Source organism: Ornithorhynchus anatinus, chromosome X1 (genome assembly GCF_004115215.2).
Source record: "Ornithorhynchus anatinus isolate Pmale09 chromosome X1, mOrnAna1.pri.v4, whole genome shotgun sequence".
Lineage (NCBI taxonomy): Eukaryota > Metazoa > Chordata > Mammalia > Monotremata > Ornithorhynchidae > Ornithorhynchus > Ornithorhynchus anatinus.
The window spans coordinates 124,933,531-125,040,914 of record NC_041749.1 but is presented as its reverse complement, the minus strand read 5'-3'; the positions used below and the strand labels follow the sequence as shown (position 1 = coordinate 125,040,914).

General features: G+C 46.4%; 2 protein-coding genes and 1 non-coding gene across 3 annotated transcripts; all 3 read left to right on the top strand.

The window, feature by feature from the left end:
* The first annotated feature begins 17,048 nt into the window (after positions 1-17,048).
* LOC100681069 (telomere repeats-binding bouquet formation protein 1) lies at positions 17,049-52,502 on the top strand. The gene is made up of 17 exons (XM_029049961.2): positions 17,049-17,321; positions 17,822-17,914; positions 27,643-27,703; positions 29,712-29,819; positions 33,028-33,156; positions 34,004-34,135; positions 35,001-35,061; positions 35,162-35,277; positions 35,440-35,562; positions 37,529-37,681; positions 39,508-39,639; positions 43,418-43,543; positions 45,604-45,743; positions 46,010-46,212; positions 46,942-47,006; positions 50,621-50,720; positions 51,713-52,502. Exons 3-17 carry the CDS (start codon positions 27,658-27,660, stop codon positions 51,753-51,755), a joined length of 1,677 nt encoding a protein of 558 aa, XP_028905794.1. The 5' UTR covers positions 17,049-17,321; positions 17,822-17,914; positions 27,643-27,657; the 3' UTR covers positions 51,756-52,502.
* Positions 52,503-60,698: 8,196 nt separating this feature from the next.
* Positions 60,699-60,836, top strand: LOC114806830. The gene has a single exon (XR_003754888.1). It is a non-coding gene; the product is annotated as a small nucleolar RNA SNORA7 (small nucleolar RNA).
* Positions 60,837-70,057: 9,221 nt separating this feature from the next.
* DYNC1LI2 (dynein cytoplasmic 1 light intermediate chain 2) lies at positions 70,058-106,916 on the top strand. Its single transcript, XM_029049870.2, has 13 exons — positions 70,058-70,594; positions 71,358-71,431; positions 73,242-73,358; positions 75,247-75,477; positions 79,702-79,853; positions 86,340-86,433; positions 88,107-88,242; positions 90,897-91,005; positions 91,953-92,012; positions 100,047-100,088; positions 100,520-100,619; positions 103,966-104,082; positions 106,757-106,916. The coding sequence occupies exons 1-13, from the start codon at positions 70,275-70,277 to the stop codon at positions 106,858-106,860; spliced, it is 1,656 nt and encodes a 551-aa protein (XP_028905703.1). The 5' UTR covers positions 70,058-70,274; the 3' UTR covers positions 106,861-106,916.
* Positions 106,917-107,384: the final 468 nt, after the last annotated feature.

Below are 107,384 nucleotides of genomic sequence, written 5' to 3'. Positions count from 1 at the left end.
CCTCCCCCCAACAACCCCCTCCCCTACTTTCCCATCCTTCCCTGCAGTATCCTCAGAGGAGATCTCCTCCCTCCTCGCAAGTGCCACCCCCTCCACCTGCGCCTCGGACCCCATTCCCTCTCACCTTCTTAAAACCATCGCCCCTGCCCTCCTCCCTTCCTTAACTTCTATTTTTAACCACTCAATCTCCAAGGGCTCCTTCCCCTCTGCCTTCAAACATGCCCACGTCTCCCCCATCCTAAAAAAACCCGCTCTTGACCCCACTTCCCCCTCCAGTTATCATCCTATCTCCCTACTACCCTTCCTTTCCAAAATCTTAGAACGAGTCGTCTACAATCGATGCCTAGAATTCCTTAACTCCCATTCTCTCCTAGACCCCCTCCAATCTGGCTTCCGTCCCCTCCACTCTACCGAGACTGCTCTCTCTAAGGTCACCCGTGACCTCCTTCTTGCCAAATCCAATGGCTCCTACTCCATTCTGATCCTCCTTGACCTCTCTGCTGCCTTTGACACTGTCGACCATCCCCTCCTCCTCCATACCTTATCTCACCTTGGCTTCACGGACTCTGTCCTCTCCTGGTTCTCCTCTTACCTCTCTGGCCGATCATTCTCGGTCTCCTACGCGGAGCCTCCTCCCCCTCCCATCCTTTAACTGTTGGAGTTCCTCAAGGGTCAGTTCTTGGCCCTCTTCTGTTCTCCATTTACACTCACTCCCTCGGTGAACTCATCCGCTCTCACGGCTTTGACTACCATCTCTACGCAGATGACACGCAGATCTACATCTCAGCTCCTGTCCTCTCCCCCTCCCTTCAGGCTCGCATCTCCTCCCGCCTCCGGGACGTCTCCACCTGGATGTCGGCCCGCCACCTAAAACTCAACATGAGCAAGACTGAGCTCCTCATCTTTCCTCCCAAGCCCGGTCTGCTCCCAGACTTCTCCATCACCATGGATGGCACGACCATCCTTCCTGTCCCGCAGGCCCGCAATCTCGGTGTCATCCTTGACTCGTCCCTCTCGTTCACCCCACACATCCTATCCGTTACCGAGACCTGCCGGTTTCACCTCTACAATATCGCCAAGATCCGCCCTTTCCTCTCCACCCAAACGGCTACCTTACTATTACGGGCTCTCGTTATATCCCAGCTAGACTACTGTGTCAGCCTTCTCTCTGACCTCCCTTCCTCCTCTCTCGCCCCGCTCCGGTCTATTCTTCACTCCGCTGCCCGGCTCATCTTCCTGCAGAAACGATCTGGGCACGTCACTCCCCTTCTTAAACAACTCCAGTGGTTGCCTATCGACCTCCGCTCCAAACAAAAACTCCTCACTCTAGGCTTCAAGGCTCTCCATCACCTTGCCCCTTCCTACCTCTCCTCCCTTCTCTCTTTCTACCGCCCACCCCGCACGCTCCGCTCCTCCGCCGCCCACCTCCTCGCCGTCCCTCGGTCTCGCCTATCCCGCCGTCGACCCCTGGGTCACGTCCTCCCGCGGTCCTGGAACGCCCTCCCTCCTCACCTCCGCCAAACCGATTATCTTTCCCTCTTCAAAACCTTACTTAAAAATCACCTCCTCCAAGAGGCGTTCCCAGACTGAGCTCCTCTTCCCCCTCTACTCCCTCTGCCATCCCCCCTTTACCTCTCCGCAGCTAAAGCCTCATTTTCCCCTTTTCCCTCTGCTCCTCCACTCTCCCTTCCCAACCCACAGCACTGTACTCGTCCGCTCGACTGTATATATTTTCGTTACCCTATTTATTTTGTTAATGAATTGTACATCGCCTTGATTCTATTTAGTTGCCATTGTTTTTACGAGATGTTCTTCCCCTTGACACTGTTTAGTGCCATTGTTCTTGTCTGTCCCGTCTCCCCGATTAGACTGTAAGCCCGTCAAACGGCAGGGACCGTCTCTATCTGTTGCCGACTTGTTCATCCCAAGCGCTTAGTACAGTGCTCTGCACATAGTAAGCGCTCAATAAATACTATTGAATGAATGAATGAATGAATGAATGAATGAATGAAAGCAAAGCACTCTTTACAGCAGGAACGTTGGTTAGTTACTGCTTAATGCACTCCAGCAGTGCGTCCACATCAGTCTCAGCTGTTTCAAAAAGGACAAAGAAAGCAAGGAAAGACAACACAGTTAATGAAGATTGGGGGGAGTCATTCATTCATTCATTCATTCATTTGGTTGTATTTATTGAGCGCTTACTATGTGCAGAGCACTGTACTAAGCTCTTGGGAGAGTACAATATAACAATAAACACATTCCCTGCCCACAGTGAGCTTATTGTCTAGAGTGGGGGAAACACATTAATATAAATAAGTAAATTACAGACATGAACATAAGTGCTGTGGGGCTGGAAGGGGGAAGAACAAAGGGAGCAAGGCAGGGTGACACAGAAGGGAGTGGGAGAAGCAGAAAAGCGGACTTAGGGACTGGAAGCCCATTGTGGGCAGGGATTGCCTCTCTTTATTGCTGTATTGTACTTTCCAAGCATTTAGTCCAGTGCCCCACACACAGTAAGCGCTCAATATGATTGAATGAGTGAATGAATGAATGGAAGGCTACTTGGAGGAGATGTGCTATCAATAAGGCTTTGAAGGGGGAGAGTAATTGTCGGATTTCAGGAGAGAAGACGTTCCAGGTCAGAGGCAGGATATGGACGAGGGGCCGGCGGCGAGATGGACGAAATGGAGGCACAGTGAGAAGGTTAGCATTAGAGGAGCGTAGTGTGCAGGCTGGGTTGTAATAGGAGAGTAGCAAGGTGAGGCAGGAGCGGGCAAGGTGGTGGAGTGCTTTAAAGCCAATGGTGAGGAGTTTTTGTTTGATGCGGAGGTGGATGGGCAACCACTAGAGGTTTTTGAGGAGTGGGTGACATGTCCTGAGTGTTTTTGAAGAAAGATGATCCGGGCAGCAGAGTGAAGTATGGACGGGAGTGGGGAGAGGCAGGAGGCTGGTAGATCAGCAAGGAGGCTGATGCAGTAATCCAGGCGGGATAGGATGAGTGATTGTATTAACGTGGTAGTTTGGATGGAGAGGAAAAGGCGGATTTTAGCAATGCCGTGCAGACGAGAGGCATCCGGGGGAACTGGGCAGCTGGGCATCGCGGATGGCCAGGCGCCCCGGGGCTTCTACCATGCAAACAGCCCAGCCCGGAGCCCCGAGCAGGGAGCAAGTTTTTGCTGACTACATCAGCTGCTACCGCACAAGGGGGTTGGAGGGTAAACTCGGGGTCTGCAGGCAAGCGGCGCTTAGAGAGAAAGCCAGACAATTTCTGGCCTCCGCTTCCCACCTGCCCGAAGGGTTGCCAACATTTCACTTCTTCAGTCTGGTGGAGAGTTGCTGCTTAGGCGGGGCAACGGACCGGGAAAGGCGAACCTGCCGCGGGGGTGGTCCAGGCGCTGATCTGTGTCAACCTGTTTCTTTCCCCTTGGAGAAGGGAAATTACTCAAGGTAGGTGGGGAGGGAAAAGGGTAGTCCCCACCCAGCCGAGCGGGGCTGCCCAGCTCGCTCTGAGGTGTGAAGCCCAGGAAAAGACCACCGCCTGTACTCTGCTAAACTGCTGCCGCAGCTCTAATAATAAAAATAATAATAATAATGTTGGTATTTAAGTGCTTACTATGTGCGGAGCACTGTTCTAAGCGCTGGGGTAGATACAGGGTAATCAGATTGTCCCACGTGGGGCTCACAGCCTTGATCCCTATTTTACAGATGAAATAACTGAGGCCCAGAGAAGTTAAGTGACTTTCCCAAAGTCACACACCTGACAAGTGGCAGATCCGGGATTCGAACCCATGACCTCTGACTCCCAAGCCCATACTCTTTCCACTGAGCCATGCTGCTCCTCTAGGCGAGCGGGGACCCTCTCCCGCTTCTGCTGTCCTCCCCCGGGCGCCTAGTACAGTTTTCCACGCTCAGCAGGCGACGCCCAGGAAAACCCCCTGATGGACTGACTGATTGCCCCTGAGAGAAGTAGGGGAGGCCGGGCGCCCCAACCTCCGAGAAGACCGACCCGCTGGCTGGAGCTCCTGACCGTTACTGTCCTGGATGGGACAAGAGGATTTGCAAGCTCCCAACTTGGGCACTTAGAGGGGGCTTCTGGGCCTGCAAATCAATCATCTTTCTTGAGCACCTACCATGCAGGTATGGCTGTGTGCCTCGTGGACATGGGGCTGTGGGGAATGAGTGGTCTTTGCCACCCCGTCCCTTAGGGTCTCTCCATGTGCCAGGCTCCGCAACAGCCCCTCCTCTCCATCCACTCGCCCTCACTCGCCCAGATCCTGTGGCGATTGGTGAGGATAATAATAATGATTATGGTATTTGTGAAGCCCTTACAATGTGCCAGGCACTGTACTAATCGGTGGAGTCAATACAAGAAAATCGGGGTGGACACAGTCCCTGTCCCACATGTGGCTCACAGTCTCAATCCTCATTTTACAGATGAGGTAACTGAGGCCCAGAGAAGTGAAGTGACTTGCCCGAGGTCACACAGCAGATAAGTGGCAGAGCTGGGATTAGAACTCATGACCTTCTGACTCCCAGGCCCGTGCTCTAGCCACTCCAGTAGCGGGGGAGAGAGCTCTCGTTGGGGGCAGGGGACGTGTCTGCCAACTCTGTTGTATTGTACTCTCCCAAATGCCTAGCATACTGCTCTACACATAGTAAGCGCTCAATAAATACCATTGAGAAGCAGCGTGGCGCAGTGGAAAGAGCACGGGCTTTGGAGTCAGGGCTCATGAGTTCGAATCCCAGCTCTGCCACTTGTCAGCTGTGTGACTGTGGGCAAGTCACTTAACTTCTCTGTGCCTCAGTTCCCTCATCTGTAAAATGGGGATTAAGACTGTGAGCCCTACGTGGGACAACCTGATTCCCCTGTGTCTATCCCAGCGCTTAGAACAGTGCTCTGCACATAGTAAGCGCTTAACAAATACCAACATTATTATTATCATTGATGATCATGGATGGCCCCTTCCACTGCTAAACGTCCCCTGGCAGGGGTGAGCAAGCCTAAATCTCTCCAAGCCCCTGAAGGCATGGTGTACGGGACTGTCCCCACAGGCTAATCAATCAATAGTGTTTATTGAACATCTACACTGTGCAGAGCACCAGAATAAGGGCTTGGGAGAATCCCAAAGAATTAACAGACATGATCCCTGCCCCAAAAGCATTTATACTTTAGCGTGTGCACGCACGCACACACACACAAACACACATGCTAACATCAGTGCCTGGCACATAGTGGGTGCTTAACAAATGTCATAATTAATTATTATTATTCTAATATCAACTATGGCATTCAAGTCCCTACTACATGCCAAGCACTGTGTAAGTGCTGGGGTAGATACAGGATAATCAGATTGGACACAGTCCCGTCCCATGTGGGACTTACCGTCTAATTAGGAGGGAGAACAGGTACTAAATCCCCATTTCAAAGATGAAGAAACTGAGTCACAGAGAAGTTAGGTGACTTGCCCAGGGTCACACAGCAGGCAAGTGTCCAAGCTGGGAATTACAGCCCAGGTCCTCTGACTCCCTAACCTGTGCTCTTTCCACTAGGCTGCCATGCTCCACAGTCTGCTTTCTCCCTAGCATCAGGCCCCTGTAGCTGTTCAATAACTATCAGTTAAATCAAATTGAATGGCCTACTCACCATGCCTCGTTCTCATCCCACCACCAACCTCTTGCTCACGGACTTTCCCCTGCCTAATGCTCCCTCCCCCCACTTTGTATCTGGCAGACCACCGCTCTCCCCTTCGGCAAGACCCTTCTGAGATCACACCATCCCTACTGAGAGCTCACCTCCTCCAGGAGGCCTTCCCAGACTGAGCCCTCCCTTTCCCTCTGCTCCTCCTCCCCTCCCCATTCCCCCTTCTCCTGCCCTCTGCTCCTCCCCCTCCCCTCAGCACTGTGTATATTTGTATATATTATTTATTACTCTATCTCGTTAATGATGTGTATATATCTATGATTCTATTTATCTTGATGATATCTACGCCAGACTACTTGTTTTGCTCTGTTTTGCTTTGCTGTCTCCCCCGTTTAGACTGTGAGCCCATTATTGGGCAGGGATTGTCTCTATCTGTTGCCGAATTGTACATTCCAAGCGCTTAGTACAATGCTCTGCACATAGTAAGGGCTCAATAAATACTAATGAATGAATGAATGAATGAATGAATGAATGAATGAATGTGGGACCGACAGGATTTAGTGATGGATTGGATATGTGGTTTGAAAGAGAGAGAGAAGTCAAGGACAACACCAAGGCTACAGGCTTATGAGTCAGGATAGATGGTGGTGCTGTCTACAGTGATGGGAAAGTGCCACCCCTCTTCCCCCTCCCCCTGTGCTCCTCCCCACCAAACCCCCTCCTCCTACCCACTCCCCTTCCCTCTTCCCCACCCACGCCCCATCCCAGTCCTCCTGTCCCACCGCTACCCCTCATCCCCCACTCCCCGTCCAGGGCCCCGCCATCTCATTCCCATCCAAACCCTCCCCTCTCCCCCTCCCTCCCCCTCCCTCCCCTGCACCCACAGCTGCTTTCAAGTGTGTCCTTCGGAATCCCCGCTCCATTACAGGTAAACTACCTTTCATCCATGACCTTTTCCTTTCCCGTTCTCTCCTCCTCCTCGCCCTTACGGAGACGGGGCTCACTCCTGAAGATGCGGTCTCCTCTCCTGCTTTCTCCAGCGGAGGCCTCTCCTTCTCCCACTCCCCCAGACTCACTGGAAAGGGAGGAGCCGTCGGCTTCCTTCTCTTACCCCGATGCCGCTTCCGCACTATCCCTCCTCCCCCTTCCCTCTCCTTCCCCTCCTTTGAAACGAATATCATTCGCCTCTACCACACCCTCCAGATTCTTATAGCTGTCATCTACCGCCCTCCCGGTCCCACCTCCGACTTCAACCATCTTGACCTCTTTCTCACCTTCCTTCTCTCCTTCTCTCTGCCCACTCTGATCCTCGGAGACTTCAACATCCATATGGATGTACCCGATGACTCCTCTGCCGCCCACCTGCTATCCCTCCTCGACTCTGCCGACCTCCTGCTCCACCATACCGCGCCCACTCACCAACTCGGTCACACCCTCGATCTCGTCATCTCCTACCGCTGCACTATCTCCTCCCTTACCGACTCTGAATTCCCTCTCTCGGACCATAACCTTCTCACCTGCCTCTCCCTCACGCTCTCTCCCCCTGCAAATCTGTATGACTCCCCCACAGAGACCTCCGCTCTCTTGATCCCATCCATCTCTCCAAAAGCATCTCTCCCCACCTTGTCTCCCTATCCTCTCTTCCCACTCTTGATGATCACGTTACCGTTCTCAACTCCACCCTCTCTACTCATCTCAACTCACTCACCCCCCTTTCCCTCTGCCGCTCTCGCTCCAGTAACCCACAGCCCTGGGTCTCTGCCTCTGTCCGCCTCCTTCACTTCTATGCTCGAGCTGAAGAATGCTGCTGGCGAAGGTCCAACCACCAAGCCAACCTTATCCATTTCAACTTTATCCTTTCCTGCCTTAACTCTGCCCTCTCCTCCGCCAGGCAAAACTATTTTTCTTCCCTCATTGACGCCCATGCCTGTCACCCCTGCCAATTGTTCCGGACCTTTAATTCTCTCCTCAGGCTCCCTGTTCATCCCACTCCCCCATCCCGCGCCGGGCAACCATGTCCTTGTTCTCACCGTGTTACCTTACCTTAGCCGCCACCTATGCCCGCAACCCACCCCGGACATCCTTGGGGCTCCCACCGCCACCTCAGAGACATTTGGACATGAGCCCCGGGACTCTCCTTGCCGCTGGCCTTTTGACTTTGATTTTGATCAGGTCGACCCTTAGTCAAGTCAGCCTCCGACCCTGGTCTTCCCCGCTTATTAATACTATTTTATTGTATCATGTTAGTATATTACCGCTTTCGCATGTTATCGTTAATTGTTCTCAGTGCCGCCACCTACCTCTCTGGCCTCACCATGTCCTTCCACCCCCACTCCTTCCATCTGCCCCTCCCAATCCTCTCCTTCCCCTTCCCCTCTCCCACCCAGCTTTTTCGCGCTCTCTCCTCTGCCTCCTCCCCCCCTTCTCTCCCCCACCCTAGAACCCCACTCTGCCAGCGCTACCCCTCTTCCCCCTCCCCCTACGCTCCTCTCCACCAAACCCCCTCCACCCACCCTCCCCCCTTCCCTCTTCCCGACCCACGGCCCATCCCTGTCCTTCTGTCACACCGCCACCCCTCCTCCCCCTCTCCCCGTCCAGGGCCCCGTGACCTCGTTCCCATCCAAACCCTCCCCTCCCCCCGCTCTCCCCCCTCTCCCTCCTTTGCACCCACAGCTACTTTCAAGTGTGGCCTCTGGAACCCCCGCTCCATTACAGGTAAACTATCTTTCATCCTTGACCTTTTCCTTTCCCGCTCTCTCCTCCTCCTCGCCCTTACGGAGATGGGGCTCACTCCTGAAGACGCGGTCTCCTCTCCTGCTTTCTCCAGCAGAGGCCTCGCCTTCTCCCACTTCCCCAGACTCACCAGAAAGGGAGGAGCCATCGGCTTCCTTCTCTCACCCCGATGCCGCTTCTGCACTATCCCTCCTCCCCTCTCCCTCTCCTTCCCCTCCTTTGAAGCGAATATCATTCGCCTCTACCACCCCCTCCAGATAATTGTAGCAGTCATCTACCGCCCTCCCGGTCCCACCACCGACTTCTTCAACCACCTAGACCCCCTCTCACCTTCCTTCTCTCCTCTCTGCCCACTCTGATCCTTGGAGACTTGAACCTCAACATGGATGTCCCCGGTGACTCCTCTGCCGCCCGCCTGCTATCGCTCCTCGACTCTGCCAACCTCCTGCTCCACCATACCTCGCCCACTCACTGACTCGGTCACACCCTCGATCTCTTCATCTCCTACCGCTGCACTATCTCCTCCCTCACCGACTCTGAAATCCCTCTCTCGGGCCATAACCTTCTCACCTGCCTCCTCTCTCACACTCTCTCCCCCTGCAAATCTATACTACTCCCCCACAGAGACCTCCGCTCTCTTGATCCCATCCATCTCTCCAAAAGCATCTCTCCCCACCCTGCCCCCGTCCTCTTTTCCCACTCTCGATGATCAGGTCACCGATCTCAACTCCACCCTCTCTACTCTTCTTAACTCTCTCGCCCCCCTTTCCCTCTGCCGCTCTCGCTCCACTAACCCACAGCCCTGGGTCTCTGCCTCTGTCCGCCTCCTATGCTCCTATGCTCGAGCTGCCGAACGCTGCTGGTGATGGTCCAAGCACCAAGCCGACCTTATCCATTTCAAATTTATCCTTTCCTGCCTTAACTCTGCCCTCTCCTCCGCCAGGCAACACTTCTTTTCTTCCCTCATTGACACCCATGCCCATCACCCCCGCCAATTGTTCCGGACCTTTAATTCTCTCCTTAGGCCCCCTGTTACTCCCCCACCCCCACCCCTCACCCCCAATGATCTGGCCACCTACTGCATCATGAAAATTAACACAATCAGGTCTGAGCTCCCAAAAGCCACCCCGCCCCCTCCTGCCTCCCCCCCACTCCAACACTCTCCCCTACTTTCCCATCCTTCCCTGCAGTATCCTCAGAGGAGATCTCCTACCTCCTCGCAAGTGCCGCCCCCTCCACCTGTGCCTCGGACCCCATTCCCGCTCACCTTATAAAAACCATTGCCCCACCCCTTCTCCCCTCCTTAACTTCTATCTTTAACCGCTCACTCCACAATGGCTTCTTCCCCTCTGCCTTCAAACATGCCCACATCTCCCCCATCCTAAAAAAACCCTCTCTCGACCCCACTTCCCCTTCCAGTTATTGCCCTATCTCCCTACTACCCTTCCTTTCCAAGCTCCTGGAACAAGTCATCTACACTCGCTGCCTAGAATTCCTTAAATCCCATTCTCTCCCGGACCCCCTCCAATCTGGCTTCCGTCCCCTCCACTCTACCGAGACTGCTCTCTCTAAGGTCACCCACGACCTCCTTCTTGCCAAATCCAATGGCTCCTACTCTATCCTAATCCTCCTTGACCACTCAGCTGCTTTTGACACTGTCGACCATCCCCTTCTCCTCCACACCTTATCTCACCTTGGCTTCACAGACTCCGTCCTCTCCCAGTTCTCCTCTTATTTCTCTGGCCGTTCATTCTCGGTCTCCTTCACGGGCTCCTCCTCCCTCTCCCATCCTCTGTTGGGGTTCCTCAGCGTCAGTTCTTGGCCCTCTTCTGTTCTCCATATACACTCACTCCCTCGGTGAACTCATCCGCTCTCATGGCTTTGACTACCATCTCTATGCAGATGACACACAGATCTACATCTCTGCCCCTGTCCTCTGCTCCTCCCTTCAGGCTCCTACCTCTCCTGCCTCTAAAACGTCTCTCGCTGGATGTCTGCCCGTCACCTAAAACTCAACATGGCCGAAACTGAGCTCCTCATCTTCCCTCCCAAGCCCTGTCCTCTTCCTGACTTCCCTATCACCGTGGATGATACGACCATCCTCCCCGTCTCTCAGGCCCGCAACCTTGGTGTCATCTTTGACTCGGCTCTCCCGTTCACCCCACACATCCGATCTGTCACCAAAACCTGCCGGTCTCACCTTTATAATATCGCCAAGATCCGCCCTTTCCTCTCCACCCAAACAGCTATTTTACTGTTACAGGCTCTCATAATATCCTGGCTGGATTATTGTGTCAGCCTTCTCTCTGATCTCCCTTCCTCCTGTCTCTCCCCACTCCAGTCTATTCTTCATTCCGCTGCAGAATTATTTTCCTGCAGAAACGCTCTGGGCATGTCACTCCCCTCCTTAAAAACCTCCAGTGGTTGCCCATCAACCTTCGCACGAAACAAAAACTTCTCACTCTGGGCTTTAAGGCTGTCCATCACCTTGCCCCCTCCTACCTCTCCTCCCTTCTCTCTTTCTACTGCCCACCCCACACGCTCCACTCCTCTGCCGCTCACCTCCTCACCGTCCCCCGTTCTCGCCTATCCCGCCGTTGACCCCTGGCCCACGTCCTCCCGCTGTCCTGGAATCCCCTCCCTCCTCACCTCCACCAAACTAACTCTCTTCCCCACTTCAAAGCCCTGCTGACAGCTCACCTCCTCCAAGAGGCCTTCCCAGACTGAGCTTCCCCTTTTCCCTCTGCTCCCTCTCTGCTCCCCTTGCATCCTCTGCTCCCTCCCCCTTCCCCCTTCACCTCCCCTCAGCTAAGCTCCCTTTCCCTCTGCTCCTCCCCTTTTCCCTTCCCCTCCCCTCAGCACTGTGCTCATTTGTATATTTTTATTACCCTATTTATTTTGTTAATGCAGTGTACAACCCCTTGATTCTATTTATCATGATTATGTTGTCCGTCTTGCTTTTGTCCGTCTGTCTTCTCCCCCGATTAGACTGTGAGCCCGTCCCTGGGCAGGGATTGTCACTATCTGTTGCCTAATTGTATATTCCAAGCACTTAGTACAGTCCTCTGCACATAGTAAGCGCTCAATAAATACTATTGAATGAATGAAAGTATGGACGGGCGGGAGAGAGGTCAGCGAGGAGGCTGGTGCGGCAGTCGAGGCGGGATAGGCTAGGTGCTGGGACCAGCATGGTAGGTAGCAGTTTGGATGGAGAGGAAGAGATGAATTCTAGAGATATTGCGAAGATAGGTCTGACAGGATTTGGTGTCAGACTGAATGCCGAAAGCGCGTCAAGGGGGCAAGATCGATCCATCAGTGGTATTCAATTGAGAGAAAACAGGGCCAAAACACTAAATACACAGTAGGTGCTCATTGAATGGAGTTGATGAATTGGTCACAGGGTAATGGGGTAAGCATGTGGATAGCTCAGTCCAACCCTTCACTCCCGCTGGAGAAACGAGTGGGACTCCCCGCTCCCCCACCCCTTGCGGCACTTCCCTCCCTGGCCTGAACAAAGTCTTCCTTCAGTAGGTGGCCCAGCAGATGGGTCACCTGGTGATGGACATCTTACAGGCCACCTTCCTGTGCCACCGGAGAAGCCATTCACTCTGAGACACACGACGAAGCTCTCGCAGCCCAAGTTGACAAGGCAAATGTACTGCTCAGTGAGCATTCGACCCTTCAGTGGTATTTACCGAATGCCTTCTGTGGGCAGACCACTGTACTAAGGGCTTGGGAGAGCACAATGGCAGAAAGTGACAATCCCTGCCCTCAAGGAGCTTACGGTCTACTAGTGGAGGCAGATGAATATGTCATGTAGGGGCAGGGACTTGAGTGTAAGGCCATGTGCTGTGAGTGGTAGAAGGAGCACCTAAAGTCCCTGAAATGCTTCCCTTTGAACCAGAGGGGAACCCGGCTCCCGGGTGGTCGCCCTGGGGGATTGGGTGCCCAGCTCCTCCACGACCCCTCCAAGGCCAGGGAGTGGCGAGGACAGGTCTGGCAGGGCTGGGGAGGAGAGAAATGCCTCATGCCTGAGTGGGAGGAGGCCGGGGTGGGGTCTGAGGTGGGAGCAGGGGACTGGAGCTTGGGGATTGGGGGACTCACATCCCCCCCTCTTGCCTGGACCTGCTTCCCCATTCACATCTGACGGACCTCCGCTCTCCCCACCGTCAAACCCCTAATAAAGTCACCTCTCATCTCCAGGAGGTCTTTCCTGACAAGTCTTTCATCTCCCCACCCTATTTGCTCATAACCTCCTAACCCACAAACTTGAGTCCATATTCCCTAAGTATTTGGGCACTTAAGAGAAGCAGCGTGGCCTAGTGGAAAGATCCCGGGCCTGGGAGTCAGAAGGACGTGAGCACTAATCCCTGTTCCACTTGTCCACATGATGACCTTGGGCAAGTCACTTCACTTCTCTGTGCCTCAGTTACCTCATCTGGAAAATGAAGATTAAGAACATGAGCCCTATATGGGACATGGACTGTGTCCAACCTCATACATATATATATATATATATGTTATGGTATTTGTTAAGTGCTTACTATGTGCAGAGTACTGTTCTAAGCGCTGGGGTAGATACAGGGTAATCAGATTGTCCCAAGTGGGGCTCACATTTTTTTAATCCCCATTTTTACAGATGAGGTAACTGAGGTACAGAGAAGTTAAGTGACTTGCCCAAGGTCACACAGACAGGTGGCGTAGCCAGGATTAGAGCCCATGACCTCTGACTCCCATGCCCGTGCTCTTTCCACTAAGCCACGCTGCTTCTCTCATTTCTACCGCAGCACTAAGTACAGTGCGTGGCCCACTGTGCTAGCCCACCGTAACTGACCCACTGGCACTTAACAAATACCATTACAAAAAAACAAAACGGATCCCATTCACTAACTACCCTCACAGCACTTGCGTCCGTATCCTTATACTTGACTGCTGCCCCTCGTTGTAGTGTACTGGAGAAGCACTCTATTTTGGCTCAGTGAGAAGAGCCCGGGACCCGGGAGTCAAGAGAACTGGGTTCTAATCCTGTTTGACTCGGCTCTCTCGTTCACCCCACACATCCAATCCGTTACCAAGACCTGCCGGTCTCACCTTTATAATATCACCAAGATCCGCCCTTTCCTCTCCACCCAAACGGCTACCTTACTGCTACAGGCTCTCGTAATATCTCGGCTAGACTACTGTGTCCACCTTCTTCCTGATCTCACTTCCCCTCCTCTCTCTCCCCGCTCCAGTCTATTCTTCACTGCGCTGCCCGGCTCATCTTCCTGCAGAAATGCTCTGGGCATGTCACTCCCCTTCTTAAACACCTCCAGTGGTTGCCTGTCGACCTCCGCACGAAACAAAAACTTCTCACTCTAGACTTCAAGGCTCTCCATCACCTTGCCCCTTCTTACCTCTCCTCCCTGATCTCTTTCCAACGCCTACCCCGCACGCTCCGCTCCTCTGCCGCCCACCTCTTCACCGTCCCCCGTTCTCGCCTATCCCGCCGATGACCCCTGGGCCACATCATCCCGCAGTCCTGGAACGCCCTCCCTCCTCACCTCCGCCAAACTGATTCTCTTCCCCTCTTCAAAACCCTACTTAAAACTCACCTCCTCCGAGAGGCCTTCCCAGACTGAGCTCCCCTTTTCCCTCTGCTCCCTCTACCCCTCCTTCACCTCTCTGCAGCTAAACCCTCTTCTCCCCCCTTTCCCTCTCCTCCTCCCCGCTCCCGTCCCACCCCCTCGGCACTTTACTCGTCCGCTCAACCGTATATATCTTCATTACCCTATTTATTTTGTTAATGAGCTGTACATCACCTTGATTCTATTTATTTGCTATTGTTTTAATGAGATGTTCTTCCCCTCGATTCTATTTATCGCCATTGTTCTTGTCTGTCCGTCTTCCCCGATTAGACTGTAAGCCCATCAAAGGGCAGGGACTGTGCACATAGTAAGCGCTTAACAAATACCAACATTATTAATATTACCTATCATTATTCACTCACTCATTCCTCGAATCTATTTAGTTGCCATTGTTTTTACGAGATGTTCTTCCCCTTGACTCTATTTATTGCCATTGTTCTCGTCTGTCCGTCTCCCCCGATTAGACTGTAAGCCCATCAAAGGGCAGGGACTGTCTCTATCTGTACATTCCAAGCGCTTAGTACAGTGCTCTTCACATAGTAGTGCTCTTCACATTGAGAAGCAGCGTGGCTCACTGGAAAGAGCACGGGCTTTGGAGTCAGAGGTCATGGGTTCGAACCCCGGCTCTGCCACTTGCCAGCTGTGTGACTTTGGGCAAGTCACTTCACTTCTCTGTGCCTCAGTTCCCTCATCTGTAAAATGGGGATTAAGACTGTGAGCCCCACGTGGGACAACCTGATTTCCCTATGTCTACCCCAGCGCTTAGAACAGTGCTCGGCACATAGTAAGCGCTTAACAAATACCAACATTATTATTATTATAGTAAGCGCTCAGTAAATACTATTGAATGAATGAATGAATGACTGCTTGCTGGCTGGGAGACCTATGGCAAGTTCCTTAAACTCTCGGTTCTTCAATTTCACCCTCTTCTCTAAAATGGGGATTAGATCCCACTTCTCCCTCTCCTTCGACAGTGAGTCCTGTGTGGGAGCGGACTGTGTCCACTCTGATTATCTTCTATCTAGGACAGTGCTTCAGTCAATCGTATTTATTGAGCGCTTACTATATGCAGGGCACTGTACTAAGCGCCAGGGAGAGTACAACACAACAATATAACAGACACATTCCCTGCCCACAACGAGCACAGAGCACCTAAAGAGCCTGGGCTTTGGAGTCAGAGGTCATGAGTTTGACTCCCAGCTCTGCTACTTGTCAGCTGTGTGACTGTGGGCAAGTCACTTAACTTCTCTGTGCCTCAGTTACCTCATCTGTAAAATGGGGATTAACTGTGAGCCTCAAGTGGGATGACCTGATTATCCTGTATCTCCCCCAGCGCTTAGAACAGTGCTCTGCACATAGTAAGCGCTTAACAAATACCAACATTATTAATATTACCTATCATTATTCACTCACTCATTCCTCGAATCTATTTAGTTGCCATTGTTTTTACGAGATGTTCTTCCCCTTGACTCTATTTATTGCCATTGTTCTCGTCTGTCCGTCTCCCCCGATTAGACTGTAAGCCCGTCAAACGGCAGGGACTGTCTCTATCTGTTGCCGACTTGTTCATTCCAAGCGCTTAGTACAGTGCTCTGCACATAGTAAGCGCTCAATAAATACTATTGAATGAATGAATGAATGAATGAATGAATTCAATCATATTTATTGAGCACTTATTGTGTACCAAGCGCTTCGAAAGTACAATTCAGCAGCAAATAGAGACAATCCCTGCCCACAACGGGCTCATGGTATAGAAGGTGGGGAGGGGAGACAGACATCAAAACAAGTAAACAGGCATCAATAGCATCAATATAAATAAATAGAATTATAGATATATCCATATCATTAATAAAATGAATAGAATTCTAAATATGCAAATATATACACACAAGTGCTGTAGAGCAGGGAGGGGGTAGAGCAGAGAGAGCGAGTGGGGAAGATGGAGAGGGGAGGGGGAGCAGAGGAGAAGGGGGGCTTAGTCCGAGAAGGCCTCTTGGAGGAGGTGAGCTTTCATTCATTCAATCGTATTTATTGAGAGCTTACTGTGTGCAGAGCACTGTACTAATCGCTTGGAAAGTATAATTTGGCAATAAATATAGACAATCCTTAGCCAACAACGGGCTCACAGTCTAGAAGGGGGAGGCGGACAACAAAGCAAAAAAGCAAGTTGAAAGGCATCAGTGGAAAGAGCCTGGGCTTGGGAGTCAGAGGTCGTGGGTTCTAATTCCGGCTCTGCCATTTATCAGCTGTGTGACTTTGGGCAAGTCACTTAACTTCTCTGTGCCTCAGTTACTCCATCTATAAAATGGGGATGAAGGCTGTGAGCCCCATGAGGGACAATCTAATGACCTTGTATCTACCCAGCGCTTAGAAAAGTGCTTGACACATAGTAAGCGCTTAACAAATACAAAATACCAACATTATTAAAAGCGTCAGTATAAATAAGTAGAATTATAGCTATGTGTACATCATTGATAAAATAAATAGAATATGTACATATATGCGCAAGTGCTGTGGGGTGGGGAAGGGGGGTAGAACAGAGGGATTAATAATATTAATTAACCTATTGATTAATAAGTAATAAATGAATTATTGATTAAAAACATGATTATTAATGTTGTAATGTTATAATCAAATATTATCCATCCTTCGCCCCCATCCTCCTCCACCCGACACAGTCAGCGTCCGGAGGGCAGGCATCGGGTTCACCAACGCCAAAGCAGTGTGGCTCAGTGAAAAGAGCTCGGGCTTGGGAGTCAGAGGTCATGGGTTCGAATCCTGCTCTGCCACTTGTCAGCTGTGTGACTGTGGACAAGTCACAACTTCTCTGGGCCTCAGTTACCTCATCTGTAAAATGGGGATGAAGACTGTGAGCCTCAAGTGGGGCAACCTGATTATCCTATATCTACCCCAGCGCTTAGAACAGTGCTCTGCACATAGTAAGCGCTTAATAAATACCAACATTATTATTATTATTCTCCCCATAAGGGAAGCGGGGGCCTCCGAGGGCGGCGCGCCACCGCGCGGCCGGCGGCGGCAAGGCGGGGAGCGGGCCCTGCCGCCCGGAGGCCGCGAAGAGAGCGAAGGGAGTGGAGAGCGGTCGTTGGCACTTGGAGGAGGGGTGGGGGCCAGGGGCCGCCACGCGCAGGCGCTCTCGAAGAGCTGGGAGAGGGAGAAGCTCGGGGCGCGGGAAGAGTGAGACGTCGGGCCGGTGGAGCCGGGTGTGGCCGAGGCGACGAGGCCGAGGGGCCGCCTCGCAAAGGAGGAGCCGCGGCGACGCTGAGGAGGAGCCGCCGGCGGGGAGCGACCCCGATGAGGACGTGAGGCCGCGGGGCCGGCGAGGGGCGAGAAACTGGGCGGGGGGTGTGTATCCCGGGCCGTCCATGGGAGTGGGAATGGAGTTTGCCCCTGCCACACAGGGGTTGAGGGGCGCTTGGGGAAGAGTTGTTCTCCTCCACAGAAATTGAGGGGCACTCTGGGCAGAGTTTACCTCTTCCATAGGAGTTGTGGTGGGTTTGGGGCCGAATTTACCTCAATATGGTTTGGAGGGCGCTCGGGGTTGATCTCCTCCACAGGAGAAGGCAGGGGGACGGGGGACGGACACTCTCTTCCGAGAGGGACGAACGGAGGGACGGACACTGTCGTCCGAGTTGAGTGGTCATTAGAGGCGGGCGGCGGTCGAGGGTCCGGCAGAGGGAGGCGGGGCAGCCGAGGCCTCGGTGGGAAGGCCGGGCCCGACCGATCTCGGGGCTGCATCATCAGGGCGGGGGCAGGGGGAGGCCCCGGGACTCGGGCGCTGAGGTAAATTCATCTGGTCTAGCGGGTGACACACCGAACAGACTGTCCACCTAATGCCCTGCAGCAGCCAAAACTGAAGGAAAATCCAGGAAACAACATTTGGAAGAAGAGTGAGGTAAGGAGTAGTAGTAGTTGTTGTTGTTGTTGTAATAGTATTTAAGTGCTCACTCTGTGCAGAGCACCACTATAGAAAATTATTAACAAGTGCCGTCGAGTCCTTTCCGATCCAGAGCGAGTCTATGGGTAGATTTTCTCCAGAATGTCCTCTCTTCTTCCATAATCCATAGCTCGGCTAACGGTTCTTCCATTATCATTGTTCTGGTCTCTATCCATCTAGCTGCTGCTCTGCCTCTTCTTAATAATAATAATGTTGGTATTTGTTAAGCGCTTACTATGTGCCGAGCACTGTTCTAAGCGCTGGGGTAGACACAGGGGAATCAGGTTGTCCCACGGGGGGCTCACAGTCTTAATCCCCATTTTACAGATGAGGGAACTGAGGCCCAGAGAAGTTAAGTGACTCGCCCACAGTCACACAGCCGACAAGTGGCAGAGCTGGGATTCGAACTCATGAACCCTGACTCCAAAGCCCATGCTCTTTCCACTGAGCCACGCTGCTTCTCATGTTGTCCCGGGACTTTTCCTAGCATTAGTGTCTTCTCCAGAGAATTAGTCCTCCTGAGTACGTGTCCAAAATATGCTTATCTACGGGGAGTCATTTAGCCTTCCAAAGACCACTTTGGTTTCGTTGGCTCCAAAATCCACTTGTTTGTTTTTCAGGCAGTCCATGGTATTCGTGAAAGCCTTCTGCCCCAACACATTTTTAAAGAATCGACGTTCTTTCTATCCTGTTTTTTCACTATCTAGCTTCCGGATCCCTACATTGTCATTGGAAACACCATAAAAGAGGCAATTTGTGTTTTAGTGGCAGTTAGATCAGCACATTTCATGACTTTTTCCAGGTTCTTTAGAGCAAATATACAAAGTATATAAAAACTGTACAGAATACACAGTGAAAATTAAATACGGATCCTGGCCCCCAAGGCCCTTAAATCTAGTGAAAACAGGGGAGAGATGGTGACAGACACAAATATTAATAATAGTGGTATTTATTAAGTGCTTACTATATACCAAGCACTGTTCTAAACACTGGAGTAAATACCAGGTAATCAGGTTGTCCCACATGGGGCTCACAGTCTTAATCCCCATTTTACAGATGAGGTATCTGAGGCACAGAGAAGTTAAGTGACTTGCCCAAGGTCACACAGCAAACAAGTGGCAGAGCTGGGATTACCAAGGGGAAGGTGAAACAATAGAAACACAAACACAACAGAAAAGACAAGGACAGGGATATACACAGCAAGAGGTTCTGGTGGCCACACAGAGAAGCAGCATGGCTCAGTAGAAAAAGCACGGGCTTTGGAGTCAGAGGTCATGGGTTCAAATCCCGGCTCCACCGCTTGTCACTTAACTTCTCTGTGCCTCAGTTACCTCATCTGTAAAATGGGGATGGGGATTAAGATTGTGAGCCCCACGTGGGATAACCTGATCACCTTGTATCCTCCCCAATGCTTAGAACAGTACTTGGTATGTAGCAAGCGCTTAACAAATTCCCTCATTATTATAGACACTGAAATAAATTAAAGGTCGGGGCACTAATTACTGATAGTAAAGATATCTGCATAAGTGCTGTTTGTGTTTGGGTAAATTCCTAAGTGCTCAAGGGGGTGAGGTCTTAAGAGCCTAGGTGACCGAGAAAAAGGGGAAAAAACATGGGTAGATGAGAGATTATCCTGGAGGAGATAAGATTTTAGCAGGATTTAGAAGACGGGGACTAGCATTGATCTGTCAGATAGGTGGGCAGGGAACGGGTCTACCAAATCTGTTACACTGTACTGTCTACCAACTCTTATTTTATTGTACTCTCCTAAATGCTCAGTAAAGTGCCCTGCACACAGTAAGCCCTCAATAAATACAATTGATTGAAAGAACTGGGGGGAGGAGGGGAGCCAGGAAGTCCAGGGTGGGAGCCAGTGACTGCAGGTGAGAGAGAAGAGATTGAGGCACAAGGAGTAGGTTGTTAGTTAGTCATAGGTATGGAGTGTTTATTGTGTGCAGAGCACTGTACTAAGCACTTGGGAGAGTACAGTTGAACACATACTATTCCCTGACCACAACGAGCTTTCAGTCTAGAGGGAAGAGAGACAACGATATGAATAAGTAAATTACAGATATGCACCTATAGTGCTAGGGGGCTGGGAGGGGATGAATAAGCGAAGCAAGTCAGGACGACGAGAAGGAAGTGGAAGAAAAAAGATGATTTAGTCAAGGAAGGCCTCTGGAAGGTGTGCCTTCAGTGAGGCTTTGAATGGGGGGAGCGTAATTGTCTGTTGGATACGAGAAGGGAGGGCATTCCAGATCAGAGGCAGGATGTGGGAGAGAGGCCAGCGGCGAGATAGACGAGATCAAGGTTGTGTTAGAAGAGTGAAGTGTGCGGGCTGAGTTGGAGTGGGAGAGGGTGAGGCTAGGTAGTGGGGAAGAGAGCTAATTGAGTGCCTTCAAGTCGATCACGAAGAGTTTCTGCTTGATGCGGATGTGGTCGGGCAACCATTGGAGGTTTTGGAGGAGGTTTAGGACTAGAACGGATTTTTAGAAAAATGAGCCAGAAAGCCGAGTGAAGTTGGAACTCGTTAATAATTTTGGTTAAAAATAAGGTTAGAGACCTCAGAACCAGGCCTCTGTTCACAAAACTATTTCCATGAGAAAATTTATCGTAGGTTAAAATATTTCTACTTAACGTGATTTTCAGAAACCAATTTTGTTATTGGCGAATGCCTGAAGACTGCCTGTAGTATGAGTAGTCGTTGTCATCGTCATAGTATTAATAACAGTAATTGTTGAGCACCTACTAAATGCTTGAGAAGTATAATAGAAAAAATAGTTCCCTGCCCACAAGGAGCTTGCATTTTAATTGGGTAGGCAGATCTCAAAATATCAACCAATAGTGAAATCAGAATACATTATTGAAAGTTGTTTTATACACGCACACACACAGACACAAGTAAGTCACTTAAGATACCTACCCTTTTCCTCGTCTGTAAAATGGGGGGATTAGATCAATCAGTGGTATCTTTTGAACGTTTAAAGTGTGCAGAGCCATGTACTAAATGCTTTTAGACAGTACAGTAGAGAGGGTAGATACGTTCCTACCCACAATGAGATTACAGTCCAGTGGGGGTCACAGAATTAACAGAAATAAATAATTTGTAGATACCAGGTCTCCCGCTTTGAAGGAGAATGCCATGTGGGAGAGGACTGTTCCACCCCGATTAGTTTGTATCTGCCACAGAGTAAGCACAGAACTATTATTATTATCACTCCTCCTCCCTACCCATCAGACTATAATCTCCTTGAAGGCAGGGATCGGGTCTAATAACTCTATTGCATCTTCCCGTGAGCTTAGTACAGTGTGCTGCAGAAAGTAAGAATTCACTAAACACCATTGATTGAGCAGAGAGCTGGAGTCGGGCTTGCTCTGGGGAGGCGCTGCTCGGGACGGTAGGGGGCGGTAGGGAGCGCTGGGGCTTCCGAGGATAGCGCGCCACCGTGCGGTCGGAGGGAGGAAGGCAGGGAGAGGGCCCTGGCGCGCGGCGGCTGTTAAGGCAGGGGGGAGCGGCCGTTGGCAGTTGTGGGGGAAACGTAGCGCGCAGGCGCCGTCGTCGGGCGGGGCCGGGTGAAGCCCGGGGCGCGGGAAAAGTGAGGTGACGGGTCGGCCGAGGCGGGTGTGGCCGAGGCGCCGAGGCCGAGGAGGAAGAGCCGCCGCGCTGAGGAGGAGCCGCCAGCGGGGAGAGACCCCGACGAGGACGTGAGGCCGCGGGGCCGGGGAAGGGCGAGGAGCCTCCATTTTGGGTGGGAGAGGAGTTTGCCCCCGCCACAGGGATTGAGGGGCGTTTGGGATAGAGTTGATCTCCTCCACAGAAATCGGGGGGCGCTTTGACTAGAGTTCATCTCCTCCTCAGGTATTGAAGATGGAGAATTAAAAAGGGAGGGGAGCTGCAGGCTGGAGGTGGGTGCGAGCCAGTGACTGAAGGTGAGAGAAAAGAGATAAAGGCACAAGGAGTAGGTTGGTGTTAATAATAGTAATAATAACTGTGGTATTTGTTAAGCACTTACTGTGCCAGGCACTTCACTAAGCTCTGCGATGGATACAAGCAAATCGGGTTGGCCATGTTCCCTGTCACACATGGGTCTCCCGGTCCCAATCCCCATTTTACAGATGAGGAAACTAAGGCCCAGAGAAATGAAGTGACTTGCCCAAGGTCACATGGCAGACAAGTGGCAGTCAGGATTAAAACCCATGGCCTTCTGACTCCCAGACCCATGATACACTATTAGAGGAGTGAAGTGTGTGGGTTGGGTTTTAGTGGGAGAAGAGTAAGACTAAGTAGTGGAGAAGAGAGCTGATTGAGTTTCTTAAATTGATGATGAAGAGTTTCTGCTTGATGTGAACGTGGCCGGGCAACCATTGGAGGTTTTTCAGGAATGGGGAGATATGGACTGAACCAATTTTTAGAAAAATGATCCAGGCAACAGAGTGAAGTGGGGACTTGGTAGTAATTTTGTATAGAAACAAGGTTTCTGTCCTTAGAATCAACCCTCTATTCACAAAACTATTCCTGTGAGATAAATTATTATGGCTTATGATGTTTCTGCTGAACATGTGATTTTGAGAATCCAACTATGTCACAAGCGAAGACTGCCTTTTATATGAGTAGTAGTTGTATTAATAACAGTATTTTTTGAGCTCCCACTAAGTGCTTGAGACAGTCCAATAGAAGAAAACACGTTTCCTGCCCACAAGGAGCTTGCATTGTAATGGGGTCAGCGGATGTCAAAATAGCTGCTAATAATGGAATCAGAATACATTATTGAAAGTACAGCTTCATATCTATATGCACAAATATGTACAAGTGATGAGGGAGAAGCAGCGTGGCTCAGTGGAAAGAGCCCAGGCTTGGGAGTCAGAGGTCATGAGTTCGAATCCCAGCTCTGCCATTTGTCTGCTGTGTGACTGTGGGCAAGTCACTTCACTTCTCTGTGCCTCAGTTACCTCATCTGTAAAATGGGGATTAACTGTGAGCCTCACATGGGATGACCTGATTCCCCTGTATCTACCCCAGCGCTTAGAACAGTGCGCTGCACATAGTAAGCGCTTAACAAATACCAACATTATTATTATTGTAAATACTTAAGTCTCAGAGGTGGCTGTTGGGTTTTTTATGGCATTTGTTAAGCGCTTACTATGTCAGGCACTGTACTAAATGCTGGGGTAGATACTAGCCAATCAGGTGGTACACAGTTCATGTCCCACATGGGGCTCACAGTCTTAATCTCCCCATTTTACAGATGAGGTAAGTGAGGCAGAGAGAAGTCAAGTGACTTGCCCTAGGTCACACAACAGACAAGTGGCAGAACCAGGATGAAAACCCAGGTCTTTCTGACTCCCAGGCCCGTACCTTATCCACTACGGCATGCTGCTTTCATAATTACTACAGCTATGGGTTTTGGGAATTACTCAGGGAAGGCTTGATGCAGGAGGTGGAATTTTAGGAGGGCTGTGAAGGTGGGGAGGGCTGAAGACTGATAAATATTGGGGCATGGGCTTTTCTTACAATTTGATGTGTTGAACAATAAAAAGAGATGCCCATGGTTAAAAAGGGAGAAGTTAACCCATGCCCCAGCCCCAGAGCACATATGTCCATGTACTCCCCCATTTCCCCTATCCATAATTTAATCAGTCAGTTATACTTAGTGAACACTTACTGTGTGCAGAGCACTGCTCTTAGTGCTTGGGAGAGTACAATACTCTCCGAAGAATCGGTAGACTCTTTCCCTGCCCACCAGGAGGTAGCAGTTTAGAGGGGGAGACAGTAAAATAAATTATGAATGTTGACGTAGGTGCTGTGGGGTTGTGTGGTGGGGTGAATATTGAGTGCCTAAAGGGTACAAATACACATTCCTAGGTGGCACAGAAGGGAGGAGTAGGGGACATGAGGGCTTAATCGAGGAAGGAATTTTTTTTATTGGTATTTGTCAAATATTTACTATTTTGCAAGCAATTTACTAAATGCTTGGGTGGATTAAAGATAATCAGGCTGGACACCAGTATCTGTCCCACCTGGGGCTAACAGTCAAAGTTGGAAGGAGAGGAATATAATCCCTATTTTACAAATGAGGTAACAAGCACAGAGAAGTTAAGTGAGTTGCACAAGATCATACAGCAGACAAGGGACAGAACTGTGATTAGGTCCTACCTCTCCTGGGCCCATGCATTTTCCAGTAGGCCATGTTTTTTCCATTTCTAGGGGAGATGTAATTTTAGTAAGATTTTGACAGTTGTGGGGGCGGTGGTCTGTCATATATGAAAGGAGAGGGAATTCCAGGCTAGAGCAAGGACACGGGCAAGGGATCAGCAGCGAGATAGACAAGATCTGGGTAGAGTGAGTAAGTTGGCAGTAGGGGAGCGAAGTGTGTAGACTGAGTTGTAGAAGGAAATCAGAGAGATAAGGTAGGAGGGGGCAAATTGATTGAGTGACTAAAAGTGGTAAGGAGTTTCTTTTTGATGTGGAGGTTTTGGAGGAGTGGGGAGGCATGACCTGAAGTTTGTTTTTTTTTAAAAAAAAAAAGATCCAGGCATCAGAGTGAAGTAAGGACTTGAGTAGGGAGAGACAGGAGGCAGGAGCTCAGTGAAGAGGCAGATTCAGTAGTCAAGGTGGGATAAGATAAGTGCTTGGATCAACGAGGTAGTAGTTTGGATGGAAAGGAAAGGGTGAATTTTAGAGAAATTGTGAAGGTAGAACCAACAAGATTTGGTGATGGATTGAGTATGTGTGTTGAATCAGAGGGATGAGTCAAGGATGATGCCATAGTTATGGGCTTGTGAGACAGGGAGGTTGGTGCTGTTATCTAGAGTGACGAGAAGGACAAAAGAGGGCAAGGTTTAGGGGGAAAATGAGGAGTTCCGTTTTGAACATAATAAGTTTGAGGTGTCAGGACGTCCAGGTAGTGATGTTGTGAGGACAGCAGGAAATTTATTTTAATGTCTGTCTTCTTCTCTAGACTGAAAGCTCCTTGTGGGCAGGGAACACCTCTACCAACTTTCATTCATTCATTCAATTCCTTCATTCAATCATATTTATTGAGCGCTTACTGTGTGCAGAGCACTATACTAAGCACTTGGAATGGACAATTCGGCAACAGATAGAAATGATCCCTGCCCAACAACGGGGCTCACAGCCTTAAAGGGGGAGAGAGACAGCAAAACAAAATAAGTAGTCAGGCATCAATACCATCAAAATAGATCAATAGAATCATAGATATATACACATCATTAATAAAATAGAGTAATAAATAATATATACAAATATACACACATGCTGTGGGGAGGGGAAGGGGGTAGAGCAGAGGGAAGGAGTAGGGGGAATGGGGAGGGGAGGAGGGGCAGAGGGAAAGGGAAGGCTCAGTCTGGGAAGGCCTTCTGGAGGAGGTGAGCTCTCAGTAGGGCTTTGAAGAGGGGAAGAGAGTTAGCTTGGGGGATGTGAGGAGGGAGGGCTTTCCAGGACAGAGGCAGGATGTGGGCTAGGGGTCAATGGCAAGATAGACGATATCGAGGCATAATGAGAGGGATAGCACTAGTGGAGCGAAGTGTACAGGTTGGGTTGTAGAAGGAGAGAAGCGAGGACAAGGGGCAAGGTGTTGGAGTGCTTTAAAGCCAATGGTGAGGAGTTTTTGTTGGATACGGAGGTGGATGGGAAACCATTGGAGTTTTTTGAGGAGCAGGGTGACATGTTTTGACAGTTTTTATAGAAAAATGATCCAGGCAGCAAAGTGAAGTATGGACTGGAGTGGGGAGAGACAGGAGGCTGGGAAGTCAGCAAGGAGGCTGATGCAGTAATCCAAGTGGGTTAGGATGAGTGACTGTATTAACCTGGTAGCCGTTTGGATGGAGAGAAAGGGCAGATTTTAGTGATGCTGTGAAAGTGGGACTGACAGGATTTAGTGATGGATTGAATATGTGGGTTGAATGAGAGAGTCAAGGTTAAGGCCAGGGTTACGGTCTTATGAGATTGGAAGGATGGTGGTGCCATCTACAGTGATGGGAAAATTAGGGGGAGGACAGGATTTGGGTGGGAAATTAAAGAGCTCTGTTTTGGACATCTTAAGTTTGAGGTGACGGGAGGGGATCCAAGTACTGATGTCTTGAAGGCAGGAGAAGATGCGAGCCTGGAGAGAAGGAGAGAGCTCGGGGCTGGAGGTGTAGGTTTGTGTGTCATCTGCATAGACATGGTAGTTGAAGCCATGGGAGTGAATGAGCTCTCTAAAGGGAGTGGATGTAGATGGAGAATAGAAGGAGACCTAGAAATGAAGCTTGAAGGACCCCCACAGTTAGGGGATGGGAGGCAGAGGAGGAGCCCATGAAGGAGACCGAGAATGAACAACCAGATAGATGAGGAGCACCAGGCGAGGCTGCAAGTGAATCCAGGGTTGGATAATGTTTCCTGAAGGGGATGGTCCACAGAGTCGAGGGTAGCTGAGAAGTTGAGGAAGATTAGTATGGTTACAACTCAACTCTACTATATTGTACTCTCCCAGGTTCCCAGTACAGTCCTCAGTACGCACTAATCATTCAATAAATCATCATCGTCAATTACTTTTTTTGAATGCTTCCTATGAACTAAGGGAAAATACGGTACAACATCTAGCAGGTCTCTTCCCTCCCCACAGCACCCTTCAGTGTAGAGGGGGAGTTGTACATTAATATAAATAATTCATAATATATGATTTTAAAATATGTACATAAGTATTGTGGGGTTGAGAGTGGAGCAAATATCAAATGCCCAAAGGTCATAAATCCAGGTGCAGAGATGATGCAGAAAGGAGAGGGAGCTGGGATTTTTTGCAGGTGAGTAGAAAATGTGTAAAATCATGAAGATTTTTCAAACCTATCACCATGCTGTTGTTTGGGCCTATATTTTTATGTTTGTCGTGTATATATGTGTGCATATATATACATATATATAGTTTTTGTTTGTTTGTTTTCCTATCTCTGGGTTGGGAAGGTCCATGAAGATCAGGATTGTTTTGTGTGCTTTGTTTGTAATTTCCAAATGACTTATTACAATACTTAACAAAGAGCAAATGATTGGTGGACTGATTATCCTAAATATTTAAATGGGATCTAATGTACAGGGATTGACCTTTTAAAACCAACATATTTTCACAACAGCTCTGTTAGATGCTTGGAAAATTTCCCAACTTCCTGTTTAATGGGGGAAGTTCAGATACAGAGACATTTTCCAATTAACTGGGGATCTAAATAAAGCTTGTCCAGGGAATGAATGGCAGAAGCAGCGTGGCTCAGTGGAAAGACCGTGGGCTTGGGAGTCAGAGGTCATGGGTTCTAATCCCAGCTCTGCCACTTGTCAGCTGTGTGACTGTGGGCAAGTCACTTAACTTCTCTGTGCCTCAGTTACTTCATCTGTAAAATGGGGATAAAGACTGTGAGCCTCATATGGGACATCCTAATGACCCTGTATCTACCCCAGCGCTTAGAACAGTGCTCTGCACATAGTAAGCGCTTAACAAATACCAACATCATCATCAGAACTGTGAAAAGAAAATAGGTCTTCTGTTCCCTGGGAAAGTATGTCCTATATAAGAGACTGAAAAATCCAATAAGGAGTATTGTATGTGAATTTGGCTAGGACCCTTGACATATTTCTTTTGTATTTGCAAAGTTCTGAATCTAGCTGATTTAAATAATTAGAAAATACATTTTTCTTGTAGATAAAGAATAAGAATATGCAAGGAAAAAAAATGGAGGATAAGAGCACGGAACTCACTTGTGGTAAATCTCTTTTGTTTTGCTCCTTAAACCAGTTTTCTTATTTTTTGTCAATGTATTTTTTTGTTAGTGCACTTAGGAAGCCCTTCTTCCCTCCAACTTCTCACCCTTTCAGTCTGTATACCAGAATAACAGTAATAATTGGTAATTGTGGTATTTTGTAAAACACTTACTATGTGCCAAGCCTTGTAACAAGTGACAGGGTAGAAGCAGTGTAGCTTAGAGGAAAGAGCATTCATTCGATGGTATTTATTGAGCGCTTACTATGTGCAGAGCACAGGCCTGAGAGTCAGAGGACATGGGTTCTAATCCAAGCTCTGCCACTTCTCTGCTGTGTGACCTTGGCCAAGCCACTTAACTTCTCTGTGTCTCAGATCATCTGTAAAATGGGGATTAAGACAGTGAGCCACATGTGGGACAGCCTGATTACCTTGTATCAACCCCAGTGCTTAGAACAGTGCTTGGCACATAGCGAGCACTTAAAAAATACCATTATTATTATTATCATATATGATAATCAGGTCAGAAACCAGTACATGTCCCACACGGGGCTCCCAATCTAAGTAAGAGGGTGAAAAGGCACTGAATTTCCATTTTACAGATGAGGAAATTGAAGCACAGGTAAGTTAAGTGACTTGCCCAAGATCACCCAGCAGGTGCTTTGACTTTCAGGCCCTCTGACATCCAGGCCCATGTTCTTTCCGCTAGACCACTCAGTTTTCCTAGCTGCCACTTCACTCTTCTTCTTCACATGTCTATTCCCTCTTCAAAAAAATTTTCCAAAGGGAACCCATTTCCCACCAAACTCAAAGTCCTGATTATTGGCTTTACCAGCTGTATCCCTTTTATGTTGGCTCTTTACACCCATGACTCTGGTTCTGCCCTAGCTCAGAGTAACTATTTTTCAAGTCTTTCACCTCCAACCTTGCACTCACACTGTTCCCTAGCTTAGTCCCTTCTCCCCCATCCCTGCCTTCCCAATCTACCAAACCATCACTTCCCAAAATGCCACTTCTTCCAGAAGGCCTTCTCTGATTAATTCGGACACTCCAGCCATTCAGCCCAACAGCTACCGTTAGCATTTCTCTATTTTCTTTCTTTCCTCAGCCTATCTGCATATTTCTTTGTAACTCAATTTTTATATAGTGATTTTTATCCTAACATTTTACTACTACATGCTGTATTTTTTTCTCCAGCTCCCATTATTTATAAATCATTTCTGTCTCTATCCCCCATTAGATCCTAAGCTTATCCAAAGAAAGAGATGAGTTTCCTGCTTCTATTGTACTTTGCAAAGCATGTAGTATGGTGCTTTGCACCCAGTGGGAGCTTAATAAGTACAATTGATTGATTCAGGTATCCTATCAAGACATTTAAAGAGTTTAAGGCTATCCGTGTAGGCATCCCAGTTTCAGGTAGAATTTTAATGTGCCCCATTACACTGTGAGCTTGCTGTGGGCAGGGAATGTGTTATATTGTGTTGTACTCTCCCAAGAGCTTAGTACAGTGCTCTGCACATAGTAAGAGCTCAATAAATACGTTTGATTGATTATAATCAGTTTTCTTTAAGGTATTTGTTAAACTCTCACTATGTGCCAGGCACTGTTCTAAATGCTGGGGTAGATACAAACTAATCAGGTTGAACATAGTCCATGTCTCTCATTCACCCCACAGTCTTAATCCCCATTTCACAGATGAGGTAACTGAGGCACAGAGAAGTGGAGTGACTTGCCCAGCAGACAAGTGGCAGAGCCAGCATTAGTAACCAGGTCCTTCTGTCTCCCAGGCCAGTGTTCTATCCACTTGCCCATGTGGCTTTTCATACTGCCAACCTTGGATCATGTCTACTGAGTCTATTGAATTGTACTTGCCCAATTTCTATTTCTCTCAGAGATATTATGCAAGAGGAAAAATCAATCCAAATTTTATGAGGTTCATTTTAAATGGGGAAAGCAGGTACAATCTTGGTTAACCGTTGGATTTTGTTTGTTTTTGTTGTTTTTTCCAACAGCCAAGATTGATATGGACATACTGCTGAAGTGCATTAAGGAACAAGTAAACAACCCTCCTGCTGTAAAGAGTGCCTTGCTCTCAATTATTTCAATTTGTCAACAAAATAGTAAGATGATTCACTGAAATTTGGTCTGGGGTTCTCTTTGTTTTACATTGTGAGATCTCATGATGCCAAAATGTATAATTCTTATTTTCCAAGATGATGATGGAGCATATCATTTCCTTACCTCTGCACAGATAAGTTTTTTGAAATTGTATGAATGGGAATGAAAGGTCTTTTTTTTTCTTTTGAAATTGGATGGTTGGGAATGAAAGGTCTATTTTTCTGTAGAAACTTGGGATAAGGTTGGGATAACCCAACCCAGTAACCTAATCTTGAAAATAGTAATGATGATAATAGTGATATTTGTTAAGCACTTACCATGAGAAGCAGCATGGCTTAGTGGAAAGAGGATGGGCCTTGGAATCAAAGCACCTGGTTTCTAATCCTGATTCCTCTATTTGCCTGCTGTGTGACTTTGGACAAGTCCCTTCACTTCTTAGTGCCTCAGTTTCTTCATCTGTAAAGTCATGATTAAATGCCAGTTCTTCTTAAACTGAGAACCCCATGTGGGACAGGGACTGTGTCTGATCTGATTCTCTTTTATCTACCCCAATGCTTCCCTTCTGCATCACCTTGACTTGCTGTCTTTATTCATCCCCCCTTCCCAGCCCCACAGCACTTAAGTACATATCTGTAAATTACTTATTTATATTAATGTCTTTCTCCTCTTCTAGACTGTAAGCTCATTGTGGATGGGGAATGTGTCTATTTATTGTTCTAGTGTACTCTCCCAAGTGCTTAATACAGTGCTTTGCACACAGTAAGCGCTAAGTAAATATGATTGACTGACTACAGTGCCTGCCACATACTAAGTGCATAACAAATACCACGATTATTATTATTATTGTTACTGTATAATAATCCTACTTATCAAGCACCGTATTCAGAGCTGAGATAGATTTAAGATGATAAGATCAGACCCGATCCCTGTCCCAGTGTAGAGAGAGACGTGGGTGACTCAGGGCCGCGCTGCTCCTCTCTCACCCCTCTTCCTTCTCCAGGCCTGGTGTGCAGTTCCCAGTGCCCCTCCTCTGCTCAGCCAGATGCCATATTGCTTCTCGGTGCTCCTCTGGGCTGCCGACGAGGAGGAACTGTACTTTCCCTGTGGTAGAGGGGAGCCAGGTGGTAGTCAGATAAGGTCAAAAACTTAGGTGCCATTTGAAGAATCAGCAGCCAGGGTAAGAGGCACACACTGGAGGGATGCTGGAATTCCTGGGTTCTAGAGAGGAGGTGAGGGAGAAAAGAAAGAGGAAAGAGAGGGAGAAAGAGAGACTATGAATGGGAGTGAGTAACTAGGAGAGCGAGAGACTGAGAGAAAGAGCAAATGTATGTAGTGGCTGGAATGGACAGAGACTGGCCTGCACTGCAGGAAGAGGGAATGATTGTGGTATTCATGAAGCACACTGCACTAAGCTCTGGGGTGGATACAAATAAGAAGATCAGACACCATCCCTGTTTCACATGGGGCTCAGAGTCTAAATAGGAGGGAGAACAGGTACCGAATCCTCATTGTACAGATAAGGAAGATGAGGCACAGAGAAGTTAAGTAACTTGCCCAAAGTCATACAATAGACAACTGGCAGAGCTGGTATTAGAATCTAGTTCCTCTGACTTCCAGCCCAGTGCCTCATAATTCCCTAATACCCACCCTCAAAAAAAAAATCCTATATAGTGGTAAAGACTGAAACAATTCTTTGTGGTAAACATACCACATGAAAGATAAAAGAAAAAAAATGAGGCACATGACACTGCTAGACCATGCTACTTCCACTAGACCATGCTAACTTCCCAGTTAGGGCTGACAGGAGCAGGGATGATGGAAGAATTAATGAGAAATAAAGGATGGAGAGTGAAGCTGGGGTACTCTCTAAGCTGGGAAAGTTGTGCTCAGAGTACGGCATGGCAGAAGTCGATAGGGGGCTACTGATGGAGTGACTGACACTTTCAATCTTGAGTTTGATCTCCCCAACCTTGTTTCTGGGTATCCTCTCCTCTCTGATGCTACTGGACTAATCTAACCTAATTCTCAGAAGAAGGATGGAAGGATAGCAAAACCACTGAATGAAAGGGTTTTTTTCTATACTCCTGTTAACTATTACTCCCTCTCTGCCCTGCTGAACACCAACTGATGTACCGTTTTACATTAAAGGAAAGTCAGGCTCCAGCACACTGTAATTTGCCATCCTAGCACTGGCTAAGGAGAAATAAGCCTGCAGAGGAGGCAGCCACTCTGCCCTTGCCATCACCAAATAGCTGTGCAGAGACACCACCCTCCATTCATTCATTCAAAAGTATTTATTGAGCGCTTACTCTGTGTAGAGCACTGTACTAAGCGCTTGAAATGTACAATTCGGCAACAGATAGAGACCATCCCTGCCCAGTGACAGGCTTACAATCTAATCGGGGGAGACAGATGGACAAAAACAAGACAACATAAACACGGTAAATAGAATCAAGGGGATGTACACTTCATTAATAAAATTAATAGGGTAATAAAAATATATACAAATGAGCAGAGTGCTGAGGGGAGGGGGAGAGGGGGAGGAGCAGAGGGAAAGGGAGCTTAGCTGAGGGGAAGTGAAGGGGGGAAGGGAGAGAGAGCAGAGGGCGGAGGGGGAGCAGAAAGGGAGCAGAGAGAAAAGGGGAAGCTCAGTCTGGGAAGGCCTCCTGGAGGAGGTGAGCCCTCAGTAGGGCTTTGAAGAGAGTTAGTTTGGCGGAAGTGAGGAGGGAGGGCATTCCAGGACAGCAGTAGGTCGTGGGCCAGAGGTCGGTGGGATAGGCATGAACGGGGGATGGTGAGGAGGTGAGTGGCAGAGGAGCAGAGCGTGTGGGGTGGGCAGTAGAAGGGAGGTGAGGTAGGAGGGGGCAAGGTGATGGAGAGCCTTGAAGCCCTCCCCACCACCCCCAGCTCTGGTCACAGGAGCCTACATAACTAAGAAACCCTAGGCCCTAATCTTACGCTTATCCCTTCTCCCAGTTCCCCAGCCAGGCTCAAACTCAGTAGTTGATGATTCCAGAATTTTTTCTTGTAGAAAAGTGCTTTGAATTGAAAATGATAAAGCCTTGGGAATGGGATTTATTGTAGCTTTAATTTGAGCACAGCTCCTAGCACATAGTAGACACCCTATAAATGCTGTCGATTGATCACACAATTCTTTGGAATAATTCAGAAATCTTTTTTGATCTTTCATTTTATTTGCAAATCATTTAGGCAGTGCATGCACTTATTTTGAAGATATTGGTGGTTTGAAGTTGGTACGTGATCTTGCAACATCATGTGTGCACAGCATGCTAAAAGAAGTCGCCCTGCATACACTATTATCTCTAGCAAATTCTAGTGGTAAGACAGATCGTTTTATCTTTTATTGCACACTAATGTACCTATAGAACCATTTTACTCTTTCTGTATTTTCCACATTTTTGTTTCCAGGTTCTGTATTAATCCCTAAACAACTAAATCAATATGAATTGAGCTAAAAACATTCTGTGTGATTTATTGGCAGCCAATAAATATTCATTAACAACATTCTTCATGTGTAATTTACTTGAACTGAAACTGAAATGATAATTTGTCAAATCAAACAGCTTTTAAGCTTCAAAAGCATTTTAGTTACTAGTCCGAATAGAGTTCCATGTAGCTCAAAATACAGATGATTAGAAATGATTTTCCCTCTAGAATTGTTAACCTCATCATTATGGTGATAACTAGAATTAATCGTTAACTCTTGCTCCTATCCCTCATGTGTATAAAGTTATTGAAGGGATGTAGGGAAACAACCCCAGTGTCATTTGCCTCATTTTTATCCTTTATCTTTCATGTGGTATGTTTACCACAAAGAATTGTTTCAGTGTTTACCACTCTAAAGGATTATTTTTTTTGAGGGTGGGTATGGGGGGCAATTTTCCCCAGTTAACTCCCTTTTTGAAGGCAGAAGCACCCATTTTTGAGCTGATATATGTGCACTTAATGTGGAAGGAATCACCGTGTTATGTTGGAATGTGTTAGACGTGAGTCATTTGTTTTGGATTATAGTAGCATTGGCCTTATATGTTGCACAGTTCAATAGGAAATACACATAAGCAGTTTAGGCCCATTTTTGGAGGTGCAAGTTTTTAATTTGGAATTTATTTTTGAAAGTATGTGTCCTTTTAAATAACCATTCTTATGACCTTTGTTCTTATTTCAGTCCCTTGTCAGCAAAGTCTTTGTACTCCTGAATTGTTTGACAAAATTATTAGGTTTGTAGGTGATAAGAACTACAGCATGAATTTGCAAATAGTATCTGTCTATGTTCTCTTGGCCCTGGTATCAAAGAACAGTAAGTGCAAATTTTCTGTTGAGAATTATTTCCATGGATTATGAATATTTCATTTCTGTTCTATTTTATTCAAGTATTAGAGACACCCCCCCTCCCCACTACCCCCAGCTCTGGTCACAGGAGCCATAATGACTAAGAAACCCTAGGCCCCACTCTTACCCTCATCGCTTCTCCCAGTTCCCCAGCCAGGCTCAAACTCAGTATCTACTCAGTTTCTAATCCAAGTTCATTCATTCAGTCATATTTATTGAATGCTTACTGTGTGCAAAGTACTGTACTAAGGGCTTGAAGTTCTCCTTCATCCATTCATTCATTCATGTGAAGGTTATATGTACATCTCCAGTTTATGAAAAGCTTTGGATTTAGGAGATGGGGGTTGTGGGGGTTTGGGGGAGGAGGCGGTTCGGGAGATTTAGCCCAGATGTTTTTAGTTGAGAATATTTTATTGCTGTCAGTACTGAGAAGCAGTCTAATGCTTTAAAGTGTAATTTTGAGATGGCTCATTTTCCAAGGTTATTTTCTTTCACTCCTACAATTTCAGATTAACTAGAATTCGAGGCAAATGAGAGTTAATGTTTATTTCCATAAGAAGGCCAGAAATTATTTTCATTCTTCCATTAAAAGTATATGACTTATTTGGATAGGAACTATATGCAAAATGAGCTTTTTCATGTATTGAAAAATTAAATGTTCCTGTTGCTTTACCTGTGTTTGTCATTCAGGGCCATAAATCTCCATCATTATTTTTTCACAAGTGCTAAGTAAGCTGAATTATGTTTTATAAGATCAAACTATTGTTAGGGTATGTTGGATCATTGAATTACATAATTTGATAAAGTGATATTCAATTATTGGTTATTTTCAGAGACTGGACAAGTCCTTTTGAGAGAAACAGGCTGTATTTTCATTCTGCAAAAGTTATTCAGGTAAATAAATATGAAACTAGAATTCCTTTCACATATTAAGTAACAAACATTTGCAAATTTAAAACATTTTGACCATTTTAATTTCTTGTTTCTTAAATAGATCAACTATTGCAAAATCTGAAATTGATTTCTCCAGTGAGAGCTTTAAGAAGAAACATCATCTGTGGCATGTAATTTGCCATACTCTGGGTGCAGCTGTCAATAATCCTCAAAATGGTAAGTACCTTGAATTTTCAGTTGTATTTGTAGCAATTGATATGCACATGACAAAAATGAGAAATTAAGTGAATTATTTACATCTGAGTTTTTCTAGTAGCGTACTTGTGCAAAATCAAACTTTTTTTTAACTGATTCAGTTTTGGTTTTAATTCTTGTCAGAGGAAAATCAGAAAATTTGCTGTTCCATTTTGCCACATGTTAAGGTCTTGTTAGAAGTATGTTTGAAGCCTGAGATAGTTCGTCCTCTATGCTTATTTGTTGGACTCACAATGGCAGAAAACTGTAAGTATCACTCTTTCAATCCATCAGTGGTATTTAATAAGCATTTACTGTGTGCACAGCACTGGATTAAGAATTTGGGAGAGTATGATAAAGTAGGTACATAATTGACATGCATTTAGGAGAGGCATACTCATGGAATAATAAGTATAATTGATTCCTCCCAATAGTTTTTTTAATATTAAGCACTTACTCTGTGCCAGGCACTGTACTAAGCGCTGGGGTAGATATAAGAAATTCACACACAGTCCATGTCCCTACATGGGGCTCACAGTCTTAATCCCCATTTTAGAGAAGAGGTAACTAAGGTGCAGAGAAGTTAAGTGGCTTGCCCAAGATCACACAGCAGACTAGTGGTGGAGCTGGGATTAGAACCCAGGTCCTGTGCTCTATCCACTAGGCCATGCTGCTTCACATTAGGTTTGTATCGGAGAAGCCTAACGTAAATAGTAGTACCAGTTTGCCTGCTCTTTAAAAAATACAGTGCAGTGACAGTTTATGCCAAATATACATAAAGTTGCTGGGCCAGTAACGCTTTGAAGGAGGAGTTTCAGGGAGCTTGAAAACAAAATGATCTAGATGCATTGCACTGAAAAGTCTGGATAAATCCCAAAATAAAATGCAGTCAGGGCATCACACCAACTTAGAGACTTAAAGAAAAGTAATAGTGTTTCACAAGTGGAGGAAATTCTGATCCCCAAATTTCAGCCAATGGAAAAGACTAAGAAAAAGACAGAAAAAGAAAATTCACTTCTTCTGAGAAGGGTTGTTGAAGTGATGAAACACGCCATTAACCTAGGTCTCCTTTATTTAGGGCATCTACATCTTGAAATCACCATTTTCTCATTAGTATATAAATACAGAATTCCCTTCTTTTCCATCTATCTTTGAAAATATTTTGCATTAGAAGTGGTTTCTAAAGTAACCTGATGGCTAGGAAACCTTCTGATGGACTAGTGTTGGATTGGGGGAAATGTAGTTCAGGGCTCCGCCCAAGATGTGAACCTGTGGAGAGGTATCCATCTCTGGGGACAGGATATCTGTTTGCCCCGAAAAGGCTCCAGGACAAGGAGGCGGAGGACCCCAGTTTGGAGCCATCTTCATGCTCTGTTAAACAAAATAGGTGTTTTTCTATTTCAGGGAAGCATTGCCTAGCAGCACATTACATTTGTTAGTCATCGTGTGGCTACGTGGGCAGCAAATGGTAAAGGGACAAGGTATATGTGAAGTGGTTCCTTTTAGACTCTCCTATAAAGGTTCATACACATCATAAAGTAACAAAAGCTTAGGCCAGAATAAGTGAAATGAAAGAAACCTTCTCCTAGCATTTCTTTGGTCTTTGTCTCTAAATTTGATTAAATCCCAGGGATGAGGTGAATTGGAATTTTGAAAATTGGCAGACTGCTGAATATGAAAACAATGAATCTGTTCAGTGTGATTCCATTAACTTTCCCGAACTGTTTCATGCCATTATTCTCACTGTCAGGAAAAATACATTTTCTAACACACAAGAACAACTTCTTTAGATGCACATGAAAAGTATTATGATAAAGCGTTCTGTCTTAGGTTGATGTACTTTTATCCATTTTGTAAATGTATTTGATTAGTGTTTAGGTAAAATCACCTTAGTAGAATACCACAGAACAGTATTAATCATGTTGCTTGATAAAAGTATTGATAAAAGTACTGAGAAGCAGCGTGGCTCAGTGGAAAGAGCATGGGGTGGGAGTCAGAAGTCATGGATTCTAATCCCAGCTCCGCCACTTGTCAGCTCTGTGACTTTGGGCAAGTCACTTACCTTCTCTGTGCCTCAGTTACCTCATCTGTAGAATGGGGATTAAGACTGTGAGCCCCACGTGGGACAACCTGATCACCTTGTATCCCCCCAGTGCTTAGAACAGTGCTTTGCACATAGTAAGTGCTTAACAAATGGCATCATTATTGATTGTCTTATTATTTTATCCTGAAGCACTGACTCAAGAATTCTTCATATCTATTGGTGGATTGGATGTTTTGTCTGACGTTTTAATAAAGCTGACCAGAGAATCACATCAGAGTATTTCTAGTGCTAAACTGGCAGTAAATGTGACAAACGCCATCAATGTCTGCATTGCTGATAACTGTGAGTGATTCAAACGTTTGCATATATAGTATTCTAATAACTGCATTTTGTATGGTTCTTCCTTGGTTCAGTTCTTGATTTTAAAGAGACTTGATTTACACACAAATGCAGTGAATGACTTATGATGTTTTATCTTTCATATTGCCACTCTCCCTCTGCAATCCCAAACTCAGTACTCACTACCTTCTGCTGCCACACCCACCGCCACCCTAGGTTCCAGTGGGGATAGGAAAAAGCCCCACAAAGATCTAGGGACCTGTTCGGAAAGAGTGAGGCTCTTTGCACAGTCACCTCATCAACTCCCCCTCACCCCCATCTCCAGTTTGGCCCTGGAAGCCAACTACATATGCGTGGAATTGCCATCGCATGGTTCCATTTCCTTTCGGTCCCTCCCCATCTACTCCAAAAGCCGTTGTCTCTGCAGTCCAGCTCTGGGGGCCCCTTGGCCTGTCAACTGCCTTGGCTTGGTGCTTCTGTGTCCTGTTCCACTGAGCTAATTCTATATCCTCCTTAACTTCTCCCACCTTTCCCATCACTGGCAAAGGCGCTAACTGCCTTTTCTGTCCATTCCCCTCCCGCCCCCCAACTCATAATACTGGAATCATCTTAGGTACTTCTTCCTCATTCTTTGCCCACATTGAAATCACCATGACCTTCTGATTCTATCTTGGTGTTTACCAAGGATCATCTCCTTGCTCTCCATTCATCCAGTTAGTACTCCAACCACACTGTGTTCCCTGTTTACTTTGACAACCTCCTTGTTGATCAGTGAGTGGCGTTTGTTGAGTGGGGATGGTCTATCTACCCTGGGAAGTAAAGGGAAAAGATCGTGACAACTAGCCACAACAAAAAGGGGCAAAAAATGAGTTCACAAACAGTTGACCAGAAAGAAACAATGCTAATTGCTGTTGATAGCAGGAAGATGGAAGGATAAGGACCACATAAGGGTAAATTATCACAAGTTGAGAATGTGCTATTGTACCAAGGTGAATAAACATAAAGGATAAGTGCAGCTGTTGGATGGACACAACCCGAGAAGCTTACTTACTCAAGAAAGGTGTCCTGGAGGAGGTGGGATTTCAGGAAAGGTTTTGAAGATGAGGGGAGCTCCAGTTTGGCGGGTTTGAAGGGGGAAGGAGTTCCAGGCAGGGGGAATGGTACGAGCAAAGTGTCTAACAGGAGATCTGAAAATGAGGCACAATGAGATTGTGAGCTTGGGAGGACTGAAGAGTGCAAGCTGGAGTCTAGTTTGAAAAGAGAGTGGATGAATGAGAGGGAGAGAGCTTATGGCATGCCTTGAAAGCATTTGCTTCCGGAACAAGGGGGCCCGGTGGTGTGGTTGAGTATGATGGAACAGGTATGTGAAGGAACCGTGTTTAGTAGTACTGTTGTGTGCCATGTGGAAGTTTCTCATCGTCCGAAGCTCGATAGGAATCAGTGTGTCGTAGAGACAGGACGGGTGGGTGGAATAGCCCCCAAGACAGTCAGCTATGCGGCAACACATATGTGCCTAATAGGAATCCATTCTTCATTATCCTGAAGATTGCTGCAATCAAATGCTTCCAATTTTGGAAAAGTCTGAGGAATGATTTAGGGGAGAGTTGTCAGACTTCTCACTGGGAAGCAAAGAGGAACCTGATACATGTATACATATATATATATATATATATATATATATGTTTGAACTTTGATTTGATCATGGAACCTGATACATGCATATATATATATATATATATATATATATATATATATATATATGTTTGAACTTTGATTTGATCATTTAAAATTTTTCTTTCAAATATACTTACATTTAAAATATTTTATAGCTCCTGGTAGTGTAGTTCTAGCAAGACATCATGTCGTGCCAAAGCTTCTGACTTTGCTGCTTCTTGAGAGCCTGAATTCTGGCGAGAAAACTAGTGTTATGCTTACACTTGCATATTGCACTGCAGCGTGTGGTAAGTATCTGTATTCTTTAATACATTTTAATTCCCTGTAGACTGTAAGCTCCCTGTGGATAGGATCATGTCTACCATCTCTGTTGTATTATACTTTCTCACATACTTAGTGTAATGTTCTGCACACATTGCTCAACAATTTTTGATTGATTTGATGAGCTTGATTTTACAGTGCATAGAATATATTTTACACTTTTTGTTTCACTATATGCCTTCATGCTTGAAAAAGACACCACTGGCAATGAATTAACCTGTGGGTGCAGGTGTGACTGAAATTGTATTTCATCAGTGTTATCCTGAAACAGATGTCACAATTCCTTTTTAAGAAGGAAATTATATTTTCTGCAACGCTAGTGATCCTTTTACAACTTTAGGATTTAGAACTTTGTGGAGAAGTAAAAACCATAAAAATGATTCTGAATCAAAAGGTCAAAAAAGACATTTTACTAATTTCATGGGGCTCTGTTGTGTGGTAGATAGACCAGATGTATCTCACTACTCTACAGAGCAGCCAGCTGTTTCTCAGTTCTGAGCCAAGCAAAAGAATCAGACAGATTATTTTAAGTTATGTTGACAGATTTTGTGTTCAAAAGGAAACAATCACAGCAGGAAGTTTTCATCTGGCAACTTACTAAAAGCCAATTGAATTTTCGTAAACTCTTGAGTAGATGTATAATGAGTCACTGATGGCTTATTTGTGTTTCTGTGATATTTGATTTGCTATCAGGAGGCACACTGAAGATAATATAAAAAATAATATTTATTTAGAGACAAGCTGTTCAACAATTTGGAAAGATTTGGGAAATAAAATTCTAGTAATAAAAATCAGTTCAGCCTTTTTAAATCATTTGTTAGATTCAAACCTTTCTGTATATCAGTAACTCCTTTAAAATGCTCTGTCTCCTTACTCTTTTCCCCCCTTTATGTATGCACTCATGAAAACTGAAGTGAGGATGTTAGGGTTTTGGCTTATATAGTTGATCTAAAGACCTAACTTTATTAAAACACTTGCCACCTTCCTGTCTCACTAGCCCTTAACCTTAGCATTATCCTTGACCATTCTCTCTCATTCAGCCCACCCATTCAATTTGTTACCAAATCCTGTCGATTCTATACTCATAACATCTTTATAGTCCACCCTTTCCTCTCCATCCAAACTGCTACCATGTCAAACCAAGCACTTGTCCTTCCCCACCTTGACTACTGCATCATCTTCCTCGCTGATCTCCCTGCATCCTGTCTCTCCCTTCTCCTGTTCACCCTTCACTCTGCTGCCTGGATCACTTTTCTGAGAAACTCTTCGCTCCATACCTCAAAATCCTCTAGTGGTTTCATCCACCTCCACATCAGACAGATTCATCAAACTCTTTTTTAAAATTGACTTTAAGGCACTCCATCAGCTCTCTCCCGCCTAGGTCACCTCACTGATTTTGTACTATAACCCAACCCACATACTTTGCTCCTCTAACACCAACCTACTCTCTATACCTCAAACTCATTTATTCTGCTACTGATGCATTAATAATAATAATCATAATAATTGTGGTATTTATTAAGCACCAGGCACTGTACTAAGTGCTGGGTTGGTTACAAGGAAATCAGGTTGGACACAGTCCCCATCCCGCACGGGGCTCATGGTCTTAATCCCCATTTTACAGATGAGATAACTGAGGCACAGAGAAGTGAAGTAAGTTGCCCAAGACAAGTGGCAGAGCTGGGATTAGAACCCATGACCTTCTGACTTCCAGGCCCGTGGTCTATCCACTAAGACATGCTGCTTCCCAATGTTCCCTTGCCCATGTTCTCCCACTGGCCTGGCATTACCTGCTCCTTTGTATCCAACATGTTGTTCACCACTCTCCCAACATTCAAAACACTCCTAAAATCTTATCTCCTCCAAGAGGGCTTCCCTAATTGAGTCCCTTATTTCCCCTGACCACCCTCCCCCTTGCATCAACTCTACACTTGGCTGTGTACCCTTGAGCATTTTGATACCCCAGCCCCAAAGTACTTATTAAAATATTCTACTATTTCCCTGTCCATAATCTATTTTGGTGTCTCTCTCTCCCTGTTGACTGTAAACTCCTTGTGAGGAGGGATCACCTTACCAATTCTACCATATTGTACTTTCCCAAGCACTTAAAGCACTAAACACAATAATTGCTCAATAAATACCATTGATTAATTGGTAAGATGACATGGTTGATAATTTAGCACAAAAAATAGCCATTTCTCCACTTGTTGGAGTACTGAAATCACATTCCCAGGAGGTCTTCCTTGATTCATTTCTTAAGAAGCAACGTGCTGTAGTGGAAAGAGCACAGGCTTGGGTTCTAAGCCCAGCTCCACCACTTGTCTGCTGTGAGACCTTGGGCAAGTCATTTCACTTCTCTGTGCCTCAGTTACCTCATCTATAAAATGGGGATCGAGACTGTGAACCCCAAGTGGGACAGGGACTGTGTGCAGCCTGATTTACTTGTAACCACCCCAGCACTTAGTACAGTGCCTGGCATATAGTAAGCGCTTAACAAATACCATAATTATGTCTCCTCTTCCCAGGTTTTATCCCAACTACCACTTCAGCCCTTCTGCAGCAACAAAGCATTATCTACTCTTGACTGCCTGATGCACTTTTATACATCCCCTTGTACTTAAACACTGGCTCACCTGCATATCCACTTTCCTTCTTCCTCCTGTCTGTCCCTGCCCCCCCTCTGTTTTTCCCCTCCCCACACCACTGTAAGGTTCTGGAGGGCAGGGATTGTATCTACTTAACTCTATTGTATTCTCTGAAGCACTTCCCATAATGCTCTGTTAATGATAGGTGCTCTTTAAATATTAATGATGATGATGATAGAAGTTGATAATGAAAACAGAAATGCACAAATAGCATAACAATCAATTGTATTTATTGAGGACTTACTGAGTGTGGAGCAATGTACTAAGCATTTAGGAAAATACAACAAAACAAGAGTTGGTAAACACATTGTACCTTCCAAGCGCTTAGTACAGTGCTCTGCACATAGTAAGCACTCAATAAATACTATTGAATGAATGAATGAATTCCCTGCCCACAACAGAGACAGGAAAAGAAGCCTAGTTCCTAAATTAACCACAGGCAAAAAAATCAGCTCTTGAGTAATCTTCAATAATTATGAATTAATTTTCAAATTAGGAAGGAGAATATTCTTACATTGAATAGCTGGAATTCAATAATTTCATTTAAAAAGCCTTCAGGTCTTGGGAGGAAAGAGAATTTCCTCAAGGGAATATGTCAAATTAAGTCAACTATTTCCAGCCCAACCCCCCGCCAATCCTCTCTAGCATCTCCTTCTGAATGGGGCCAATGATTAGGAGAAGGATTTTGAGGGGCTTCTTCTGAAGGAGAAGCAACATGGAAAGAGTATATGATTGGGTGTCAAAGAGACCTGAGTTCCAATCCTGACTCTGCCATTTGCCTGCTGTATAACCTTGGGCAAGTCATTTAACATCTCTGTGCCTCATTTTTCTCATCTATAAAATGGGGGTGAAATACCTGTTCTCCTTCCCCATTAGACCGAGAGCCCCATTGGGGGCAGGAACTCCGACCTGCTTCTCTTGTATCAACCCCACTGCTTCGTAGAGTGCTTGGCACATAGTAAGCACATAATGAATACCACAATCATTCTGTTGTTGTTGTTATTATAAATTCTTTAGACTGATTGCACATGTGCTGCAAGAGGTGTTATCAGTTGATGGAAATAGAGAAGGCTCTAACTGTAACCATTATATTCTACAGAGGAAAATCTGCATCACCTGCTCCAGAACAATGGCCTTAACTTTCTCATAGACTCCATATCTGATCCTTGTTATGAGGCTTTAGGCAACATTGTTTTTATTGTGCTGTACAACTGTAAGATTTTTGGTAAGTTATTTGTTATTTTTGGAAAAGTGATCCCACATTATCTGTTTCAAGTGGCTGTGATTTTTTTTACATTACCAGCTCACGACTCCCCTATTCTGAGAATAGCCTTCTCTGGGTCCCACTGCATCCTCCAGCAGTCACCCCATCTCCCTGCTCCCATTTCTGCCCAAAGTTAATATGAGTTAGTACAGCAGAGTCAGCTACACATTCTCTTCCTTCGAGGTGCTTACAGTCTATTGGGGGAGACAGAAAATATGTAAGTAGTAAGAGCAATAGGAAGTAGGAGGAGCAGAGAGGGAGTAGGGTGAAAAATTGGAATAAACAATTTGAGGTACCACTGGCTATAGATCTATACACACATGCTAAAGATTGGCGGGAACATGTAAGTGCTAAGGTGTGGCTGTTGGGTTGCTCTAATGTCAAGTGATGGGAATTAATTGGGTAAATCATGGTGGAGGAGACAGGGTTTTAGGTGGGTTTTAAAGATGGGGAGGGCCAAAGCCTGGTAGATTAGGCCGGGGAGGGAATTGGAGGTTAGGGGAACTGTATGAGCAGAGGGAATGGAGGTGGAAGAGTTGAGAGGAAGGGACAGATAACTTCTGTTATCAGTTAGAGAAGCAGCGTGGCTTAGTGGATAAAGCATGGGCCTTGAAGTCAGAAGGACCTGGGTTCTAATGCTGGCTCCACCACATGTCTGCTGTGCGACCTTGGGCAAGTCTTAACTACTCTGTGCTTCAGTGCCCTCATGCATGAGAAGAGCACGGGCTTTGGAGTCAGGGCTCATGAGTTCGAATCCCAGCTCTGCCACTTGTCGGCTGTGTGACTGTGGGCGAGTCACTTAATTTCTCTGTGCCTCAGTTCCCTCATCTGTAAAATGGGGATTAAGACTGTGAGCCCCACGTGGGACAACCTGATTCCCCTATGTCTACCCCAGCGCTTAGAACAATGCTCGGCACATAGTAAGCGCTTAACAAATACCAACATTATTATTACTATTATTATTATTATCTGTAAAATGGGGATTAAGACTGTGAGCCCCATGTGAGACAACCTGATAACCTTATATCTACTCCAGTCTTTAGAACAGTGCTTGGCACATAGTAAGCGCTTAACAAATAGCATTATCATTATTATTATTATTGTGGGCAGGGCAGTGGTGGATGAAGGGGTCTGATTTGTAAGATGGAGAAAACTGACCAAAGTAAGGAATTCCTTGCTTGATGTGAAGGGAGTTGGGCAGCCATTGGAAGGTTTTGAGGAGTAGAGATAGATGTGCTGAGAAGTGTTTCAGGAAGATGATGCGGGTAGTAGGGTGGTGTAGGCTGAACGGGGAAGAAGCTGGAGGCAGGGAGACCCGGGAGGAAATGATATGAAGAGGTCTTGAACCAGCATAGTAAGTGGTTGAAGAGAAAGGGACAGTGTTTTGGAGAAAGAATGGGCAGGATTTAGCAGTATGGAGTGTCTCTTACCCACTTTTGGAAAAACAAGGGTTACTTGCTGTAATCATTAGATAATTTCACAGAACAGGCATTAGGCATCTAGAATTTGGACTCCCATTTGGTTTGAAAATGAAAGAAAAATAGTGTCAAGTGTTCCACAATCATCAAGTGAAAAAGCTTAACAAGGTGTAAACTATTTAATGCCAAATTTCTAACAGGTTAGTGACTTGGCTGTAAACCATGTTCAGAAAATGGTGGATTGAATGAGGATTAACCTTATTACCTTCCCTGTTTCCTTTAAGGAAGTTGTGTCTTTTACTCCCATCGTTATTTCCAAAGGAAAATTGGGGTTCCAAGATGAAGAAGATGATGTAGGCTTAGTGTGTTATTTGGCCTATTATTGGGCAGGGATTGTCTCGATCCATTGCCAAATTGTACATTCCAAGTGCTTAGTAAAGTGCTCTGCACATAGCACTCAATAAATACTATTGAATGAATGACTGTTCTGTGAATTGAAGTTTAGTGATAGGTGGGCCGTTTTGTGAATTTTTCATGACAATAAAGCATTAATATTAAAATGTTTGTAAACAACATCCCAACTCTTCCCCCCCTTTTATGAAGCCAAGAAATTGCTCTCTCACCTTGTTATGTACGCTTCGGAAGTGTCTTCTAAAGTAGAAAAAATAGAAAAAGCCCTCGACTGCTTGAAGAAAAGAAGAGACTCCATATCTAAAGAACAATTGAAAAGAAAAGAAGAAAAGGTATCCCTGTTTCTTTCAAAGATTATAAATCCCCTTCCAGTACAGTGCCCGACACATAATAAGCGCTTAATAAATACCATTATTATTATTATTATTATTTGGAGCAAAAGGCAAACCTTACTATTTGGGATTGTTTCTGTGGTGATAGTTATGATGATTCTGGTATTTGTTAAGCATTTACTATGTGTCAAGCATTGTTCCAAGCATGGGGTAGACACTAGTTATTCAAGTCAGACACAGTCCCTATCACATGTTTTGTTTTGCAGGAACAAGGCCCTGAAACAAATAGCACTGATGAAGATTCCTTGCTGAAAGGCAATGACAGAGAAAAGGACTGTCAAAAGCAGCAATATGAATTAGGTGGTTGGGTTCACCTCCCACCTGCAAGCAGTTTGCCCGGGAGTCAATTAGAGAGTTCTGGAGGGAATTCCAAATGGGCTTTTTCCAGCGAGTATGAAGAAATCGGAAGGTAAACCATAATCAAGGGTAGCACAGGGGTTACATTTAATTCAGAGTAGCTGTACCATGTGATAAAAGCCAGATCGATTCAATGAGTTTTAGCATTTTTTGATAAAGGGGATAGGGAGCCTAACCGCCCCCTTCATTCCGCCCACCGCAACACCTAGAATTCTGACATAATTGAGCTTGTGAGAGGAGTCTGGCCACTGCAGAATCACAGAAATGGAAGAAGTAACCTTGAGCCCTCCTTTTGCCCAAACCCCCCACTCGCTTCCCTCATCTCTCCACATCAGATAAAAATGCACCATCAGCTTCAAGGTTCTCCATCTTCTGACAAGGCAGTGTATGTCTTGCTTCCACTATACATTCCTGAGTGCTTGGGGCAGTACTTAGCTCAGTAAATGCCATTGATTGATTGATTGATTAAATGATTGTGGTTACTTATGACCTGCAGGACTTTTTCAGTTGTTTTGTGCCTGGCTACTCTATTGCCATTTCATTGCTTTTTTTTGTTCCTAAGTATGCAATCTCACACTATACCTTCTGATTTGCATTATCTATTTATAGGATCATATGTTCAGAGTCACTTGTCTTCCAAAGTGTTAGAAACCCTACCCAATTTTGTACTCACTGTAAATTTGATGAGCATACTCTCAATTCCCTCATCCCTAACATTAATCAAGTTATTGAATAGAACCAGTCATTATGTTGTTTTAACCTACTATACATTTTCTTTCAGTGAACATGTGTTTGGATATTCTGCTCCAGCAGTTGAAAATAAAGCACTGCAGCCACCAAAAGAAGGTACAATAGCAAATGTTTTCTCTCCTTTGTGTTACGCTTAGCTGGAAATTTGAGGGGAGAAAATGGGTCCAATCTTCACCATCTCAAATGGCTGTTTCAGCTCTTACCTCCCACTACTTGAGACTCCATTGCCTGGAATCTTTCCACTTTTGAACTAAAGCCTTTCAGCAACAGTCACAGGATTAGTAGTTGTGAGTTAATAATTAGGAACATTTTGAAAAGAATGCTTTTATGAATGAGAACTTTGAGGAATTTTGGAGGGTCAATCATTTTAGTCCAGATCTAATGTCATTACATTCCGAAGCAATGTAACCTAGTGGGAAGAGCCTGGCCTTGGGAGTCAGAGGACCTGGATATTAATCCTGGATCCAATACTGACCTGCTGTGTGACCATGAGCAAGTCACTTAACTTTACTGTTCCTCAGTTTCCTCATTTAGCCTGGCTCAGTGGAAAGAGCATGGGCTTTGGAGTCAGGGCTCATGAGTTCGAATCCCAGCTCTGCCACTTGTCGGCTGTGTGACTGTGGGCAAGTCACTTAACTTCTCTGTGCCTCAGTTCCCTCATCTGTAAAATGGGGATTAAGACTGTGAGCCCCACGAGGGATAACCTGATTCCCCTATGTCTACCCCAGCGCTTAGAACAGTGCTCGGCACATAGTAAGCGCTTAACAAATACCAACATTATTATTATTAAAATGGAGATTCAATCCCTGTTCTCCCTCTTACTTAGATTGTGAAACCCATATGGAACAGGAACTGCGTCTGACATGATTAACTAGTATTTATCCCAGTGCTTAGAACAGTCCTTGACATGTAGTAAGCACTGAATAAATAACATTATTATTTATCATTTATTAATCGATCAATTGATTAGTGGTATTCACTGACCACTACTGTGCACAGAACACTGTACTAAGTGCTTGGAAAAGTAAAATACAGTGGAGTTGGTAGACACATTCCCTGACCACAAGGAGCTTACAGACTGGAGGTGGGGACAGATATTAAAATAAATTACAGATATGTCCAAAAGTGCTGTGGGGCTTAGGGTTGGGTGAATAGTAGTCGTCATCATCGTGGTAACTGCAGCATTTATTGAGTGCCCCTTGGGGCGTTCTTGGGAAGTTAGAATAACAAAGTGGCGCATTCTCTGTTCACAAAGAACTTACAATGTAATGTGGGATCATAAATGCTAGAGGCTGTACGGATTCGTAACTGCTAGAGTTGGCCAAAGGGGTGGGATGATGATGATGGTATTTATTAAGCACTTACTATGTCCCAAGCACTGTTGTATGTGCTGGGGTAGATAAAAGGTAATGACTCAAGGTGCTGGGAAATGAATCTGGGAAAGCTGGTTGGAGGAGATAGGATTTCAGGAGGAATTTGACTGTGGAGAGACATGTGGTCTGTCTGATCTGAGGAAGAAGAGAGTTCCAAATTGGGGAAACGGGTGAGTGAGGGGTTGGAGGCGGGAGACTCGGAGGCAAAGTCCAGTTTAAACATTGCCTGTGGAGGAATGAGGACAGTGACTTCCAATTATGCGGAGTGTTTGATGTGAAGAGATACAAACGTAGTAGTAATAGTATTTATTAAGTGCTTACCCTGTGCAGAGCACTGTACTAAGCAATGTGGCCTAATGGATAGAGCACGGGCTTGGGAGTCAGAAGGAACCTGGGTTCCAACCCTTGCTCCGCCACTTGTCTGCTCTGTGACCGCGGGCAAGTCACTTAACTTTTCTCTGTGCCGTAGTTCCCTCATCTGTAAAATGGGGATTAAAGCTGTCAGCCCTATGTGCAAAAGGGACTGTGTCCAGTCCAATTACTTTGTATCTACTTCAGCACTTAGTACAGTGCCTGGCATGTAGTAAGCGCTTAACGGATACCACAGGTATTATTATTAAGCACTTGGAAGAGTGCAGTACAACAGAGTTGGTAGACAGGTTCCCTGCCCAGAAGTATCTCACAGTCTAGAGGGGGAGACAGACATTAAAATAAATAAATAAATAAATTACGGGTATGCACATAAGTGCTATGGGGCCTATGTTGGAATGCATATCAAGTACCTAGAGGGTACAGATCCAAGTGCATTGGTGACACAGAAGGGAAATAGAGTAGGGAGAAAAGAGGCTTTAATATCTGATGTTGGTGATGATGTTGGTATTTGTTAAGCGCTTACTACGTGCTGAGCACTGTTCTAAGCGCTGGGGTAGATACAGGGTAATCAGGTTGTCCCACGTGAGGCTCACAGTTAATCCCCATTTTACAGATGAGGTAACTGATGCACAGAGAAGTGAAGTGACTCGCCCACAGTCACACAGCTGACAAGTGGCAGAGCCGGGAGTTGAACCCATGACCTCTGACTCTGAAGCGCAGGTTCTTTCCACTGAGCCATGCTGCTTCCCAATATCTGGGGGAAGGGATTGGAGACAGCCACATCAGGAGTGATGAAACACTAAAATACAACACAAATACACAAAACAGGCTCAGAGTATCAGTGAGGGTGGCAAAGGCGTAGAACATGTGGAAGCAGCCTTTATCCTTGTCCTGGCACACACTGAGCATGCTGGGAGTGGGAACAGGGGAGGGGAGAAGGTGATGGTTGCCACAGTGCTTTTCTCAATAGGGAGACATGACCCCTGCCCTTAAGGAGCTCCCAGCCTGCAGTCTGCACACACTGCTCCTCTGGCACTAACCTTCTCACTGTGTCTCGTCCTCGCCTGTCCCGCCCTCGACCCCTGGCCCACGTCCTACCTCTGGCCTGGAATGCCCTCCCTCTTCAAATCTGCCAAACTAGCACACTTCCCTCCTTTGAAGTCCTACTGAAAGTTCACCTCCTCCAGGAGGCCTTCCCAGATTAAGCCCCCCTTTTCCTCTGCTCCCCTTCCCCTCCTCATCACCCCTACTCCCTCCCTCTCCTCTACCCCCTGGTCCATAGCACTTGGGTATATTTGTACATATTTATAATTGAAATTCTATTAATTTTTATTAATGATGTGTATATATCTATAGTTGTTTTTATTTATAACAATGCTATTGTTGCCTATTTACTTGTTTTGATGCCTGACTCCCCCCTTCTGGATGGTGAGTCCATTGTGGGCAGGGATTGTCTCTATTTGTTGCTGAATTGTACTTCCCAAGCGCTTAGTACGGCTCTCTGCACACAGTAAGCGCTCAATAAATTCAATTGAATGAATGAATGCTATTGTATTTAACATATACACAGGGAGTCAGTGGAAAGTATTGAGAGGAGAGATATGGCCGAGTGATGTTTCATGGAGATTATCTGTGCCACAGCATGTAGTTGTAGGAATAGTAAGTGCCTAATGTGTGCGGAATACTCTGCTGAGCCCTGGGAATAAATACAAAGGTGGGAATTAGAGACAGTCTCTATCCCTCATGGGACTCACAATCGAAAAATATAGCCTGGGACTGTGGAGAGGGGAGTGGGCACTGGCGACAGACACAAGGAGGGATGAAGCAAAACATGAAGATAACATAAAGACATGGATAAATAGCCAAAGTTAAAGCAAAAATCTGTGGCTAGAGAATTCTGAACTCCTTATTGATTTATTTAAAATAAAATAATTGTTGAACCTGCAACAATTTTGCAACCAGTAGGTCTGCCAGTCACCTCAGCTCCAGGAGATGATGATGGAAAACATCATGGTGTTGAAAGAAATTCCTCTTCTAGAAGCCCATGCACCTGCCGTCAGGAGCGGTGAGTACTGCAGCACAAGTTTTCCTTAATGGGAGGCTTCTCGTTCACGCAACCCCCATGTTCTCAGAGAACTGGGTGTTCTTACATTGTATGACTGACCTTGCATCATCACTGCTCTCAACCTTAACCCGATCTTCCTACTGCTCCAGACTTTAATTTATGATTATACCAGTGAGGTCTTTCCACATTGTAGTATCATAATGTGATTGAGCCATGCAGTGGATCCAGCTAGAATTCCTCAGTACAGTGCTCTGCACACAGTAAGTGCACAATAAAAATACGATTGGCTGACTGACTCATTCTAACTGTAAATTGCAGGCTGGAGTAGTGGTATTCTTGAAGGAAGAGGGTGGACCCATCTAAACTGATTCCAAAACAGATTGGGTAATTTTGTCATCTTAAGCCTTATGCTATAGCCTTATTCTTTTCTCCCCTAATAGTAATAGTATTTATAAGCACTTTCTGCTACAAATAATAATGGTATTGTTAAGTGCTTACTTTATGCCAAGCACTGTACAAAGCCCTGGGAGAGATAGAAGTTGATCAGGTCAACACAGTTCTTATCCTACATGGTGCTCAGAGTCTAAGAAAGAGGGAAAACAGGTACTGAATCTCCATTTCACATTTCACTGTGTGCAGGCTATGGAACCAAGCATATCGGGTAGAGGTTGAAGAGAATAGAGCATGGCCAGCCAGATGCTGGTTGTAGAATAGCTGGAGGTCTATATTCATCATCCCCCATGCCGACCTGGTCCTGGCCATGATGCTAGATGGTGCTTCATAGTGTTGTCTGCACTCTGCCCTTGGGGGAAGAAAATGCTCCTCCTCACACTTGCCATGTGGGGACAAGTCTATCTCCCATTACAACTGTTAGGGTAAAGGGTGGGGACAGGTGGATGGATCGACAGATGGGCGGACAGACCCAAGGCTTGGTAGAACCTGCATATATACAGATTGAGAACGCTTTAATCTTTCATGTATAATGATTTCAGCACAAACCAAGAATCCCTAAAGAAGGTGCAGAAGAAGAAGTAGCCAGCAGTTTTACTTGAGTAAAGAAAACCGGGAAACCACTGAAATTCATCTTTATTGTCTTAGGAAGAAAGACTGCAGTGGATGTGGCCTATGAGTACCACAAATTAGAGAGAGAAAATGATACATAATTCCCGGAAGAGTTTTTGGTTAGAGATTTAAAAAAAACCAACCACATTCATGTTCTGTGTTTTAAGCAAGCTTTGAGTTACCGATCCTGTTAGTTTCACTGTATAATATTCAAATGGGGGAGGGGAGGGTAGTGATACTGTGTATTAAAGTGGTTTGTTGGTTGCATTAGTTCTAGAGATCCTTGTTTAGCTTGTTAAAGAAGCATGCTGAAAAGGAAGAAACTCACAAATATTCCCTCCTTTTAAATGTTTATTTTAGAATTGACCTTTAGTTATTCCTAAAACAAGCTATTAAGAAGGGCAAAGGTCATTAAATATTTCAATAGACTATTTCAGTATTTTAATAGAATTGGATCTTAAAAAATGTTCTTACTGAGTGAAAAAATAATTTGAATATTAAAAATATCATTCATTTAGCATAAGTCATTATGAACCTAACTTACAACTAAGAAGTGAATTATGTATTAGGGAGAACATAGCCCATTTGTAAAAGCATTTGCTTTACTCTGGCCTAATACATGAAAGAGAAAGTAAAACACTTTTGACCAACTAAATGAAATTTTTTAAGTAAATTGAATAAGATTTTATTATTAAATAAAATGGGTTTTTTTCTGAAATACTATTTGAGTTGTTCATCATTCTTGTGATGTTTCTGGCTTGCAGAAACTGTATGTGCTCTAATTGGACCCACCAAATCATACATTACTGGTGCTTTTAAATTTTCACGTTCTCAATTCTTTTATTCTACTGTCTGCAATCCTTTCCGAAGTCCTGGCTTAATCTTTGAAATATGTTCACGTGGCATTACTTATTTTATGTGACTTTACAAAGAAAGCCATTAGTATACATAAGCTCGGGGCTCTTAAACTTAGAATTGAAACTTCACCTGATCAAAAATATATAAACCCAAAAGTTGACTCTACACAATTCATTAAAGTGTGGCACTGTTGGAAAGATGGTGTGGGAAACAGTTGTTTCTCTGAAGAATGACACACGAGTTCCTATGTGTTACCCTTCCTTAAGGAATGTAAGGGGGCATATCTTTGGCCCTTGTTTACAAGTGAGATTGGATCTCATTCATTCATTCATTTAATTGTATTTATTGAGTGCTTACTATGTGCAGAGCACTGTACTAAGCTCTTGGGAGAGTACAATACAACAGTAAACAGACACATTCCCTGCCCACAACGAGCTTTCAATCTGGAGCAGGTGAGACAGACATCAATACAAATAAATAAATTACAGATATGTACATAAAAGTGCGGTGGGACTTGGAGTGGGGAAGAACCAAAGGAGGAAGCCAGAGCGATGCAAAAGGGAGTGGAAGAAGAGGAAAGGAGGGATTTAGTCTGGGAAGGCCTCTTGGAGGAGATGTGCCTTCAGTAAGGCTTTGAAGGTGGGGCGAGTAATTGTCGGTTGGATTTGAGGAGTGAAGGCATTCCCTTCTGGGTAAAAAGACCAAAATGGAAGCCACCATCTTCCTCTAATGGAACATAGATTAAGTCTGAAGCCATTGCAGTGAAATGAAAACTCCCCAGGTAATTGAAGATCAAGCATCTTTTTCTAAAGTTCCTTAGAAAAATTGATATGGCTACAGGACACTCTGACTTGAGATGGCACTCTCCATTGTCCCCACATATGTTGTCCATAATAGCTGTGTTATCATTCGTGCTCTTTTAAGCAACATTCATGTAAAACGTTTTTGATAACAACCCAATTCTAGATCATCGACCTCGTTTATACACAGCCAAAGACAAATAATACAATCCTAGTAAAAGGCTCCTAGGTCATTTGAATATTCCCCAATTTCATTTTCTGTCCCTTAGAATACGCTAGGCCCTCTCCTGCACTGAGGGCCAAGAGTAATCACCGATCCAAACGTTGAACTAAGAGCACCACAGAAGGATGGTCCCTGGGCTCCTACCACCTGTCACGTTAATTGCCATCATATCGGTATCTGAGGCACACAGAGACAGAAGGAGGCAGCAGGTGAGACCCACTCCTCTGCCGCCTTAGCTCAGGACAGGGGTCCTCTTTACGATGGGTGAGGCCTCTGAGCCTCCTTTCCCCCAGCTAAGGACACAAAGAGTGGGATGTTCTGTTTAGTTGGCGGTGTCATTGTGTGTGTGGATCCTAAGGTCTTTATCCTTGATTGCCTTTTCTCACACTTATCTCAGCTTCCATTCTCCTGTTGCACACCTTCCAATTTCCAATTTCCGAGTTTTCAGGGTAGGCCCATTTGTACATCTAATGTGGGTGTTTCAGTCAGTGACAGTGTAGGGAGTCAATTCTGCAATGCTGAGATAATCAATCAATGGTATTTTTGAGCAATCACTGGGTACAGTGTACTGTAGTAAGCACCTGGGAATATACAACAGAGCTGTTGGATTTCCCTGCCCATAAGGAGTTTAGAGTCTACAGGGGAAAGTGACAATAGATTAGGGATGGGGTGATAGCATATAAGAATATTTACGTAAGTGCTATGGGACTGGGGTGGGTATCCAGGGCTACAATAGCCACTTGCAGAGTCAACACATTCCACCCACATATTCAACCTGTCACCAAATCCTGTCAGTTCTACCTTTTCAACATTGCCAAAAATCCACACTTTCCTCTCATCAAACTACTCCCTTGATGATCCAAACACTTGGAGAAGCAGCGTGGCATAGTGGATAGAGCATGGGCCTGGGAGTCTAATCCCTACTCCAACACTTGTCTGATGAGTAGCCTTGGGCAAGTCCTTTCACTTCTCTGTGCCTCAGTTACCTCATCTGTAAAATGGAGATAAAGACGGTGAGCCCTGTGTAGGACAGGGACCGTGTCCAACTTAATATATTTGCTTAGTACAGTGCCTGGCACACGTAAGTGATTAAACACCATAATTATTATTCATTATTACTATCTTGGGAAGCAGCATGTCCTAGTGGATGTAGTATTTATGATATTTGTTAAGCGCTTATCACGTGCCTGGCACTGTAGTAAGCACTGAGGTAGATACAGGCAAATTGGGCTGGACACAGTCCCTGAGCTACGTGGGGCACACAGTCACAATCCCCATTTTACAGATGAGGTAACTGAGGCTCAGAGAAGTAAAGTGACTTGCCCCAGGTCACACAGCAGATAAGCGGCAGAGCCGGGATTAGAACCTATGACCTTCTGACCCCCAGGCCCAAGCTCTATCTACTATGCCATGCTGCTTCTCCCTCTAGCCTGGAACTAACTCCCACTTCGTATACACCAGACCACCCACTCTCTCCACCTTCAAAGTCTTATTAAGGTCACATCTCCTCCAAGAGGCCTTTCCTGATTAAGATGTCTTTTCCCCAGCTCGCTCTCCCTTCTGTGTCATCTATGCACTTGGATTTGTGACCTTTGGACATTTGATATTCACCTCACTCCCAACCTCACAGCACTTATATACATATCTTTCAATCATATATTATAAATTACTCATTTATTCACACGGATGTCTGTCTCCCCCTTTAGACTGTAAGCTTGTTATGGGCAGGAAACGTGATTACTAATTCCATTGTATCAATCATAAAACTCAATCAATCAATCAATTATAAAAACTCTCTCCCCTTCCCTCCTTCCCTCCCTAACAGCCATCTTCAACCGTTCACTCTCCAATGGCTTCTTCCCCACTGCCTTCAAACTTGCTCATGTCTCCCCTATCTTAAAAAAACCCTCCCTTGACCCCACAGCTCACGCCAGTTATCGCCCCATCTCCTTCCTCTTCTGTCAGTTCTACCTTCTCAACATTGCCAAAAATCCACACTTTCCTCTCATCAAACTGCTCCCTTGATGATCCAAACACTTGGAGAAGCAGCATGGCATAGTGGATAGAGCATGGGCCTGGGAGTCTAATCCCTACTCTGACACTTGTCTGATGAGTAGCCTTGGGCAAGTCCTTTCACTTCTCTGTGCCTCAGTTACCTCATCTGTAAAATGGAGATAAAGACGGTGAGCCCTGTGTAGGACAGGGACTGTGTCCAACCTAATATATTTGCTCTCCAACCATTCCTCTCCAAACTCCTTGAGCGAATCATCTACACCTGCTGTCTCAAATTCCTCTCCTCCAATTCTCTCCTGGACCCCCTCCAATCTGGTTTCCATCCCCTTCACTCCACTGAAACCGCCCTCTCAGAGGTCACCAATGATCTCCTTCTTGACAAATCCAACAGCCTCTACTCCATCCTAATCCTCTTTGACCTCTCAACTGCCTTGGTCACTGTGGACCACCCCCTTCTCCTGGAAACGTTATCCAACCTTGGCTTCAGTGACTCTATCCTCTCCTGGTTCTCCTCATGTCTTTCTGGCAGTTCATTCTCAGTCTCCTTTGCAGGCTTCTCCTCTGCCTTCCACTCCCTAACTGTGGGGATCCCTCAAGGTTCGTTCTAAGTCCCTTTCTATTCTCCATATACGTCCACTCCCTTGGAGAACTCATTCACTCCCATGGCTTCAACTACCACCTCTAAGCAGGTGATACCCAAATCTACATCTCCTCCCCTGATCTCTCTCCCTCTCTCCAGGCTCGCATCTCCTCCTGCCTTCAAGACATCTCTACTTGGATGTTCTCCCGTCACTTCAAACTTAACTTGTACAAAATAGAGCTCCTTATCTTCCCACCCAAACCCTGTCCTTTCCTGGACGTAACCTTGCGATTCTCCTTCACTCCTCTCTGTCATTCAACCCACATACTCAATCTGTCACTAAATCCTGTCAGTCCCACCTGCACAACACCACTAAAATCTGCCCTTTCCTCTCCATCCAAACTGCTACCACATTAATATCACTTATCCTATCCTGCCTAGATTACTACATCAGTCTCCTTGTTGGCCTCCAGACCTCCCCATGCCATTCCATACTTCATTCCGCTGCCCGGATCATCTTTCTACAGAAACTTCTAAGACGTCACTCCCCTTCTTCAAAAATCTCCAGTGGTTGCCTATCCCCCTCTATATCAAACAAAAACTCCTCACCGTTGACTTTAAAGCACTCTATTACCTTGCCCCTTCCTAACTCACCTTGCTTTTCTCCTTCTACAACCCAGCCCGCACACTTCGCTCCTCTGTGCTAACCTTCTCATTATGCCTTGATATCGCCTGTCACGCCACCGACCCCTGGCCCACGTTCTCCAGCTGGTCTGGAACACCCTCCCTCCTCTAATCTGCCAGACAATTACTCTCCCCCCTTCAAAGCCTTACTGAAGGCATATCTCCTCCAGGAGGCCTTCCCAGACTAAGCCCCATTTTTCCTCATCTCCCACTCCCTTCTGTATCTCCCTGACTTGCTCCCTTTGCTCCTCCCCCCATCCCTGCCCCACAGCACTTGGGTATATATCTTTAATTTTATTTATTTATATTGATGTCTGTTTATTTGTATTGATATCTGTTTCCCACCCTCTAGAATGTGAGCTCATTGTGGGCAGGGATTGTCACTCTTTATTGCTGTATTGTCCTTTTCCAAGCTCTTAGTATAGTGCTCTGCACACAGTAAGCACTTAATTGTGTTGAGCCCACAACAAGTTACTTTATGATCCTGTGGACAACAGCAAGCAAGAGACTTTGTGAAGCCTCTGATGGGCTTTAGTCGAGGCAGCTGATTATGGGACTATGGGGGCAGAACATGGAGGGAGGCGGGGCTTTCTCTCCCTGTTCTACCCAGTAATGGGCCTGGACCAATTAATGACTGTGACATAGAGCTGCCACACCTAAGCCAGATAAAAGGCGGTTGCTTTGAGGCACAAAAAGGGGCACACCTGAGGGGTCATCTGGAAGTAGCACAGGAAGGAGCAGAAGCAAGCTGAGAGCAGCAGGAGATTAGCATTTGACAGCAGCAGAAGGCAGCAGCACTTGGAAGCAGAAATAAGAAGCATTGGCAGAAAGGGCTCCTTTGACCACCGACTGGTATTGGACCTTTGGGTGGTGGAGTGAGTGAGTGCATGTTGGTAAAACTAAGTAAAAAACCTTTCACAGTAAACTTGGTGATCAGAGGTATGGTTGGACTTCTACTACAAGTCACTGAGGAAGGTGCTGGTTGGTATGAACTGGGGGCTTGTGACATTAGTAAGTATGATTGATGGAATGAATCAATAAATCATATTTACTGAGCACCTACTGTGTGCAGACTGCTACACTAAGCGTTTGGGAGAGTACAATGCTTCAATATAGCAGACAATTCCTGCCCACAATGAACTTACCACCTAGAATGGGAAACAGAATTAAATAATTTGAGTATGGGCATAAATTTTGTGAGGGTGAATTGAAAGGAGCAATCATGGCAACAAAGGAATGGGAGAAGAGAAAAGGAGGGCTTAGTAAGGGCAGTCCTCTTGGAGGAGATGGGCCTTCAGTAAGGCTTTGGGAAGAGTAATGGTCTGTTGGATCTGAAGAAGGAGGGCGTTCCAGACCAGATGCAGGATGTGAGCAAGAGGTTGGTGGTGAGATAGGTGAGATCAAGGTTCAGTACAGTACTATAGGTTGGTATTAGAGGAGTGAAGTGTGTGGACTGGATTGTAGTAGGAGAGTAGTGAGGTAGGAGGGGGTAAGATGATTGAGTGTTTGATGCGGAGGTAGATGGGCAACCACTGGAATTTCTTGAGGAGTGGGGAAATGGGCTGAATATTTTTGTAGAAATATGATCGGGGCAGCAGAGTGAATTATGGACCAGAGTGGGGAGAAGCAGGGAGGTTCAACAGAGAGGCTGATATAGTAAACAAGGTGAAATAGGAAAAGTGCTTGGATTAATGTGGTAGTATTTTGAATGGAGAGGAAAGGGCAGAATTTAGCAATGCTGTGATGGTTGAACTGACAGGTTTTAATATGTGGGTTGAATGAGAGAGAGGAGTCAAGGATAATGCCAAGGTTACGGGCATGGGAGACAGGAAGGATGGTGGTGCCATCTACAAGTGATGGGAAAGCCAGTGGGAGGACAGGGTTTGGGTGGGAAAATGAGTTCTGTTTTGGACATGTTAAGTTAAATGTGACGGTGGGACATCCAAGTAGATGTTTTGACAGCAAGAGGAGATGTGAGAGATCAGGGCTGGAGAATGTAGGTTTGTGTATCATCCTCATAGAAGTGGTAGATGAAGCCATGTGAGTGAAGGAGTTCTCCAGCAAGGGATCGACGGTGAGGGAAACAAGAGCAAAGTATAATGTGTTGGTGTTAGAGGAATGAAGTGAAGTGGGAGGGCCTGGGTACTAACTAGTGAGAGAGGAGCAAGAATAGGTAGGAGGGAGGGTCTTATAGATGATGGCCAGAAGTTTCTGTGATGCAGTTATGGATATTTATATAATAGCATTTGTTAAGCGCTTACTATATGCAAAGCACTGTTCTAAGTGCTGGGGAGGATACAATAATAATAATAATAATGTTGGTATTTGTTAAGCGCTTACTATGTGCAGAGCACTGTTCTAAGCGCTGGGGTAGATACAGGGTAATCAGGTTGTCCCACATGAGGCTCACAGTCTTCATCCCCATTTTACAGATGAGGGAACTGAGGCACAGAGAAGTGAAGTGACTTGCCCTAAGTCACACAGCTGACAAGTGGCAGAGCCAGGCTTTGAACCCATGACCTCTGACTCCCCAGCCCGTGCTCTTTGCACTGAGCCACAATGCTTCTCATGGATGGACAGCCATTAGGGGGTATTTGAGGAGTGGGGAGAAGTATGTGAAAATTTTTTTTTTGAAAAATGACAAGGGTAACCGAGTGACAAATGAACTCCAGCCCTTCAATCATCCAGCCTCCATTTCTTTATCATTCAGCCCTCTATAATGATGATAATAATAATAATAATAATAATGGTACTTGTTAGATGCTATGTACCAAGCACTGTCCTAAGCACTAGGGTAGATACAAGTTAATCAGGTTGGATACTGTCCCTGTCCCACATGGGGCTCACCCTCATCCCTATTTTACAGATGAGGTAACTGAGGGACAGAGAAGTGAACTGACTTGCCCAAGGTCACACAGCAGACATGTGGCATAGTTGGGATTAGAATCCATGTCCTTCTGACTCCCAGGCCCATGGCTCTATCCACGAAGCCGTGCTGTTTTTCATAACCGATCTGCTATCACCCCTTGTAGAGGTGTGGGACAAGAAGCATTTGAACAGCAGTTCATGGCAGTTCAAGTGTCTTTCTTTAATCTCCCTCCTGGGAGGACTCAGCACAAGTCTAGTCCCCGCTCTGCCACTGGCCTGCTATGTGACCTTGGGTATCCCTGGGCCTCTGTTTTCTTCATCTGTAAAATAAGGACCCAATCAGTCACTCATATTTATTGAGCACTTGCTGTGAACAGATTACTGTACTAAGACTTGGGAGAGTACAATATAACAGAGTTGGTAGGTACATCCCCTGCCCACAATGAGCTTACAGTCCAGAGGGGGAGATAGACATTAATATAAATAAATTACAGATATGTCTATAAGGGCTGTGGGTCTGGGGGGGGGGGGATCAATGAAGGGAGCAAGTCAAGGTGATGCAGATGGGAGTGGGAGAAGGGAAAATGAGGACTTAGGGAAGGCCTCTTGGAGGAGATGTGCCTTCAATAAGGCTTTGAAGGAGGGGAGGGTAATTGTCAGGTATGAAAAAGGAGGGCATTCCACGCCAGACGCAGGACTTGAGCGAGAGGTCGGCAGAGAGATAGATGAGATTGAGGTACAGTGAGTAGGTTGGCATTAGAGGAGCAAAGTGTGCAGGTTGGATTGTAGTTGAACCCAATACCTGTTCTCACTCCTACTTAGATTGGGAGCCCAGTGTGGGACAGGGACTTGAGTCCAAACTGTTTATCTTGTATCTACCCCAGAGCTCGTCCCTCTCAGGGTCACACCTGGAGAGTTTCCAGTACTCTATCAGTCTTGACTATGGGAGGGAGAGTCAAGCAGAAGCATATCCATTCCATTCCTAGCTTGGGCAGTGGCTAGCGAGTGGAATGCAATCTGCTACAAGTAAAACTCCCCTTTGCTGGGCAGCAGCAGCATGGGAGAGAGTGGAGGGCAGGGACTCGAGTTTACTGTGTGGAAGGAGTTAGTGGTAAACCACTTTTCGTATTTTTACCAAGAAAACTCTATGGCTACACTACCGGAATGATTGCAGATGGAGGTGGGGCATTCTTCAGGGAGGCAGCATGGCCTAGTGGAAAGAGCACGGGCTTGGGAGTCAGAGGATGTGGGTTCTAATTCTGGCTCCGCCACTTGTCTGCTGTGTGACCTTGGGCAAGTCACTTCACTTCTCCATTCCTTCAGTTACCTCAACTGTAAAATGGGGATTAAGACTGTGAGCCCCATATGAGACAACCTGATCACCTTGTATCTACCCCAGCATTTAGAACAGTGCTTGGCTACATAGTAAACACTTAACAAATACCATAATTATTAATTATTATTATTATTCTGGGACAGATGTGTCCATGGAATCACTGTGGGTTGGAGATAACTCGACGGCATAAGACAAGACAGACCCCAGAGCTTAGTACAGGGCTTGTCACAAGGTAAGCCCTTAATGACTTTCACAATTATTATTATTACCCTAGGTCCACAGGTACATACATTGAGCATATGTTGCCTGCAAATCTGAGCTTTTGTCTCTGCCTATTTACATATTCCCTCCCCTATATGACTGTCAGACCCTTCCCCCAGCAGTTTCTCCCCAAGAATGTCCCTCCAGGGCAAAGTATTCATGCCTTCTCATTGATTATTGGATCAGCAATCTGCTCCTGAAGCCAGTCAGTAGTTTCTGCCATCAGAGTCCACTACTCCTCATGGGGCACACTAGGATCCACCATTTTAGGTGGGCTGCTATCATGCGGCCGGGGCTCAGGGTTTGGGTGCTGGGCAGAGGCAAGGCACTGGGTCAGACTTCCACCAGATTCCAGACTGTGGGGGTCAGAGACAGGGTTCCCGCTGCTTTGAGGCTGAGTGCCTGTGTAGATTGGGGCGGAGGGAGAGGCATAGGCAGCAGGCATCGGTCCCACAGCAGGGGCAACCAAGCTCTCAGTTTGGCACAGTGGCCCTGTCACCTCTGAACTGAGAGCTGGGAAGTGGGAGGGGAAGGAGATACCCAGGAAGTCAGGCCGAGTTCCACCCACCACTCGATTCTCCGGGAGAGAAGGGAGAAATGGAACCAGGGCCCTGAACTCTGACGGGAGGGTCAGTGAGTGTCAGCCCCATGACAGTGGCAGCCTGAGCAATCTGGGTGCTTAGCTCACCCACTCCTACCCTAACACAAATCCCAAACCACAGGGAAGCTGGAGCTTCTCCCCAACCTTCCCTCAACATCAGGCATTCCTTCAGTCCACCAGCTCTCCACCCCTCCTGCCCTTAAATCCTTCAGCTCTCTGTCCCTCCTGTCCTTCAGTCCTCCAGTTCTCAGTCCCTCCTGCCCTTCAGTCCTCCAGCTCTCCATCCCTCCTGCCCTTCAAACCCTCCTGGCTATGGGAGGCAGCATGGCCTAGTGGCAAGAGCCCGGGTTTGGGAGTCAGAGGTCGTGGATTCTAATTCCGGCTCTGCCACTTGTCTACTGTGTGACCTTGGGCAAGTCACTTCATTTCTCTGGGCCTCATTTACCTCATCTGTAAAATGGGGATTGCAACTGTGAGCCCTATGTGGGACAGGGACTGGGTCCAACCTGATTGCCTTGTAATCTACCTCAGCACAGAACAATGCTTGGCACATACCACTGAACACAGACCATCATTTGTATTTTTTTTTTTGTATTCAGTCCTCCAGGTCTCTGTCCCTTCTGCCTTTGAGTCCTTCAGTTTTCTGTACCTCCTGCCCTTCAGTCCTTCAGCTCTCTACCCCACCTTCCCCTTAGTCCTCCAGTTCTTCAACCCGTCTGCCCTTCAGTCCTCCAGTTCTCTGTTGCTTCAGTCCTCTAGCTCTCCACCCCTCCTGCCCTTCAGTTTTGTTTTTTTAACTTACTGGCGTTGTTCAGTTGTCTTATCTACTCTAAAGCAGCCCTATCAAAATGAGGGAAACTATAACATCTGAGTATGATGGAATATATTTAGCCATGTACTGTTGTCCTTTAAAACAGTGTGCTCTTTGGAAGGATAAGAAGCAGGGTGCCTCAGAATCTTGGCACAGAAATGCAGGGGTAGTAATCTTGGTGGTTTTAGGGTCATTTTTACAAAATGAAACAGATTTAATAGACATCTTTATACACCTTCTGCCTGAACCTCCTAAAACTTTGAATACCAAAGGAAAAAGGACACAAATTAACATTTTGTATCTGCTTGTTTCTGGGAGTAGGGACTTCCTAGCTTTGGAAACACAGAGTAGAAAAGCATGGTTAGCTAACTTTTGTAGATTCTGAGTCAGCCGAGGCACCCAGTGGAAAGCAGAATCTAGAGAAGAGAGGAATGTCATGGGTTTGTGTGGCCAAGAGACAGGCTTTGGATTTGCACCGGAGTTAAATGTATTTAAAGTCTCGCTGTGCTCTGATAGCTAATTCAGAGAGTGGTTAAGCCTTTTTTTTTTTGAATGTCCTCTGTTCTGTCCTTTCAGTCCTCCAGTTCCCTCCACACCTGCCCCTCGGTCCACCAGCTGGCCGCCCCTCCTGCCCCTCGGTCCACCAGCTGGCTGCCCCTCCTGCCCCTCAGGCCTCCAGCTCTCCAGCCCTTCAGTCCTCCACCTCCTAGTCCCTCCTGCCTTGCAGAGTTGGAGAGCAATCAGGACTGGAGATGTAGATTTGGGAATCATCCTCAGAGTGGTGGTAGTTGAAGCCATGGGAGTGAATGAGCTGAGTGAAGAGAGTGGGTGTAGATGGAGAAAAGAAGGGGACCCAGAACTGAGCCTTGAGGGACCCCCACAGTTAGGGAGGCAGAGGAGGAGCCTGTGAAAGAGACTGAGGAGCAGCCAGAAAGATAGGAAGAGAACCAGGAGAGGTCAGTGTCAATGAAGCTGAGGTTGGACAATGTTTCCAGGAGAAGGGAAACAGTGTCAAAGGCAGCTGAGACATCAAGGGGATCAGGATGGGGAATATAGGCCATTGGATTTGGCAAGAAGGAGATCATTGGCGACCTTCTGAGAGGGTAGTTTACGTGGAGCGAAGGGGACAGAAGCCAGATTGGAAGGGGTAAAGTAGAGAATTGGAGGAGAGGAAAGGGGAAGAACATCTCATTAAAACAATAGGAAATAAATAGAATCAAGGTGATGTACATCTCATTAACAAAATAAATAGGGTGATGAAGATATACAGTTGAGTGGATGAGTACAATGCTGAGGGGATGGGATGGGAGAGGGGGAGGAGCAGAGGAAAGGGGGGCGAAGAGGGTTTAGCTGCGGAGAGGTGAAGCGGGGGGTAGAGAGAGCAGAGGGAAAAGGGGAGCTCAGTCTGGGAAGGCCTCTTGGAGGAGGTGAGCTTTAAAGGAGATGTTCTTTCTTCCCCTTGATTCTATTTATTGCCATTGTTCTTGTCTGTTTGTCTCCCCCTATTAGACTGTGAGCCCATCAAAGGGCAGGAACTGTCTCTATCTGTTACCGATTTGTACATTCTAAGCACTTAGTACAGTGCTCTGCACATAGTGCTCAATAAATACTATTGAATGAATTGAATGAATGAAAGTTCATCTTTGCTTTAACTCTGCCCAGCAAAATTTATTTCTCCATCCTTATCGACATCCATGCTCATTGCCCTCGTCATCTCTTCCAGACATACAACTTTCTGCTCAAACCCCTTGTCTCCCTGCACACACACACCGTCTCCCCATCTAATGACCTGGCTACCTACTTTGTAGAGAAAATTGAAACCACTGGGTGTGATGTCTCTAAAATCTCCCTGCACCTCTCCATTCCCTCTCTCCCTTCTGCCCCTTCTTCAGCTTCCTCCATCTTTCTCAGCAGTATCTCTAGACGAGATATCCTGCCTTTTCTCAAACTCCACCCCTCCAACCTGCACCTCTGACCTCATTGCTTCACGCCTTTTCAAAGCACTTGCCCTCTCCATTCTTTGCTCCCTGACCACTGTTTTCAACTGTTCGCTGTCCAGTGGCTTCTTTCCCATTGCTTTCAAACATGCTTATGTCTCCCCTATTCTAAAATAACCTTCCCTTGATCCCACGGTTCCCTCCAATTTTCACCCCATTTCCCTCCTACCATTCCTCTCCAAACTCCTCAAATGAGTTGTCTACCCCCGCTGTCTCAAGTTCCTCTCCAACTCTCTCCTTAACCCCCTCCAATCTGGCTTCCATCCCCTTCGCTCCATAGAAATCTCCCCCTCAAAGGTCACAAATGATCTCCTTCTTGCCAAATCCAGTTGGCCTCTACTCCATCCTGATCCTCCTAGATTTCTCAGCTGCCTTTGACACTGCTGACCACCCCCTTCTTCTACAAACATTAGCCACCTCGGCTTCGCTGATACTGTCCTCTCCTTGTTTCTTCACCTCTCTGGCCACTCAGTCTCACTCTCTTTGGCAGGGTCCTCCTCTACCTCCCACCCCCTAACTGGGGGAGTCCCTTTGGATCCCCTTATATTCTCCATCTAGCCCCGCTTCCTTGGAAAATGCATCTGCTACCATGGCTTCAACTACCACCTCTATGCGGATGATTCCCAAATCTATAGCGAATATAATTATGGTATTTGTTAAGCGCTTACTGTTTGCCAAGTATTGTTCTAAGCGCTGAGTAGATACAAAGCAATTCATTCAATTGTATTTATTGAGCGCTTACTGGGTGCATAGCTGTGTACTAAGCGCTTGGAAAGTACAATTCAGCAACAAATAGAGACAATCCCCACCCCACAATCAGGTTGGACATGGTCCCTGTCCCACACGGGGCTCACAGTCTCAATACCCATTTTACAGATGAGGTCACTGAGGCACAGAGAAGAAAATGACTTGCCCAAGGTCACACAGCAGATAAGTGGTGGAATCAGGATTAGAACCCACAACCTCTGACTCTCAAGCCCATGCTCTTGCCACTAGGCCATGCTGCTGCTTATCTCCAGCCCAGATCTCTCTCCCTCTCTGCAGTCTCGCATTCCCTCTTGCTTTCAAGACATCCTTACTTGGATGTTCTGTCGACACCTCAATCTTAACATGACCAAAACAAAACTCCTTATTTTCCCACTCAAACCCTAACCTCCCTGTGACTTTCCCATCACTGTAGACAGCACCAGCATTCTCCTTGTCTCACAAGCCCGTAACCTTGGTGTTATCTTTGACTCATCTCTTTCATTCAAACTATGTGTTCAATGTCTCAGTAAATTCCGATGGTTCAACCTTCACAACATTGCTAAAATCTACCTTTTCCTCTCCATCCAAATTGCTACCACCTTAATCCCGGCTCCACCGCTTATCAGTTGTGTGACCTTGGGCAAGTCACTTAACTTCTCTGTGCCTGTTACCTCATCTGTAAAATGGGGATGAAGACTGGGAGCCCTACGTGGGACAACCTGATTACCTTGTATCTACCCCAGCGCTTAGAACAGTGGTTGGTACGTAGTCAGTGCTTAACAAATACCGACATTATTATTAATCCATGCACTTATCCTATCCCGCCTTGATTACTGCCTCAGCCTCTTTGCTGACCTCCCTGCCTCCTGTCTCTTCCCCCACTCCAGTCCATACTTCACGCTGCTGCCCAGATCATTTTTCTACAAAAACGCATTCAGTCCATGTTTCCTCTTTTCTCAAGAACCTCTAATGGTTGCTCATCCACCTTCATATTAAACAGAAACTCCTTACACGAGACGTTAAAGCAGTCAATCACCTTGCCCCCTCCTACCTTGCCTCACTGCCGTCCTACTACAACGCAGCCTGCACACTTTGCTCCTCTAATGCCAACGTACTCACTGTGCCTGGATCTCATCTACCTCACCACTGCCCTCTCGCCTACATCCTGCCACTGGCTTGGAACGTTCTCCCTCTTCATTTCTGATAATTACTCTCCCTATTTTCAAAGCCTTATTGAGGGCACATCTCCTCCAAGAGGCCTTCCCTGTCCAAGCTCTCGTATCCTCTTCTCCCATTTCCTTCTGTGTCGTCCTTGCATTTAGATTTGCTCCCTTTATTCACCCATCTCTCAGCCCTGCAACACTTATGTACATATACAGAATTCATTTGTTTATATTAATGTCTGTCTCCCCCTCTAGATTGTACCCTAGTTGGTATCTACCCCAGCCCTTAGAACAGTGCTCTGCACATATTAAGCGCTTAACAAATACCAACATTATTATTATTATTTCATTCATTCATTCATTCAATAGTATTTATTGAGCGCTTACTATGTGCAGAGCACTGTACTAAGCGCTTGGGATGAACAAGTCGGCAACAGATAGAGACGGTCCCTGCCGTATGACGGGCTTACAGTCTAATCGGGGGAGACGGACAGACAAGAACAATGGCACTAAACAGCGTCAAGGGGAAGAACATCTCGTAAAAACAATGGCAACTAAATAGAATCAAGGCGATGTACAATTCATTAACAAAATAAATAGGGTAACGAAAATATATACAGTTGAGCGGACGGGTACAGTGCTGTGGGGATGGGAAGGGAGAGGTGGAGGAGCAGAGGGAAAAGGGGAAAATGAGGCTTTAGCTGCGGAGAGGTAAAGGGGGGATGGCAGAGGGAGTAGAGGGGGAAGAGGAGCTCAGTCTGGGAAGGCCTCTTGGAGGAGGTGATTTTTAAGTAAGGTTTTGAAGAGGGAAAGAGAATCAGTTTGGCGGAGGTGAGGAGGGAGGGCGTTCCAGGACCGCGGGAGGACGTGACCCAGGGGTCGACGGCGGGATAGGCGAGACCGAGGGACGGCGAGGAGGTGGGCGGCGGAGGAGCGGAGCGTGCGGGGTGGGCGGTAGAAAGAGAGAAGGGAGGAGAGGTAGGAAGGGGCAAGGTGATGGAGAGCCTTGAAGCCTAGAGTGAGGCTTCAAGGTGCTTATTATTTAATAAGGTGCTTATTATTTAAGCACCTACTACTTGCAGAGCACTGTTCTAAGCGCCGGGGTAGATACAGGGTAATCAGGTTGTCCCACGTGAGGCACACAATCTTAAAACCCATTTTACAGATGAGATAACAGGCATAGAGAAATTAAGTGATTTGCCCACAGTCACACAGCTGAAAAGTAGCAGAGCCGGCATTCGAACTCATGAGCTCTGACTCCCAAGCCCGTGCTCTTTCCACTGAGCCATGATGCTTCTCTTCGCTTGTTATGGGCAGGGAACATGTCTACCAACTCTGTTGTATTATTCTCTTCCACCGCTTAGTACAGTGCTCTGCACACAATAAGCACTCAGATATGATTGATTGGCATCTGTAGTTGATTCAATAATAATAATGGTATTTGTTATGCACTTACCATGTGCCAGGCACTGTTCTAAGCGCTGGGGTAGATACATGATAATCAGGTTGGACACGGTCCCTGTCCCACATAGGGCTCACAGTCTTCATCCCTATTTTACAGAGGTGGGAACTGAGGCCCAGAGAAGTGAAGTGACTTGCCCAAGGTCACACAGCAGACAAGTGGCAGAGACTGGATTAGAACCCAGGTCTCTCTGACTTGCAGGCCTGTGTTTTATCCACTAGACCACACTGCTTTATTTACATTAGTATAATAATAATGGTATTTATTAAGCCCTTACTATGTGCCAAGCACTGTTCTAAGTGCTTCTGTTACCACCTCTAGACTGTAACCTCCTTATGGGCAGGGAATGCGTCATCCAACTCCATTATATTGTGCTCACCCAACTGCTCAGTACAGTGGTCTGCAGAATAAGCACTCAATGATTAATATCTATAATTCATATTAATGTCTGTCCGCCGCTAGACTTGTGGGCAGGGAACGTGTTCTCACGTTCTTTAGAGAAGCAGTGTGGCTCAGTGTAAAGAGCCCGGGCTTGGGAGTCTGAGGTCATGGGTTCGAAACCCGGTTCTGCCACTTGTCAGCTATGTGACTGTGGGCAAGTCACTTAACTTCTCTGTGTCTCAGTTACCTCATCTGTAAAATGGGGATTAAGACTGTGAGCCTCATGTGGGACAACCTGATTACCCTGTATCTACCCCAGTGCTTAGAACAGTGCTCTGCACATAGTAAACACTTAACAAATACCAACATTATTATTATTATTACTACCAATTCTGTGGTATTGCAGGTACTCTCCCAAGCTCTTAGCGCAGGGCTCTGCACCCAGTAAGCACTCAGTAAATACCACTGATTGATCGACTAATTCTCCCATACCCTCCCAAGAGCCCAGGAAGCAGCATGGTCTAGTGGATAGAGCAAGGACCTGGGAGTCAGAAGGACCTGGGTTCTAATCCAGTCGCTGCCACATGTCTGCTGTGTGTCCTTGGGCAAGTCACTTCACTTCTCTGGTCCTCAGTTCCCTCATCTGTAAAAAGGGGATTAAGACTGTGAGCCCTATGTGGGATAGGAACTGTGTCCAACCTAATTGCCTTGTATGTACTCCAACGCTCAGTACAGTGGTGGGTACATAGTAAGTGCTTAACAAATACCATTATTACATGGCTCAGTGGAAAGAGCATGGGCTTGTACATTCCAAGTGCTTAGTACAATGCTCTGCGCGTAGTAAGCGGACAATAAATTTGAATGAATTAATGAGTTGGAGGTCATGGGTTCTAATTGTAGCTCTGCCGCTTGTCAGCTGTGTGACTTTGGGCCAGTCACTTCACTTCTTTGTGCCTCAGTTCCCTCATCTGTAAAATGGGGATGAAGACTGTGAGCCCCACGTGGGACAACCTGATCATCCTCTATCCCCCCCAGCGCTTAGAACAGTGATCTGCACATAGTAATAGCTTAACAAATACCAACATTATTAGTAGTAGTAGTAAGCGCTTAACAAATGCCATTATTATTCTCTGTGCCTCAGTTCCCTCATCTGTAAAATGGGGATGAAGACTGTGAGCTCCACGTGGGACAACGTAATCACCTTGTATTCCCCCCCCCCAGTGCTTAGAACAGTGCTTGGCACATAGTGAGCGCTTAACCAATACCATCATCATCGTCATTATTACTCCTGCTTGGCGCAGAGCGCATGCGCTGGAGTTACACCCTTCCCCTCCCCTCCCCTCCCCTCCCCTCCCCTCCCCTCCCCTCCCCTCCCCTCCCCTCCCCTCCCCTCCCCTCCCCTCCCCTCCCCTCCCCAGTGTCTATGACGCAACCGTCGAGGCCTTGGCCCGTCAGCGCGGGCGCTGCGACGCAGCAGTTGAGGCCTCGGCCCGTCCGTGCGAAGGTGTGCGCGCGCGCTACGACGCAGCCATTGAGGCCTCGGCCCGTCCGCGCGCCGAGGCGCAGCCGTTGCCGCAGCCGTTGCAGCTTTCGCTAACGGAGTCGGCCGGAAGGGGGCGGTGTCGGCAGCTGCCGATCCCGTCCGACTGTTTGGCTCTCCGTTAGTTGCCCGCTCGTCGAAGTGCTAGTCCCGTTGTTCGAGGCAGCATGGAGCGCTATCCGGGCGACCGGGGAATGGGCTGGAGGGAGCTGGGCTACGGCCAAGCCGTGGACCCGACAGGCCAGGCCGGCTCGGCCCCCACAGCGGGGGCCCCGGCCCAGCCCGTCCCTATCCAGTGGGGCGTCTACTATTTAGCGCCAGTCGGGGAGATGGCGCCGCCGCCCGTGGGGATGCAGCTACCGGTCCTGGGCGCGGTTGGGGCAGCTGCCGTCGACCCCGCCGCCGCCGCCGCGCCCGTCCCCGTCTATGGCATCGGTGGCGGGGAGGAGGAGCTGGAGGAGAAGAAGCAGGAGGAGGAGGACCTGTGGTGAGGGGGGGCTTCTCGGACGGCGGCTCTGGGGGGGGCTTCCCTCCCTGGGCCGGGGTGCGCGTCTTTTCATTGATTTATCTGTGGCATTTGGGAAGTGCTTACTAGGGGTCCAACGCTGCTCTAAGCGCTTGGGAGTCAGAGGGCGTGGGTTCTAATCCCGGCTCCGCCACTTGTTTGCGGCGTGACTTCGGGCAAGTCACTTCACTTCTCTGGGCCTCAGTGACCTCATCTGGAAAATGGGGATGAAGACTGTGAGCCTCACGAGGGACAACCTGATGACCCTGTATCTCCCCCAGCGCTTAGAACAGTGCTCTGCTAGGAAGCGCTTAACAAATACCGACATTATTATTCTCTGGGCCTCAGTGACCTCATCTGTAAAATGGGGATTAACTGTCAGCCTCGCGTGGGACAACCCGATGACCTTGTATCTCCCCCAGCGCTTAGAACGGTGCTCGGCACATAGTAAGCGCATAACAAGTACCAACATTATTATTCTCTGGGCCTCAGTTCCCTCATCTGGAAAAATGGGGATTTAAAAAAAAAAATGTGAGCCCCACGTGGGACAGTGTGATTACCCTCTATCTCCCCCAGCGCATAGAACGGTGCTCTGCACGTATCAAGCGATCAGCAAATACCATAATAATAATAATTATTATTATTATTAAGTGGGAGGGGAGGATGGCGAGGGAGCCTTTCTCCGAACGGCGGGCCCGGTGCCCGCGGCTACTCGGCGCTAACGGCCGTCCCGTCGTTCTTCTAGGGCCTCGGTTTTGAGAGAAGTCTCCGCCGGGCCCAGGCCCAAACTGCCAACGGGCAAGAACATCCTTATTTTAGGTGAGTGTCGCCGCAAGCAGGCCCGTCGGGGTGGGAGGGGACTTGGGCGGGCGGGGGGAGAAGGAGGAGGTGGCCCCGGGCGACCAACGGCCTTTCATTCATTCGATCGTATTTCTTGAGCGCTTACTTTGTGCAGAGCACTGGACTCGGCGCTTGGAATGGACAGTTGGACAACAGACAGAGGCCACCCCCGGCCCAACAACGGGCTCTTTCCTGCTGCGGCCCCTTTCACGCACGGGCTAGGAGGGGAAACTTCGCTCAGGAATGTGGCCAGACCAGAAAAGTGACACCCCCCCACCCCCGTCCTCGTGTGCCCACCCAGCGAGGTCTCCTTTGTTGAAAATATTCAACGATTCCACATTATTTCCCATTGTTCCCCAGCCGTGGCATCCGACACCTCCTCCAAGAAGCTTTCCCAGACTAAGCTTCCCCTTTTCTCTCTGCTCCCCCTTTACCTCCCCTCAGTTAAGTCCCCTTTCCTTCAGCTCTTCTCCCCTCCCTTCCCCTCCCCTCAGCACTGTGCTCATTTGTATATATTTTTATTGCCCTATTTATTTGGTTAATGAGGTGTACATCCCCTTGATTCTATTTATCATGATTGTTGTTTTTGTCCGTCTGTCTCCCCCAATTAGGCTGTAAGCCCGTCAGTGGGCAGAGATTGTCTCTATCTATTGCCGAATTGTACATTTCAAGAGCTTAGTACAGTGCTCTGCACTCAGTAAGCACTCAATAAATACAATTGAATGAATGAATAAATGCGACTGAATGAATGAATGAATGAAGCCATTTCCTGGGGGGCCGCCCGAGTGAGAATCCAAAGAATCCAACCAAAGTAGATCATTCCCCAGAGATCACTCATTCTGTTCGGAGGCAGGTTTAATTGCAGAATTGGTGTCAGAGAGATGGCATTCTGCTTAATAAAAATAATAATTATGGCATTTGTTAAGTGCTTACCATGTGCTGAGCACTGTTCTAAGGGCTGGGGTAGTTACAGGGTAATCAGATTGTCCCACATGGGGCTCACATTTTTTAATCCCCATTTCTACAGATGAGGTAACTGAGGCACAGAGAATTGAAGTGACTCGCCCAAGGTCACACAGCAGACAAGTGGTGGAGCCGGGATTAGAACCCACGAGCTCTGACTCCCAGGCCCGGGCTCTTTCCACTAAGCCACATTGCTTAACCCTCCAATTATTTTTCCCACCCTCCGAGAATCCGAGAAGCAGTGTGGCTCAGTGGCAAGAGTGCGGGTTTGGGAGTCAGGGGTCGTGGGTTCTATTCCCAGCTCTACCACTTGGCAGCTGTGTATGGGCAGCTGTGTGCTCCGTGCCTCAGTTGCCTCATCTGTAAAATGGGGATGAAGACTGTGAGCCCCACGCGGGACAACCTGATTATCTTGTATCTCCCCCAGCGCTTAGAATGGTGCTTGGCTCATAGTAAGCGCTCAATAAAATACCATCATGTCTACCAAAGTCAACCGACTGCGGTGTTCTAGTCTCCCAAGCCCTTAGTACAGGAACCACTCGATAAATACCACTGGTTGAGTGACTAATTGAAGTCAGACAACATGGAGAGCCAGAAAAGGACTTTGATTCTTACCACTGACTATGCCGATGTACCTGTTTTATGAGGCTCGCTGCTTCTTTATTGAAATCTGCTTTAATTAGACTAGTCCTTTTTTTCTTCATTTCAATATCTGTATATTAAAAATGAGGTTTGTAGTGGGGCATTTTCATTTTTCTTTCCTTGCGTGAGGCTGTCGAATACATCTTCCTTGTGCTGGATAAACTGAACTCTTTATCGTTTCTAGGAGAAACTGCATCAGGTAAAACCACCCTCATGGCCAAGATGCAAGGAGCCGATCACACCAAGAAAGGTTCAGGGCTAAAATATCTATACCTCAACATACATGATGAAGACATAGATGGTAAGTTTTTATGATTTTGACCCATATGCAGCTGTGAAGATTTGCTAGTTCACATCAAAGATAGGTTGAAGTGACTTTTTAATTACAAATCAGATTTATGTTTGTTTCAGCCCTTGCTTAGCTCTTCAGCATGCTTACTTTTGGGGTGGGCGTGGGGTAACCTGATTCAATCACAATCCCAGTTTTAAAAACCACCGTATTGAATATATGCAGTCCCAACAGGCAACATCGAGTCTTTAAAGTTAAGCTATCTCGTTCAAAATATTGACAGTTAACAACCGTCTTTAGTTTATGTTTAAGGTATAAGTAACACAGCTTATTATTTATCACAGCTAGACTTAGAGTAAACCACCTAGGGATTTGAAAGCGTCAATAAGGAGAGATTTCTATATTTTTACTGGAAGGTTAAAAGGTTGGCTCGTTTTATTCTCTGGGTGGGTCTGGCTTCCCTGAGTTTGGGCATCTACTTCTACTTTTTCAATTTTTTTTTTCTCCTCACCTGCTGCAATACTAAAATGAAATGAGAATGGAAGTATCTGAGGTGACTTTATGATGTAGCAAAAGTGTATTTTTTCTCCCCAAATATCCAGGTAACCCTTTCCCTTTTATTTTCACTTCTCTTTTGGAAACTACTGATTCCAAGCCCTGTGTGGTTGCCCTAATAATCTATTAGGGTAATATAGTAAATAATAACCAGTTACTTATCTGTATGCAGATCCCTGCATCAACACCATTAAAAGCAAACTGCTCCCTCTGCAAACTTTTTTGTCCTATTGAAGATAACGGTATGGTAGAGGTGGCCCAAAAGGGAGCAAAGAAACCCGAGAAATAGCTGCTTTTCCCCAGCTCCAGGCAGTTTTGAATCCCCGTGGAGCTGATGCAGGGTGTTGACAAGTGATTCTTTTTCAGCAAGCAGCATTAGCACCTAATGTCATAAGTGATGTTTATGGCTCTACAAGGAAGGGTAAATCTTGATATATATTTAGAACTGTCAAGCTCGATTTTTGCCCCTTTTTCACGTTCTGTAGAGTTCTCTTTGTTTAAACCTTTTCCCTATTGAAGAGAAACTGCCGACAGAGCAGGAAGGGCATCCGTGGGAGAGAGAAAAGAGTTAACAAAGATGTGGCTTGGAGAGTGTCAAGTCTGCACAAGATTTTTAGTAAAAATAAAAATCCAATAATTACCCTTTGGTTGATAGATTTAAAAAAACACAAAGCAACCTGAAGAACCCATACCCTAAACATCTGATTTCAAGTTATTTATGAAATGCTCCACTTGTATAGAAATGCCATGATAAATTCTATACATGTAGTTTGAATTGTGTTATGATACAACTCCGAAGTCGTTTTCTCATTTGCCATCTAAATCCACGTTCATTCCTTACAGGTAGTGAGAACTCTTATAAAAAAAAAATGTTGGTATTTGTTAAGCTCTTACTATATGCAAAGCATTGTTCTAAGCGTTGGGGAGGATTCAAGGTGATCAGGTTGTCCCACATGGGGCTCACAGTCTTAATCCCCATTTTATAGATGAGGTAACTGAGGCACAGAGAAGTTAAGTGACTTGCCCAAAGTCACACAGCTGACAAGTGGCTGAGCCGGCATTTGAACCCATGATCTCTGACTCCCCAGCCCGTGCTCTTTCCACTGAGCCATGCTGCTTCTCTTATAGGGGTGTGCACCTCGACTGCCTGGCCACCGGGTATTTGCTGCTGTTTTTTAAGGAATGGCAGGCAGTACCCATGTGATTCATTGTTATTTTCTTAACAAATAACCCGTTTCCAAGTTCCAGTTTTGGTTCTTCCTTGCTTGGGCAGAAAGGACAGCAGCTGCCCTTTAGTTTGTATTGACAAGGTCACAGGTACAGTGGCAAAATACTTTCTCTGCAGATCACACCTGCTGTAATGTGTGGATCCTGGATGGAGACTTGTTCTACAGAGACCTGCTCAAATTTGTGGTGACCGCAGAATCACTAGAAGATACCCTGCCCATCTTCGTGGCAGATATGTCTAGGCCTTGGACTATTATGGAATCGTTACAGAAATGGACCAGTGTTCTGCAGGAACACATTGATAAATTAAAGATCCCCTCGGAGGACATAAGAGTCATGAAACTGAACTGTGAGTATACAATTTTTTTAGGGAAACAAATCGCTAGAGTCTCCATGTGAGATTCAGCAACAGAGTAATTTCCAACTCCGTTTGGAAGGGAAGGACTATCTATAGAAGGCCAGATAAGTTAAAAGTATTGTCTATTTTTGAGAATTTGTTCTTGGGTTGCTGTTTTACTGATTTCTCTTTTTCTGAGGTTAACCTTGCAACTAGGATAAGTAGAAAAAAATATGTGTTTGGGGGGGGCACAAACTCTGAAAAATCTTTTCAGCTTCTCATCACTGGATGTGGTACCCACCCCAGAAGTTTGGGGACTGAGGCCCATCCGTCATTTTCGATGGGAGGTTCCATCATCATCACCCCCAAGCCCATCCATATAGTAAATAAAATCAGCAGTCTACTACTGAAGTAATTTTTCTGATTTTTCAATCATTTGTGAGTCTGTTTTTGCCATTTGGATGAGGATTTTGGGAGCAAATAGTTCTAATTTTATGGTGTAGTGTGTTACATAGAATTTCAAATGATATATAGAGATATATAAAGATATAAAATATTCCTACCTCTACAGATTCCTATGGAACATGCTACCCCTTGATAGTGTATACTATTGATGCCTGTTTACTTGTACCTGTTTTGCTTTGTTTTGTTATCTGTCTCCCCCTTTCTAGACTGTGAGCCCATTGTTGGGTAGGGATTGTCTCTGTTGCAGAATTATACTTTCCAAGCGCTTAGGACAGTGCTCTGCACACAGTAAGCACTCAATAAATACAATTGAATGAATGTACACATCTACACACACACACACTGAGCTCCTCGTCCCCCTCTACTCCCTCTGCCATCCCCCCTTTACCTCTCCGCAGCTAAAGCCTCATTTTCCCCTTTTCCCTCTGCTCCTCCACCTCTCCCTTCCCATCCCCACAGCACTGTACTTGTCCGCTCAACTGTATATATTTTCGTTACCCTATTTATTTTGTTAATGAATTGTACATCGCCTTGATTCTATTTAGTTGCCATCGGTTTTTACGAGATGTTCTTCCCCTTGACGCTGTTTAGTGCCATTGTTCTTGTCTGTCCGTCTCCCCCGATTAGACTGTAAGCCCGTCAAACGGCAGGGACCGTCTCTATCTGTTGCCGACTTGTTCATCCCAAGCGCTTAGTACAGTGCTCTGCACATAGTAAGCGCTCAATAAATACTATTGAATGAATGAATACATATACTGTAGCCGAGATTACAGCTGCATGCTGATCAATCAGCCAGATTTATTGAGAACTTACAGCGTGGCTCAGTAGAAAGAGCCCGGGCTTGGGAGTCAGAGGTCATGGGTTCAAATCCCGGCTCTGCCAGTTGTCAGCTGTGTGACTGTGGGCAAGTCATTTCACTTCTCTGGGCCTCAGTTACCTCATCTGTAAAATGGGGATGAAGACTGTGAGCCTCACCTGGGACAACCTGATTACCCTGTATCTACCCCAGCGCTTAGAACAGTGCTCTGCACATAGTAAGTGCTTAAATCCCAATATCATTATTATTATTAACTTACTGTGGGCAGAGCACTGTACTACGTGCTCGGGAGAGTGCAACATAAGAGTTGGTAGACACATTCCCCACCCAGAAAGAGTTCACAGTCTAGAGGATCCTAATCCCGGATGCCAGTTGCATGCTGTATGATCTTGGGCAAGTCACTGAACTTCTCTGAGTCTGTTTCCTCATCCATAAAATGGGGATTCAGTACTTGTTCTCCCTCCTACTTAGGTTTAAGTGCTTAACAAATACAATAATAATAATAATAACTTTTAAAAAATCCTAGTGTATCTTCTTGGGAGGAGACTGGTCGGAGTGATCTGTCTACTATTGGAATTGACCTCAGTGGCTTAAGCATGTACTTCCTTTGGAAGGTTTCTTCAAAAGCCAGGACTGTACTGGCTCATCTCCGAATTCAGGCAAAACCCTAAATAATTATAATGATGGTATTTGTTAAGCACTTACTGCGTGCCAGGCACTCTTCTAAGCACTGGGGTGGACACAAGCAAATGGGGTTGGACACAGTCCCTGTCCCACGTGGGGCTCGCAGTCTCCATCCCCATTTTACAGAGGAGGGAACTGAGGCACAGAGAAGTGAAGTGACTTGCCCAAAGTCACACAGCTAAGTGGCAGAGCTGAGATCAGAACCCACGACCTCTGACTCCCAAGCCCCTGCTCTTTCCACTAAGCCAGGCTGCTTCTCAGTAAGCCCCTAAAGCCCCTCAGCGCTGTGTTTGTGGAAATCCAGTATCTTTTCCAAATGAAGACCTCCACTCTCTAAATTCAGAAGTCCTGCATTCCCAGCATTAGTCGAGGCTTAGAAGATTGTCTTCCCTCTCGCCTCTTCTGTGCAGTTGTCAGCCTCTGGCCAGGTAACATTCAACAGCAACAACAGCCTTGGCAACGGTTGCCACTTGGCTCAGTGTGGCCCGTTTCCTCAGTGTGACATCACCCCTGAAGTAATAAGGGCCTGGGGGAACCTGGCAACCTGTACCTTCACACTGCCAACTGTCCTATTCGCGCCGCAGCCAGGATGATGGTTCCAAACAAATTCTCCCCGCTCAGGCTTTCCAGTCACCTGGATCACCTGTACGCAGGCCGCCAGCCACCTATTCTCCCCACCCATCACTTTTTCAGTTTAGGGTGTGTGTTTGGTGTTTCGAACACTGGGTAATAGAGGGGATCTAATCTTTAAAAGTCAGCTATCTCTTATTTCCTCCAGAAATGGAAAGGAAAAAGAAAGCTTCACAGACTGGGTGTATGCCCATGTGAGATCTATTTTGCAGCATTAGCACAGTACACAGATTGCCTAGCCTCATTTATTGTGGTGTGATATGACTCTTTGACCTTGGGTATACATGATATAATGCTGTTGTGAAGATTTGCCAAATATAATTAAGCAGCCAAGAATGTCATTTATTCTGTTCTTCCTTGGTGCATAGTTTTAGAGTATTTTTTTTAAATGGTATTTAAGGGCTTACTATCTCCCGGGTACGGTACTAAGCACTGGGGTAGGGCCAAGCCACACAGTCCCTGCCCCGCGTGGGGCTCACAGGCTTAATCCCCACTTTACGGATGAGGTGAATGAGGCACAGAGAAGTGAAGTGTCCTGTCCGAGGTCACACGGCAGATAGGTGACTGACTCTCAGGCCCTTGCTCTTTCCACTGAGCCACACTGCTGCCGCAGCTCCCATCTCTTTGGCCACTCATTCTAGGTCTCTTTCTTACAACCAGGAGAGGGGCAACTTTACTGAAACTTTAGTAGCTCTTTTGTAACCTGGGTTTTCACTGGGCATTCTGGCTAGAACACAGTTAGGGAATCAGGGCACGTTTTTCCCCTCAACACACATCTTTCTTATTGGAAGGAGGAGGAAGGGACAGTCTGTGGTTTGCTCTAATCTGTACAATGTAGACTTTACATGGTCCTAGTCCAAATCCTTACCCAGACAGTGAATCGCAGCACCGTCCTTACCCAGCAAGACCTCTTCAAAAGCTTTAATAGTTGTGGTATTTGTTAAGCACTTACTCTGTGCCATACACTGAATTAAGCACTGGAGCAAGGCAAAAGTAATCGTCAGGCACAGTCCCTGTCCCACCATTCATTCATTCATTAAGTCGTATTTATTGAGTGCTTTCTGTGTGCAGAGCACTGTACTTAAGCGCTTGGAGAGTACAATTTGGCAACAGATAGAGACAATCCCTATCCCACGACGGGCTCACAGTTGGTTCCTCCGCACAGCTTTCCCATCCTGAAGTCTCAAGACCTGAGACTCCTGAAGGGTGACTGCATCACTTGACTAATACAACTACTTTTAAAAGTGTGATCATTTATGGCTCAAGAAGCCATGTTGAGTCAGACCAAAGTCAGGACTCAAAGTCCAATTTTCATATGCTATAGGTGGTTTGGCTTTGTAATGCTCTTTTGAAAAACTTGTCTTCTGCAATGTTCAGCCTCATGGCTTTGATGATGAGTAGTGTGTATCCAGAATTTAGTTGGAATGATGTCCAGGGAAATCACTGTGATTTGGAAACAATGGAATCTTAACTGGGTTATTTAAGATACAAATTTTTCATTGTCCATGATCTCATTTTCAATCCATTCTATTATTGAAAGAAGAACAGATTAACAAAAGTGACTTGTTTAACACATGGCTTAATTAAGTATGTTCTAAACACTTATTACAAATGGCTGATTGAAATATTTTCTTTTTTAGTTGCAAAAGATTTTCAAAGCTATCTGGGGTCAGGACAGCGCCCCCGAGGATTTCAGTTGAGAGAGCAAGGCAACGAAAGCGTCTTTTTGCCACTTGGAGACCGTGTGCTTACTCACAGCTTTGGAATTCCTGTACTGGTAGTTTGTACAAAGGTGAGTCTGGATCGATTGAAATGCTACTTATTGAGCACTTCCCACGTTCAGAGCAGTGCACTGAGAGTATAATACAAAAGTTGTAGATGCTATTCCTGCCTTCAAGGAGTGTACAGTCTACTGAATATACTATGGAAATGTTGCTCTAAAATAACATTTACGTTTGATTTGGGAGAATTTTGGTTGAGTTCATTTATATTTGCTCTGTAACTTAAACTTGCTCTGTAAGTAAGGAAAATACCAATAAAGCTAAAATGCTGTAGGTGATGGAGAGGGGAAGGGAGAATAGGATAGGCCAATGAGAGATAAGTCAGGGAAGGCTTCCTGTAGGAGATGTGATTTTAGTAGGGCTTTGAACATGGTGCGAATGGCAGCCTGTCGGATAGGAAGTGGGGAGTTCCAGGCAGGAAGGCGGGAATGAGCAAGGGGTTGACAGATGAGTGTGAGGTACCATGATTAGGTTGCTGTTAGAGGAACAAAGTTTGCAGGCTGGATGGCAGTGGAAGAGGAATGAGGATGGGCAATGGGTCACTTGCTGTCCAGGCCTGGACCACATGCTCCTGATGGCCAGAAGGCTTGGCCTCCATAGTCATAATATTATCTCTTTTAGGCACCCCACCAAAAGGAGAAATCCATTTCTGTGTACATTTGGGGAATTGTCCATTCCTATTTTCCAGAGTCTTTTCTATTAGTATTTCTTCTGTTTGTAAGTGCTCATTGGTTAGGCAGCTAAGGTATAAGAGCCCCTGTACCAGGTGTTTTGGGTGACTGTTAAGAGTTGCCCGTGAAATACATCCAGTTCTGATAGGACACAATAAGAGGGCTAGGGAGCGTTCTTCCCACACCAGTCTCTTCTGGTAGAAAACGATCCACACGGTGTGAGTAGATTCAATGTTGGAAGAAATGGTTGTATAATAATAATAGTAATTATGGTATTTGCTAAGCACTTAGTCTGTACCTATCAGTCAGTTGTATTTATCGACCACTTACTGGGTGCAGCGTACTGTACTAAGCACTTGGGAGAGTTTAAAACAACGATATAATGGACACATGCTCTACCAAGGACCGTACTAAGCGCTGGGGAAGATACAAGGTGCTCTTCCCCTCTTTCCCTGCCCCACAGCTCTTAGGTATACACCTGTAATTTTATTTATTTATATTGATGTCTGTTTACTTATATTGATGTCTGTCTCCCCGCCCCCCCCCCAGACTGTGAGCTATCTGTGGGCTGGGGTTGTCTCTCTTTATTGCTGTATTGGACTTTCCCAAGCGCTTAGTACAGTGCTCTGCCCATAAGTGCTCAATAAATAGGATTGAATGAATACTGAGGCTGGAAACAGTCCCTGCCCCATATAGGACTCACAGTTTAAGTAGGAGGGAGTAGGATTGAAGCCCCATTTTACAGATGAGGAAGCTGCCGAGGCACAGATAAATGAAGTGACTTGCCCGAGGCCACATGGCAAGCAGATGTCAGAACCCGGATTAGAACGCAGGTCCTCCGACTGCCAGGCCTGTGCTCTTTCACTAGGCCATGTTGCTTCTTTTGCCAGGTGTACTTATGAGATCAGTCAAGGTGCGATGCTTCTATGCCTCTCAGCCTTACTGTACTCTGCCAGGCAGCACTTTATTGGGGTTTTTTGTTATTTGATTCTTTGGTTTTTATGGTATTTAAGTGCTTACTCTGTGCCAGCCACTGTTCTAAGCGCTGGGGTGGGCGCAAGCTGATGAGGTTGGACACAGTCCGTGTCTCACATGAGCCTCACGGTCTTCATCCCCATTTTACAGATGAGGTAACTGAGGCCCAGAGAAGTAAGTCACTTCACTTCTCTATGCCTCAGTTACCTCATCTGCAAAATGGGGATTAAGATTGTGAGCCCTGTGGGGGTAGGGATTGTATACAACCCGATTAACTCGTATCTACCCCAGTGCTTAATACAATGCCTGGCACATAGTGAGTGCTTAACAAGTGCCATTAACCAAAAAAAAAAAAAAAGATAAGTGACTCACCCAAGGTCACAAAGAAGACATGTGGTGGAGCTAGGATTAGAACCCAGGTCCTTCTGACTCCCAGGCCCATGCTCTATCCACTAGGCCACACTACTTCTCAGCTTTTACAACTTGACATTGCTCTGTCAATGTAAAGCGTTCTGCTAAGGGCAGGCCTAACAATAATATAAGAATAATGGCTGTCATAATGGTGTCTTGGCACCATGTACCCCCCTAGCCCATCCATCCCCATTGATTCAGTGGTTACTATGGTGCGATTTTTCCATGATAATTAGCTGTGGTATTTGTTAAGCATTTACTATGTGTCATTCATTCATTCAGTAGTATTTATTGAGCGCTTATTATGTGCAGAGCACTGTACTAAGCGCTTGGAATGTACAAATCGGCAACAGATAGAGACAGTCCCTGCCCATTGACGGGCTTACAGTCTAATCGGGGGAGACAGACAAAAACAATAGCAATAAATAGAATCTAGGGGATGTACATCTCATTAAAACAATAGCAATAAATAGAATCAAGGTGATGTGTATCTCATTAACAAAATAAATAGGGTAATAAAAAATATATACAAATGAGCAGACGTGTCAAGCACTGTTCTAAGTGCTGGGGTAGGTACAAGCTATTAGGTTGCACACAGACCCTGTCCCACATGGGGCTCAAAGCCTTAATCCCCATTTTACAGGTGAGGTACCGGGCACAGAAAAGTTAAGTGACTTGCCCAAGGTCACACAGCAGACGTGTGTCAGAGCCGGGACTAGAACCCACGTCCTCTAACTCTCAAGCCCAGGCTCTTTCCACTAGACCTCGCTGCTTCTCATGCTTAACTCCCATTCTCTCCTAGACCCCCTCCAATCTGGCTTCCGTCCCCTCCACTCTACCGAGACTGCTTTCTCTAAGGTCACCCATGACCTCCTTCTTGCCAAATCCAATGGCTCCTACTCCATTCTAATCCTCCTTGACCTCTCTGCTGCCTTTGACACTGTCGACCATCCCCTCCTCCTCCATACCTTATCTCACCTTGGCTTCACGGACTCTGTCCTCTCCTGGTTCTCCTCTTACCTCTCTGGCCGGTCATTCTCGGTCTCCTTCGCTGGAGCGTCCTCCCCCTCCCATCCTTTAACTGTTGGAGTTCCTCAAGAGTCAGTTCTTGGCCCTCTTCTGTTCTCCATTTACACTCCCTCGGTGAACTCATTCGTTCTCCCGGCTTTGACTACCATCTCTACGCAGATGACACGCAGATCTACATCTCCGCCCCTGTCCTCTCCCCCTCCCTTCAGGCTCGCATCTCCTCCTGCCTCCGGGACGTCTCCACCTGGATGTCGGCCCGCCACCTAAAACTCAACATGAGCAAGACTGAGCTCCTCATCTTCCCTCCCAAACCCGGTCCTCTCCCAGACTTCTCTATCACCGTGGATGGCACGACCATCCTTCCCGTCTCTCGGGCCCGCAATCTCGGTGTCATCCTTGACTCGTCCCTCTCGTTCACCCCACGCATCCTATCCGTTACCAAGACCTGCTGGTTTCACCTCTACAATATCGCCAAGATCCGCCCTTTCCTCTCCACCCAAACGGCTACCTTACTATTACGGGCTCTCGTTATATCCCGGCTAGACTACTGTGTCGGCCTTCTCTCTGACCTCCCTTCCTCCTCTCTCGCCCCGCTCCGGTCTATTCTTCACTCCGCTGCCCGGCTCATCTTCCCGCAGAAACGATCTGGGCATGTCACTCCCCTTCTTAAACAACTCCAGTGGTTGCCTATCAACCTCCGCTCCAAACAAAAACTCCTCACTCTAGGCTTCGAGGCTCTCCATCACCTTGCCCCTTCCTACCTCTCCTCCCTTCTCTCTTTCTACCGCCCACCCCGCACGCTCCGCTCCTCTGCCGCCCACCTCCTCACCGTCCCTCGGTCTCGCCTATCCCGCCGTCGACCCCCGGGTCACGTCCTCCCGCGGTCCCGGAATGCCCTCCCTCCTCACCTCCGCCAAACCGATTCTCTTTCCCTCTTCAAAACCCTACTTAAAAATCACCTCCTCCAAGAGGTGTTCCCAGACTGAGCTCCTCTTCCCCCTCTACTCCCTCTGCCATCCCCCCTTTACCTCTCCGCAGCTAAAGCCTCATTTTCCCCTTTTCCCTCTGCTCCTCCACCTCTCCCTTCCCATCCCCACAGCACCATACTCGTCCGCTCAACTGTATATATTTTCGTTACCCTATTTATTTTGTTAATGAATTGTACATCGCCTCGATTTTATTTAGTTGCCATTGTTTTTACGAGATGTTCTACCCCTTGACGCTGTTTATTGCCATTGTTCTTGTCTGTCCGTCTCCCCCGATTAGACTGTAAGCCCGTCAAACGGCAGGGACTGTCTCTATCTGTTGCCGACTTGTTCATCCCAAGCGCTTAGTACAGTGCTCTGCACATAGTAAACGCTCAATAAATACTATTGAATAAATGAATGAATTCTCATAACACAATGACCTTCCAGAATCACAGCTATTGCTTTAGAGCAAAAATGAATTTATGATCAGATTAGTGGCTGTTTAAGAAGAAGGAGGAATATTGCTATTGTGTCTCTTCCTATCTTCTCATTGCTCTTGCTCACTTTTAAAGAACTCTGGGACAGGGTTTCCTGGTAATAATTGTTTAGTATTTAAGATTTGCATTTTTAGCCAAAGGGCAGGTAATGGGGTTAATGATGAATAGTTCTGTTCTCTGAAGAGGACTAGGCATGACTAGTTGTTGGTAGATTTAAAAAGTTGTCTTTTGCTGCAGAGCTTAAGTATTTAAAAGAAGGCAAAAATCAATTATAAAATTATGTATATTACATTTTTCCCAATCAACTCACATCCTCTGCCCTCCCTCCCCTCTGCCTCGATTCATTCCCCTTGCTCTACCCCTCTCTCCCCACCCCACAGCACTTGTGTATATATGTACATATCTATAATTCTATTTATTTACATTAATGCTTATTGTTTTGATGTGTATATATATCTGTAATTCTATTTATTTATATTGATGCCCGTTTACTTGTTTTGATGTCTGTCTCACCCCTTTTAGACTGTAAGCTCAGCATGGGCAGGGATTGTCTCTATTGCTGAATTGTACTTTTCAAGCAATTAGTAGAGTGTTCTGCACACAGTAAGCGCAGTGGAAAGAGCCTGGGCTTGGGAGTCAGAGGTCATGGGTTCTAATCCCGGCTCTGCCACTTGTCAGCTGTGTGACTGTGGGCAAGTCACTTAACTTCTCTGTGCCTCAGTCCCTCATCTGTAAAATGGGGATTAAAACTGTGAGCCCCACATGGGACAACCTGATCACCCTGTACCCCCCCAGTGCTTAGAACAGTGCTTGGCATATAGTAAGTGCTTAACAAATACCACCGTTATTATTATTAATAAATACGATTGAATGAATGGATTGTAGGATTCTTTGAGTGTTTATTGTTTTGAATGCATTCATTCAATCATATTTATTGAGCACTTACTGTGTACAGAGCACTTTTTACTAAATGCTTGGAAAGTACAATTTGGCAACAAATAGAGACAATCCCTACCCAACAATGGGTTTGAGTCTAGAAGAGGGGAGACAGACAACAAAACAAAACAAGTAGATAGGCATCGATAACAGCAATATAAATAAATAGAATTTTAGGTTATGCACATTATAAAATAGAGTAATAAATATGTACATGTATAGCCAAGTGCTGTGGGGTGGGGAGGGGGATAGAGCAGAGGGAGGGAGTCGAGGTGATGGGGAAGAGGGGAGGAAGAGCAGAGGAAAAGGGGGGCTCTGTCTGGGAAGGCCTCCTGGAGCAGGTGAGCTCTCAGTCGGGCATTGAATAGGGGAAGAGAGCTAGTTTGGCGGATGTGAGCGGGGAGGGCGTTCCAGGCCAGAGGTAGGATGTGGACCAGGGGTCGACGGCAGGACAGGCGAGAATGAGGCACAGTAAGGAGGTTAGCTGCACCAGAGGAGCAGAGCATGTGGGCTGGGCTGTAGAAGGAGAGAAGGGAGGTGAGGTAGGAGGGGGCAAGGTGATGGGGAGCTTTGAAGCCAATAGTGAGGAGTTTTTGCTCATGCGAAGGTTGATAGGCAACCACTGGAGATTTTTGAGGAGGGGGGTGACATGCCCAGAGCATTTCTGTAGAAAGATAATCCAGGCAGCAAAGTGAAGTATAGACTGAAATGGGGAGAGACAGGTGATTGGGAGATCAGAAAAGAAATGTATCAAGCCTTTTAGGTAACTTGGGTATTTTGCCAGTACCCAAAGGTGGAATTGTGAAGACCCAACCTGAAATGAACTGTCCTACTGATTGGCACTGGGGGTGGGGGTAGGGAGGGATGGGTTCGGGGGGTGGTTTGTGTGTGTGTGTGTGTTGCGGGGGGGGGGGGAGGGTGTACGTATGTATGTGTGTAAATGTATAAATCTTGGCAAGACCCCTGGGCAATTAATCCTGTTCTGACTAGCTTTGCTTTCTTTTTTCCAGTGTGATGCAATGCGTGTCCTGGAGAAGGTACATGGCTATTCGGAAGAGCATTTTGATTTCATTCAATCACATATTCGTAGATTCTGCTTGAAATGTATCCTCACTTAAGATGCCAAGCCCTTTCATGTTTTGCCCATTTTGCGCTGTACGGTGACCCTTGCACCGCCTTTCCAACAAGCTTGAATGAGGTGCCTGGTATTGTTTATGGGAGTTCAACTGAGGTTCTTGTATTCTAAGATGCTGGGGTTATGAAAACATACCAGTAGTATCTGAAGACTCAATTCTGCCACGGTGGGAGTGTTAACGAGGCGTTGTGTCTGCGGTAGGCTGGCTGAATTAGGGCACGTGCTCATTTACCTGGATCCAGTGTTCCAGGGTGTCCGAAGAAACGGTTGTGTGCATGTGGACAGGCATCGGACTAGGTGTCCTTATGGGTGGCTCTTCTTAAGGTTGTACCCTTGATCAGCTTGCTTGAGTCAAAGGTCTAGTTTACTTACCTTTGCCATAACAAAATCACTCTACTCTGTGTATGAGGAAATAAGTTTCCTTTCTAATAATAACAGTACGGTAATTGTATTTGTTAATTAAATGCAGAGGTAGGATGTGGGCCGGAGGTCGCCGGCGGAACAGGCGAGAACGAGGCACTGTGAGGAGGTTAGTGGAAGAAGAGTGGAGTGTGCGGGCTGGGCTGTAGGAGAGAAGGGAGGTGAGGTAGGAGGGGGAAAGGGGATGGAGAGCTTTGAACTCAATAGTGAGGAGTTTTGGCTTGATACGAAGGTTGATAGGCAACCACTGGAGATTTTTGAGGAGGGGCGTGCTTACTATGCATCAGATACGTGGGTTCTAATCCCGGCTCTACCATATGTCTACTGTGTGATCTTGGGCAAGTCACTTAACTTCTCTGTGCCTCAGTGACCTCATCTGTAAAATGGGGATTAAGACTGTGAGCCCCATGTGGGGGACAGGGACTGCATCCAACCTGATTACCTTGTATCTACCCCATTGCTTAGAACAGCTCTCAGCACATGGTAAGTGCTTATCAAATAATAATAATAATGTTGGTATTTGTTAGGTGCTTACTATGTGCAGAGCACTGTTCTAAGCACTAGGATAGATACAGGGTAATCAGGTTGTCCCACGTGGGGCTCACAGCCTTAATCCCCATTTTACAGATGAGGGAACTGAGGCACAGAGAAGTTAAGTGACTTGCCCACAGTCACACATCTGACAAGTGGCAGAGCCAGGATTCGAACCCATGACCTCTGACTCCTAAGCCTGTGCTCTTTCCACTGAGCCATACCACAATTATTACTATTATTATTATTATTATTGTTAAGATCATCAGGTTCCAAATGGGGCTCCCAGTCTAAACAGGAGGGAAAACAGAAATTGATTCCTCATTTTGCAGATGAGGGAACTGAGACACAGAGCAGTGAAGTGACTTGCCCAAGGTCATACAGCAGGTAAGTGGCGGAACTGCGATTAGAGACAGAACTGTAATAGGAGTCAGCTGCGGACCTGGCATCGTGGAATTCAATCTACAGCGGAGACTTTCAGATATGAGTCTCTCTTGCTCAGTGATGACCAATGATCAGTGAATGGTAAAGTGTATACATACTTTGAAGGGTTTTGGTTGTGCATGCTTGATTTTAATGCTTGATTTTTATTAATTTAATATAATTTATTTATGGTGTTTGCTAAGTGCTTATTATGTATCAACCACTGGTTTGCTTTAGTGAATCAATTTTCCTTAAACAAATTGTATAGATGGAGCTGCTTTGATTTACACATCTGCTAAAGAAGGAAAGAATCTTGACTTATTGTTCAAGTACATGGTACATAAAATCTATGGTTTTCCCTTCACCACACCTGCATTGGTGATGGAAAAGGATGCGGTTTTCATGTAAGTCATGCACATTTCAAACTTCTTAAAATGTTAATATTAGCCCCTCTGTTCTACTTTCATTCATTCAATCGTATTTAATGAGTGCTTACTGTGTGCAGAGCACTGTACTAAGCACTTTCATAAACTCAATTTTCAAGTTTCTGTGGGGTAGGTGGGGAGTTATCCCACAGTAGTCTCTCTGAAATCCTAGCTTCTTTGTCTTCTTCCTATTGAGAAGCAGCATGGCTCAGTGGACAGAGCCCGGGTTTGGGAGTGAGAGGTCATGGGTTCAAATCCCGGCTCTGCCACTTGTCAGCTGTGTGACTGTGGGCAAGTCACTTCACTTCTCTGTGCCTCAGTCACCTCATCTGTAAAATGGGGATTAACTGTGAGCCTCACGTGGGACAACCCGATGACCCTGTATCTCCCCCAGCGCTTAGAACAGTGCTCTGCACATAGTAAGTGCTTAACAAATACCAACATTATTGGGCAAGTGGTGAGGGTGGGGCCAGAGGCCAGGGAAAGGAAGTGGGTTCTGTCTATTTTTGCTATACGTTGATAGGTTTGGTAAAAGATTTCATCAAGGGGTTGGTGATTTTAACCTATTTGCAGATTATCTCTTTTATAATAATAATATTGATCGTATTTTGTCCAAGGTTAGGAGATTGCGCAGGCCCAGAGGTAGGCTCACCTCCAAGAAACGAAAAGGGATGACAGGCATAATGGGGAGAAGAGCACTGTGGGGCGGGGAAGGAAAATGTGAAGAGTTCAGAGGGAAGTGTACACCAGGCAGTATCCAGATAAGTGGGGGAGGAGGAAGCAAGGGTCTACCTTCTCTTTTGCCCATACCCACCTCTTCCTACACAAATAAGCCTCTTCTTCCTCTTCCTGCACTCTTACCCTCTGCCATCCTGCAAACCTCCACGGAGCATGAGGAAGAGGGTCAGAGGGAGAGGGAGAGGAGGCCAGCGTTGAAAACAACCCCTTGGCCCAAGGTGGTTCCCAGCTTTTTGCATCACACCAGTTTTTTGTTGTTGTTTTTTTTAAAAAAAGGTATTGGGTGTGCCGGGTGGCATTTGAGCATTGTTCCCATCACCTGCCCCACATCTCGCCCCCCTCTCTCCCCATCCCCCTGCCAAATGAGAGCTGGAAGTGGGGCTGGGGTAAAGAAGAGCCATATATTTGCCTGGTCAGCACTTAAAACCAGCTCTGCAAGGTGGTGCACACTGGCCTCTTCCTGAGAACAGTAGAGCCATGTACTTGCAGTGCAGCATTCCATGATCTCCCATTATCCCTTTCAATCTGGCTCCAGGACAGAGGCTCCTGGGAGCCAGAGGAGGGAAGTGTCCTCCCTTCCCTCCTTTCCCTCGGACTGCATCCAACCTGCTTGTCTTTTATCTACCCCAGCACTTAGTATAGGGCTTGACACAGAGGATGCTCTTGACAAATACCACTATTATTATTATTGTTATTTTTAATTGGCTTCTCGGAGTATCTTTGGGACCCCCCCCCCCCCCAAAAGCGTCACATCCCATTCCTTAAGCACTTCCATCAGTGCCACTTAGAGGTCATAGGGCACCTCAGATGGCAAGACAGGATCACAAAATACCAAGTCAGTCCCCTCTTAGCACCGAAGGTATGCTCACTTCAACACAGCTATGCTGGGTGGGACATGTGAGGAGAACAGAGAGCAGCAGGATTTCCAAGTAAATGCCATATGAGGAACTGAAACTGGGAAACCTAAAGCCAGGAGGGCAGAGGAAAGGTTTGAAAGATTCAATAAAATAAAACCTCAGCCCGTGTGGCATCAAAGCTTAAAACTGAGAGATCACTGCAGCAGATGGACCAGCGCGGTGCACTTCAGTGCAGAAAGGAGTGGCTTTTTGAGCAGAAGCCTTGAAAGGATCGTGAGGCAGAAACGAAAAAGAAAATTGCTCTAGGCACAGCAGGCACCCCGTCCAACAACAGATAGTGATGATGGATGGTCTCCACGACATTTCATCGGCCGCCCTTATATCTGTGGGGAAACCTTTTCAATCACAGAGAATAGTTAGGTGGATAATAACTTCTCTGACATTTTCCCGAAGTACAGATTGACAGAAAAGCATTTGAATCTGTCCATATTTTTAAACTGCCTTATCTTCCCAAATTCCTTGAGCTCAGTAGTTATGACTTTTATATGTGCTAAATAGTCTTACCTGCAGCAGGTTCTCGGGGTGTAGAAGTGAAATTGTGCTTTATTGTAAGGGTTGGTAACCTTTCTGTGCAGGAGAGCCAAATAAAATGAAACCTTTGAGTAGCTAGTGTGCAAAGAGCAAATTGGACAATTTAAACACATTAGTGTAGCATACTTTAACAGCTTTAGATCTCTTATACCCTCCCCCCCCGCCACACACACACTAGGCTTGAGATCACACTTGGTTCCAAGAAGTCAAATACATATGGCTCTCAAGCCACAGTTTGCCAATCCCAGCTTTATTGCCTTATAATTTGGATCTGGGCGAGTGAGCCTGAAAACTGTGTAACACGGGAGAATTGAACCCCCTGAGTTCCAGGGCAGGGTCTGGAGGAACTTTATTTAGCAATCTTTCCAAACCTCGAAAATGCAGTTAGCATCGTGCACCTGTGACTCTCAGGGAAACAACCCTGTTCCACCTTTTTTTCCTTCTTAGACCTGCGGGTTGGGATAACGAACATAAAATAGCTGTTTTACATGAGAGCTTCACCAGTGTATATCCAGAGGATGAATATGAAGATTTCATTATTCCTCCAGTGCGAAAGGTACCAAAATTGATTAGTTTTGAAGTGGCCTTTTGGGGGGGATTGTTTGGTAAGGAAATGTCTGTTCTACAGAACTGTATATAGAGCTCACTAAAGGGGCTGCTCCCCTGGAAGCCGGGGGTTAGAGGGTGAGCCAGTTGTCAAGTCAGGGCTCCAGGCCACCAGTCCCGAACTGTGGCCTGCGTTTTTGAGGTAGGAGTTCAGGTTGAACCTAGACTGTTGTCAGGGGACCCCTCACAGGACTGTCACCTCCACAGCAGAGGTTTTGTTCTAGGTTGAGCCACCCCTTCCTGATGGGTGCAGCTTCCTGTTGGAGCGGGGCCCTGGGCTCCAGGCCCTTCCCCTCTCTCTCCCCGCCACCCCAGGCCCATTGTAATCTGAGAAAGAGTGTGCTGGGAGCGGAGTCGGTGCTTGAAGCTTCCTAGGCCTTCCTGAGGCTCTGGGCTGATTAATCTTCACCGAAGGAGTTTGATTCAGGAAGAACGCAGTTGTATTGGTTATTAATATTATGAATAATAATCGTTTTGAGCACTTACTGTGTGCAAAGCACTGAACTAAGCACTTGGGAGAGTACACTATAACTTTAAACACCTTCTCTGCCCACAACGAGCCCACAGTCTAGAGGGGGCTGGTTGTTTTGCCTTCATTTTTAATTTTGAAAAATCTGCAATATTCATTCATTCAGTCGTATTTATTGAGCGCTTACTGTGTGCAGAGCACTGTACTAATCGCTTGGAATGTACAGTTCGGCAACAGAGACACTCCCTGCCCAACAAGGGGCTCACAGTCTAAAAGGGGGAGACAGACAACAAAGCAAAACAATACTGTTGTTGGTGGGCTGTTAATATATTTCTTCACAAGAGTGACTCCCAGATATGCAAAACCCAGCATTCTTATGCAAGGGACATTTTAAATCGTGACATTTTTGCTGTGGTATTGTTCTACAGTTGACCCATTTTAAAGAAGTGGTAGCAGAAGACGACCAAGAATTTCTCCTGAGGCAACAGGTGAGCCCAGAAATTGAGTAAAGTTTGTGTTTCCTCAGGGTAGGGTTCGGGTGCTAAGCTTAGCCCCAGAGACCCGTGGAGCCGGCAAGAAAATCGTCCAGCTCCCCCGCTCCCTTCTCCCCTCTACATGGCACCAGCACTGCTTTCTCTTCCCTCCTTCCCTTCTCTCGTCTCCCAGCACTCTCCTCCCCTCCTCTTTCAGCCCTCTTTCCTCGCTTCCCCCATGTTCCTCTGGGCATCTTTGTCTCCACGCCTGCTCCACTCTGCTCCTGCATGACCCCTCTCTTTTCTGCCCCCTCTCCTTCCCCCTCCTTTTCCCTCTCCTTCCCCAGCCACTCCGGGGTCTGGGTTTTAAAGCTTAGTCACTTGGTGACAGGGTCTCAGTGTTGGTGACTGTATGGCTGAACTTGGGCTTGGCTGTTTCAGATCATTGAGAGTTTAGATAGGCAAACCAAATTGGCTCTCTTCTTGTGGACCCAGACCAAATTCTGTTGGGACGTCCAAGCTTTTTTGATTAACTGAACTAGTTTAGGTTCTGAGAGCTGGTTGATTTTGATAGCAGATGTTCAGCTAAAATGGCTTTTCACAGTCTTCCAATTGCCATAAAAGGAATTTTGTTGCACAAGAAGGAAGGATTTGTGGATGTAATTTCCAAACTCACCTCAAAAATGTTTTTTTGATAGTAAGCCTTGTTAGATGTTGTAACATTATCTAAATGCATCCCTTACTATTGAAGATGAGGCCTTGCAAGCATAGAAAGCCTGCCTACATGCTAATTCATTCATTCATTCATTCATTCAATAGTATTTATTGAGCGCTTACTATGTGCAGAGCACTGTACTAAGCGCTTGGGATGAACAAGTCGGCAACAGATAGAGGCAGTCCCTGCCGTTTGACGGGCTTACAGTCTAATCGGGGGATACGGACAGACAAGAACAATGGCACTAAACAGCGTCAAGGGGAAGAACATCTCGTAAAAACCGATGGCAACTAAATAGAATCAAGGCGATGTACAATTCATTAACAAAATAAATAGGGTAACGATTCCCATGGCATAAAATCTCAAAGATGCCATCATCTCCATAAAGAGAAATCACCATCTCTATAAAAGGAAAGGTGAAAGATCAGACTGCAGTCATTATTGAGGCAGATCACTACGCTCTATCGCTGGCCAGATTAGTCAGTTGGTCAGTGGTATTTATTGAGCACATACTGTGCAGAGCACTGTACCAAGTGCTTGTATCCACTCCAGAGTCCTTTTGGACCGGCTCCTGAAAAAGATCATTGCCTGCATGCTCTGGGAGTCACAGAATCGTAGTTTCAAGCCACCGTGTGGCACGGCAGATTTGATCTTTGTAGACCTTCAGGTAATAGGCGAAGTGTAGGGAGGAGAACCAGGACTCTGTGCAGCTTTTGAAGTCTTTATGAAAGCTTATGATGCTGACAGGAGGTGTGGACTCTGGAAATTACTCAGGAAATTTGACTGCCCTAAGAATTCCTTTAAGATTCTTAGATTGCGTTCTGATGGGAGGGCTTGCCAGGTCAGAGTTGGTGTGCCCTGTTCAAACCATTCCCTCTTGCCAGTAGAGTAAAGCAGGGATGTGTAGCCGGCCCAGTTCTGTTTAAATTTACTCCACACAACCATGCTGGAAGATGCAACAAGAGATCTGGACTTAGGAGTTAGAATAGCACGTCGGCCCTTCTGGGAAACATCCAACTCAGCAGGATATGAGCCGCAGCTAAAGGCCTAGAGACAGCCATTCAATTGCCGTACACAGATGACCATCTTTGAGAGGCAAGGTGGTCTGGTCAGTGGTAAACCACATCTCTTAATCAGCCAGAGGCTATGGACTGATTATATGAAGACATCTGAAATGGTACATCAGCATACACGAGGGAAACCCTACACGAAACCCAAGATTTTCATTGGCAACAAGGAGCTGAATGCTGTTACTTAGGCAGTCCACTGACCCAGGATGCAAAAATAGACAAGGAAGTAGAGAATTGAATCAAGAAGGCTAGTATATCCTTTGGGAGGTGGCGTGTGGTGGTAGTAACGTGGTGGAATTTACCCCGACCCAGGTCTATAAAACTACAGTGCTGTCCGGCCTTCCCTGTGGCTGTGAGCCCCAGACTCCCCACAGAGGTACTACTTGGCTCCTCACTGGTGATAGGCAACCCCGACTCATGACAGGGCAGGAACAGACAATGAAGTACTAGAAAGAAGTCAGTCTCCTACACTAAAGCGCCTCACCTTAACACGGGTGAGGAGATTGAATGACAGCAACATGCCCAGCAGCTGCTGTCTGTTGAGCTGAAATTGGGCAGCTCCAAACAAGAGGGGTAGAGAAAATGTTTTAGGGATACAGATAAACAAAACTGCTGACAGACCAGCCTGGCACAAAGCAATCTAGAAAAGAGCAACACTGTTCAAGCAGAAATTTTGGAAGGATCGTGAGGCGAGGGGGCAAAGCGAAAACATTCATTCATTCAATAGTATTTATTGAGTGCTTACTATGTGCAGAGCACTTTACTAACCGCTTGGAATGTACAAATCGGTAACAGAGACAGGCCCTGCCCTTTGACGGGCTAACAGTCTAATCGGGGGAGACAGACAAGAACAATAGCAATAAATAGAATCAAGAATAGAAAACAGCACCGGGCACCCAATGGCACAACAGAGGAAAGACTTGGCATGGGCCTAATGCGGTTGGAACTGTAGATCCAACATCACAGTGAAGAGCAGTTGTATATTTACACTTTTTTTTTTGTAATATGCAAGGGTTACTTACCATTACGTGAGCATAGACATGCCAGATATTCTCTTTGGGAGCCGCTCCTGGACTCAGCTTTGTACAGCTTGAGGGGCTGCCTCTCGAGATAGCAGGCAGCCTGATGAGGAACAGGCCAAACTTGGCCCGTCCCATGGTCCTAAGCAGGGGGCTGCTCTACCCTTTCCAGTTTCCTTATGATCAGTCAGTGGCATTTCTTGGGTGCTTGCTGTGTGCAAAGCACTGTACTTATCAGTTTGGAGAGTCCAGTACAATGGAGTAGTTAGGCCTGAACCCTGCCCTCAAAAGCTTGTGATCTAGACTGAGCCAGAGCCCTGCCCAAGCTTTCTTTGGCCAGAGAAGAAAACTGTTGCTTTGGAGAGAGGGGAGGAAGGTGGGTTTGGTCACCTGGCATGTCTAGTCCAGCTTGGAGAACTCAGGTTACAATAAGTGGGTAGTGAATACTCCAAGTACTTTCTCTGATAGGTTTATATTGTACTCTCCCAAGTGCTTTTAGTACAGTGGTCTGCACAAAGTATGCGCTCAATAAATAGGATTGCTCAATCCCATAGCTGGTCCCATGTGGGAGGTGGAATTGAGGCTACTGAACCCGCTCTCACAGGGTCGATCCATCTAAACAGGCCACCCACATGGAGGCTGTGCCTAGAGGGCAGTGGCTGACAAAAGCAAGTGGGGTCAACCACAGAGCTGCTTGTCAGGTTTCTTCAGTGCTTTAGGAAAGCAGCGTGGCTCAGTGGAAAGAGCACGGGCTTGGGAGTCAGAGGTCATGGGTTCTAATTCCGCCTCCACCGCTTGTCAGCTGTGTGACTCTGGGCAAGTCACTTAACTTCTCTGTGCCTGTTATCTCATCTGTAAATGGGGATTAAGACTGTGAGCCCCACGTGGGCAACCTGATCACCTTGTAGCCCCCCAGTGCTTAGAACAATGCTTTGCACATAGTAAGCACTTAACAAATAGCATAATTATTACTATTCAGTGGCGACATTGCTCAGATATGCTGACCTGGCCGCTTGCCCTCTTAAAGGGAGCAGGTCCTCTGGAGGGCAGGTCCCATCTCCTACTAACAGGAGCCAGTGTAGTCATTTCACCAGAGGTCTCTCTTAGAGATGGCCTGCCCCCGTGAAGCTGGAGTTCCAGACAACAGTCAGTCCATCAGCCAGTAGTTTTTACTGAACGCCTACTGGTTACAAGCCACTGCACCCAGGGCTTGGCCGGGGACAACAGAAGCAAGCCCCCTCTAGACTGTAAGCTCACTGTGGGCAGGGAACGTGTCTATTATGCTGTTGTGTTGTACTCTCCCAAGCGCTTAGTACAGTGCCCTGCACATGGTTAATCACTCAATAAATGTGATCGATTGATCGATTCCCTGCTCTCACAAAGAGTTTAATGCCCTTGAGAGGGAACAGTAGAATTAGTCTGTTCTCGGAGATCTTACAGTCCAGTGGGGGAGACAGATGCTGAAAGGAATTACAGCTAGGAGGAAGAAGTAAAAAGGGATCTGAGTGAGTCAGGCAGACACAGATGCTTTGCAAACAGTGGGAGCAGATGGAAGGACAAGGCTATAACAAGATGCAGTACAAATGTGTCAGGATGAAATAGCTGAATAAATAATGGAGTGTACAATGAATGCATATTATTGTATAATAATGTTGGTATTTGTTAAGTGCTTACTATGTGGCAAGCACTGTTCTAAGCGCTGGGGTAGATACAAGGCAATCAGATTGTTCCAAATAGGGCTCACAGTCTTCATCCCCATTTTACAGATGAGGTAACTGAGGCACAAAGAAGTTAAGCAACTTGCCCAAGGTCACACAGCTGACAAGCGGCAGAGCAGGGATTAGAACCCACGGCCTCTGACTCCCAAGCCTGTGCTCTTTCCACTAAGCCATGCTGTATGATGTGTGCCCCCACGAAGCAACGTGGGTTAGTGGAAAGAGCACGGACTTGGGAGTCAGAGGACATGGTTCTAAACCCGGCTCCTCCACTTGTCTGCTGTGTAACCTTGGGCAAGTTCACTTAACTTCTCTGTGCCTCAGTTACCTCATCTGTAAAATGGGGATTAAAAATGTGAGCCCCACGTGGGACAACCTGACTACCCTGTACCTACCCCAGTGCTTAGAACTGTGCTTGGCACATAGTAAGCGTTTAACAAATACCATTATTATTATTATTATACTTATATGTACATGCTGAGGAAAAAAAAATCTGAGTGTGAAGGATGGGTGGGAATTAGTCATTAGTCTCAGTGAAGAAGAGACTTTAACGAAGGCTTGGTCAACTGGATGGAAGTGATAATGGCCCCAAAGGAGTCACTATCAATCAATTGGTGGCATTTACTACACGCTTAGTGTATGCAGAGCACAATACTGAATGCTTGGGAGAGTTCAAGACAATCGAGTAGGTAGACAGGATCCTTGCCCACAAGGAGCTCACAGACTAGAGTAGGGGGCAGACATTAAAGTAGAGGTGGGTTTGTATATCAGTGTTGTAGGGGCGGGGTGACTATCAAAGTGCAGAGCCAACATAGAAGGGAGGGCTTAGGGAAGGCCACTTGGAGAAGGTATGATTTTAGTGGGGCTTTGAAGATGGGGAGAGTGATGGTCTGTTGGCTATGAAGGGGGAATTCAAGGCCAGAGAGAGGATGTGGGCAAGGGATCGGTGCCGAAACAGAGGAGACTGAGGTGGAGCGAGTACGGTGGTGTTAGAGGAGCGAAGTGAGAGTGCTGGGTTGTAGGAGATTAGTGAGGTCAGGCAGGAGAGGGCGAGCTGATCAAGTGGCCTTATAGGTGATAGTAAGGAAATGTGGACTGAGCAGTTTTTTTAAAAAGATGATCCGGGCGGCAGAGCGAAGTATGGACTGGAGTGGGGAGAGACAGGAGGCCGGGAGGTCAGCGAGGGGGCTGGTGCAGTAATGGAGGCAAGGTATGATAAGTGCTTGGATCAGCATGGTAGCCGGATGGGTGGAGAGGAAGGGGCTGATTGTAAAAGCTATTGTGAAGGTAAAACCGACAGGACTTGGTGACAGACTGAATATTCAGGTTGAAGGAAAGCAGTGAGTCAGGATTACATCTACTTCTCCCAGCAAGAGTGCTGCTTCTCTGCGTTGTACTGCCCGAGCACCGAATACAGTGCCGTGCACCCAGTGGATGCTCAGGAAATAGCTTTACTGCTATGACTATTCCTTCCTTATTCAGTCTCTCCCCTCATTTGGATTGATAGGCAGCTAAGTGGCAGAAAGCCAAGCTCATTTGGGGCCCCGGTTTTGTTGCATGTGTGAAGGTGGCTTTTGGAGTAAATGCCTTTATGCTGCTTTCAGTAAAACACCCCAGGCTGATTGTCCAGCTTGCTCCAGTTTGCTTGTGTGTCTCTGGTACCAGGGGGCTGTATGAGGGAAGATACAGGGCTCCCTGCCTTTTGAGTCACTGCAGGGCGAGTACCAGCCCCTGCATCAAACTGGGGGAGGTGGTGACAGACAGGAGCCTGAGAGGGAGGAAGTAGAACTGAAGAGGAGAATTGCCAATCTGGAACTGGAGGAGTTTGGGATGGATAGAGACGTGGATGTAGGCAGCCTCCAGGTCAAGGGTGCGTATGTCCCTTTCCAGCTCCAAAAACCGTGGGTGCAAAGCTGATCTCTTTATCCCCCCTCGGGGCCAAACCGCCATGATCTTCACTCCTGGGAGCTGGTGCCTGAGGCTTTCCCAGCGTGAGCCCTGACATCCGTACCCAAGTTCCCTGGGATCACCTGGGTGGGGGGGGGGGGCAGGTTTTGCACGGGCATGTTGGCTTCCTTTCAGGGGCACCTTGAGAATAAGTTCAGGAGGTCACCGGATGGGTTCTGATTTGGGCCACATCTAAGCAGGCTGAAAGACAGAACCCTGAGAACTGATCGAGATTGAGTGGTGGTGGAAATGTAGAATATGGTTCTGGTGCTCTTGTTACGGTCACAGTTGTTCCCATTGTATTTTCATTCTCTGGATTGTGGGGACTGTCCCAAGTGGTGAAAAAGGGACATCAGGGGAGCAGGGTAGGATCGAAAAGGGCAAAGCCACATGCACTGCCTCCAAGGCGCCACCTAAAAAATGCTGTCATCTAACATATGGTGACTTTGCCTGGTTCAAGGATCGAGGAGCTAGTTCTCCTTTTGGAAGCTGATTTGTGATCTGTGGTCTGGGCAAGGACCTGGCAGGCATGAAAGTGGGGAGGAGAGGGGTCCATTTCTTTAGTACAAACAGAGCAGAGCAGCCCAGAAGGCGGAGCTGGGCCTCACCCATTCCAAAAGAGGCTTCCCAAAGAAGGGCAAACTGGGGCACCCTGCCTAGTGGGGGCTGGGAGCCCTCCCCGTTGACCCAGAGTGCCAGTGCAGCAGGGAAGAGTGGGAGGAGACAGCCTCCTGGGGTCGATGCTGCAGCCCCTGCATAGGAAGGTAAGGAGCCAGAGCCTGCAGCCAACTTTTGGGACCTCCTAACCTTCAACTTCTCTCTCTTGTGGGTGTTTTTCTGAAAGCCACCTCCCCGTTCCCCCTCTCCCCGCCCCTCCGCCACCAAGTCCTCCCTAGAAAACAGGTGGAGAGGGTTCCGAAGGGGGTGGGAGTGATAGGCCATAGAAAGAGAGGGCTCCCTCAGACGTAGGGGATGTCCATCTGGCACCCCGGGGAGTGGGCGATGGAGGGCAGCCCTCAGACTGAAATAGAGTTGGAGTCCTGCCTGTGGATGGGCAAGAAACAGGGAGCCCTTTCTGTTGTGCCGATGCCCGGGTGAAGGAAGGGGGCCCAAAGCCTTCCCTAAAGAGACTCTAGAGGGCTTGGTGGCTGGAAACCCAGAGAGGCAGCGGGCCTGCTCCCTAGGGCCCCTTGCTGTGATCCAGCTCCCTATCGTCCCTCCCGGGAGCAGTCTCGTCAACATTCTCCAGGATGAGGGCCGAGGAGGGGTGCTGGGAGCAGCAGGATGGGACTGGATGGGATGGGACGGGAAGCACATCTACCTTTGAAGAACTCTCTCTCCAAGCCCAAGAAGGAGCTGTTGTTGGCTTGGCTTAAAAGCCAGATTCTCTCCCCAGGGTTTATGCTTATTATTAATTATATTAATATAATTATTAATTATATTAACTCAATATTCTTGTAGCTGCATCCGTAGATCAAGGCCCGGAGCATTTGGTTCTTTGAGTTGTAGTGGCCTCTAGTGTCTGTTGGAGAAAATCTTAATCCCTACAGCCCAGTTACAAACCCTTGTTAACTTTCTTGCAGGCAATCCTTGCCAGGCAACCAGCCACACCTACACGAGGATCTGTAAGTATTTCCTAGGCAGCTCTGAAGAAAACCTGGTTATGGTACCATTTGGATAACAACTGAATCAAACCAGATTGCTTGGATGCTTGAAAGTGGGCCCTCTTGCCTGTTCTAATCTGAACGGACCTGATTTTAGCCCATTCTGATGTACATGGGTGAGAGAGCCTGTGGGATCTGTATAGTGTGAATACTGAAATTATTTTGCTCAAAAGAAACTGCGAGCAAACCGATGTAAGGTTAGGAGGAAAACGCAGAATAAAGCCATCAGTGGCACTGATTAGAATTTTTCCCAGTAAGCTCTCCAATGTTTGCACTTAGCCCTCATTTAGGAGAGAAGTCATAAATGTGTCCTTTGATGGTTCGTTTCTTGACAAGCTGCAAAGAAGCCGTTACTGTCATCTTGATTGTTTTTTTCTTTTTTTCTGTGTAAGGAATCTTCGGCAAGAGGTGCAGACTCTTCAAAAACACAGAGCCAGGCTGGTGCTGCAGTGTCTGATTCCTCACCTGCTGCAGCAGAAGCAAATACTAAGAGTAAGTAGTTTACTGTTTGGGGGTGGGGCTGGGGAGCGGACTGCCGGAGGGGTAGGCTTTGGTAGTGTTAGCTAAAGATTAGTAATGTTTTGCAATTGTATGTTCAGTGGTTTCCAAAATAGGTTGTGTGGTATTTATTAAGCATTTACAGGGGCCAAGCACTTTGCTAACTAAGCATTGGGGGGAAATGCAAGATAACTCGGGTCAGACACAGGCCCTATCCCGCACAGGGCTCATGGTTAATCAGTCAGTCACCATCATCGATGGTATTTAGTAAGTGCAGAGCACTCTACCAAGTGCTTGGGGGGGAACACAATAGCATGTGTAGAACTGATCCCTGCCCTTAAGGAATTTAAAATCTAGTTGGGGAGACAGACTTGAAAATAAATTGCAGGTAGGGGAAGTAACCGACTATAAGGATCTATACCTAAGTGTGTGTCGGGGGGAAGTTGGGGGTAAGAACCTGAGTACTGGGTGGGATGAGGACTCAAGTATGTAGATGACACAGAAGGGTGGGAAGAGTGCTGCCCTTAGGATTTAATTCATGAACTGTTGCTGGCCAGCATACTGTAATAAAGATTTCAAGGTGAGAGTGGATGTAGATTACGGCACTCGACATTGCTCGTCTTGACTACTCCATCAGTCTCCTCCGACCTCTCTCCCCCTCCAGTCCATAATTCACCCTCCTGCCCGAATAATTTTCTAAAATGTCATCCTCCTCCAAAGGCTGCTCACTCCTCTGTGCATTAAGCAGAAACTCCTCACGTCAGCTTTAAGGCACCCAATCAGCTCTCTCCCTCTACTTTCATTCATTCATTCAACTGTATTTATTGAGCGCTTACTGTGTGCAGAGCTTATCCTTACTTATCCCATTACAATTTAGCCTGCACTCTTCGCTCCTCTAATACCAGCCTACTCACTGTGCCTGGCTCTCGTCTCTCGCCACCTAGCCCTTCTTCACGCCCTCCCTCTTTCTTGGAACTCCCTCTGCCAGACTACTACTCTCTCTGTCTTCAAAGCCCTGTAGTTCTCTGCACAGAGTAAGTGCCCAATAGGTACCACTGATTCATTCAATAGTATTTATTGAATGAATAAATACTGATTGATCACAGCTCTTCCAGGAAGCCTCCCAATCAATCATTTGTATTTACTGAGCACTTACTGTGTGCAGAGCACTGTACAAAGCACTTGGAAAAGTATAGTTTAATAGAGTTGGTAGACATGTTGCCTGCCTACAATGATCTTACAGTCTAGAGGGGAAGATAGACATTATTATAAATTATGGTTATGTACATACGTGCTAAGGGGCTTAGGGAGGGGCGAAAGAAGGGTGCAAATCCTAGTGCAAGGGTGACACAGAAGGGAGTGGGAGAAAAGGAAAATGAGTGTCTGACTATTCCCTCGTCTCCCCGCCCTATATCTCTCCCTACTGCTTACCCTCTTTGTCACCCTCCTCTCCCCACAACACTTATGTACATAGCTCTATACTTGCTTGCCTTCCCCCACCTGGAATTTATTTCAGCGCCTGCCTCCCCTGTTAGATTCTAAAAAAGTTCAGTGCTCCACAGAGTAAACACTCAATAAATGGTATTGACTGATCCACTGACAAGCTAGTGAGCTGTTTAACCATTTAATAAAACAAATAAGAATAGTAATTATGGAATTTGTTTAGCGCTTACTAAGTGTTGAGGTAGATATGAGATAATGAGGTCACAGTCCCTATCCTGCATGGGGTTCAAAGTCTAAGTAAGGTGAGGAGAGCAGGTATTGAATTCCCTCCCTTTTACAGATGAGGAAACTGAGGTAGAGAATTGAAGTGATTTGCCCAAGGTCCCCCAACAGGCCAGTGACGGAGCCGGGATGAGGATCCAGGTCCTCTGGCTCCCGGGCCCGGACTCTTTTCTCTGGGCTGCGCTGCAGGGAATTCAGCCCCAAACAGTTATTTCTGCTAGACCAGGGTGGAAGGTTTAAGGAACTTTCTTCCCACAACCAAAGCCTGTTTTCTGTTACAGCAGGGTCCACATGATGTGGGTAGAGTCCGTGGAGGAAGAAACAGTCTTATCCGCGTGTGTGGCATTCATTGAGGCGCGAAGCTACTATTCTTTCCAGCCTCTGCCTCAGCCCGACTGTACTCTATCTGATGGCACTTTATGCTTTTTGGTGGGTGGGTTTTCCAGTGTACAGGACTCTTCAGGGGCTAGAAACCCAGGGCCCAATCTGGTCCTTGCCCATGCTTGAGAGGTAAAATTCGCACTAGGAATGAACCGGGCTGCACAGTTTTTTGCAGGAGCTCCACAGCGCTTACAAGCCACACTGTTAAATCGCCAGGCCCGAGTCACCTTGAGTAAATGTAGATTCCGAAGGCCTGGCTCAGTCCATAAAGAGGGTTGTTAAGCAGGGGGTTACATTTTTGCTTTAAACCTATATATACCTGGCTTATGACACGGGCAGATTAGTACAGGTTTAAGTACGAAAGAACTATCATTCATTCATTCATTCAGTCACATTTATTGAGTGCTTACTCTGTGCAGAGCACTGTACTAAGCGCTTGTAAAATACAATTCAGCAACAGAGAGAGACAGTCCCTACCCAACAATGGGCTCACAGTCTAGAAGGGGGAGACAGACAACAAAACAAAAGAAGTAGACAGGCGTCAATAGCATCAAAATAGATAGAATTATAGATCTGTACACATCATTAATAAAATAAATAGAATAATAAGTACAAATATACACAAGTGCTGTGGGTGGGGAAGGGGCTAGAGCAGAGGGAGGGAGTAAGGGCGATTGGGGAGGAGGGGAGGAAGAGGAGAGGAAAAGGGGGGGCTCTGTTTGGGAAGGCCTCCTAGAGGAGGTGAGCTCTTAGTAGGACTTTGAATGGGGGCAAGTGATCTAGTTTGGCGGATGTGAGGAGGGAGGGCATTCCAGGCCAGAGATAGGACGTGGGCCGGGGGTCGACGGCAGGACAGGTGAGAACGAGGCACAGTGAGGAGGTTAGCGGCACCAGAGAAGCAGAGCGTGCAGGCTGGGCTGTAGAAGGAGAGAAGGGAGGTGACGTAGGAGGGGGCAAGGTGATGGGGAGCTTTGAAGCCAATAGTGAGGAGTTTTTGCTCATGCGAAGGTTGATAGGCAACCACTGGAGATTTTTGAGGAGGGGGGTGACATGCCCTGAGCATTTCTGTAGAAAATACAATAGAAATAGAAAATAGAAAAATTTTGGTTTCTGTACCAAATACCAGTATTTGGGTTCTTGATCTGCCACTGGTCCAAATCTCAAAATCTCCTGTCTAAGCATTGAGGACAATTCTCTTGTTAACTGGCATGTATTGCTGTTTGTCTCTTTTTAGCTGGTTCTTCGAATGAAGGGGTGTTGGCCACCTTCTTTAACAGTCTGCTGAATAGAAAACCTGGCTGTCCTATGGGTCCTGCTGCTGCAGGAATGCAGAGCACAGCCCCAAAACAAGGTATTGAAGAGCTTCGTTTTCCTGGGTTTTTGTGAAGTGGGGGCTTTCAGGGTGTCTCACCAAGACCACATTTGCTGCCAAAAGACATCACTGCGGAGAGCCCCTGGAAGAATCTAGGTTCCCGTAATGTGGCTGTGAAGTGGTTATGATGCCATGCCACTCTGACAGAAATGCCATTTCAAGCTGGGCGGCAGCAAGCCTGTCATCGGTAGTTTGGTGGTGTGAAGGAAGTCTCGGGCAATCATGGAAAATTCATTCTTTACCAGAAACAGATTTTAAGCTGTACGAGTGGGCTCCCCATGGGGTGCTAGTGACCACGAGTAAGCAATAGAGAAACAAGGAAAAGGGACGTCTTTCTCCTAGGCTGCGGGCGGGAGGAACTCACTGTGTCCGAGCCCCACATTGAGGAGAACATGTGCTGGAATCTGTGTCCGGCATCATGGTGTGCGGGAGCAAACCGCGTCCTCTACCATCCTGGTGGCACTGTACGTACTAAGCGCTTGGGAAAGTATGATATCACAATAGACACATTCCCTGCCCACAACAAGCTTATGGTCTAGAGGCCAACTCGTGAGGTGTACTTCATTTTTTGAAGCCCTTGAGCTTATAGGGAAAACTAAGGAAAGATGATCTTGTGACATCCAAATGTGGAAAAGCTTCTTCAAAAAAAGAACCTCTAGGGTTTGAATTTGAAGACCAATTCCAAAATACATTTGAGAGCTGCCTCATTGAAATTATGGGGTTGGGGGGGACATAGAGCAGGGGGTGGAATGTTGTCACTGTTTCTTGGGCTGCTGCTTGTCTTCCTAGACAGGCAGGATGGCCCTGGATAAACTTTCTGTAGGAACCGCTAACTTGGATGCCTTAGAGAAGCTTTGTCATCCTTTCTACTGTCTCATGATAGCATGCGTATATTGAATTAAAAGGGGAGTCTACTGTTTCCTGGGAATTTTAAGACAAATAAATTGGCCTAACTGTCAAAATTAGATGTACTCGTACCTAAAATCTTCCTGCCTGGCTTTATATGATGATGATGATGGTATTTGTTAAGTGCTTACTATGTGCCATGCAGTGTCTAAACGCTGGGGTAGATGGAGGGTAATCAGGTTGTCCCACACGGGGCTCCCAGTTTTAATCCTCATTTTAGAGATGAGATAACTGAGGCACAGAGAAGTTAAGTGGCTTGCCCATGGTCACACAGCAGACAGGTGGCGGAGCCGGGATCAGAACCTATGTCCTCCGACTCCCAAGCCCGTGCTCTTTCCGCTAAACCATGCTGCTTCTCTTTCATATGTTGAGCAGCTGTATGAAAAGGAGGGGACCCATTTCCTAAAACTCTCAAAAGTCACTGTTCTGGTTTGAAATAGTCAGATAACACTGTCAAGATTTCTCCCCCACTCAACTGTAAACTCCTTGAGGAAGGGATCATGTCTACCAAAACTCTGTTGTAGTGTACTGCTCCAAGCGTGTAGTACAGTGCTCTGCCCACAGTCAGCCCTAGTTTGATTGGTTTGGTTTTGGGGAACACTTGCTTTCTGGGTTTTCAGTGAAAGGGTGTTAGAGAAGAGAACCCTTTGTGCCACTTAATTCTTTTTGGGGGGTTGTTGGACCCCACATGGTGGGCACTTGAGAGGGGTGTGAGGTAAGACTTCCATTATATAGAGCCTCACTCTCTTTCCTTGACAGTTTCACAGGAAGTGTCTTGATTATTCTTCAGAACTGACTGTGGCACTTGATGATCGGTGATGTTTCTGAAGGTCTTCACCTTTTTGTGTGCTAGGAGTACTGCAGAAGATCTTGAGTGTTTTTTCCTCTTTTGAAACTATCAGGGTCTGTTTATTTTGGATAAAGCTTCTGAAATCTGCACAGTCTAGTAGTCTTCCCATAATGTTTTCACCATGTATCTTGGAAAACATCCACCACTAATGTTTCACACACAATTCTAAGCTGGAAAACAGATGTTTGTTCAATTCATTGGTTTTGTCAAAGGCTGTTTCTAAATGGTTTATTTACTAACACTCAACCTTTGATTTTCATTTTAAGGAAAAAAATAAATCTAGATCTGCTGAGGATTTTTCTCTTGATTACATTTGAAATAATTGCCTTTTAGTTTTAAAAAGTGATTGGATTTGGGATGGAGGTCTGGCGGCATTGTGTAGATGCTCCCGCTGGCACAGAATAAGTGAAGATCGAAGGAGACCGTTTGTGTTTGGGTATCCCACTCTGTTTCCAGCTACTGGACTTGGGTCTCACCCAGTACTGGGGTCTATATGCCATTTGTAAAGGCTAAATTTCTTGAGCATCTGTTGCATGCAGAGAACCATCCTGAGCTCTTGGGAGAGTACAGTAGTTAGGCAACATGACCCCTGCCCTACAGTCTAGTGAGGTGCTTACAACTGTGCAGTCTTAAAATCCCACCTGGATTTGTTTTGTTTCATTTTTGTTCTCATCTCAAAGACATGTTGGGGCATCCCCACCAGACACCTTCAGAGTGTGAAGACCAGTTATATTGGGGAGAGCACTGTGTAAGGGCAGGTTTAGATACCAAGGAGAAATTCACCCAAAGATACCATTTCTCTGAGTGGGCGGTGGAGGATAAGGATTGACTCTAAAAGCTTGTTCTGGGTGATGCTGGCAAAATTTCAACTTGTGCTCATTTTCCCCTCCATTTTAGGACAAAGAGCGGTACTGAGAAATGTACAAGAAGAACTGGGCAGGATGACCCGCAAGTCAGACTCCGCGGCTGGAACAAAATATTCAAAAGGGAAAAAGCCTTAATGCCTTCAAAGAGGCATCTATAAATGATCAAATAACTCAGTGTACTGATCTGATAAGACCAGGATCTTTATGATTTACTTCAGGGTAGGGGTCTTCGTTGGGGGGGAGGGGGCAGGGGGAGGTGACCTAAAAACACTTGATTAAGGGGTGGGGGGGTGGGGAAGTAGTCCAAAGGTAAAGTGCCTTTTGGGGAAATTTGAGTCTAACAATCCCTCTGTTTAAGATAACCTTTTATTAGAATGCCTGTAAGGCAGTTTTCATGGTTGAGGTGGAAAGTGAGTGCAGCCGCTACATTTTTGGACAGAAATTAAATGCAGAAATCCCTACCAAGATGGTATTCCCGAACAAAATGAGATCGTGTTCAACTAGCTGCCTGAGCCCAACCAATTGTATGTTAGCAGATTAGTTTATTCTTGGAGAACAGGTTCGCCCAAAAAGTGAGCCAAATGAGAAAGAAATCGAAACGTGCAATGCATCGTTAAAGGAAAAGCACCGGTTTTTGACAGAAGCTGAATGTTGGATGA

Coding starts and splice junctions, on each gene's coding strand:
- DYNC1LI2 (XM_029049870.2), top strand. CDS start 70,275: ATGGAGCGCTATCCGGGCGACCGGGGAATGGGCTGGAGGGAGCTGGGC. Junction 71,432..73,241: donor CAAGAACATCCTTATTTTAG/GTGAGTGTCGCC, acceptor TATCGTTTCTAG/GAGAAACTGCATCAGGTAAA. Junction 100,089..100,519: donor CCACACCTACACGAGGATCT/GTAAGTATTTCC, acceptor TTTCTGTGTAAG/GAATCTTCGGCAAGAGGTGC.
- LOC100681069 (XM_029049961.2), top strand. CDS start 27,658: ATGCAAGGAAAAAAAATGGAGGATAAGAGCACGGAACTCACTTGTG. Junction 27,704..29,711: donor GAGCACGGAACTCACTTGTG/GTAAATCTCTTT, acceptor TTTTTCCAACAG/CCAAGATTGATATGGACATA. Junction 33,157..34,003: donor ATCTCTAGCAAATTCTAGTG/GTAAGACAGATC, acceptor TTCTTATTTCAG/TCCCTTGTCAGCAAAGTCTT.